A 144,179-nucleotide genomic window follows, 5' to 3' on the forward strand; every position below is an offset into this window, starting at 1 on the left:
TTTTCTCCCACATGTCTTCTGTTCCACCTACTGAGACAGACATTGTAATTCTTTCATATCTTGATTATGCATTTCTGCATGCATTTCCTATTTGATTACTAGGGAAATCAGACTCAAATGGCACTTCCTGTCTATAGCTGTCCTTGACCACATGTTCAGACAGAATTAGCCTCTCTCTCATTTGTATTACCATAGCAGTGTGTGCACACTTCTATTGTAATACAGGTCACATCATATTACATTTATTTTATCATGCCTCTGTCACTCCTCAAGAGGCTGTGGCTTCCTTCTTACTCATCTTTGTATCCTCAGTAGTCAATATAGTTTTATAAAATTTTTAAAATGAGAGAATTAATTTATTAATTAGTTTTAAATAAAAACTAGTGATTTATTGTTTCTGGAACCCATCATTCTTTTCTAATTAGAATTGTGGCACTCTTCCATTTGCGTTCTCTCGAGGCTACTGATATTTTCTATTATTTTCTAAAAGATTATCACTCATGGTTCTGAGGTCACATCTAAAGTGTTTTCACTATAAAGTAATGTGTCTGGAGCTAGAACTCAAATTATTTTACATTAGAGCTCTAAGCATCTCCTTTTCCCCTCTTATCTTCATCTCTGGCTTAGGTTTCTTGTTGATGATGTTGATTTTTCTTTTTTCAATTAGAAAACCATCTTACTTGCTGTATAATGGAAGGGAAGTGGGAGTCCAAATCTGTAATTCAAGAGAATTATAATCTGGCTGAGACAATAGACATAAACACCAAAGTAAAGGTAGTGTGACAATAGCCAAGGCAGAGATATTGCCGTGGTACCCTGGGAGAGCAGAGGAAAGGCAGGTTTCTCATGGGAAGATTGAAAAGCACTCCTAGGAAGAGAGAGAGTGGGCTTCGCTTTGTAGGATGGAGAAGGACCGCAGGAAGAGCACCTCCGGTAAAAGAGCACCGCCTTTCTGAACTTTAATTTAATTTAAAACTATGAAAGAAATTCTCTTAATAAGGATTTTTATTGATTGGATTGATGGTAGTCAAAATTTCAGGAAAAATCAGATGTTCTTCCAATATTTTCTATTTCAATAAATAACACCTCTACCCACCCAGTTGCCCTAAAATTCACCCCTGACACTCCCTTTCTTTTATTCCCAGTCTACAGTCAATCATCAAGGCCTATTCATGATGCCCACTGCCACCACCCGAAGATGCCTTTGTCCTGCAGTGCTGACGCAGATGCCTGACCAACTTCCCCACAGCCATTCTGGGCTGCCTCCAAACCACTTCCCACACTGCAATCAGAACTGTCTTTCATAAAATGCAGATCGTGTCATGCCTTGGCTTACAACCCTTCAATGACTTCCTGCCACCCTTGAGAGAGTCCCTGTTCCATGGGACTTTATAAAGCCCCCCACAGTCCAGGCCCCATCTATCTTCAATAGGCACCCCCTAGTGGGCACTGTTTTTTTCCTCTTTATACACCTCACTTTGTTTTTGGTCTTTTGGTTTTTTTGGTGAGTGAACATAATTTTTAAAAATATTCTAATTGTTTGAGAATCAGTGAGTAATAGTGGAAAGATCCTATGATGTAGAGTCAGAAAACCTATGCTAATGTCCAAGTTCTCTCACTTAAAATATATGTGACCTTGGACAAGTTACTTAGTCTTTATGACATCCTTTTTTTCTCATTTTTAAAATGGGGGTAATAATAATCCCTATATAAAATATTGTAAAGATTCAGTGAAATAATGTTTATGGGAAGAATATTCTATAAGCTATAACACATTATGCAAGTGTTAGTAATAATATCATCACCTACTAAAAAACATCTACAGTCAGGTAAATAAATAACACTGCTTTGGATATTAAAGAGTTAGCATGAGATAATACCTGGGAAGAGCCCAAGCTCACATACAGAAAAAAATTCTTTAATGAATTAGGTTTAATATACAGTTTAAAGGGAGATAAGGCAGTTTAAGGCAATGGCAAAATTGAATCAAACTACTGAAGATTTAAGGAGTGAACAGCATGAAAGTTTTATCATTTACTTTTAAAGAGCCAGACATTGTACTATGTTTTTTTCTTAATATTTTCTAGAATATGACTTATTTGGAATGTAGCATAATGTTCCTGATATTTTGTAAATATTTGTAAATATTTTAATACTATTAGTGTTTTTGGCAGATGATTATTATTTTCCTTTAAACGGGCTATTTCAAAAGATTTGCTGCATTCCTGTGATTTAATAATATTCATGAACAGGTTTTTTTTTTTCCCTGAAGACCTGTATCCCCAATTTAGTAATGAAATTCGGTGAGGAAAAATTGGGTTTATTTAATGGAAATTAATTGTATGGCTTAAAAGGACAACAGAAATGCCTTTACTTCGATAAACAAGAGACAAGTGCACTTGGAAAACCTTTTCTCCATGTGGCATGAATCCCAAGCAGGCTGAATTGATGCAGCAGCATTTAGCTAACTGTGCTACTTTTCCTCTTTTATATTCCCTCTGCCTTTAATTCAGGTAACAGCGGGAAGCTGAACTTGACCATTTCAGACACATTCCTTTGCATGGGCTTCAACTGCTGCAAAGGAGTTCCACTACTGCCATCTAGTGCATCTTATAAAGGGATTCATCAGTTTTAGTTCAATAGAGCTGGTTTATATTTACTTCGAAATGTAGGACGGAGGGAAATGGAGGGCAGGGGTTGCAGAAATTTAATTAAAGCTAACACTTTTTGAGACAGTGTTTTAAATGTCCTACATTAATTAGTAAGAGGTGCTGGGTCACAGACAACATATTACGGGCTTATGAGCAGCTACATGTTTGTGAGTAAAATTGCAGTATTTCCAGCATCTCTGGCCTGGGTTTAGTGCATCTGCATATCAATAGGTGTTTCTAAGGGGTGGTGAGAGGTACATCTCCGTAACAACAAATAATTACATAGGGAAGCACGGGCTTATCTTAACCAGAGAGGTTGGGTGGAGCTCTCTTCTTCAGCAGCTAAATTGAGACGAGGGACGACTATTTGTAAGCAATAAACGGGTTTCTTAAACTTTATTTCTTCCTCTGACTTCGGTTTCAAAGGTATTTTGCCCCAGGATTTTACCCCGCGGAGTTACACTGTTTCAGGGGAAAGTTGCAGGAAATGAGATGTAAGGGACAGTGAAACTAAATGAGATTTTTTAAGTTTGTGAAAGATTGTGGTTAGAATGGTGGAGGGCTCAGCTGAGACAAAGGAGAATAGATTTGAATTGCAGCTGCATAGTTTCTCTGGACACAGGATGCTATATCCCTTTTAGAACCTCTCTACTCTTATGCAAAATTATTACGTTTGTCAACAAGACCGGCCCCTGGGGGCGTCTCTCTTTTCCACTCCTTCATTTTCCCACCCTCTCTAAGGGCTCCTCCTCAGACAAGTCCCAGGCACTCAGTGCTCATTCTTTGCTAGAAATTGGTGTTTCGCTAAAATTACATTTTAGTAATGTACTAAATTTACACTTAGTAAAGATGTTACCAAAGGGTACATATCACCACAATCATCAGGATCTTTTCACTTTTTTAGGGAATGACTGCATGGAATTAAATTTAATTTCAGATTGCAAAGACTGATGAAAGAGTTTGGAGTTGACAGCCTCCCTTTCTTAAATTTTTCCATATAAGGAATTAAAAACATACTGTCATTCACAAAGTTTCTCAGTTAGGAAACCTGTGCGTTGTCTTTGACACTTTCTTTTCCCTCATGCCTCCACCACTAATCTAACTCGATATGCTACCAACACACACACACACACACACACGCATAAATACAGATCCAATTAATCTCTCAATATGTGGATTCTAGCTCCTGAAAGTCTCTCAAATCCATCTACATTTCTTAGTTACCACTTACATTACACTAGTGTAAGTCAAAATCACCATTTACCCAGCTAACATCTCTCTACATGCGATATTCATCTGGCAGCTAGAATAATATTTTTTAAATAAATTCAATCATGTATAGTCTTGTTTAACACTCTTGAGTGATTTTCTTTTGATTTTCAAATAAATTCCAGACATTTCAACATGACCTAAAAGCCCCTATGACCTGGCCTCTGCCCAGCTCCCCAAACTGATCTCTCGCCAGCCTCTTCCTTCTGTGCCTGCACAATTGACACCAGTCTTCTCTCAGTTTCTCTAAAGGGCCAAACTTCATGTCACTTCAAGGCTTTTGAACATGCTATTCTCTATGCCCATTCTTCATTCTACTGGCTCCTTGCAGTTTTTCAATGTTGCATTAATCACAAGTTATTTGTATGATATATTATTTAACCTCTATCTTTAAACCCAAATTTTATGTTCTATGAAGTCAGATGCCAAGTTTATCTTTCTTCTATACCCAGGTCAAAATAAGACAACTATAACTCCAGGGGGAAAATCTCAGGGCAAAATACCTCTAAAACCAAAATCAGTCAAAGGGAGAAATAAAGTGAAGAAACCAGTTTATTTCTTACAAGCAGTCGTCCCATCTCTCTCTTGACCAGGCTGCAGCAGAAGGGCACTCCACCCAACCTCTCTGGTCCAGATAAGCCCTCTTTTGCCCTTGAATTACCTATAGGTACATAGATGGACTAATTCTATCCACCACTTAGAAATACCTATTGATATGCAGATGCACCAAAGCCAGGTGAGAGATTCTAGAAATATTACAATTTTACTCACAGCCCACCCCTCCATAAATCTCACCTCACAATCTTCACATTTCCCATCTTCCACAATGGCCCCTGGGCAAGAAAACAGAAGCATTGTAACCAGGCTAATAACATAAAATAGCAACAGCAATATAATCATGATAATCCTCAAGCCAGAGGCTTCAGCTAGGTTCAAAGTCCTATGCAGATTAAGTAAAAGCTCACCCCTTCCACAGGTAGGCAGTAGCTGAAAGGTAGAGTTCAGAGCCATCATCATATGGCAGCTGCAGCCAGGGGCACATCCAGGCCACAGGGACTGTAGAAGAAAATAACCTTAAGGGTGGTAAAATACATGTTTTAGTGATACAAGCATAGGCAAGTCTTGTCCATCAGGTAGGATGCATGCAAGAGAGTGGTCCTGTGATAGGACAGTGGCAGGAATTGGATCTCATCCTGGTCTAGTACACCAGACTGTTACCTTCCTCCCTGTGGGAGTTACAGATGGGTCAATATATAGGGCTACGGGAGGTACATGCACTGGCCATAAAGATAAAACAAAACTTACCTGCAAGATGCTACTACCCCCGGATATTTTGGGTACACTACTGTGATCTTTGGGGGCCACTCTACTGTTACTCCAGGGACACACCTGAGGCTCAGTCTGAACTCACCTGCAGTGGCCTGTAACCACAGGTCCTGTGGGATATCCACACCCAAAATATATTCAGGGATGGGAGAAATGTACACAGTATACTCCTTTCAGAGTAAAAACTCTGTATCTCCAAGGGATTTGGGCTTTCCTCACTCAAATTGCCTTACCCCCATTAACCATCTATCATAGCAGGGGTCCAAGGAAAACGCTCAGGGTTGCCATAAATCAAAGAACATTCATCTCCTATGTCCACTAGTGCCAGGACACCTTGTACATTCACAAGAGACCAATGAATTGCTAATTCTACATGTGGCCTCTGGTGCCATCATATCCCCCAAGGTGGGGGCCTTGACCCAACCCTCAGTCAAAACATGATGTAGAACCTGAAGAATCAAAAGTTAGCATAAGCACAGCCATCTTAAAGGCTCAAACACCATTTTCTAACCTAGAAGGAGAAAAATTACTAGAACTTTGAAAAACAGGTTAGTCAGCCAGTGTTAATTGTAGTGACCTTTAGTTAGCCAACCTCAATCAGTTAAGCTTATCTTGCTAGAACCACCCTAAACATTCCGAAAGTGATTTTATCTAACCAGACCCCCAGGATGAGGCGTCAGCCGAAAATTTATGTGTCTATGAAAAAAAAACACTGTATTGTGACTGTAGAAAATACTGCCCCTTTGAAAATGCTATAAAAACTTCTGGCTTTGTGAGTTCGGGGTACTCGTTGAGACCCGCTGCGTTGGGCTAACGCATGGACCCCAGCTAGCTGGCCTCTGAATAAATTCCTCTTGCTTGTTGCATCAAGAGACGCCTTCCGTGAGTGATTTGGGGCGGCGTCCTCCTCTGGGAGAATCCAACATTTGGAGGCTCGTCCGGGATCGTGCGCTCACCCCACTTCACTCCCGAAGCTGTTCTTGGAGGAAGAGGTAAGATTAGTGGCGCCTTGAGTTGTCTGTGTTCTGTGTTCTGCTTTTCAGTGAGACCGGTCGGAGTTCTGAAAAGGGTGCCCTCTGTCTGGCAGCCATCCCGGTCCCGTAAGGGGTCGCGACTGCGGTCGGTAGACGTACTTGGAGCACCGCAGGCTGCAACCCTGGGGGACGCCCCGGGGAGTTTGGAGGGCCAGGGACGCCTGGTGGCCTCCCACCTGTTTTTCCGCAAAAGTGAACCGGATGAGATAGGGTTGGTTTTTGGGCGCCGAGAGTATCAGCCCACTGATTCCTTCCGGTTCTTGGTCAGAAATCTGAGGAGGACAAAAAGCAGCCACTGTGTGTCTAATCTCTGTGTGTCTCTGTTTTATGTGTCCTTTACATGTCTAATAATTGTTATACTGGCAATGGGACAGACCGTGACGAACCCCCTTAGCCTGACGTTAGGTCATTGGACAGAAGTGAGAGCAAGGGCACATGACTTGTCGGTAGAAGTTAAAAAAGGGCTGTGGCAGACTTTCTGTACCTCCGAGTGGCCCACTTTTAACGTTGGATGGCCCCCGGAGGGGACTTTTGACCTCTCCACTCTGCTTGCAGTAAAAGCTGTTGTTTTCCAGAATTCAACTCGGGGACATCCGGATCAGCAGCCCTACATTGTGGTCTGGCAAGAATTGGTGGAAAATCCACCGCCCTGGGTAAAGCCCTGGGTGCGAAAGAAAGCGAACTCTCGAGTCTTATTGGCTCAGGCTCAACCTCGGGGAAAAGGGAAAGAGACCACCAAAATACACCCTGACACTCAAGACTTGCTCATGGTTGATGATCCCCCTCCTTACCCTCCTACCTCTGCCCCGGCGCCCGAGGCCCCAGTGCCTCCGGCCCCGGCACCTCCAATGCCTCTAACCTCTGGTACCGAGGCATCGGGGCCAGCTCCGGGACCGGCCCAGGGAACTCGGCGGCGCCGAGGGGCCGCATTGGACCCATCAGGTATTTTTCCCCTCAGGTCTTATGGGGCCCCCATTCTCGGGGAGGAAGGAGACCCGCCTTTCCAACCTCTGCAATACTGGCCATTCTCCTCTGCCGATTTATATAATTGGAAAGCTAACCACCCTCCTTTTTCAGAGAAACCTCAGAGACTAATGGGACTGATAAAGTCCCTGATGTTCTCTCACCAGCCCACTTGGGATGATTGTCAGCAGCTCTTACAGGTACTCTTCACCACGGAAGAAAGAGAAAGGATCTTCCTGGAAGCGCGAAAGAACGTGCCTGGAGCTGACGGATGACCGTCGCAACTCCCTCATGATATAGAAAGGGGGTTCCCACTGACCAGACCCAACTGGGACTTTAATTCTCCAGAAGGTAGGGAGCGACTAACCATCTACCGCCAGGCTCTGGTGGCAGGTCTTCGCGGGGCTGCAAGGCGCCCCACCAATTTGGCCAAGGTAAGAGAGGTTAGTCAGGGAGCCGCTGAGGCACCCGCAGTGTTCTTAGAACGCCTGATGGAAGCCTTCAGGCGGTATACTCCTTTTGACCCCACTTCTGAGGAACACAGTGCTTCAGTGGCTCTTGCCTTTATTGGGCAATCAGCACCTGATATTAGAAAGAAGCTTCAGAGACTAGAAGGCTTACAGGATTTGTCGTTGAGAGATTTGGTGAAAGAAGCTGAGAAAGTTTATCATAAGAGAGAGACTGAGGAAGAGAAGGAATTAAGGAAGGAAAAGGAAAAAGAAAGTAAAGAGGAAAAGAGGGATAGGAAGCATGAGAGAAATTTAACAAAAATCTTGGCCGCAGTAGTAGAAGGTAAGGGACGCCCGCCCTCTAGTGGTAGAACTAGTAAGGCAGGGCACCTGGGCAACCGGCCTCCTTTGGATAAAGATCAATGTGCATACTGCAAAGAGAAAGGACATTGGGTGAAAGAATGCCCTAAAAAGCCACTGCAGAAGCCTCCAAAAAAGGTGTTGTCTCTGCTGGAAGACGAAGATTAGGGAGGACGGGGCTTGGAACTCCTCCCCGAGCCCAGGGTAACTCTGAAAGTGGAGGGGCAACCCGTTGAGTTCCTAGTAGACACCAGTGCTCAACATTCTGTATTAACTAAAGACAAGGGCCCTCTCTCTGGCAAAAAGTCTTGGGTGATTGGAGCTACAGGCCAGAAACAATATGCATGGACCACCCGAAGAGCAGTAGACTTAGGAGTAGGACGAGTGAGTCACTCGTTCCTCATTATACTGGAATGCCCTACGCCCCTGTTAGGAAGGGACATCTTGACCAAAGTAGGAGCCCAAATATCTTTTCAAGCTGAGAAACCTCTGGTGACTAATCAGGAAAATAAGCCTTTGAACTTGAGTATTCTGACCATAAGATTGGAAGACGAATGCTGTCTTTTTATGGAACCAGAGCCCTCCCGAATTAGTCAGGAGTGGCTCAACCAATTCCCAGGAGCCTGGGCAGAGATGGCGGGCATGGGGCTCGCCAAGAACCAGCCCCCTGTAATCATAGAACTAAAAGCTTCAGCCTTGCCAGTGACTGTGAGGCAAAATCCAATAAGTAAAGAAGCCAGGGATAGAATTAGGCCACATATCGAGAAGCTTATGGAACAGGGAATATTAGTAAAATGTCAATCCCCATGGAACACCCCCTTGCTGCCTGTAAAAAAGGCAGGAACGGGAGATTACTGACCAGTACAAGATTAAAGAGAAGTTAACAAAAGGACACAGGACATTCACCCCACCGTGCCAAATCCCTATAACCTACTAAGCTCCCTGGCCCCAAAAAACATCTGGTATTCAGTTTTAGATCTAAAGGATGCTTTCTTTTGTCTGCGCTTGCACCAGAACAGCCAACCGCTGTTTGCCTTTGAGTGGAAAGATCCCACCACAGGAACTACTGGGCAATTGACCCGGACTCGTTTGCCACAAGGATTCAAGAACTCGCCCACCCTCTTCGATGAGGCTTTACATCAGGACTTGGCTTTCTACCGAGCTTCAAACCCACAGGTAACTTTGCTGCAATATGTTGATGACCTATTGATAGCCGCTCCCACCTGGGAGACCTGCCAAGAGGCCACTGAAGCCCTTTTGACTGAACTTGCCAAATTAGGGTATAGAGCATCTGCTAAGAAGGCACAGATCTGCCAACAACAAGTGATTTATTTGGGATATTCCCTGAGAAAAGGGAAAAGGTGGCTTACTGAAGCCCGGAAGCAGACTGTGACGCAGATTCCGGTCCCCACTTCAGCACGCCAGGTTCGCGAGTTTCTGGGGACAGTGGGGTTTTGTAGATTGTGGATACCCAGATATGCTTCCTTGGCCGCCCCTCTGTACCCCCTTACCAAGGGGACAGCCCCGTTTGTTTGGGGATCTGAGCAACAACAGGCCTTTGATGATATCAAGAAAGCCCTCCTCTCAGCACCCGCTCTAGCATTGCCAGACGTAACTAAGCCATTTGTCCTTTTCGTGGACGAACGGAGCGGAGTAGCTCGAGGAGTGTTGACTCAACAATGGGGACCTTGAAAGAGACCTGTCGCCTATCTGTCAAAAAAATTAGACCCCGTGAGTAGTGGGTGGCCTGCCTGCCTGAGAGTAGTAGCAGCTGTGGCTCTCCTAAAGATTCTGACAAACTAACACTGGGACAAAAACTCACTGTGGTTGCTTCACATGCGTTGGAGAGCATAATCCGGCAACCACCCGAAAGATGGATGTCAAATGCCAGAATGACTCACTACCAGACCTTACTCCTGAATCGTGATCGTGTGGAATTTGCCCCACCCGCCATCCTAAACCCAGCTACTCTGCTCCCCGATTTGGAAAAAGAAGTACTTCATACCTGCCAGGAAATCCTGGCTGAGGAGGCGGGGACCCGCCAGGACTTACAAGATCAGCCTTTAGAAGGACCAGGACTCCTGACTTGGTATACAGACGGGAGCAGTTACATTATGGATGGTAAGAGAATGGCGGGAGCTGCAGTAGTGGATGATAACCGAATCGTGTGGGCCAGTGGACTTCCAACGGGCATTTCTGCACAGCGAGCAGAGCTCGTCGCTCTGACTCAGGCTCTAAAGATGGCAGAAGGTAAGAGACTTAACATCTATACCGACAGCCGATACGCTTTTGCCACCGCTCACATACACGGGGCTATTTATAGACAGAGAGGGTTATTGACTTCTGCCGGGAGAGATGTTAAAAACAAACAAGAAATTTTAAATTTGTTAGAAGCCATCCATAGACCTAGAGAAGTGGCAATAATACATTGCCCTGGGCATCAAAAAAGTGACTCTCTAATAGCTCAAGGAAACAGAAGGGCGGACCAAGCTGCAAAACAAGCAGCCCAGGGAATGAATATCTTATCCCTCCAAGTGTACCCAGAGGCCACTTGTATTAAGAGCTTCCAGTATACACCCGAAGACCTCGCTTGTATAAACAAATTAGGGTTTAAAAATTCCTCACCCCATGAGATATACAAGTCTGAAAAAGGGAGAGTTGTCCTGCCTAAGAGAGAGGCAGAAGAATACTTAAGGCAATTGCATCAATTGACACATTTGGGAGCAAAAAACCTAAAGACCTTGGTTCAAGACTCCCCTTATCATGTTATTGGATTAGGAAAACTGGCTGACGAGGTTGTAAGAAATTGCGTTCCCTGCCAATTAGTAAATGTGAGTAAAAATCCAGTAACATCCGGGAAAAGACTTCGAGGGGATCGCCCAGGAGCTTACTGGGAAGTTGACTTCACTGAGATCAAGCCTGTTAAGTATGTATATAAGTACCTTCTAGTTTTCCTAGACACATTTTCAGGATGGACAGAGGCATTCCCCACCAAAACTGAGACAGCTCAGACGGTGTCTAAAAAGATCCTTGAAGAAATATTTCCCAGGTTTGGAATCCCAAAGGTAATCGGCTCCGACAACAGCCCTGCCTTTGTTGCCCAGGTAAGTCAGAGATTGGCCAAGATTTTGGGGACGGATTGGAAATTGCATTGTGCATACAGGCCCCAGAGCTCAGGACAGGTAGAAAGGATGAATAGAACTCTAAAAGAGACCCTGACTAAATTATCCATAGAGACTGGTTTATATGATTGGTTGGTCCTCCTTCCCTTCGCCTTATTCCGAGTTAGAAACACCCCCAGCCGTTTTAGACTAACACCCTTTGAAATAATGTTTGGAGCCCCGGCTCCACTAAATGCAGCTCACCTCCACGTATCCCCTGAATCTGTGACTAATAAGTTTCTGCTTGAAAGGTTACGGGCTCTGGAAGTTGTGCAGAAAGAAGTGTGGGCCTCTATCCGAGAAGCCTATCGGCCAGAGGACATTTCAGTACCTCACCCGTTCCAAGTGGGAGACTCTGTCTACGTAAGGCGACATCGAACGGACAATCTTGAGCCTCGGTGGAAAGGACCCTTCATCGTCCTTTTGACCACACCTACAGCTGTGAAAGTAGATGGCATCTCTTCCTGGATACATGCTTCACATCTGAAGAAAGCGCCTCAACCAGACCCGGACTGGCGAGTAATTCGAACTGATAACCCTCTTAAATTTCGCTTGTGTAAAAATGATTGTGTCACTAACAATTCTAATTCTAATGACCCAGTTACTTCCCACCTTCTAGAACCCTAACCCCCATGAACCCAGGTTACTCACATGTCAAATCATTACCCCGGCTTCCCAACAAGTAGTAGTCCAGTTAACAGGACAACACTCTAGGGGAACTTGGTGGCCTACCCTCACTGTAGATTTGTGCACTCTCTTCAAACAAGACCCATGGTATGAAGATAAAGTTGGGGTACCCGGATGTGGTACTCGAGATTATACAGTGCATTGGGGCTCTGGGACCATGAAAGAGCTCCAGAATACCCGCTTCTATGTATGCCCAGCCCCCTCAGCCGATAGTGCCAAGGCCTCACAGTGTGGTGGGAAGACAGATTTTTTCTGCAAAAATTGGGGTTGTGAACAAACAGGGACATGCCATTGGCTGACAGGAAGCGCAGGGAGATCTCCTCTAGGCCTCATAAAAATCCAGTGGAATACCGCTCATGCCCAATGCACGACTAATCCCACCTGCAACCCTATTGACATCTCTTTCACAGATGCAGGAAAAAGGGCAACAAACTGGGAAAAAGGGCTTATGTGGGGACTAAGACTCTACCAGAGTGGCTATGATAATGGAGTCTTGTTTATGCTCAGGCTTAAGGTAGAGACTCTTCCGGCTGTCCCAGTAGGACCCAACGCTGTCTTGCGGGATCAACCGCGTCTCCCAGCCCCAGCCCCAAAACAGGCCCTAGCCCCACCTATGGACTCTGCCACCACTCCCTCCGCCTCCACTCTTAGCCGAGTCACCTCCTTTCCTGGCACCGGACAACGCCTTCTCAACCTCCTTGAAGGGGCTTTTCAGGTCTTAAATACCACCAACCCTAACACTACTGAATCCTGTTGGTTGTGTTTCTCTTCTGGGCCGCCTTATTATGAAGGATTGGGATTGTTAGGCAGTTTTAACAGGACAACCCGTCATGAGATCTGTAGCTGGGGAAGCCACAAGAAGCTAACTCTGACTGAAGTAACTGGAAGAGGAAAATGTTTAGGTTCAGTCCCCCCCACCCATAAAGCTTTGTGTAATGAAACCATAGCTGTGACCTCCTCAGGTGAAAATGAGTATCTAGTCCCTCCTCCCGAAGGGTGGTGGGCTTGTAACACTGTAGTGACCCCATGTGTCTCTACTTCTGCCTTCAACTCCTCCCGCGATTTCTGTATCATGGTTCAGCTGGTGCCCAGGTTGATGTATCATGATGACCTCTCATTCATAGCTGAATTTGAACCTAGGCATAGATATAGGAGGGAGCCGGTCTCGCTGACCTTAGCTGTGTTGTTAGGGATAGGAGTCGCAGCCGGAGTAGGAACAGGGACAGCCGCTATTATCCAAGGGAACCAACATTATGAGGGACTAAGGACAGCTATTGATGAAGACCTAAAAACCATAGAGCAATCCATTACTAAACTTGAAGAATCTCTGACTTCCCTCTCTGAAGTAGTCTTGCAGAACAGACGAGGGCTGGATCTGCTGTTTCTAAAAGAAGGAGGATTGTGTGCAGCTTTAAAGGAAGAATGCTGCTTTTATGCAGACCATTCCGGAACAGTAAGAGATTCAATGTCAAAGCTTAGGGAGAGGCTAGACCAGAGAAAGAGAGAATGAGAAGCCGGCCAAGGGCTATTTGAATCTTGGTTCACTAGGTCCCCGTGGTTTACGACCTTGATATCCACTCTGGCTGGGCCCTTACTCATCCTTGTGTTGCTCCTCACTTTAGGACCCTGCATATTGAATCGGCTGATAACTTTTGTTAGAGAAAGAGTGAGTGCCGTTCATGTACTAATGTTGAAGCAACAATATTATTCACTCACCCAACAAGAAGATACAAACATTCCATGATTGGAATGCCCTTAAAGAGAAGTGGGGAAATGTAGAACCTGAAGAATCAAAAGTTAGCATAAGCACAGCCATCTTAAAGGCTCAAACACCATTTTCTAACCTAGAAGGAGAAAAATTACTAGAACTTTGAAAAACAAGTTAGTCAGCCAGTGTTAATTGTAGTGACCTTTAGTTAGCCAACCTCAATCAGTTAAGCTTATCTTGCTAGAACCACCCTAAACATTCCGAAAGTGATTTTATCTAACCAGACCCCCAGGATGAGGCGTCAGCCGAAAATTTATGTGTCTATGAAAAAAAAAAACACTGTATTGTGACTGTAGAAAATACTGCCCCTTTGAAAATGCTATAAAAACTTCTGGCTTTGTGAGTTCGGGGTCCTCGTTGAGACCCGCTGCGTCGGGCTAACGCATGGACCCCAGCTAGCTGGCCTCTGAATAAATTCCTCTTGCTTGTTGCATCAAGAGACGCCTTCCGTCCTGAGTGATTTGGGGCGGCGTCCTCCTCTGGGAGAATCCAACAATGACACCCAATCGTTGTCCTGTGGGGGTGAGGGCACAGGCAGGGCCTGAGTACTGTACCCTAGCAAGTCTTGCAGAGACACAGGCTGGATGTGGGGTTTGGCCTCTGGCTTCCATGTCCTGGACCTCAGAGGCTAGAACTGCTACTCTGGCTTTAATTGGTGCCATAGTTCCAATGAGATCCTATTGGGCTGCCCATCGAGTTTTTCTTTAACTACCCCAGTCTTTATCAAATCATCCCACATCTGGGTCCTTGAGACCTTCATGGGGCCCTTTGCACCTCTCCTTTCAGTCATAGCCTGTACTTCCTTCCAGCCTCACTGTTTCAACCTTCCCAGATCTGCTAAAGTATGAGCAGCCTCACTTATGTGTTGCCCTATATAGGGGGCAAGAATAGTCACTAGGGACCCAAGGAGAGATGGGGGAGCTTTATGGAGCACCAGATTTCTCATTCCTACTATGAACAACTCATCAAGGCCTTAGAGTCCATATTACACATGGTATTTTTCATGCCCAATTCTCACAACACCTGTTGGAGCTCTGTATATGTTTTCCAGCTAGTGGGAAAGCATGGTAAATCAACCTGATTAGGCCACACTGCCCTGGTGGCTGCTGTCAGCCTATCCAGAAGCACCTGATTCCCTGAGATGAGCACTTTGCAACCGCAGCCAGAGAGAAGGGTGAGTCATCAGGGAAGCCAGTCTGCTCATTTCAGAACTTGACATAACAATGTTCTCCACCCCCATATTCCAGAGACACAAAACCCATGTAGGCAAATCCGATGGCCTCTGCCTATACCAGATGCTCATGTCCACCAACCCCTCCTCGTACAGGGCTGGGTCACAGAGTGCTTCACAACCTTGGGAGAGTCAGCTCCTCTTCTTCAGGAGCCAGTGGTGGTGGTTGTGTTTTTACTTTCTTAATTACAACGGGGCGGACCGTTAACACAAGAGAGGATGGTGCCTCAGGCAGTGGCCTCTACAAGATGGGCTCTCCGCCCCACCCTCTCTCGTCCTCTCCTGACACCTCCTCCACCATCTGCCATCTCCGGGGCTGAAGGGGCCGCTCTCCCTCCCCCGCACCCACGCCCTTCTACAAAGCGGAACCTCCTGCCGCCTCCCCCCTGCTGCTGCTAAGGAGTTTTCCAGCAGTGTGACCCGTCCTCTCAATAACTGTCTCTCTTCCTTAAGGGCCTCCCGTAGGTCATCACCCATCTCCTCCAAGTGTGTCTCTCTCCTGCCAAAGTCTCTCTCACTCTCCTCGATAACACTTTCCACTATCTCGATGAAAAGAGATCCTCCAATGCCAGCTGCTCCACAGCCACTCAGGGCCTCTAAGCAGTCTTCCATCTGATGGAGGGCTAATTCTACAGCCTCTGGTGTCTCCACTCTTCCTCAATTCTGGGGAAGGCCCCACCCCACTAGGAGGTGCTTTACCCTAGACCAACTCCCCACTACAGGCTCCCCAGTTGGAAGCCCCATATATAGGGGTTCCCAAGTGAAGCTGCACTCTCTACCACTGCAACCACTGGGGCCTCCCCACCATCCCTAGAGACAGCCTGCCCAAGGGTCACACCCATGTAGACAGATTTCAGGTTCGGAGGTCGTGCCAACTACTGCCAGACGTAACTCTGGGGAGAAAATCCCGGGGGCAAAATACCTCTAAAACTGTAATCAGTCAAAGGGAGAAATAAAATTAAGAAACCCATTTATTTCTTACAAGCAGTCATCTTGCATCTCTCTCTACCCAGCTGCAGCAGAAGAGCAAGCTCCACCCAACCTCTCCGGCCCTTGCTCACCCTTGTAATATTTCCTGTAATGGAGCTCTGTACACGTTTTCCAGCTAGTGGATAAGTATGGTACATCAACCTGATTAGGCCACACTGCCCTGATGGCTGCTGTCAGGCACCCGATTCCCTGAGGCGGGCACTTTGGTGTTAACATACTAGTATGGAGATGGACTAATTCTCTCCACCCCTTGGAAACTCCCATTGATATGCAATGTACTAAAGCCAGGCGAGAGATTCTGGAAATATTACAATTTTACCCACAGCAACTAATAAAAATTTGTTCAAAAAGTTAATGATTTATTTATTGCCTCCTATAATTTTGGTTGCTTTAAATATGTTTTTTGCTTCACAGTAAGCTCCTCAGATAGTCATCAAAGTTTTAATGAGCCCTCATATTGGAGATGGTTGCAGAGATGACTCAGGCATGACCTTACAACTTAATAGAGACAGAGCATAGAGAAAAATTTGTATAATTCAACATTCAACATGTCATGATGTGCAAAATGAGCATATTTCTTCGGAAACACAAAGGAGGAAGGTGTTAAGTCAGTTTGGCTGAATCTGGATAGACATGTCAGAGAAGATGAAATTGCAGCTGAAGTTTTGAAACATGAATAAGAGGTTACAAGTGGCAAATAGGGGAAGGGTGATCAAGGAAGCCAGGTCAGAGAAGTGAGAAAGGATGCAACGGTTTCAATGTAGGGAAAGGGTGGGGCTGTTACCTCATTTCTCCATCACAATTATCAAATGCATACAGTGGACATTTAATTAACACTTGTGGTTTGAGTTTTGGAGAATGGTCAGCAGTGTGGAAATAACAATATGTAAGTTATCTTGGTAAAGTCAGAATAAGAGAATAAACAGAATAAGCTTTCTTCCATTTTCAATATTCATCCATATTGGAACAATTTTATTTGACATAACTTTAATGAAACAATAATAAGAATAACATTTCTGGGCCTCCCCATATGTTGGGTCAAAACAGCTTGCATGTGAAACCTCTCTGAAAAAGGGTTCTGAGTTTTAGCTGAAGATTAACTCATGAAATTAAACCAAAATTTTTCCCTATTAAACTATTCTCCAGAAATATCTTCAAGTTGAGGCTAATGTTTTCCCCCAGAATTTCTAGAATTTTCTCTCAGTATTTCTAGCCTGAGAGAATGAGAGGGTGACATTCTCTGAGCTTTGTGCTTACACTTTTAAACAAATCCTCGATTACTCTCCTTTGACAGTCAAGTGTGCCTCCTTTACACCTGTTACTGATACTTGGCATGCTTCTATCCAAAAAAAATAAGCATCAGAGTTTTCTGTTTTTGACTATTTCCTGAGTCAAAACATAAAATGTTAAAATGTAAATAAATACAGTTAATTATCACTTAAAAAATCTTGTCCCACTCCAGTGACTGTGAACTTGGTGACAAGTAGTGATTTTACAGCATCTTACTATGTTGATGGACAGTGACTGTGAACGGGGATGTGGGGGGGACTTAGTGAAGGGGGGAGCCTGGTAAACATAATGTCCTTCATGCAATTACAGATTAATGATACCAAAATAAAAATAATAAAAAAATAAAAAATCTTGTCCCACCCTAAATCTCTTTTGTGGCTTAGAATTGTTATCAGGAAGCCAATCCCTCACTGTTTCCTTAATTTTTAGAGAATTGAAAAAGTTAGCAAAGGAAGTCAAGTTATTTATATTTGAAGAAGAGAAATGTTTAATGTTTAATACTATACATGAATTCTCAATTGTCTAAGTAAAATACAAGGACAATTACTGAATTGCTGCTTATGGAAAAAATGGAAGAAAAGAACATATTTATAAAGGTTCTATAACAGTAGATTAGGCTTCTAGAAGTGGGTAAGGATCAGGAGCAAATTATACAAGCCTTATGCTTTCCTTATGTAATGATTTTAAGTAAACAGAAAGTCAAAAGGTTTAATGATGGGTATTTTAAGTGAATAACTTCAGTTTTCATATATAAGACTCACCATTCCTTTGCATGGCTTGGTCTTGCTTCAGAGTTTCCTGTTAATATATTAGTACTGTTAAGCAGAAAGACAGACGTGAGTGGGATGAGGAGGGTGGAACCCACAAAGAACTCAGGGAGTTAATCAGATTAAGCCAGAGAGCCAGAAAGGTCAGAGCTGATGCCCTTTGCAATGTGACTTCAATCCACATGCTCTGAATCTGGGCTGACCTTGAGACTTGCCTTACCTAATGCAAGTGAGATAGGGCAGAGACATGAGACAGGCATCATAATTTTCTTTAAAAATGCTGAGATAAGCATAATAAGAACAGGAGGGGCTTACCTTATTAATGCAGGGCATGCAGTCTTAACTGATGTGTACCCAATACTTGGGAATAGCCACTATCTTGGACAGGAACAAAAGTCTTGTCCTACAGAATCACCTGGATAATGCGGTGTTGTCTGTCACCTGAGATAGACATCACGAGGCCACCTGACAAGCTTACACCCCCAACCCATTAACTTTATCCCATTCTTCAAAGCCTTCCAGAATCTCTTGCCTGGCCTTAGTGAACCTCCGTATCAAGGGGTAGAGAGCAGCAGTCCATCTCCATATCAATAGGTAATTACAAGGGTGGCATGGTCTTATCTGGAGTAGAGAGGTTGGGGGGAGGGTCCCTTTTCGCAGCCAGGTGGCAAAAGACAGGGCCGAGCAGAAGTGGACGACTGCTTGTAAGCAATAAAGGGGTTTCTCCCACTGTATTTCTCCTTTTGACTGATTTTAGTTCAGAGGTATTTTTTCCTGGCTGGGAAGGTGTATTCCACCCCCCGGAGTCACACCAGCACTCCCCTTTCTTGGAGTGTGCATTTTCAAGAGACTTCTCACTGCTCAGCCTATCACACTCTGTCCCTGTGCTCTCCCAGGGGGTCTTTGTCGCTTGGCTGTGCCACTCCATCTTCCAGACTTCAAGCACAAGTCTGCAGTCCCTCTGTCCTACTCTAGATTAGCAAGGAAACCTGCCTTTGCCTACCTCGACTCTGGCCCACTCTACCCTTGGTGTATGCAAATAAAACTTACATTCTGGTTCACTATTGTCTCTGCCCTTCAATTCTTTGTTGTGGTGGGACAAGGACCAAGGAGAACAAACTCAACCCCCCAACAGTACAATTTATTATAGAAACATAGTATTTACTGCACTGAAAAAGAGACTGTCACATTAATGGCTTATGTCTATAAGAATTACATTTCTGTGCCTAAGAACCCTAGGGTAGGATTCATCACTCCTGCTCTGATACTGAATCACACTCTCTTTCAATAGAGATGTGTCTTTTACAATATGGAGTAGATCTCAAAGGAAAAATTGGGGAAAGCTGGGGACCCCAGAACTGAGGGACAATTTAGCACAAAGATTGGGATGAGTGTCTCAGGCAGGGTTCTAGGCCCAACTCCACCCAACCAGCTGTGGGACCTTGAGCAAGTCCCCTGAGAAATGTTAGACAGACTTGGAAGGAAGCTATTGTTATCAGGCTCCTTCTAGCTTCAAATTACCAGGCAATGCTTCCATTATTAAGCTAGAAAATACTTCTATGCTCAAGATTCAGTTAGAACCAGTGGCTATAGTGAAGCAACACTTTAATGATTTAAGAAGCTATTCAATTGTCATAAAAAAGTAATTTTCTTTCTTCCAAACCTCCAGATGATTATGGAGATTTTTCTGCCTCGTTTCACTTCAAAGAGGCATTATGTGCATCAAGAGTGACACGGCCATAAGGAATTGTAGAAATTTTATTATCTGTTGATATGGATGAGAAACTAAAATTTCCATATTAAAACCATCAGAAGACTTTTAAATGGATAACATTAAATTACTGTCAGAAATGTTCAATATTTTCTCATCTGTACACAGTTTCTTGGTAGAAGAAAGCTGCAATCTAGTTTCTTCAGCTAAATGACTGTTTTCCACTTTGTCCCCAAGCTTGCTACTAAACTTGTCCCAAATGCAAGAGGATGAAATTAAATAATTTCGTGTGTGTGTGTGTGTGTGTGTGTGTGTGTGTGTGTGTATGCTCCAGAGAAAGAGAAACAGAGAAAGAAAGAAGCAGAAAGGTAAGAAGATATCTCTGAAGGGTATATTTTAAAATTATTTCCCCAAAACTATGAGTGTTTGGCTTTTTAATGACACATATAAGCAGGATATTTGTAATGTGAAGCCTAAAACAAATAATCTTTTATTCAATAAACTTTGAAATGACTTTCCAGTTGCTTTTTTGTATTTATAATGTAATAGTTGGAAATCTAAATGTCAGGACTGATTTTATTTTTTTTCAACCAACAGCATGAGAAAAAGTGAGAAATACGTAATCTTGCCTCAGCCCTCTCAGACCCAAATTATAAAAAAGAAAGAACTGTTGAGACATTAAAATGAAATCAGTTAAAACCTTTCTAATTTCTATTGAGAATGTAATGTTCTTTGAAAGGATGCAAGATTCTGAGAGTGGAGCATCATGTCTTAAGGAGCTGTAGGCATAATTTGTAAAGAAAGCCAGTTGTTACTTACACTTAGTCTCTTATATTTTGTTACTCTTCTTTTCTCCAACAGATCTGGGCAGTTCCCAGCACATATTAGATCTAAATATTTCTTGATTGACTGCTTGCTAAAAGTAATAAATACCCAAGATTAATCAGCAACAACTAGTTCATCTAAACAAGTTAAATTATACCCAGCTAGTAAGAAGGTGGAAGAGAGTGTTCTTTCCTGCAAGAGAGACGGAAGCAGGTAGGAAGTGAGGAGGGAGGGACGGGAGACAAGAAGGAGAAATATCTTCATCAAATTTGGAAAAAAGTAAACCAGGGCTGCTTCTATGTCCCTAGTCTCAGAAAGGAAAAGAGAAATAAGAGAAATGAGTGTTTATTGAGTATCTATCATGACCAGATACTCTGATTGTTTGTTGGAATTTAAATATAGCTGTTTCTACCTTCTTCCTGATATAAGGGGACCTTATAAAAATAGACATCAGAGAGAATAAAGAAAATTATTCTTTCAGTTAATAGCAGAGCCTACAGTTGTCCTACCACTTAGCCACACTGTCTCAGAGTAATGGCAGGATAGATGAACTGCAAGGAGAGCAACAAAGGAAAAAAAGGCACAAATGCTGGGTACTTGAAATGTCCATAATGATTCCTTATATCTGAATAGTAGGATATTAGGTAACTTACATTTATTTTATTTTTCTTACCCATGTTTTATAATAGATAACTATTATAACTGCTTGAGTAAATAAGGAAGAAAAACTAAGAATTTAAATAAATGGTACAGAGAGCCAATGAAAAGAGGAAAACGGCATCCAGCCTTATTTTCTCAGTACTCTAAGGTTTTAGTAAAAAGGACTGAGAAAAACTGCAAAAAAATCCCTGACATAAAAAGAGTGAGGAAGGTTGATTGCAGGAGAACTAGAAAAAAATTTCAGATAAATAAACCTAAATGTTTTGATAAACCATCCTGTTACACTAAGAAATAAGCAAGAATAGAAATGGCCCTGTATATCTGTGGACATGGAGATAGATGCAATGGGAATATTTAAGTCATTTTCTTCTCATGAAATCTTTGATTTTAACTGGCCTTGGTACAGCAAACGCATGAGTGTTTTGTTCTGTTTTAGGTTATTTATTTTAACTCCCTAATTTTGATAATTCTTTCCACATTTCCATGTGCAGTAACTTTGTTGATGGCATCATACTAGTCTTCTCTCAGTTTCTGCAAGCATAGCTAGCTCCTCTTCACCATAAGGCTTTTGCACACACCATTCCATCTAGAACAATCTATTCTCCCATATGGTCCAATGTTTCCCCATGGCCACCTCTCAATCCATCTCTAGGTCTCAACTACCATGTCACCTTCTCCGAGCTTTTGCTGATTCCTCTACTTCCCTATCTAAAGGAGCTGCAGTCACACCACTATGTACCCTCCACTCTCCCCAATTTTGGTTCCCTATGTCAACCCCTGCATCATTGCTATAACTCCAGGGGTAAAATCCTGGGGCAAAATACCTTTGAAACCAAAATCAGTCAAAGGGAGAAATAATTTCTTACAAGCAGTCGTCCACTTCTGCTCTCCAGTGTCTAGTGACCCGGCTGCAGAAGAAGGACCCCACCCAACCTCTCCAGTCCAGATATGCCCTCACTCGCCCTTGTAATTACCTATTGATATAGAGATGGCTACTCACCACCCCTTGGAAACACCTATTGAAATAGAGATGAACTAAGGCCAGGTGAGAGATTCTGGAAATACAGCAGTTTTACCCACAATTGCCTTAATAGCCTTTTAGCATAAATTGGCAGTGACTTTCTTTCTTTCTTCAAGTTTTCTTTCTCCCTCATTAGAGTATAAAGTCCACTAGGGTAAGAAAGTATGTCATTGCAATCCAGTTTCCAGTGGGTATATGGTTGGCACTCAAGAAACAGCTGGGAAATAAATGAATGGTCTCATTGTAACCTAGTGTAATAGACAAAGCAGGAATTGTTATCCCCACTTTATAGCTAAGGAAATCTCAGACATGCTCCATGACTTGTTGCTAGATCACACAGTCAAGATAGTAGCTTAGGTCTCTTAAGGCCAAGATTTCAGTCAGACTGCCTTCTAACTAGCTAGGTGACACCAGACACTCTACATAGTATCTGTGTCTCCATTTCTCCACATGTAAAATAGGAAATAAGTTACTAACCTATCCCACTGTTGTTTTGAGCATTAAATAAGTCATTTTTTTACTTAAAAGTATCTAGAACAGCACCAGACACAGCAAGCACAACAAGGGTTATCTACTGTCATTATTGCACTATTCTCTAAAGCTCAAAATTGTCTCAGATGTTCTTTTTTCCATAGTACCTCCTTTACAAAAGCACAAATGTCTTGCACATCCCTTAATGGTATTTAAAACTTTTAAAATAAAGATTGTAGTAAAAAGTACATTAAAGCAAAGATAATTTTAAAATGTACTTTGTCAAGCTGAGACAGAGACTGTGGGTGTAGTCAGAGTAGGGTGAGGGCCTCCGGAAAAAGCAAGGCAGGATATTTACAGTCAGAGCAATGTAACAGTGTAAAGTCCCTATCAAAACTCTGTGGGAAGCATTATGTAAAGTCAAGGTCACACTATTTCTCTAGGGTAAAGATGCCACACTAGGAATATAGACATCTTCAGTGAGATCAGTTAAAGGTCAAAAGGCCAGGAGCAATTTGGTCTGGAATGTTTGAGTGTTCCGCAAGGGTATCTCAGCATAACCCGTGACTTCACTGTAAACAGCCCCAGCAAACAGACAACAACCCGGCCCACCCTGAGGGCAGGGCAGGTGGTACAAGTCCATACCCTAAGCCCTCAGTTCCCCCAAATCCTCAACTGCCTATAAATCCCCTAGACAATGCACCACCCCAGGTCCTCTTGTGCCCTCCTGGCTTGAGCCAGGAGCTCTGTTCTCTCACTTTATTTCTAAATAAAAGCCTCTCCCTGGCTCTCGTACCTTGGGTGTTTGCTAAGGTCATTCTTCGGCTCGGCAAACAAGAACCCTGCCTGGCATCAAAGCTATAAGAAGAGGTGAGTAGCCACCTCTTTTCTTCCTTTTCCTCTCCCTTGGCCAACACCTGGAAACACTACTGCAGGAAAACAGAGCCTTTCCCAGATACAGTGACCTCCCAAACAGCAGTCATGGCCCCTAAATACTGTAATAACTAGGTAAACTATCCAATTTAGGAGAAACAGCAAAAGAAGGAAACTTCTGAAGATGAGTAAAAGGAATTTGAGGACAGGAAGCCTCCAGGCAAAGAAACCATTTTCAAACAGGATTTTGAGACTTCGTAGGACTTGGGAGCAATCAAGTACTCAAAGTCCTGTTACTGCCCCCCCAATGCCCCCAGAACAATCCAGAGATAAGGATTATGAGACATGAGCTGACTTGGGGAAATTGCCCTAACCAATGTTAACTTCTTCCTGATGGATTTAAACGTAACGGCCTTTAACTCCACATTCAGGGAACAAGATTCAGAATGTATTTCTATTAGGGAAGGGAATCTAGGGAATTAATTTCACAGAAAAATGTAACAGTCTGTAACTATATCACAGATCTTGATGAGGCAATAGCATTGTATTTTTAATGTGTATGTGATGGGCTGCACTCCCTGGGAAGAGCCGGGGGATTTGAGGCACGGGTGATAAAGAAATGCTGCAGAAAGGCTCCAAAGGCAAATGGGCTTCTTACGATTTTGCATCCGGTACCTGTGGAGGCTGGCTTGTTTGATAAACTTTGAAAAGGGGTTTATGAACGTCAAGGCTGCTAGCAATGGCCCAAACTAAAAGGTGCCACTTTCTTTAGCCTTGGTTTATGGAATTACAAGAAGCCCTTTTGCTTCATTCGGCAGCACAGGCTCCGACCACTAGAGGGGGCTGATGCATCAGTTGTAAAATAAATTGGCTACAGGCCTTGCGTTCTTGCAACTATGACTATACAGTATTATTTTATACCAATTCACTCAGAAGCATAAGTTGATCATTAATCCAATCACCTCTCCTTCAGGACTTGTAAAATACACTCTCCTGGCATCAGAGTTGTGAGGGTGGAAACACACCCCTTCACTAGAGTAAGTTCTCAGAGACCTGGGTGCCTTTAGATAGCCTATCTTGAGACTGTCACCTTGGCAACCCAGACTGTTCACCCACTCAGGGTTAGGAGTAAACAGAGAGTGTGCAGATATTCCATCAGGGAGCAGGTCAAAACTATAGCCCCCCAAGTACTCGCTGGGTGCTAGGTCACACAAAAGAGGAACACAGGGAGGACAGTAATCATAGTGGGGTCAAATGGCTGCTTGTCCTTTGCCAAATAAGACCCAGGTATCAAGTATGATGAGGAAAATAGGAAGAAATTGATGAACGCAATGTCCAACTGGCTTCTTTGAGAAGTATGCTCTTAAGCACATTTTGATTCCAACAATCCTTCAAAGGTCAATCCGCAAACTTAGAAGAATGAACTACATTTATGGCAGAGAGGGGAAGACCTTAAAACATCTGTAGATCATGGAAGAGAAATAGTTTCTATCTTCTCTGGTGTTTTAAGATTTCTGCATCCTAAATAAATATCAAATAATTTATGAATCACTGCCTTGTTTCAAATTTACGTTTTATTCATTCATTCAACAAAATTAAGTGACTTCTATCTGCCAGGAGCTGTTCTAGGTACTAGAAAGCGTGTAAGGGGCAAAGGTACTGAATATGGAATCGTTGTTGCTTTCTTTCAACTTTTTTTTATTAAATGTTTTATTTTGAGATAATTGTAAATTCATATTCAGTTGTAGCAAATAATACAAAAATTTCATGGGCCCCTTATCTAGGTTTCCCCAGTGGTAACATCTTGCAAAACTATTGTACAATATCACAACCAGGGTGTTGACATTGATACCATCAAGATACAGATATTTTCATCATCACTAGAATCTCTAGTGGTGCCCATAGGCACACCCACTTCCCTGTGCCACCTCCTATTCCCTTCCTGCCACTCTACTTAGCCCCTGGCAACCACTCATTCATTCTCCATTTTTGTTATTTTGTCATTTGTTATTCAAGAGAAAGAAAATGCATTTATCCATATTTGTACTCTTCCTATTGTTTTCTTACCTCCTGATAGTCCAAGAATCCTTTTTTACCATTTCCTTTTTGTTTAGAAAACTTCCTTTATCTATTCTTTTAGCATGTTTGTAGTGACAACTCTCCTAGTTGTTCTTCATCTGAAAAACCTGTGATATTACCCCTTTGTTCCTGAAGGATATTTTTGCTGGATATGGAATTCTAGATCGGCAATTCTTTTCTTTCAGGACTTCAAAAATGTTATTGCTTTCTATTGGCCTCCATTTTTTATGAGAAATCTGCTCTCATTCAAACTAGTTTCCCCTATAGGTAAGGGGTGGTTTCTCTCTGATTTCAAAGATTTTTTCTTTAACTTTTGGATGTTTGATTATGATATTCAGGACTTCAAAAATGTTATTGCTTTCTATTGGCCTCCATTTTTTATGAGAAATCTGCTCTCATTCAAACTAGTTTCCCCTATAGTTAAGGGGTGGTTTCTCTCTGATTTCAAAGATTTTTTCTTTAACTTTTGGATGTTTGATTATGATATATCTTTGTATAGATTTCTCTTTATCCCACTTGAAGTTCATTTAGTTTCTTGAAGCTATAGGTTTAGGTCTTTTGCCAGATTTGGGGAGTTTTCAGACATTATTTCTCCTAATACTTTTTTAGCCATGCCCTCTCTCTCCTTTCCTTCCTTGACTCTAATAATACAAATATTAGATCATTTGTTATACTTCCACAGGTCCCTGAGTTCTGTCATGTTTTTGTTCTTTCTTTTCAGTCTATATTCTCTCTGTTGTTTAAGTTGGGTAATTTTTATTTTTTTGTCTTCCAATTCATTGATTCTTTTTCTGTTGCATCTATTCTGCTTTTGAGCTCATCCACTGAGGTATTTTTTAATTTCAGTTATTGCATTTTTCAGTTCTAAAAGCTCCATTTTGTTCTTTATATCTCCTACTTTGCTAAAACATTCTATTTCTTTGCTCATACTTTCTATTTTTTTCATTCATTTCATGTGTGTTCTTAATTACTCATTGAAGCATTTTTAGTATGATTGCTTTAGAATCTTTGTCAGGTTAATTTTAACATCTTTGTCATATTGGTGTTGGCATCTATTGACCGTTTGGGGTTATTTTTGCTTACTCAATTTGAGATCTTCCTGGTTATTAATGTGATGAGTAATTTTTCTATTTAAACTTGGACTTTTCTAGTGTTATAAGACTGTGTATCTTGTTCAAATCTTTTGGTTTCATTTGACATTGTCCTGGCAGAATAAGGGTGGGAGCCACCTTATTACTATGAGGTGGAGGTAGAAATTCAGATTCCCTGCTTGGCCTCAGTTGACATCCAATGTGTAGAGGGCTTCTTGATTGCTGTTGAATGGGCACTGGAGTTCTGGCTTCTCACTGAGCCACCACTGATACCAATCTGGCCAGGAATGCCTTATTACCACTCTCCAAATGAACTTCACTGACACCTTAGAAAGATGGCTTTGTTGCTGCTGGGGAGTGGTGAAAGTCCTAGCTTTCCACTAGGCCCCCTCTGACACCAGCTCATCAGAGAGAGGGAGAGTCTCCATTATAGCTTGGTGGGAGTTGAAGTTCAGGATCACTCTGTAATTCCTACTGACTCTGGAGTTGGGGAAAGTTTCAAGGATGAAAATCTAAGCTCCATACCAGGCCTTTTCTGGTGTGGTTGTGGGTAGGGCCACAGAAATGTCAGTGGTATTCAGTGGAGTAGAGCAGTATTGTTTCAAATATTTTTGTCTTGCTAAGCTGCTGTTTTCTTGGTTTCTTGGTCATTTGGTTAGAGAAAGCAGTCTTTTATTGTAGCTTTCTCTTTCTTTCTTTTCTCTTTTTTCTGTACTTGTTGGCATTTCCAGATTGCCAGCTTCTTCAGCTCCAAGTCTGGGATATACGAAGCAAAAAGAAAACCCAAGGAAATCACTGCAGTATCATTCCCTGGGTCTCAAGGTCTGTAGCCAAGCCCTTTTTTTCTTCACCTTTCAGAGCATCCTTATATCTGTTATATATATATAATGACCAGGGGTTTTTAGTTGTTCTTAGTGGGAGGAATAGAGAAAAGTATGTCTATTCCATCTTCCTAGAAGAACCCAATGTTGTTTGAAAATATTTTGAAATATTAACTGGTGTCATTTTTATTCTTGTTAAATCTTGCTACTCATTTTTCCCCTGCTCATGAAAAGTCTTGTAATCTCTGGCTTAAAATCAGGAAAGCAGTCAAATTTCAGTTTCTACCTTCTTAAATAAGCTGATCATGCACATTCTTAAGACAAGATCTTTTGTTCTAATTTGTAAGAGCTAATCTTTGTTAAATAGGAGGAAATCTTTTTGCAGAATTCGAAGCATTAAAACTTAGAGGACTTGAGTATAGAATGCTCAGTGTGAAACAGAGAAAGATAGGATATGATGTCCCACCAAATAAGAGAAAGCATTCCACCCAGCTGAGAAGTACAAAAGAGCAACATAGATGGGTATCCTCCTCTCAGGATAGAAAGTAGCTTAATGCAAAATATAAACCCCTAAGTGGGTTTGAGGATCTGAGGAAAAAGAGTCTACTTTATACAAACGCACAAAAAATGATCTTACTGTGTGTCCTAAGCCATCATAGTTTAGATTCAGGGGAGTGGACATGGAGGCATATTTAGGTAAAAAGCCTTAAAATTTCTGACTCCTCATGTTCAGTTCCTTTCTAATGGTTCCTCTAAGCTACAGAGGGGCTAGAAATCTGAGGAGGATGGGAGACAGGATAAGCAGGGGATGAGCTATGTGGACTGGAAGATTAGATGGCATAGCTACAATTGAGGGAACCAGTAGGAGATGATGATACATGTCAGAAGATTGAGCAGGACCAGCAATGCAGAGAAGTAGCAGGGACTGGTGGGATGAGACACTCAGGCATAGCCCGATCCAGGCCAGAAATCCTACCCCTCCCACCATGCTACTACATAGGCTTCCTCTCATTCTTGTAAGCTATGGTGAGGAGGAGAAACTATACAAAAAGTTGTAGGAAGAGGAGAACATCAAGGAGGTCAATGGCAAGGACTGAGAGGACAGGGTGGAACCCTTGAAAAGAAAAGACAGAGAGTTTGGATTGTAAATCAACTAAATTTAAATTTGGAGTAATTACAACAAATAACTAAATTCTAAACCAAAAGAAAATAAGGTACCTTAAAGTGACAAAATTAAAGTTCTTTGTTGCTTGTTTGCTTGATATATTTGGTTTTATTCTCCCACCCTCCCATTCTTTCTCTCTCTCTCTCTCTCTCTCCTCTCTCTCTCTCTCTCTCTCTCTCTCTCTCTCTCTCTCTCTCTCTCTCTCTCTCATCATTGAAATAGGGGCTGTGAGCAATTCAGTTTGGCTATAGAGAAATAGAGAATTACATGTTTATACATATGAGGTTCAGAAGGGATATTACTGCACTGCTTAAACTTCACATCCTAGAATAGACTTTAAAAGGTATTTAGTACAGTTCACATTGTATTGAGAGGAAATGGACTAAGAATATAGTAATTATCTCAGGATCACAGAGCTAATTAGTAATATTGATAGGACAAGGTTCCACATCTCCAAGGCAGCCTGACATGTGAGCATTCAAAATCAAGAGCCACTTTCACCCATAGTAATTGATAGTAGAAATCAATGGTTCACTAGATATTGCTGTCTCAGATTTACAAGCATACACACAACTCCTCTACCACTGGGCAAACCAATCAGCCATCGATTCAATGACTGCCTAAGGACTTTCCCTTAGCTCTTTGCTGCCACTGATAACTCCCTTTGTTGCTTTCAGTTTTCTGCAGTGCCAACAGGTCTTGAATGGTTGTAGCATCTCTAACAAAATATGTTGGATTTTATTTTAAGTCCTTTGGTTACATTTCAGGGCTAAATATAAATTTATATTGTATCATATTTTCAGATGATTGGCTACACTTTTTGAACACAACAGAGGTGAGTGAATTTAAAAAATATGTTCTTTGAACAGCCCAATTCAGAGAACAATAGAATTTATGTCATAAACACACCTAACTTCATACACTTCAACTGCATAGACTTGATCTATCACCCTTTATCCCAGAATGAGAGTGAGAGACAGAGACAGTCAGACAGACACAGAGAAAGAGAGTTTTATCCTCTCCTTCTGCCTCATGGTTGGGAATATATTCCAGCTGAGCAACTGATTGCCTTTTAGCTTCAAGATACTCTCATCAGAGGTTATTTTCCCTAATTTCATAGGTTACTGAAAAATATAGAACCACGTGTGTGACCCACCTCAGCCAAGTACATGTGCCAGTCAGCCTGAGCAAGTGCCTGCGTGTGTCCCAAGAACAGGGTGCATTTTAAGTGTGACCTCACACTTGGTTTTCTTTTGCTTTTCTCTATTGATATTCCTTCACCCTGACTTCTATACATATTTTTCCATTTTATTTTACATAATTATTTTTGTAATCCAATTTACAAAGAAGACCAGGATATTAATTAATTTACTCACTCTCAGCATCTTCAACCGAACTTTTATTTAAAATTTACGCAAATTACATCTACAACGCAAAGGAAGTGGAGGGAAAACAAATAAGGGAAAAAATCCTACTAATTAGCATAAAAGCACCTTTCATGTAATAACTAGTAACTTTTGTGGACTGACTGTGAACATGGATAACAACATCAAATATATGTTTCAGTGGGGCATTTTTACTCCATCCATATGGATATAACTTCTGTTTAAACTTGTAAAAAAAAAAAACCTTGAGTGACACAAGAGTAAAGATTTAACCTCTTTAATATTAGGGAGCCTATCTTCTAATAATGAGCTTCAACTTTGTTTTCATGTAGACTCACTCAGGTAAAACAAGCACAATAACTATTTGTAAAGTGAAATACGTTAATGTGCTACATACTCCACCAAAAAAAAAAAGTAAGAACCTTAAGAACTAAATAAAAATACTCACTTGCAATATTAATTGTTACTTTAAAACTTAGAGCATTCCAAAGCCAAATTTAAGATCAGAGCTGGGAAAACCCTTCTGCTCTTAGTAACCTGTAAACACAAACCTTCCTTCGTTTCATATACACAATTTCAGGACTCACTTGGACAGCATTTGTACTAAGTAAGATCAGCTAGAATATAAGTCAGAGTGCTCAACAATTTCTCTCTTTTGTGATTCTTCACTTTAAAATTACAAGTTCCAATTCATTGTAGATTTCAGCTGATTTGTTATCTCTCTCTTTCTAAATGCTTATATTCTTTAGCTCTTTCTAATCAAGGAGCTGAATAGGTATCTTAGAAAGACGGGTCCTGAGGAAGATTGCAAGCATTATACTATGCTTTGTTGAGTGGGTGCAGAATAGCTGTAATACATTATCATAAAAACAGATTTTCATCAATAGCATAATTGCTGCGTGAATAATCTTAGAACAAGTGAGACCATTCAAGGATTTTTTATTGCATGCAATCATTATGCTTGCCACATAAAACAATGCTTTCTGGGAATTTTTTTTATAAGAGACAGCTCTCTCTAGTTTATATTTCTTAGTCCAATATGAGATATCTAAAAGATGAAAGAAGCTGGCTGTTCTGGTTAGAGGGATAATACTGTATGTAGCCATTGATGATTTATGCAGTTAATTAATGAAAAAAGTTGCACATATGATGAAATATTGGTGAGCTAGTCCTCATTACCACTATATTTGTCACTGAAATTTAATAACTTCTGCATGCAGATGCCAAAGAATATTTTAACATTGATTAAACCACTACAATGGTATTGGATGAAAGGGATACAGTTAACCCATATTTACATATGAGAAAGAGTTGTAGAGATTAAGACAGTGACCTGGAGAGGAGAGAGATTTTTTTTTAAGTATTCATAATACTACAATATGACACTGGCAAAAATGGAAATAGGCATAGACTCCCTCAACCTCTGCGGTACTCCATGCTGCCTCATAATGGAACAGAAGCCTGGTAATTAGGGCTTCTGATTTCTACGGACGTTCTCACTCACTCTTCCACCCTGCGTTCCCTAATGAATTGAGGATTAATTTGCAATAGATGATTGAAAAAATAAAAACATTTTTCCAATTCCTTTAAGGCAAAAACCAGTTCTTTCATTTTCTCTGAAGTTTTCCTTATTTCTCTGGCTCAGCTTCATGAAATGTACAAGTAATAGAAGTGTTCCCAAGTTGGGCAAAGTTCACTGGTGTAGGAGGCAGAATAATGGCCCCCCATGTCCTAATCCTTGGAAGCTCACACGACATGACAAAGAGAATTCAGGTAGCAGATGAAATTAAAGTTGCTAATCAGCTAACCTCAAAATAGCAAGGCTATTCTGGACTGTCCTGGTAGGACCACTGTAATTACAAAGGTCCTTAAAAATAGAATTGAGAGGCAGAAGAGAGCTGGTTAAAGAGAGATGCAGTGAGATACACTACCCGCATTGCTGGCTTTGTAAACAGAAGGAGACAAAGGAACTCAGGCAGCCTGTAGAAGCTGGAAAAGAGATGGAAACTGATTCTACCCCCAGGGCTGCCAGAGGGGCTGCAGCCCTACAACTTGATTTTAGCCCCGTTATCTAAGACCCGTTTCAGACTTTTCACACCAGACCTACTGTGTCAGATCTATATTTTGAGATGATCCTCTAGGTGACTTTTATGCAAATATATATACGTATATATATTCTAACAAGTGGGCAGGGGATGCCAGTGCTGGTGATCTGTGTATTACACTTCAGGAGCAAAGAAAAAAAGATGATCCACGTCAGATCCTGCCTGGTTCCCTGCTTTGGCAACCTTTCTGTTCTCACAGGTGAAATCAGCAGCAAATCCTCCTTCCCAAAGCTTTTAGGACCATTACCAATCTTAAACAGAAGATAATTCAAGCCATTTTAGTTAATACTTAGAAGACTCAGCTTCTAATTAATATGGTACATTTTAATTTTTAAAATGAATATATTCTCATGAAAGACAATTTATAAAATAGAGGAAGAAAGAATGTTAATTATCCACAGTCCTAGCACCCAAAGACAAGCCCTATTAACATTTTAATGTCTTTCCTTCAACACTTCTCTGCAAAGATTGTTTTACGTATTTGAAATGTCTTAATGTATTATCTAACGTTATATACATACATACATATATTTACTCAGGGGAGCAGATTGAATTATTCATCCCAATTCTTCACTGCCATCTAATAGAATTAAACATCTGCACTCTTGGCACTCTAGTGAACAATTCCTTCTAGTAGAAATATGCATTCATTCTTGCCCAGCTGGTAGACAGAGAGTACTTCCCACATCTTGAATTTGGGCTTCACCAAATGACTTAACTTGGTCAAAGGAATATTAGTGGACAAGTGTTTTTAAATGCAGGTTTTGTTATTTAGGATGACAAGGCCGATAGATTAGGAAATAGCATGCATTGAGAAGAAAGTCTGTCATATTCACAGATCCCAAGAGAAAGGGGCATGCCATATCACAGGCTACACCGAGAAGCAGCAGAGTCCGTCAGGAGGCAGACGGAACAAGGGGAACTGTGGGAGAGACTTTTTGATTGTGGATTCCATGGGAAGGAACAGGTAAGGCAGGATGAACAAGCTTGGCTGGTTTTAATAATTTCAGTGGGCCCTATGGTCCAAGGGCTATCCCTAACAGTCTGCCACCCCTCCATGGGGTGATTGGGACAGGAGAATATTGGTGCAAAATCCAAGAGTTGATAAAGGTGATGGTTTGGTGTTATGGCCTCTGAATTGGTTTACATATGAAAGGTACACTGGAAGGCTAGTTATTTGCTATCTTCAGGAGCTGGTTAATCCTGGGAGAGCAATCCCTTCCAAGATGTCAAAGCATCAAAAATACAACATAATAAGACATGATTAACACATTATGCAAGCAGAGGCTCAAAATGTGCTGATGTGGCTGTCCATGAGGAGGCAAGCTCACAGCCATGGCTGCAGAACAGCCACAAGTAGAGCAGACCTGAACCTGACTCAAGACCAGGAGCTCAGCCAATTAGTGCTCAGCTGGAAACCGAGTTAAACCCCAGCCAACCCAGATAAGTAGGAAACTAATGCTTATTGCTGCATGCCTCCGAGATTTTGTGCGTGGTTGTTACATAGCATTATTGTGGCATTAGTAAAATAGAAGTTATTACTAGAAATTGGGTGTTTTCATAATAAACCCCAAATTATGTGCCACTGGCTTTAGTACTTGGGTGCAGGTAACAAGGGAACTGTTCTAGGTGGCTGGAAAAATGTTGATCGGTGTTACACAGTAGTGAAGCATTTGTTATAACTGTTACTTGCAGCAAACCAGAAGACAGAAAATGGACCTGATAAAGCTGGGATGATGAGCAGATGCTGGAAGGCTGAGCGCTTTGCTGCTGACTGCCCTGAATAGGAACTGTAAGAGATGGCTCAGGGGAAAAATGGCTGGGTTGCAGACTGAACTGAGTGGACAGAGCCCAGAAATCCTAGGATTTGCAGGGATGAAAAATTAAACTACTTGAGAAAATTTGTCACCTTGAACTAAAAGTGACTGTGATTTTTTGAGATACAAAAATACCTCAGGACTCCTCTCCCCCCGACTTTCTTCAAGCAGGAAGCAGGCTGAGAAGGCTGCTCAGCCACCAGACCAGGCATATTCTCCAAAGCCATCTTCAGACATGTTCTAGGGGGAATTTTGGCAAATAAGGCCCTCCTACAGAGTGGAGACAAGAGCCTGGGGAAATCTTGACTAGGGTCCTCCCACAGAGCAGTAATGGGATTCAATTCAAAGAACATTCCCTTTCCCCCAAGGTAGGGAAACCTGGCAGCAGTAGCCTCCCAGGATTTCACAGCTGCTTATAAACCCATGTCTGCTGTGTGCTTCTCACTCCTCCCCTTTTTGAATGGGGCATTTATTGTGGTCATGTTGTTCCTGTTACACTTTTGTATGTTGGGTGTGGGAGAAGGAGATTAAGACTTGCCTTTGTAGTTCAAAGGTCTCCTAGACCAAGAGGAATCACATCTGGAGGTGACATAGATCAAGTGATGCTAATTGCTAGCCCAATGCCATAATGGGATGAGATTTTGGAGAATGTTAGAATGGAAAGGGGGTGAGTATATGTGGAAAGGATGTGAATAACAGTGATGGAGAGCAGACTGCAGTAGACTGCATTATTGGTTCCAAATCTTTATTCTCTTGTAATAGAATTATACATACACATTCTTGCACATTCTCGTGGCAGGCAGAGGATAGCTCCCAACTCCTCAACTTTAGACTTCACCGTATGGCTTCCTTTGACCAATAAGTTAGTAGACATGAAGCAAGTAGATACTTAGATGTGCTGTGCAGTCACTCATGCCTTCTTGCTCTCTTGCTGTCTTTCACTCCAGGAATCTGCCATGAGAAGAGCTTCCCCCTGATAGCAGATGCCCCTTCAACCTGGGCTCCAAAATGAATACAGTGCATCATAAATGAAGCTAAAACCAAAGTCAGCTTACCTGGAGCCAAGAGCCGAGCCATACCCCAACTGACCTGCAAATATGTGCATGAGAAATAAATGCTTACTGTTGTATGCCACCCAGATTTAGTACCTGTTTGTTATGCAGCTTTGTTGAATGACAGCAGACTAACACATGCATTTTTTCCATGGCATTGTATATTCTTAAAGAACACTTTAGTAAATACATCAATTCCATTGAGTAGTTTCACTTAAGAAACCATTCCTTGATTTGAGACATTTAGGTTTTTTCCTAGTTTTTTGTTTGTATTTTTTCTTCTTTTAACAATACTATAATAACATAGACACATAATTTTTCCCAAATTTTGGGTTATTTTTATAGGATTAAAATTGGATAATAACTAGTTCATAGAGTTGTAAAGACTAAAAGACTTAAAACATATGAAGTGCTAAGTATGCTGTTATATAATAAAACTCAATAATTGTTTTTATTGTTTTCCATTATAGAGTCTTAGAAGTTGGAAAAAACAATTCAAAGCTCTTAACATGAAATGTAAAACTGCTTTCCAAATGAGTTATACCAATTTACACTTACAGCAATATATGAATTTTAGCACATCTCCAACCAGCTGCTACTTTTTAAAAGTGGCCCTTTTGACAGGTGAGAAATAGCATCTTACTCATATTTTAATTTTTTATAACTTTGATTACAAATGAGGTAGCAGTTTTCTAATGGATTTCTAACATATATAATTCTCTTTTGTGAATCACCAGCTAACATACCGGTCTCCATCAGTCCTCATGAGTCGAGCCTTCCTCTGGCCTGGAAGACACCCAAGTGGTGACAGACCCACTGATCTCAGTGCTGTCTGTAGTCACGTGTGGCTGCTGGGCGTTATGGGTACATTTTTGACAGGATAATATTTTGGATATACTGGGTTCAATATAATTTCAGAATTTTAAAATATAAAATAAAACTTATTTTACCTGTTTCTTTTTATTTTTTTAGAATGTAGATAACTAGAAAATTTTTAATGAGATGTTTCTGTGGGGCAGCGCCAGCATCTCACAGCAACTGAGGAGATGGTTCTCCTGATGGTAAGGAAAACACTCAACACAGCCGTCAAGGTCAGCAAACCGCTTTTGCCCCTGGTTGGCAGAGCCCCCCAGCTCCCTCCTCCCTTCCTCCAGGCTCCTGCTTTGCCCTGCGCATGCCAAAATGCCACATATAAAAATAATATAAATTACTCCCTTTGCTTGTGCTCAGGAATCAGGCCTTGGGAGGTTACTCCTCTCTGAGCCCACCGGTGTGAAATAAAACCTCAACACTCCAAGACCTTCGAGTGCCGCTTGGTTCTTCCATCAGCGATCCAGTCCAGGTTTTCCAGTATTTTCCATAACAATGAGACTGCCTATTGCAGTCCATCACCTGCAGTCTGTTGTACCTTCTAGATCTCTCTGGGCTGAGTCCAAATTCCTCGCCTCCATTTGATTCTCCAGGTCCCACCTCCTTCTAATCCAGCTCCCTCCTCCTGTGGTTTATCCTCCCATGCACATCTCAGTTGGGTTTGCTTGGATATTCCCAGGTGAAACAGCAGCAAACCTGATAAGGAGTTTTAACCCTACAATGTGTTACAAACAGATTGTATTCTTTATCACCTATATGCTGATATTCTATTTATTGTATCACTGAAACATGATTTTGCAAAGTTCTTATATTTCACCATTGAAAGGTCACAAACATACAAAGCTAGTAAACTTCATGTGTTTTCCAAATTCCCCTGCCGCTGCCCACACTTTCCAACACAACCCTGAACCCTCTCAAACCACATTAGTGAAAATAAGCAAAGGTTATGCCTGTAGCCACTAATGCTCAAAAGTTCCCCCAACACCAGCTCCAATTAACCAAAATGTCACAGACATTTACTCATAATACCTGGGGTTTTCTAGTCTAGAGGGCAGGGTAGGTATGTGTTAATTTACCTGGCTGCAGTAGGAGCATCTTAAAGAGCTGTATATGAAGCATTCAAGAAAAAGAAATCCTTGCAAAGGCAAGGTAGAATTCTTAACGTACTGAAAAAGATTATCACATGTCACTTGGAAATTCAACCTCATTTTTACATTTACAGCTCTTTCCTGGATGTCTGAATTTTCATGGTTGTGGGACTTTTTCACCTTAGGGAAATATCTGTACCACATTTTTAATGTTAGACCAGGTTCCTCCAGTGCTTCTGACCCTACACAGCATGCTTCTTTACTACCTCACATGACATCCCCATGGGTGCCCAGGGAATTCAAACCGATTTGAATATGTAATCGTGTGGGATGATAAGCTCCAGTGTACTCTCTCTGGGGTGCTGTCTGGATGCTACTCAGTTTCAGCAACTAGTTCCCTAAGTACCTTTGAGAGATGCTGAGAGATGCTGGCTGTTAAACTTTTAACAGTTTAGCCATTCTCTGCTCCCACTAGCTAGAAGCCCAGCTCCAAAGAAGGTACAGGAAGTTTCCTTCCTTCTAAGACCCACAAGTGCACATTCTTCAGAACCCAAGGGAAAGAATTGGACAGGCTTTGTATCAACGTATTTTTAAAGCATTCATTATTCTGACAATGGAGTACCATGAAACTAGCTTTTATTGCTTTTATACAAGTCATGTAGAGATTTACCAAAACATATTAGAGTACCAGGAAGTAAATAACTATTGCCTTGTTGTATGAATATGAGAAATTTCTGTGAAGATGCCTTAATATTTTGATTAATTTTAAAGTAGATGAGCTGATGTGTAGGTATTTGCAACATCAAAATACTTCTCTGATTGAATTATTTTCAAAAATCCAACATAAAAGATAGGACAGTCATCTTAAATAGCATTTTAAATTGGGTGCTTTGGTATTCTGAGGTTTCAGAATCTGATTTAAATACCAGAGTGATCAGTTTGTCAGGAAAGACCTCTCTCTGGAATTAGTAGCCAGACCAAAATGTGAAGACACCTGCTATATCTTGAATATACAGTAATGATGAATAATCCCAGCAAGTATCAGAATGGCAATCAGTGTTCTTTCAGCAATACAGGCTCGCTTAATCTTCAACGCATGTATCTTGGAGATAGATATTATTTGACTTAATTGCTGACAGTTGTTGAGCTAGAGACTTCCTTCTCAGTTGCTTATAAAAGTCTAAGAATAACTCATCTTTCTTGATTCAGGCATATCCACTCAGTTTCGAATTCTGACTTGAAACTCAGTCAGAATTTCTGCAGATTGAGCTTGTGCTATTTTTAGGTGGAGTTCCAAAAAACAGCTGCAATTCAAGTGTCACAAATGCATACCTTTTTGACTCAGCAGCTGAGAGTTCTGCTTCATGCCCTTCTCAAACTCCTGCAGCAATAATATAGAGGCCATTTGGGACATGCTGTGCTGGATTATGCATCCTCCATCTCTAGCCCCTTGAGGTTTACGATATATGAAACCTTATCATGGGGCTCTGAACACCTCACGCTGATAAATGCTCACTGAAAATGAGGCCGCCTGAAATTCCACAGGCTACCATGATACATGATGGTCGTGACCCCGAGGAAGGAGAGAGAGAGGCACCGAGGATGGAGACATCCTGAGAAGGCACAGTCAGAAGAGAAATCGAATGGAAACTGAATGGCAGAGAAGAGAAAACCTCCAGGTAATGGCTTGAGGTTTTGAGAGAGGAGGCAGAGTCCACAGTTAGGCAGCAGATGAAAGTTTTCAGTTTTAATCACTGTTATTTCTTAAGAATCTTGCCAAGCACTCTCAAACCAAGCGGGGCCATAGCCCTTTCTCTTGATGTCTGACCCACTGCTGCTGTCTGCCTCAAAAGCCTCCCAGGGCTTTCCCCTTCCTTCCTGGCAGCACAAACCAATGGCCTAGAGTAACATTACTACAACTATAGTATCTTAAATTTGGAACCCTTTCATGTAAATATCTAAGAACCTACCTAATTTTCTAATTCTGTTGCTACAAAAATAAAGAACTCTGTGTTTATGGGCTGGTATGATTATTTTGGCACATTTTTCTGCTGGTATTTCCCCTTTCCCAAGTATATGGGCACAACTGAGCTCATTGCCTCAGGAAAGGGATGCCCTGGTCAGAACGTAGAAACAGCCAATGAGCACTGTGTCTGTGGGCCTACAGGGCTTGGGGAATGATGTATAGACAAAATGCGTGGAAGAGACAGGGGTCAGGGAGCCATCATTTCTTCCACTCTGCCTAAAATAGGATTTTCCTGGGCTGAGGGAAGTAGAGTGAAAAGTAGGCAAAGGGAACAGACAGGAAGATAGCTCCAGAGGCCAAGTTCCCTTTTTTCTAGGCTGTTCGGCTGGGAGGTACCAATACCCCAAAGCGGAAACAACTTAGCAAAGAGTTTACCTGCAACGATCTGTCACCTCTTACCGCTGCAGTCCTTAAGTGACGTGGCAGAACATCCGTGAGAGCCTCCAGTCCTGACGGGCCCTGCTGCAGGCCAACTCTCTCGGGGTAACCCTGTGGGAACAGACGACGCAGGCTCAGCAGGCTCCCTGCCCCCCAGGTCACTGGCCAAGGCCCTGCGTAGATCTCTCTAGGTCCTTTGTCTCAACCCCACAGGAGGTCCAAGCTAAAAATTACTTGAATTTACTATTAACCCGGCAGTAGGAGGGTTAAACATAATTAAGTTACAAGAAATGTTTATTTTTATAGATTAACTGAGTTTGTAGAGTGAGATTCATAGATCTACTATCAGTACAATAGATATCTGTAACTACCTAACATAATAAATGCTCAAAATGCTATCTCTACTATTACTATTAACATTATTAGTGAATTCAAAGTCAGCTACAGAATCCAACAGGTGCTTTTCACTTGTATGACTATCAACTGACCACATGGTTCTTATGTTCAAATTGAAAAATGTTGATTCAGTTCACTTTGCTTTTAAAATCCATTCTTAAATAAAGAAAAAGGTTAATTTACTGCCATTTTAGGAGGCAGTGCACAGGAGAGAGGACAGGAGATACACCTCCTCGCCCAGGAAAGCGTCCTGCCTGCCCAGCACTCTGCCCGCTCCCCGGAGGCATCGCCCTGCTTCCAGGCTGTCTGCTCCGCCTGCGCTGCTCCGGTGTCTCAGTTATGGTGGAGTGTTTTGGCTGCCTACTCAATATCCTGTTAGCTTCAGTTTTTAAAAATCACCATATGAATCTATTTCTCCACCAGTTTCTTTCCCCTCCTCCTCGTTCTCCTATTTCACCATCTTTGCAGATTGTTCGTTCCTGGCCGTTCTGCCCAGCCCCCTTTTCCTCTCCCACACCCTGTGACCACGTTCATGCCGATGGGCATCAGGTGGAGACCATGTGTCCCAGATCCCACTGCGCTCTCCTGAGAAGACAGGCATCTCTCCCCCCGGGCGGCCAGTATGACTGTCTCTGGCTCTCTGCGCACTTCCCTGCCTGTGCTTCTCAAGGCCTCTTGGAAGTTCTTTTTCTTCTTAAACTTTACTGCTACCTACGTTCTCACCTTAGCTCTCTTCTTACTCTACACCCTCTTTTGAAAAATCCCAGTGACTGTAAAAATCTCAGCAACCATACGAGCTAATGATTCCCAGATCCGAGTCTCCGGTCCAGGGCCTCCTGAGCTCCATGTCTGTATGTTAATAGACATCTCCACCCACAGCATTTTAAACATTTTAAACACAAGTCTAAAAACGAAATTTTTTACAATGACCCCATTCAGCAATTCCTGTGTTTCCAATTTTGGCACAGAAACCATTCCTTTTGGTATACCTGGTCAGATCTCTGTCTCATTCCTTCCTAGAATGTTTGATTCAATCTCCTATTCATTAATAAATAAACATATTGCCTTTTTCTCCAAGAAAAACATTCAGGCAATATGCCTACACCTAGGTAGTATTCAATAAATATTTGCTAAACGAGTGAATCTTTTCCATGACCTTATTAGCCTAATAATTTTATCAGAAAGGAAAATGAATGTACTGACAAAACTTACATTTATGAACCAGTGTCAACTCTGGTCATTCTTTTCCTTTCCTAAATGCTCACAAACAATCCATTTACTATTTTGCTCAGGATAAACAGAGAGCTTATTGGTTTATAATTCATGAAATTACAAGTAGACTCTTCTGTTTTCTTTTGGGAATCAGGATAAAATCTGTTTCTGTGTCATTGTTTGGACATGTGCTCATGCTCTGCGATGCCTCCTAGATCACCATTTGTAGCCATAATCTTACCTGCTCTTCTTTCCGGTTGCCTATGACATGAGCAATATGAACTCATTTGGGTAGCTCTCTTTCTGTCTAAGAACTTAGACTCCTCTTACCAATGCTTATTCTTCCCTTTGTGACTGAAAATACTTCTCTTTGACCAAGAAGAAAAAAAATTAAAACACAAGGTTGATAGTTCTGGGGTTTTTTTCTGTTGTCTGTTAACACTACACAAATTTCCTCAAGCAATAGACAGCCCTTCCTTATTTTTCTGACTCTACAAATGACTGAGGCTCTACTCTGTCCTTTGTATTTATTGCAAATATCTAGCTCTTTGTTGCCAGGAAAGGACTGTGTTAATCCCAGGTCACCAAATCTCTCAGGTTTTTGGAAGCTAGAAGTCTCAATTCTAACCTTCCTAATCCAGCTTTTCCAGGTTCCTAATGCTTTCCATTTCTGCTAAATTTCTTTCCTTTCCTTCTAGCTTACGGTTTTATCAGTTTAAAATCTGTATTAAAGTATCAACAACATTGGTAGATAACAGTTACTGAGACTTACTGTGTACTAGGCACCTTACAGTCAAGCTTTTAATTCCACAGTAATCCAGTGGAGTAGGTATCATTAAAATCCCTACATTATGGATGAGGAAATGAGATTCAGAAGCTTTCCATGATCAGAGCTGGTAAACAGCAATTGGGTTCAAACTTGGGCCTGAATGACTCAAAGTCAAAGTTCTACTGCCCAAGTTTGTTGGCAATTTCTCCTTGTGTGTTGAAATTGCCACGGAACCAAGCTCATGGACTCAAAGGCTCCCACAGTCACGCAGAAAATGCCTATGAACGAAAAGAGCCAAGTGTTTGCATGATAAACATGTTGAAATATTCTTAGCTTCCACAAAGACATGTTTCTTTTCTTAAAAAATTTCCCCAGGTTTAGAGAGATGTATGGCGGAAAATATTTCTCTTAACATACCAAAGTTAATAATGTGAGCTTAATGATAAATGGCAAGTAGGTATTCCCCAGGCTAGGGGAACTGACAAGAAGTGGAAGGACCAGGTTTTCCTGGAAAGCACATTTCCTACCTCAGGGGTTCTCAAAGTAAGTCCCCTGACCTGCAGCATCGACACCACCGGGGAGCATGACAGAAGTGCAGGCTTTCAGACCGCAGCACGCTGGACCACAGGCTCCTCTGCAGCACTCAAGGAGTGTGCCAAGAGATGCTAATGCACTCCGGGTTGAGACCACTGCACACTAAAAGAAGAGCCTGCCATTCCACTCTAGCTCTTTGTTGCCAGGAAAGGACTGTGTTAATCCCAGGTCACCAAATCTCTCAGGTTTTTGGAAGCTAGAAGTCTCAATTTTCATTCTCCCAATTTTTAAATACTGCCTCAAATGTTTTCTAATACTGTATAGGCTAAGCGGAACATGTTTACAGTCTGGTTATGGCCCAAAGGACATCAATTAAGGACCCTAAATAGAATTAGCTTTATATTAAACATTAGTTACATTATTAATAACTATTTAACAAAATGTCAATGATTCAGCCAAATGAATTAAGATCTCCTTTTCATTACAACCACTTGTTATGGAGTTAAGAAATCCTCCTACCTTACAATAGCATTGAATGTAATTTAAATGTTTTGATCAAAATTTCTTTACTCTGCTGCGAATTATCAAGATATGATTCATGTTTGAACTCTTATGAAATAAAACGTTAGCTCTAAGGATTAAATAGCCATCCCAAACATTTACAGAATAACATAATACTGTGTGAATTTTGTTTTATTTATGGTATGTTTATTTGTGTGCAGGAAATAATGAAGACTTTCAGATCAAATAAATCCAGTTTAACATTTTAATCAGTGTGTGACAGGCCTCTATCTTGTTGTATGATTATGGACTTTAATTATTGACTAAATAGTTCTGAGAACCTACCTATGCCCCCAGATCAGGCAGAGAGTTTGGGGGAAGTGTTTCAGGGACATCATTCATGAAGGTCCCAACATGAAAGGCTGGCATATTCCAGAACAAAAGTTCCAAGACATGGAAGTAAGATCAGTGTAATGGATTGTCCAACATGAGGTTGGGAAGTTGGAGAAAGCCCATTGTGGAGGGTATTGTTGGCCTCCATAAGTATTTGGGGCTTTATTGTAAGGACAGTGGGAAATCATTGACAGATTCAAATATAGCCATGATTCTCTAAAAATTGAGTCTTTAAAAGATCAGTTTGGTTATATTATGAAGATTTGGTGGGAAAGAGTAGATATAGAGCAGATTGGTTAGAAAGGTGTTCCAGGAGTCCTGGTGAGATATGGTGTTATGGTGGTTGTAATAAAAATAAAGAGACTTGCACAGATTTAAAAAGTTTTCAGGAAGTTGAATTGATATGGCTTTGTGGTTGCTGCTCAGATGTCAATCAATCAGAAGGCCCTGGTGCCAAGGGCCATCTCTAGAACAAGCCATCGGGATTCATGTCCCAGCCAGCTCTGAGTGCCCACCCCAGTGCTCTGTCTAAGCCCAACCTCCTTCCAGCACCACCACAACTGCTGCCTTCCTTATCCCATGCCTACACCATACTCTAGATTCCTAGGCCTTATACTCCACATTTGTAAATGTATACAGTGCCCCAAGAAAGCAACCACTGCTTATAATTTCAATGCTATGTGAAATTGTGCTGAGTTTCAAAATAATCAACTTCTGCAAAATGGCCTGTTTAAAAGTTTGATAGTTCCAGATTTAGAGTCCCTAAACTACATTCTCACTTAGTTATTAATTCTAGATCCCTAAAACTAATTTGTTTTGTGTCTCATTTCCCTTATTTGATCAAGATACACTGGCACAATTTGGTCACACTGACCTGACAAAGGTCTTCCTGCTCATCAGTCAGAATCTAAGACGTACTGTTGATGTTATACTCACATTGAAACACTGAACCTCTAAGTTCAATGTATATTTATAATTAAAGGCATTGTGGATTTCCAGAGCAAAATTAACTAAATCAGCGCCAAATATCTTTGCACTTCATTACCATCCTAATGAAAACAGGGTAGAGAAAAAAAATCTGCTCATTTCTCATAAGAATGAGAATTCAGGATTATAAATATTTATTAAAGAAAGATATGGTCCATACAAATAAAAGGAAATATTAAATCATAAATATACGCAGCATATATTAACACAATGCCTAGAAAAGCAACTTTCGAAATACAACAATCATTTGGAAATTCTTAATCAGCTAAGAACTTTTTTCAGTCTATGGGACTATAAAGCTGCTGGGTCAATAACAGTACATACTCACCCCTTTAAGGTAGCGGATGAGAGTGTGAAGCCAAATCAAGAACGATGTATCTGCACAGTCCTGTATGATCACACACACTTCCCACCGAGTCTCAGACCCACTACTCTTATACTCACTTCCTTGGATAGGTAAGACTCAGATACACTCTGAGGGTGAAAGGGAACGGGAAATAGACACAGAAGAGTTAAGACAGGAAAACTGGCCTGTCAACACTTGGGAAGAGCTCCCTTTCCTATCCCAAGACACTTGGGCCCTAAGGACACAGGAAGCATAGATACCCAAGAAATATGAACTGAACAGAAGTAGATAGACCTGTCCCTTCACTCTAGCTGTTGCTCAGTGAGTCTGCAGATGCAGTACTTAGTGAGATGACGTCCTGACCGAGGCATCCTCTTGATGGCTGGCTGTTTAGTGATATATGTGAGGAGATGATCCAGAAAAAGAGAAGGACTTCACTTTCATAGGAGAACTAAGGATTTCACACCTTCTTTGTCTGTGGGCTGCTTTTTACTATAAATGATATCCTGACCGAGGCATCCTCTTGATGGCTGGCTGTTTAATGAGATATGTGAGGAGATGATCCTGAAAAAGAGAAGGACTTCACTTTCATAGGAGAACTAAGGATTTCACACCTTCTTTGTCTGTGGGCTGCCTTTTACTATAAATCTAAGTAGACCTTTGCCTGGCTTAATGGAGTGAAGAGTGAAGTAAATGACAGCTGCAGCCTGCAATTATTCCAAGGCAAAAAAAAAAAATCAAGGAAGAGTTCAATTAGTACTGTATCTTCCGGGATTATTAAAACAAACAACTTGGGGTTAAGAATTAATGTTGGGAAAGTATTCTTTATATTAGATATAGAAACTATATAGTAATGAAAGAATCTGTAGGCAAAATTTATCAACTCTCCTTCCTTAAACAGAGCTTTTTGGTTAATACTTAGTACATTTAATCAGTAACCACAGCAGTATATGGATTGGAATATTGCTGTTAAATTCCATATAATTGGCAAAATGCAAAGTTGAATTAATCTTACTTCATGTTATTTCTTTTTCATATGTTGGTATGAACTAGACCACCCTATAAAACAGGACCAGAAATGTTTCTCTTGAGAGATCATGGAGAAGGAAACTGAGCAAAGAAATTGAATTTAAATCTGAAAGAGATGGATCTGATATTTATCAAACATCTTTACCTAGGCTAAAATATTTGATCCTCTCAAAACTATCTGAGGCATAGATGTTATTATCACCACTTTATAGATGAAGAAACTGAGGCTTAGGAATTTAAGTAGCTAACTGACGGTCACACAGCCACTGAGTGGCAGAAGCAGGATGCAAACATAGGTATATTTTCCATGAATATTTCTGATTCCAAATTCTGTGCTCCTTCCTAGGCCATCTTACTTACCATCTGAGCCATTTTATAGATAAGAGAACTAGTAATTAGTTTCTTTTCTTCTTTGGCAAATAAGAAAACTACAGTTCAGAGTAGTTAAGTGTCCTCCTAAAGTCATATAATAATTTCATGCCACAGAATTCAAACACACTTTTTCACAACAGATTTGCTGCCATAACACAGATGTCATGAAAACACCACTAGATCTAAGCCAATATGGGAAAGGTAATGACTCATATCTTTATCATTGTCACTGGACACATATATTAGGCCATCTGATCCATAGATGTTGTGGGATCAACAAAAGAACCTTAGAAAAATTGAGACAGAGACTGCTAAGATGTAAAGAGTCTTCAAGCATGTCTGAGTCTTAGATAAACTGAAAGTTGAACGTGGGTGTGTGGTATCACCATTGATATCCTCTGTATAAAACTCGGGACCAGCAAGTAGTATATGACCTGATGCCTTAAGACACAAAGACTTTATCAAAAACATGATTATAGGCATATATCAGGCTGAGTTGTCCTGACTGTTGCGCTGAAGTTGGTGAATTTGAAGGGGTATCTCCAAAAATGGGCAGATCTCTTCTGGCTTATTCACCGGGTGTGAAACAATTCATTGGGGTGTTAATAAAATGGATTCTACCGAGCCACCCTACAGCTAGAAAAACTAAGAGATCTTTAAGGAAGTCAGCATCTACACTAAGAAAATTTGCTACAATTATAACCCAGTAGCATTTGTGTCAATTTCTGGTTGGAACGGTGACAACATGCTGGAGTTGAATGCAAACATGTTTTTGTTCAAGGAGTGGAAAGTCACCTGTAAAGATGCCAGTGAAACCATGCTGCTTGAAGCTCTGGATGGCATCCTGCCACCACTCAACAAGCTGACAGCCCTGTGTCTGCCCCTCCAGATATCTACAAAGCTGGTGGTATTGATACTGTCCCTGTGGGGACTGGTATTCTCAAACCTGGACTGACAGTCACCTTTGCTCTCTCTATTCAAAATTACAACTGAAGCAGTCTGTTGAAATTCACTACAAAAATGTGAGTGAAGCTCTTCCTAGGGACAATATGGGCTTCAATGTCAAGAATGTATCTGTCAAAAATGTTATGACACCATGGCTTGTGACAGCAAAAATGACCCACCAATGGAAGCAGCTGGCTTCACAGCTCAGGTGATTATCCTGAGCCATCCAGGCCAAGTCAGTGACAGCTATGCACCTGTGCTGGACTGTCACACAGCTCATGTTGCTTGCAAGTTTGCTGAGCTGAAGCAGAAGACTGATTGATCATCATTCTGGGAAGTAGCTGGAAGATGGCCCCAAATTCTTAAAATCTGGTGATGCTGAGATTTTTGATATAGTTTCTGGCAAGCCCATGTCTGTTGAGCACTTCTTTGACTATCCTTTTCTGGGTCATTCTGCTGTTTGTGACATGAGACAGATGTTTGCTGTGGGCGTCATCAAAGCAGTGGACAAGAAGCCTGCTAGAGCTCAAAGGTCACCAAGTCCACCCAGAAAGCTCAGAAGCCAAAGTGACCATTATCTCTTCACCAGCCACTCCAGTCTTCATCAGTGGTAGGAGAACAGTCTCAGAAATATTGTTTCTGTTAACCATTTAATAGTGAAACAGTGTTCAATGATAATGCATCATAAAACCTGCAGAAGGGAAGGGCAATATTTTATGGACCATTATGTGAGGAGGAGCAGTTTTAAGTCATCAATTTTTAATGGAAACAATTTGAATGGGTCACAGAATTTTGAGACCCATTTAAACAAAGTTTAGTGAAAAATCTGTATCTTCTTTCAGTCAACATTGTAAATTCCTATAGTGCTATGTAAGTAAATGATTTAATCTACTTTTGGTGTTCCATCTGCTGAAACTTCAAAATCTGATATTTCTAGGTGAACGTTTTTTGGATTTTTTCACCTTTTCTAAGAGGAAGAATCACCTATGTTTTTTAAGGACATAGTGTAAACTATGGGAAGGTATCTGTTGACTGAAAGAGTTCATAGGTTAGGACAGACAAGCAAAGAGCATCTTCATTTACGACCCAGCTATGTATAAAAAGGCCAAACTCTGTAATATTAAAATTTATGTGTTTCATATAAAATTGTGTAGTTATATCAGTATTGAGTAAATTTGTCAGTACAATCTCAAATTTTCCTTTCCTAGTTATTGGATTGCGCATCCTCACATTTACAAATATTGAAGTAATATAGAAAACCTACTGTATGAGGCTTAAATAGTATTGAGGACTGCCCGACTAAAGTGCACCATATCTAGATTCTAGGAAAAATAAAGATTCTGGAAGTTGAAGGAAAAAGAAAAAAGAATTCAAACCCAGAGCTTCTAATTCCCTCTTCAGGACTCTTTCCATTGCCCACATGACTGTAATACTCTACTAAGTCCAGTGTTTATCATTTTTTAATGTCCTTTGTAACTTCTGTTGAGCATTTACTACTTAATCTACACGATATTCAAGGCCATCCTGCCTCTTAAAATCTAGACAAGACTACTGGTCTCCAACACACCTCCTGCTGAAAGTCCGACCTCCTCTCTTCTTGTCCTCACGACCACCTCTTGCTCCAGCTGGCTTCTGGCTCTCCACTCAGCATCATGCAACTTTGTCTTTACTGCTCTGTGGGTTCTTGAACTGCTTACCTTAGTTCTGCACACAAACAACAGCAAATCATTCACACAAAGGCTTTGTGTAGAATAAAGTGTAGAGAAGTGAAGAAGTGGGGTTGCACTGCTGACATGTAAGCAGTTGGAGTTGATGTTAATGATAGCCACCCTGTTGCATGAAGTCTTTTGGCTGATTTCCCACGTTGCACAGACATCCTCTCCTTTCTGTCCCTTCTCACCAACACCAGCTTTTTAAAAAAATGCAAAGTAATTCTACCCTCCATTTGTCCTGCCCCAGACTTATGACTCTGACGACCTATTTTTGCATACTGAAATCTCTGAGGTATTTTCTTTTTTTAAGACCACTTATTCCAAAGAGAAATATACTATTGACTATCAAGAAAACAATGGGATTTTTTTTACCATGCACCAACTATACCTCATGCTCTGAGAATTACACAGGAAGAAGATCTGCTCTGAAGTAGTTAATCTAATAGGGAAAAAATGCACAAAACTCAAATTTGAAACTTCTCATGGGCCTCACTACACTATGAAAACAATGAGATTACACAGTTTTAATGGTTCATTTTCTACAACAGGTTCACCTCCCCCAGGACTCCCTGGTCTCATGTCCTCATAGATATAAAGAAGACCAATACAATGGAAATTCAGCCAATATAATTATGAAGACTATATAACATAATTATAGGGGGAAAGATACCTGGGGGCTGAAGGGAAAGTTACTAGGATAACCATGGGCAAATATAGCCCACCAGAGGTTTAAGTCAGTTATTTAGGTTTCTGAACTTGAGTCACCAGGGTTCAGTGGTAACAGTTTCTAAATGTCTGTTTGTTTAATCTATTTTAGTTTTACACACTCCCCCCAAAAAAAGAAATCTAAGGCTCTCTGGGATTTCCATTTCTGACCAAATGGAAAGTACTAACATTAAGAAGCCAACAAATGTCCATCAGTAGATGAATGGATAAAGAAGAGGTGGTACATATACACAATGGAATATTACTCAGTCATAAGAAAAAAACAGATCCTACCATTTGCAACAATATGGATGCAGCTAGAAGGTATTATGCTCAGTGAAATAAGCCAGGCGGAGAAAGACAAGTACCAAATGATTTCACTCATATGTGGAGTATAAGAACAAAGGAAAACTGAAGGAACAAAACAGCAGCAGAATCACAGAACCCAAGAATGGACTATAGTTACCAAAGGGAAAGGGACTGGGGAGGATCGGTGGGAAGGGAGGGACAAGGGCAGGGAAAAAGAAAGGGGGCATGATTAGCTCCAGCTGGCTTCTGGCTCTCCATGTATAGTGTATAGGGGATTAGCATGTATAGTGTGGGGAGGGCTGTGCAACACAGAGAAGACAAGTAGTGATTTTACAGCATCTTACTATGCTGATGGACAGTGACTGTGAAGGGGTATATGGGGGAGATTGGGGAAGGGGGGAGCCAAGTAAACATAATGTTCTTCATGTAACTGTAGATTAATGACACCAAAATAAAAAAGAAAAGAAAGCAACTGGCAACAGAAATCCATTTAACTTCATGTTACTATGTTTTTTTTATAAGCAGTGAGAACTAGTTAAATCAGTGAAAAGACAGTTTTGCAAAACAAGTTTTAAATAACGCTGCTACCACAGGTCCTCCATCCATTATCCACAATTCAGAATCCAAAGAGCTCTGAAATCAACAAGTTTTTTATTTATAACGTTTCTAGCAGTGTCATTTGGTGGCAAAACTCAACCTTCGCAGAGGTGATGTTACTTGTCATCTTGATTCCGCCCCCCTCGTGGGAGTAGCCATGCGTTTCTTGCAGAAACATGGAAATGCTGGACTGCAGGGCTCCTCCAGCCACACTGAGGGAGGGTATAAAGTGGAATGCAGAACCCATCTTTCCAGAGCCTAAGACTTTCTGAATTTCAAAGCACATGTGGCCCAAGGGTTTCAGATAAAGGATTGTATATCTATATTGGCATCTGCGAGTGGAAACTGAGACCAAAGTGAGGGGAAGGAATGGCAAGTAGGGGAAATGGGTATGGGCCCAGCGGCCCTATTTTCAGAAGGCCTGATTAGAATATGTGGTCTGTCGAAGGAAAAGAACACTAGTCCTGTAGGACTGTTTTGTAGACACGTAGAGTCATGTAGAAGTTGTGGCGACTGAGAATATTTGGGAAACCCTGCTCAGTCCTCCAGCCAAAACCACCCTTACCTACTGGGGCCTGCGGCCCAGCCACCCATCACCACCTCTGAGGCAAGCTGATGAGGGCAAGACGATTGATCATAAACATTCTAGTGGAAGTTTGTCAAGCTCCTCCTTTTTGAGAAATCTGATGATTTGAGCTTTTTTTTTATGTTCATTTGATTTTCAGAAAAGGGATTACTTTAAAGAGGAAAAAGACAGGAGATAAGTAAAGTCTTAAAAAAGTAGTTCAAAAGGCAGCATATTGAAATCACTTGGGAAGCTTTTAATACTACTGAGCCCCAAACCCATCCCAGACCCACTGAATAGTCCCTGATATGGTTTCAAGGCACATGGAGTTTTTTGAAGTGCTTAGGGTAATTCAGGTGTATAGACAAGGTTGACAGCTACTACCTTAGAAAAAAATTTTGTTTCTAACTTTTAAAGAGAAAGAAAGAAAAAACCTTTTCCCTAGTTTTAATAAAGAATGAAAGTGCCTAAAATCCAGAAAAGCCCAAGCAGGGTGGTGAGTATGCTTTGCAGTTCTTGTTTTAATCACATGTGCTAACCACACAAAGGAAATTTCATTTCTGCAAAAACTATCAGTTTCTCTTTCATAATTATTGTTTGCAATCCTAGACACATAAAACCGTTTTCAGCCAATGATCTCATCTCTCCCATTCCTGAGGGCATGGATGTATCCTACATTTATGGACCATCAAGGATTAAGGGATGTCTGCTGTATGTCAGAAGGAAAACCAACTTCCCAGAAATTCTCTGGTGTGTTGGATGGAATGTAGCAGAACTGGTGTTTGACCAGAAACCAACATCTTTCCTCTTTCTTCTGCTGGAATATCTACATAATGTATTTTACATTTCTTATATGTAAGCTCAAGCAATCTGGTTCTCTCTTATTTTTTCTGAACCATGCCAAAATGAAGAAAATGTTTCAAGTTAGACTCTCTCTTAATCTTCTTTTAAATATGGCTCCATACACACTTTCTCCTTGTATCACTTTATTGCCTGAGATGCTTGGTTTCTTTGTGGTAACTGACAATTCTTCCTCTTTATCTGTTGCTTGAAGGAAAAGATTCAAACAGGATTCATATTCTTCATGTGTTGCCCAACAAACGTATCTTCCAAGCTACCATTTCTCTCTCTATTTGGACATTTTTTCCCCTTCTCCTTCTTCAGGTTCTCTCAGAGTGGCTGCCTCCATCCCCTACTTAAATTGGGCTCCCTGTTACTGTTTCTCAGAACACCATGTGCTTTTCTTTCATAGCATTCATCACAATTTAATTGGATTTTTATCTCTGTGCTTATTTACTTGATGTCAGTTTTCCTAGTACACAATAGGATGTTTGAGGTCAGGAACCAAGTCTGTTTTCGTTATCTGGCTTGGTTTGGTTTTTATTTTTATTTTTGTTTGTTTTTATGTTTGGAGTTTTTTGTTTCAGGTTTTTGTTTGTTTGGTTTGGTTTTGTAGTGTTGGTGGGATCCTTTCCTTTTTTCATTACCATGTGCCAAATCAGTGCCTAATGCTAACACTTGGTGGGTGATCATAAACATTCAGTGAATCAATGAATTAAATACCCCAAAGACTTAAGCAAGGTGGGGCCATCGGGCATGTTGAGAGGAAAGTCACTGGGGACTTTATAGTAAGGTGTCAGTAAAATACAGACAACTAGAAACCAGAAAAGAGTAGACTGAAGTCCAGGGAAAGGAGGCCTAGTATAACTCACATTCACATAGCAGGACTTGCAATTATGCTGAAAACAAAAGTATCCAAAACTCAAGACTCCAATCAGCGAGTCATACCTCATATGACCATCTATTTCACAGTTGCACATACAGTATTTATATAATTGTGATTCAGAATGAACACCTTGATAACACTTTATTTGCTATGGCAAATGTTTAATTGCACTTTGTTTTTGTTGGTATTTATTTAAATGTCAGCAAAACTCACAGATATTAAATTTTATAAAAATCATTCATGAAGCCTTCTTTAATCAACTTTTCTGTAAGTATTTCAGATTCTTGTCGGGCCCACTCATTTCCCCAGTGATGATATAAGAATTAGTTGAGGTGGTAAAGTGACTATGCTCTCTGAGAGTACATTTTTCCTAAGAGTTTAAAAACAGTCATATACATTATCTGAGTTTTGCAGTGGGGCCCAAGTGCAATAAACACAGTATAACGAGTAGCACCTGTCAACACTGATGGCAAGGGTTGTGAAGTATTCTCAAGTTCTTTGCATTTTTGTGACAAGTAAGATAAATTGATATATGTTCAGTGAGTCAGTCAACCTACACATGTGCTAGTGCCAACCATGAGTCACATCTGGAAATAAAATTATGTATAGCACTCTACCTGCCCTTGTGATCTAAGTGCAGAGACAAACATGAAAGCAAATAAGGGCAGTAAAGACTTACAGCAGCTATGATGGAGGGAAGGATAATTCATAGAGGAAAATATTGGAGTTTGGTAGGGGGATCAGAATGGCTCCTGGCTTGAGCTGTATCTTGAAAACTGAGTAAATAAGGAGATTGGAGCAGGATGAATAATAGGGAGACAGGGTGGTCCAGACAGATGAAGAAATGCATTGATGACCCAGAGGCATGAAACAGCATGGCACCTTGGACACGTTAGTCATTAAACCTCTTGCAGCTTATTAGGCATGTAGGGGGACTTGTTGAGAAATGAGATTAGAGAGGCAAGCAGGGACCAGATTGTAGAGGGTCTTGTGTTCTGAGCAGCCTGGATGATATTCTCTTGACAATGCAGCACTTCTGGAGTGTTTTAAGTAAGGAGTGGCTTGTAAGATAAATTCTTGAGAGAGATCTCGCGGGCAGTTGTTCAGAGATTGAATTTATAAGTTTGGGGCCTGGAGATGCTTCATTCATTCATTCGAACATGTTTTACATAACTTTTAAGTGCCAGGTATTGTCTATAGCTCTAGGAACACAGCAATGAACCAAAGAAACAAGATCTATGCTTTCATGGAGCATTCTAGCAGAGGAATTTAGACAATGATCAGACAAATGATTGGATAAACAAGAAAAATAGAAGACAGTGTTAAGCACTGTGCAAATATAAAAATAGGATGACATAAGAGAACATGTCCAGTGGCTACTTAAATTGCATGACTAGGGAGGTGGAGCCAAGATGGCAGTGTGAGTAGAGCAGTGGAAATCTCCTCCCAAAACCACATATATCTACGAAAATATAACAAAGACAACTCTTCCTAGAATAAAGACCAGAGGACACAGGACAATATCCAGACGACATCCACACCTGTGAGAACCCAGTGCCTCGTAAAGGGGGTAAGATACAAGCCCCGGCCCAGCGGGACCTGAGCACCCCTCCCCCCAGCTCCCGGTAGGAGAAAATAGGCAGAGCGGGAGGGAGACAGAGCCCAGGACTGTTGAACACCCAGCCCCAGCCATCCGGACCAGAACGCAGACACAGTGCATGTGCGGAGCCATGGATTCTAGGGAAACAGGGCAGCAAGACCAGTGAGCGGGTACCGGAGGCCTGGCGTGGAGGACATAAGAAAAGTGAGCGGCCATTTTTTTTTTTTTCTGTTTTGTTTTGGCGAGCGCTTTTTGGAAGTCTTAAAGGGATAGGGACCACAATACTAGGGAAACAGGGTAGCAAGACTGGTGAACAGATGCCTGAGGCTGGAGCCGGAGAATAAAGAAAAACGAGTGGCCATTTTTTATTAATTAAATTTTTTTTTAACTTTTAAAATTTTCCCTTTTTTTTTTTTTGAGCTCGTTGTTTTGTTTTGGCGGTGCTTTTTGGAAGTCTTAAAGGGGCAGGGCGAGACACTTAATCCAGAGGTAGGGAATCCGGGGATCTCTGGGCAACCTAATCCCCTGGGCTGCAGTGAGCATGGAGGCCCCTTACAGATAAATACCCTCCCGGCCACTGCCCCTCCAACGCGACTACACAACTTTGGAGCAGCAGCCAGAGCCAGGCCACGCCCACAGCAACAGCGGAGATAAACTCCATAGCAGCCGGGCAGGAAGCAGAAGCCCTGTCTCCGCGCAGCTACCCAACACAAGCCACTAGAGGTCGCTGTTCTCCCAGGAGAGGAGGGCCACAAACCAACAAGAAGGGAAGTTCTTCCAGCCGTCACTCATCCCAGCTCTGCAAACTATTCCTATCACCATGAAAATGCAAAATTACAGGCAAAGATCACAGAGACAACAACAGAGCTAACCAGTCTTCCTGACAAAGAATACAAAATAAAAATCATAAACATGCTGACAGACATGCAGAGAAATATGCAAGAGATATGGGATGAAGTCCGGAGGGAGATCACAGATGCCACAAAGGAGATTACAGAAATGAAACAAACTCTAGAAGGGTTTATAAGCAGAATGGATAGGATGCAACAGGCCACTGAGGGAACTGAAACCAGAGAACGGGAATGCATAGAAGCTGACATACAGAGAGATAAAAGGATCTACAGGACTGAAACAATATTAAGAGAACTGTGTGACCAATCCAAAAGGAACAATATCCATATTATAGGGGTACCAGAAGAAGAAGAGAGAGGAAAAGGGATGGAAAGTATCTTGGAAGAAATAATTGCTGAAAACTTCCCCAAACTGGGGGAGGAAATAATCAAACAGACCACGGAAATACACAGAAGCCCCAACAGAAAGGATCAAAGGAAGAAAACACCAAGACACATAATAATTAAAATGGCAAAGATCAAGGACAAAGAAAGAGTTTTAAAGGCAGCTAGAGAGAAAAAGGTCACCTATAAAGGAAAACCCATCAGGCTAACATCAGACTTCTCAACAGAAACCCCACAGGCCAGAAGAGAATGGCATGATATATTTAATGCAATGAAACAGAAGGGCCTTGAACCAAGGATACTATATCCACCATGACTATCATTTAAATATGATGATGGGATTAAACAATTCCCAGACAAACAAAACCTGAGGGAATTTGCTTCCCACAAACCACCTTTAGAGGACATGTTACAGGGACTGCTCTAGACGGGAGCACTCCTAGAAAGAGCACAGAACAAAACACCCAACATATGAAGAATGGAGGAGGAGGAATAAGAAGGGAGAGAATAAAAGAATCTCCAGACAGTGTACATAACAGCACAATAAGCGAGCTAAGTTAGGTAGTAAGATACTAAAGAGGCTTGAACCTTTGGTAACCACGAATTTAAAGTCTGCAATGGCAATAAGTACATATCTTTCAATAGTCACCCTAAATATAAATGGACTGAATGCACCAATCAAAAGACACCGAGTAATAGAATGGATAAAAAAGAAAGACCTATCTATATGCCGCTTACAAGAAACTCCCCTCAAACCCAAAGACATGTACAGACTAAAAGTCAAGGGATGGAAAAACATATTTCAGGCAAACAACAGCGAGAAGAAAGCAGGGGTTGCAGTACTAATATCAGACAAAATAGAATGCAAAACAAAGAAAGTAACAAGAGATAAAGGACAATACATAATGATAAAGGGCTCAATCGAACAAGAGGATATAACCATTCTCAATATATATGCACCCAACACAGGAGCACCAGCATATGTGAAACAAATACTAACAGAACTAAAGGGGGAAATAGACTGCAATGCATTCATTCTACGAGACTTCAACACACCATTCACCCCAAAGGATAGATCCAACGGGCAGAAAATAAGAAAGGGTACGGAAGCACTGAACAACACAGTAGAGCAGATGGACCTAATAGACATCTACAGAACTCTACACCAAAAGCAATAGGATACACATACCTCTCAAGTGCACATGGAACATTCTCCAGAATAGACCACATACAAGGCCACAAAAAGAGCCTCAGAAAATTCCAAAACATTGAAATCCTACCAACCAACTTTTCAGACCACAAAGGCATAAAACTAGAAATAAACTGTACAAAGAAAGCAAAAAGGCTCACAAACACATGGAGGCTTAACAACACGCTCCTAAATAATCAATGGATCAATGACCAAATCAAAATGGAGATCCAGCAATATATGGAAACAAATGACAACAACTTCTGTGGGACACAGCAAAAGCAGTCTTAAGAGGAAACTATATAGCAATCCAAGCATATTTAAAAAAGGAAGAACAATGCCAAATGAATGGTCTAATGTCACAATTATCGAAATTGGAAAAAGAAGAACAAATGAGGCCTAAGGACAGCTGAAGGAGGGACATAATAAAGATCAGAGAAGAAATAAATAAAATTGAGAAGAATAAAACAATAGCAAAAATCAATGAAACCAAGAGCTGGTTCTTCGAGAAAATAAAAAAAATAGATAAGCCTCTAGCCAGACTTATTAAGAGGAAAAGAGAGTCAACACAAATCAACAGTATCAGAAACAAGAAAGAAAAAATCACGACGGACCCCAGAGAAATACAAAGAATTATTAGAGAATACTATGAAAACCTATATGCTAACAAGATGGGAAACCTAGGAGAAATGGACAACTTCCTTGAAAAATACAACCTTCCTAGACTGACCCAAAAAGAAACAGAAAATCTAAACAGACCAATTACCAGCAACGAAATTGAAGAGGTAATCAAAAAACTACCAAAGAACAAAACCCCCGGGCCAGATGGATTTACCTCGGAATTTTATCAGACATACAGGGAAGACATAATACCCATTCTCCTTAAAGTTTTCCAAAAAATAGAGGAGGAGGGGATACTCCCAAACTCATTCTATGAAGCTAACATCACCCTAATACCAAAACCAGGCAAAGACACCACCAAAAAAGAAAACTACAGACCAATATCCCTGATGAACGTACATGCAAAAATACTCAACAAAATATTAGCAAACCGAATTCAAAATACATCAAAAGGATCATACACCATGACCAAGTGGGATTCATCCCAGGGATGCAAGGATGGTACAACATTCGAAAGTCCATCAACATCATCCACCACATCAACAAAAAGAAAGACAAAAACCACATGATCATCTCCATAGATGCTGAAAAAGCATTTGACAAAGTTCAACATCCATTCATGATAAAAACTCTCAGCAAAATGGGAATAGAGGGCAAGTACCTTAACATAATAAAGGCCATCTATGATAAACCCACAGCCAACATTATATTGAACAGCGAGAAGATGAAAGCATTTCCTCTGAGATCGGGAACTAGACAGGGATGCCCACTCTCTCCACTGTTATTTAACACAGTACTGGAGGTCCTAGCCACGGCAATCAGACAAAACGAAGAAATACAGGGAATACAGATTGGTAAAGAAGAAGTTAAACTGTCACTATTTGCAGATGACATGATACTGTACATAAAAAACCCTAAAGACTCCACCCCAAAACTACTAGAACTGATATCGGAATACAGCAAAGTTGCAGGATACAAAATCAACACACAGAAATCTGTGGCTTTCCTATACACTAACAATGAACCAACAGAAAGAGAAATCAGGAAAACAACTCCATTCACAACTGCATCAAAAAAAATAAAATACCTAGGAATAAACCTAACCAAAGAAGTGAAAGACTTATACTCTGAATACTACAAGTCACTCTTAAGAGAAATTAAAGGGGACACTAACAGGTGGAAACTCATCCCATGCTCGTGGCTAGGAAGAATTAATATCGTCACAGTGGCCATGCTGCCCAAAGCAATATACAGATTTGATGCAATCCCTATGAAACTACCAGCAACATTCTTCAATGAACTGGAACAAATAATTCAAAAATTCATATGGAAACACCAAAGACCCCGAATAGCCAAAGCAATCCTGAGAAAGAAGAATAAAGTAGGGGGGATCTCACTCCCCAACTTCAAGCTCTACTATAAAGCCATAGTAATCAAGACAATTTGGTACTGGCACAAGAACAGAGCCACAGACCAATGGAACAGACTAGACAATCCAGACATTAACCCAGACATATATGGTCAATTAATATTTGATAAAGGAGCCATGGACATACAATGGCAAAATGACAGTCTCTTCAACAGATGGTGCTGACAAAACTGGACAGCTACATGTAGGAGAATGAAACTGGACCATTGTCTAACCCCATATACAAAAGTAAACTCAAAATGGATCAAAGACCTGAATGTAAGTCATGAAACCATTAAACTCTTGGAAGAAAACATAGGCAAAAACCTCTTAGACATAAACATGAGTGACCTCTTCTTGAACATATCTCCCCGGGCAAGGAAAACAACAGCAAAAATGAACAAGTGGGACTATATTAAGCTGAAAAGCTTCTGTACAGCAAGACACCATCAATAGAACAAAAAGGAACCCTACACTGTGAGAGAATATATTTGAAAATGACACATCCGATAAAGGCTTGATGTCCAGAATATATAAAGAGCTCACACGCCTCAACAAACAAAAGACAAATAACCCAATTAAAAAATGGGCAGAGGAACTGAACAGACAGTTCTCCAAAAAAGAAATACAGATGGCCAACAGACACATGATAAGATGCTCCACATCACTAATTATCAGAGAAATGCAAATTAAAACTACAATGAGGTATCACCTCACACCAGTAAGGATGGCTGCCATCCAAAAGACAAACAACAACAAATGTTGGCGAGGCTGTGGAGAAAGGGGAACCCTCCTACACTGCTGGTGGGAATGTAAGTTAGTTCAACCATTGTGGAAAGCAGTATGGAGGTACATCAAAATGCTCAAAACAGACCTACCATTTGACCCAGGAATTGCACTCCTAGGAATTTACCCTAAGAATGCAGCAATCAAGTATGAGAAAGATCAGTGCACCCCTATGTTTATCGCAGCACTATTTACAATAGCCAAGAATTGGAAGCAACCTAAATGTCCATCAATAGATGAATGGATAAAGAAGATGCGGTACATATACACAATGGAATACTACTCAGCCATAAGAAAAGGGCAAATCCTACCATTTGCAGCAACATGGGTGGAGCTGGAGGGTATTATGCTCAGTGAAACAAGCCAAGCGGAGAAAGAGAAATAGCAAATGATTTCACTCACCTGTGGAATATAACTACAAAGGAAAAACTGAAGGAACGAAACAGCAGCAGAATCACAGAACTCAAGAATGGACTAGCAGGTGCCAAAGGGAAAGGGACGGGGGAGGATGGGTGGGTAGGGAGGGATAAGGTGGGGGAGATGTAGGGGGGTATTAAGATTAGAATGCATGGGGGAGTTGGAGAAAAGGGAGGGCTGTACAACACAGAGAAGGCATGTAGTGATTCTACAACATTTTGCTATGCTGATGGACAGTGACTGTAAAGGGGTTTATAGGGGGGACCTGGTATAGGGGAGAGCCTAGTGAACATAATATTCATCATGTAAGTGTAGATTAATGATACAACAACAACAAAAAAAAAAGACAGTTCCTGTGTGGTGACCTCCAATGAGTTCTACACAAGGGTATAAAGGGCTTAGAAAAGTGTAGGCAAAGGGTCTGTTTGTGTTTATACAGAGGATCAAAGCCTAATTGGGCTACCCCGAAAATGAACTAAGATACAATATGAAAAAGAACTTCCAACATCAGCACTCTCTGGAAGACTCATGCCAGAAGATGATCATCAAAAAACCCCAACAAAGATCCACGCTTTGCTACAGGTGTAGATGCACTCATCCCACCAGTTCCTGGACTTGCCATGGGAATGAAGAAGGAGATATCTAAGCTGGCCTGTGCATACAGTAAAACAACAAATTTGACTGGATCTATACTGTTGGAACTCAACCAAGAATTAGGAGAAGTGCAAATTGTAGCGCTCCAAAATCTTACAACTACAGACTATTTACCGTTAAAAGAACATATAGGATGTGAACAGTCCCCAGGAATGGGTTGTTTTAATTTGTCTGATTTCTCTCAGACTGTTCAAGTTCAGTTGGACAATATCCACCATATCATAGATAAGTTTTCACAAATGCCTAAGGTGCCTAACTGGTTTTCTTGGTTTCACTGAAGATGGCTGGTAATTACAGATATGCTTTGGTTATGTAACTATACTCCTATTATGTTAATGTGTGTGCGCAATTTAATTAGTAGTTTAAAACCTATACATGCTGAAGTTACTCTACAAGAAGATATGTCAAAGAAATAATCAATCTTCCCATGTTTTCTTCCGCCTGCTACTTCTATAGCTTTTCTTCTTTCTTCCTAATTACAACCCTTAAATAGAATTCGTGCCTCATATCAAATTTGCCGAGTATCATAATTCTTCCAAGTGGTAAAGATACCTCAAGACAAATGCTGGGCATAGAAGCCACAGGGCATAAATATGCAAAGAAGTAAAAAGCTAACTTTTTCAAACAATAAGGCTTCTCTCTCACTTACCAACTTCACATTTCCCTGTATGGCCCCGGAAGATGACTGGTTAGCCAGAGACGGGTAAGATTCCTCAAGGGAGGAACAACCTAAGACAGGCACAGTCGCAGGGGGGCCATCAGGTGAGAAATTGGGGATCAACAGAGGTGAGGCTTAGAACCTCACCCCCCCGTTCTGAGAGAAATCTTCTGCATACGTGGATGTTTTATTGCCCTGGTCTAGCTTGGATTAACACATAGTCTACAGGCACACACCTGATCATCTACATGTGCTCTCTTACAACACTAAACTATGTTTTCTACCTTTATCTTGTATCTACCTACCACTTCAGCATTTTATTAAAAATAATAATAAAGAGAGAAATGTGGTATCCACATATAAATCAAGTATAGAAATTAAATGAGTATTCATATTTGAACTGACTGTTTATAGTTCATAATGCATGAGCAAAACCGAAGGTTTCTGTGATGGCTGACCTTGTACTGTTCACAATGTAAGAACTTATTCACTATGTAAGAATTTGTTCTCCATGTAAGAACTTGTTTGTTATGCCTCAGAAGATTGGAGACTGACGAAAATTAGGCTTGGGGTGGATTAATGATTGTGCATTGAGCATTGACTCCCCTGTACAGAATTTTATTGTTGTTAACAACCATTTGATCAATAAATATGAGAGATGCCCTCACAAAAAAGAAAAAAAAAAAGTACACACTTCCAATGGTAAAATAATAAGTAACCGGGATGTAATGAATATAGTCAAGATATTGTAACAGCTTGGTATGGTGATAGCTGGTACCTACAATTGTCATGTATATAAATGTTGAATCACTAAGTTGTACACCTGAAACTAATGTAATGTAATACTGTGTGTCCACTACCCTTCAATAAAAAATAATTATCTACAAAAAAAAAAAAAGAGCTGTGTGTAGCTACAACATTCTTATCAAGGATATGTTAACAAGTTTTTTTTGTTTTATTCATAAATATTCCTGTATTTCTAAAAGCAAGGAACTTCTTTTTCTCAACATAGTAATACCATTGTCACATCTAAAAACCTAGTAATTCCTTAATACTATCAAATGTCCACCCAGCATTTAAACTTCTCAATATATTTTCCAGTAATTTGAATGAGGACCCAAACAAACTCCACGTATGGCAATTGGTTGTTATGTCCTCTAGGTGTCTCTCAATCTATAGGGCCCCATTCAACCTTCCTTTTTCTTCCCCCAGTCTCTTCCCTTTATACTGAAATTGAACAATGGGCCAAGAACTATGCTAGATACTTCCTAGATATAATCCTATTTATTCATCACCAGAACACCTTACAAGTAGATATTATAATTCCTTAGATAAAAGATCAGGAAATGAAGGCTTAAAAAAATGAACACACCAGCAGTGACTGAGTTTATTTAAGTCCGCCGATCTACTTGACTCCAAAGCCCATGTTCTTTCTGTTAGTCACAGTCTCCCAGGTCACTGTGTACTTGGGCCTCCAAAGCACAAGAGAACCTCTGTATAATTTTGAAATTCTATCCAAGAAAATTTGAGCCCAATCATCCCAGAAATCTAGGTTTCTATAATGAATACAAAAAACAGCATCAAACCTGCTAACCACTAGGTATTTCCAAATTTGTAGGGCATTTATAATTCTCACAAAAGCAACAACAATTACTGCAACAGCAGCTGAGACACCCCAAGAACCTCAGGCTCCCACTTCCAGAACCAGATTTTAGCCTTTAGGAGGTAAGGTGGAAGTGAAAAGGTTGTTGTGAGTGACCACGGAGTAACACAAAGAGACAGAAATCCAAAATGGGTCTCCTATTTGCCTCTTTGCCCTCAAGTTTTGCAGAGCTAGCCACTACTGAATAGCTCTAAACATGGTGGAAATGAGGCAGACTGCTTTTCTCCAAAAAATGAATGCCTTAAAACCTTATAATAAAATAAAACATGTTTAAAGCAGTTGCAGTCCCTCAGACAATATTTTGTTCAGGAATGCATTCTTCATCAAAAAACCATCTCAAAAAAAAAGTGAAGATATATCCAACATAAGTCAAAAAATATAACTAATAAACTTGCCATTACTTAAAATAAAATAATATTCAAGTGCTATAAATGTGCATAAATTTACATTGTATATTGATGTTTAAAGCAGTCCCAATTTACTAAAATTACATGGCGAGTTTACAAACAATATAATCCTACTGACTCTTAGCAAACTATTGTTACAGTTGTATCCAGTCTCCCAGACTTGTGTCTATAATTTTTATGTTACTTTTTCAGATACATGGTGAATGCCAACTTTATCCTTAAGTAAAAGTTTATTTTATTCCTGTATTCATTCAAAACACATTTATTGAGCCAGGCTTAGGTGTCAGTTCCAGTGTTAGTTAGAGCTAGATACTGGAGACCCAGTGACTGCTAGGACAAGGTCATCGCCATCAAGTGGCTCAGCCCTGAGAGGGCCAACATGAAAAGGGGCAAGAGCAACTTAATGCAATGAGTGCTGGCTATATAAATGCTGCAGGGATGCATGAAAAGGAATATCTAATGCTGTCCAGAGTCTACGAAGGCTTCACCGAGGAGACTATAATATGAACTGACGGTTTAAAGATGACGATGGTGGTGGTGGTGGTGGTGGTGATGGTGGTCATAGCAGCAATTGTTACTGAACATTAGCTAAGGGCCTGTAGCTGTTCCATGTTACATGTATTATCTCACTGAATTTTCACAACAGCCCGTCAGGATGAGCTTCACCCACATTTTACAAAGAAAATAATAGAGAGCCAGGATGTTAAGGATTTTACCTAATCCCCGTACAAGACAAAGGTAGAATCAAAACCACCTAAAAAAACTTCTGATAAAGCCAAAACTGGTTCCAACTATAGCTTCTTTTTTTTTCTCTGAATTAACAACCAATCCGTTTTTCTTTTTATTAAGGTATCATTGATATACACTCTTATGAAGGTTTCACAAGAAAAACAATGTGGTTATTACATTCACCCTTATTATTGAGTCCCCCCATATCCCATTGCAGTCACTGTCCATCAGTGTAGTAAGATGCTGTAGAGTCACTATTTGTCTTCTCTGAGCTACACTGTCTTCCCTGAGACCCCACACACACTATGTGCACCAATCATGATACCCAACAATCCACTTCTCCCTCCCTCCCCACCTGCCGTCCCCCAACCCTCCTCTTTGGTAATTGCTAGTCTCTTCTTGGAGTCTGTGAGTCTGCTGCTATTTGGTTCCTTCAGTTTTGCTTCGTTGTTATACTCCACAAATGAGGGAAATCATTTGGTGTTTGTCTTTCTCTGCCCGACTTATTTCACTGAGCATAATATCCTCCAGCTCCACCCATGTTGTTGCAAATGGTAGGATTTGTTTCTTATAGCTGAATAGTATTCCACTGTGTATATGTACCAGTTCTTTAACCATTCATCTACTGATGGACACCTAGATTGCTTCCATATCTTGGCTATTGTAAATAGTGCTGTGATAAACATAGGGGTGCATATGTCTTTTTGAATCTGAGAAGTTGTTTTCCTTGGGCAAATTCCTAGGAGTGGAATTCCCGGGTCAAATGGTATTTCTATTTTTAGTTTTTTGAGGAACCTCCACATTGCTTTCCACAGTGGTTGAATTAGTTTACATTCTCACCAGCAGTGTAGGAGGGTTCATTCCCTTCTCTGCATCCTCACCAGCATTTGTTGTTCCTAGTCTTTTCTATGCTGGCCATCCTAACTGGTGTGAGGTGATATCTCATTGTGGTTTTATTTCATTTCCCTGATAGTGATGTGGAGCATCTTTTCATGTATCTGTTGGTAATCTGAATTTCTTCTTTGGAGAATTGTCTGCTCATATCCTCCACCCATTTTTTAATAGGGTTATTTGCTTTTACGTGTGTGAGTTCTTTATATATTATGGATGGCAACCCCTTGTGGAATATGTCATTTACAAATATATTTTCCCATACTGTAGGACGCCCTTTTGTTCTCCTGATGATGTTCTTTGCTGTACAGAAGATTTTTAGCTTGATGTAGTCCCATTTGTTCATTTTTTATTTTGTTTCCCTTGTGTGAGGAGATGCGTTCAGGAAAAAGTTGCTTATGTTTCTATTCAAGAGATTTCTGCCTATGTTTTCTACTAGGAGTTTTGTGGTTTCACAACTTACATTCAGGTCTTTGATCCATTTAAAGTTTACTTTTGTGTATGGGGTTAGACAATAATCCAGTTTCATTCTCTTGCGTATCGCTGTCCAGTTTTGCCAACACCAGCTGTTGAAGATGCTGTAATTTCCCCACTGTTTATCCATGGCTCCTTTATCATATACTAATTAACCATATATGATTGGGTTTATATCAGGGCTCTCTGGTCTGTTTCATTGGTCTATGGGTCTGTTCTTCTGCCAGTACCAAATTGTCTTGATTACTGTGGCTTTGTAGTAGAGCTTGCAGTCAGGGAGCGTAATCCCCCCCACATTATTCTTCCTCCCGTGGATTGTTTTGGCTATTCGGGGTCTTTTGTGGTTCCATATGAATTTTAGAACTATATGCTCTAGTTCATTGAAGAATGGTGTTAGTATTTTCATAGGGACTGCATTGAACCTGTAGATTGCTTTAGGCAGGATGGCCATTTTGACAATATTAATTCTTCCTATGCATTAGCATGGGATGTGTTTCCATTTACTGGTATCTTCTTTAATTTCTTTCATGAGTGTCTTGTAGTTTTCAGAGTATAGGTCTTTCACTTCCTTGGTTAGGTTTATTCCTAGGTATTTTATTCTTTTTGATGCAATTGTGAATGGAATTGTTTTCCTGATTTCTCTTTCTGCTAGTTTATCATTAGTGTATAGGAATGCAACAGATTTCTGTGTATTAATCTCGTATCCTGCACCTCCGCTGAATTCAGATATTTGATCTAGCAGTTTGGGAGTGGATTCTTTAGGTTTTTCTATGTACAATATCATGTCATCTGCAAACAGGGACAGTTTAACTTCTTCATTGCCAATCTGGATGCCTTTTATTTCTTTGTGTTGTCTCACTGCCGTGGCTAGGACCTCCAGAACTATGTTGAATAAAAGTGGGAACAGTGGGCATCCTTGTCTTATTCCCAATCTTAAAGGAAAAGCTTTCAGCTTCTCACTGTTAAGTATGATGTTGGCTGTGTGTTTGTCATATAAGGCCTTTATCATGTTGAAATTCTTGCCCTCTATACCCATTTTCTTGAAAGTTTTTATCATGAATGAATGTTGAATTTTGTCAAATGCTTTTTCAGCATTTATGGAGATGATCATGTGGTTTTTATCCTTCTTTTTGTTGATGTGGTGGATGATGTTGATGGATTTTTGAATGTTGTACCATCCTTGCATCCCTGGAATAAATCCTACTTGATCATGATGGATGATCATTTTGAGTATTTTTTAATTCAGTTTGCCAAAATTTGCTGAATATTTTTGCATTTCTATTCATCACAGATATTGGTCTGTAATTTTCTTTTTTTGTGGTGTCTTTGGCTGGTTTTGATATTAGAGAGATGCTGGCCTTGTAGAATGAACTTGAGAGTATTCCATCCTCTTTTACTTTTTGAAAAACTTTAAGGAGGATGTCTGTTAGGTATTCATTAAATGTTTTACAAAACTCTGCAGTGAAACCATCTGGTAGAGGGGTTTTGTTCTCGGGTAGTTTTTTGATTACCAATACAATTTCCTTGGTGGTAACTGGTCTGTTCAGATTTTCTGTTTCTTCCTGAGTCAGCCTTAGAAGGTTGTATTTTTCTAGAAAGTTGTCCGTTTCTTCTAGGTTATCCAGTTTGTTAACATATAATTTTTCATAATATACTATAATAATTATTTGTATTTCTGTGATGTCCATAGTGATTTTTCCTTTCTTATTTCTGATTCTGTTTATATGTGTAGACTCTCTTTTTTTCTTGATAAGTCTGGCTAAGGGTTTATCTATTTTGTTTATTTTCTCAAAGAACCAGCTCCTGCTTTCATTGATTCTTTCTATTGTTTTATTCTTCTTGATTTTATTTATTTCTACTCTAATTTTTATTATGTCCCTTCTTCTACTGACTTTGGGCCTCATTTGTTCTTTTTCTAGTTTTGTTAATTGTGAGTTTAGACCACAAACATGGGATTGTTATTTCCTGAGGTAGTCCTGTATTGTAATATACCTCCCGCTTAGTAGGGCCTTCACTGCATCCCAAACATTTTGCAGTGTTGAATTATTGTTGTCATTTGTCTCCATATATTGTCTGATCTCTGTTTTTATTTGGTCATTGATCTATTGATTATTTAGGACCATGTTATTAAGCCTCCACGTGTTTGTGGGCTTTTTCATTTTCTTTGTGTCACTTATTTCTAGTTTCATACCTTTGTGATCTGAGAAGCTGGTTTGCTGAATTTCAATCTTTTTTAAATTACTGAGGCTTTTTAGTGGCGTAGTATATGATCTATTCTTGAAAATGTTTCATGCGCACTTGAGAAGAATGTGTATCCTGTTGCTTTTGGATGGAGTGTTCTGTAGATGTGCATTAGGTCCATCTGTTCTAATACATTGTTCAGTGCCTCTTTCTTCTTACTTATTTTCTTTCTGGTTGATCTTTGCTTTTGAGTGAGTGGTGTGTTGAAGTATTCTAAAATGAATGCATTGCATTCTATTTCCTCCTTTAATTCTGTTAGTATTTGTTTCACATATGTAGGTGATCCTGTGTTGGGTGCATAGATAATTATAATAGTTGTAACCTCTTGTTGGACTGACCCCTTTATCAGTATGTAATGTCCTTCTTTGCCTCTTGTTACTTTCTTTGTTTTGAAGTCTATTTTGTCTGATACAAGTACTGCAACTCCTGCTTTTTCTCCCTATTAGTTGCATGAAATATCTTTTTCCATCCCTTTACTTTTAGTCTGTGTATGTCTTCGGGTTTAAAGTGAGTTTCTTGTATTCAGCATACAGATGGGTCTTGTTTTTTTATCCACTCAGTGACTATGCCTTTTGATTGTTGCATTCAGACCATTTACATTTAGGGTGATTATCAGTAGGTATATATTTATTGCCATTGCCGGCTTTAGATTAGTGGTTACCAAAGGTTCAAGGTTAATTCCCTTACTATCTAACAGCCTAATTTAACTCACTTAGTATGCCATTACAAACACAGCCTAAAGGTTATTTTTCCTCCTTTTTCTCTTCTCTGCTATTCTTTATGTATTAGATATCATATTCTGTACTCTTTATCTATCCCTTGATTGTCTTTGGAGGTAGTTGGTTTGATTTTGCATCTGCTTTGTAATTAATTGTTCTACTTTCTTTACTGTGATTTCATTTCCCCTGGTGACAGCTATTTAGCCTTAGAAACATTTCCATCTATAGCAGTCCCTCCAAAATACATTGTAGAGGTGGTTTGTGGGAGGTAAATTCTCTCAGCTTTTGCTTATCTGGAAATTGTCTAATCCCTCCTTCAAATTTAAATGATAATCTTACTGGCTAGAGTATTCTTGGTTTGAGACCCTTCTGCTCCATTGCATTAAATATGTCATGCCACTCCCTTCTGGCCTGTAAGGTTTCTGTTGAGAAGTCTGATGATAGCTTGATGGGTTTTCCTTCGCATGTGATCTTTTTTCCTCTCTCAGCTGCTTTTAAATGTCTGTCCTTATCCATGATCTTTGCCATTTCAGTTATTTTATGTCTTGGTGTTGTCTTCCTTGGGTCCCCTGTGCTGGGAGAACTGTGCACCTCTATGGCCTGAGAGACTATCTCTTTCCCCAGTCTGGGGCAGGTTTTAGCAATTACCTCCTCAAAGACACTTTCTACCCCTTTTTCTCTCTTCTTCTTCTGGTATCCCTAACGTGAATTTTGTTCCGTTTGGATTGGTCACACAGTTCTCTCAATATTCTTCCATTCCTAGAAATCCTTTTTTCTCTCTGTGCCTCAGCTTCTTTCTATTCCTCTTCTCTAATTTCTAGTCCACTTACCATCTCTTTGACCACATCTAATCTGCTTTTAAATCCCTCCATTGTATGTTTCATTTCAGATATGGACTTTCTTAATGATTGAATCTACATCCTAAATTCATTCCTGAGTTCTTGAATATTTTTCTGTACCTCCTTGAGCATGTTCATGATTTTCATTTTGAACTCTCTTTCAGGAAGTTTGGTGAGTTCAGTTTCATTTGTGCCTTTTTCTGGTGTTTGTGATATTTTGGGTTGAACCAGGTTCCTTTGACATTTCATATTTGTACATGGCACCCTCTAGTGCCCAGAAGCTCTACTTTCTGGAGTTGCTCAGCTGCTGGAGTGATGTTGGGGTTGCAGGGGAGCATTGCTGGTGCCTGGGGGGAGGAAAAAGCTGTTTCCTGCTTCCCGGCTGCAGTGCCTGTCTCCACTGTCAGAACCAGTGGGCCAAGCACACAGGTGTAAACCTCTGTTTTTTGCATCTGTAGTTGCCATAGGCAAGGTCTCCCTCTGGCTGGCCTGACTCCAGGGCAGGGACTGCCAGTTTGAGAGCTATTGCCTACAAGCCAGGTGGAATGCACATCAGGCTGCATATCACAGTGGCGTGCCTCGGAGCTGAGTAGCCAGCCAGGGGGATGGAGTGCCTGAAGTTCCTGCAAGTTCCCAACCTGCTGGGCAGAGTGTGCTCAGAAAATGCTGTCCACCTATCCCTTCTCCCAAGCAGCAAGCTCTGTGCCAAACCCACCCCTTCAGCAGCCCTCTCTCTGCTAGGAAGCCTCTCAGACTACCTGCCTTTCCTTTGTCCCAGAGCAGCCAGATATAGATCCCTGTCCTCCACAAATGGCTGGAATCTCAATCTCTCCAAGTATTCCACCTGTCTTAGCTTTCCAACTCCACTAATCTCCAGAGCACCATGCAATGTGGGTTTGTGCTCCCAAAGCAGATCTCCAGGGCAAGGTGTTCAACAGTTCTAGGCTACCACCCCCTCCCCACTCCATTTCTCTTCCTCCCACCAGTGATCTGGGGTGGAGGAAGGGCTTGGGTCCTGTCAGATCAAGGCTTTGGTATGTTACCCTATTTCATGAGGTCTGCTCTGTTCTCCAGGTGTATGCAGTCTCACGCAGCCTTCTTTCCTATTGCTCTTCTAGGATTAGTTGTATTAACTATATTTTCACATTATATGTGGTTTGGGAGGAGTTCTCTTTCTCACCTCTCACACCACCATCTTTAATCTCCAACTATAGCTTCTTACACTAATATTCCTAACATCCCTCTTCAGGAGTTTTTCAGGTGAGCAGGTGGAGGAAGGACATCTCAGGCAGAGGGGCAAGTGTTTACAAAGACTTTGAAGGGAGCAGGAACTGACGTTCATGTAAAATAGGGCCTGGTGGAAGGTAGAAAAAGATTACAGTCTCTGTTAAAAGCTTTTGGTGTTATCTATAGACAGATTAAACCAACTAAGTCTTACACCTTTACAACCTGACTGAAATTGAGTCATAGGAAAAAAGAGGCCCTAAATCACTAAACAGACAAATAAGATAATTCTGGTAAAAGTGTTGCGAGTAGAACTGGAGTAGATGATCATAGAGTTTATTTACAGTGAAGCTAGAAACTAAATATATTAAATTTCTGTCTTCTAAACTGCAAGCTACTTTCAGGCAGAAACTGATAACCAAGCTATACATAGTTTAACTACATTAAGGTATTCATTCATTTGACAAATATTTCTTGGGTGCCTCTGTGTGACAGATACTGTGCTGGGCACTGCAGAGGAGGTGAAGAAGGCATGCTGCCTCCCTCCTCAAGGGCATCATATGGAGGAGGAGGTTGGTATCTCAGCATGGAGCACCAATATGGTGTACACAGAAGCAGACAGCAGAAAGGCACAAGGTACATAGCATGACAGTGTCCTTGCTTTGCTCAGATGATCCACGATTGAGCACAGGGGTGTGGCCACCAACAGTCAGTCGGCACAGTGCACAAAATGCACTATGATTTGAATTCAGAAGCTACTAAATTAAAAATTAGATTCATAAGGAGACTGAGTAATCAGAATAACAGTAGACAAGAGCCAGTGGTAGGCAATTTTTTAGAATCTAATATCCTTTCTCTTTCACTAAGCCTCAGACAACTGTACTGTGGGGTCTCTTATGTCACAGTTGAAATATGCCAACTTTCTGTCCACTGGGAATCTACATTTGTGTGATATTATAGATAATACTGGAAAAAAATATGCTGGTTTGGAAAAAAGTGGAAAAAGAGAGTTAAGCCTTGTAATTATTCATGTTTAAAGGTTTCTGCTTTGTTTCTTAAGCTAAAAGCTACCTGGCAGGGTCTTAATTTCTAAGTGAAATAACAATTATTAACAATATAATATTTAATTAAAGTAAATTAATAGATAATCTGACATAAAAGAATAAACACCAAGGTACTAAAAAGTAAATGTCCATGATGAAGAATAGGGAGATGTTTTAAGTGGGAGACGAAAACTGGTCTCTCCTAATGAAATGCCAAGCCTGTTATCAGGGGCAAGACAAATGTGTATGAAGGTGGGTTATGATGCCAACATGCCATGAGAAAAGGAACCAAATATTCTCTAGGTCTTAAAATTCCATGATTACCACCTCTTTTCTCCCTCCTCCTGCCTAGAGCCCTGGGAAATTGCATTCTCAGAACTCATTTGTGAAGCCCCAGAATAACAAAGTGGGTCTACATCAATGTAATTGTAAGAAAAAGAGTGGAGTTTCCTCTCCAAAGTGGTTCATTACTCTTACAAAGATTTGGCAGTGATGGCCAACTAGGTATGAGAATAGCAAAAAAAATAAATAAATGAAAGAGTGGTGAATTAGAATAAATCTCTGTGGATTACTGCTTACGGTTTGCTTCAAATTTGTAATGAAACAGCCTTTCACCTATTCAAATGCTTGACCCCAGGGATGTTCCCTTCTCTGTCCTATGTCATCAATTTCTCCTTATCTATGGTTGGGTCATTTCCGCCACATATAAATAGTATTATCTTCATCACCTTATTAAAATGTCCTCTCTATACTTCACTTACCCCTTCAGCTAACTGCCCATTTCTTTATTGTCCTTTCCAGCAAAACTTTTTGAAATACTTGACTATCCACTATTTAGTCTTTCTTCCTCCAATTTTGTTACCATACTCTAATTAGGCTTCTACCACCACCACTCCCCAAATTTGCTTTCCCAAGGTAATTAATGATCTTCACATTTCTGAATCCAATGCTCAGTTCTCATTACTCTTGACATATCAGGAACATTTAATACAGTTGATCACATTCAACTTCTTGGAAATACAGTTTTTGCGTGGAATTCATGGCTACACTTGTCTCCTTTCCTGGCTCAACCTCTTCAAGCCCAGCACTTGGTTCTTCAACCTCTCCTACTTCTCCACACTCTCTCTTGGGATCTCATCTATATATTTAAATACCATTATCTATTGATGACTGCCAGGTTTATACTTCCACACTGGACCTCTCCCCTGAAATCTTGGCTCATTCATCCAGCTATCTTCTTGGAAACTCTACTTGTATACCTAAAAAGTACCTCAAAATTAGTGTGCCCAAAATTGACCTCCTGATTTTCTTGCCACCATCGCATTTGGATGACCCATGACCTTTCCCACCTCAGTCCACAGCACCCATCTTTCCACCTGTTCAAGCCCAAAGCCTCAAAATTAGTGTCTGATTTCTTCAAAGTCACTTTTTTTTTATTTTCCCAAGTGTAGACAGACCCTAGTAAAATGTCATAGATCCCTTCGAGGAAGGAGTCAGTGACATGGTCATTTACCAGGGTGACCCTGCACTATGGAAATGAAATACCCAAACTTATCTGGGATTACTGAAAGGCTGGCTCTGAGTAACACTCATCCACAAGAATCCAAACTGCCACTGCATTCTACCAGACCAAATGGAGACCTATGGTGGTCAGGAAATAAATATAATTTAGGCCTAAGACCCTCATAAGCCCAGTTGGTACAGAGACACATCCTGTGATTATTTCTCTAGTGCCTTAAAGGCTATTGAAATAGTCTCAGCAACTGGCAGAATCCGTACAGGAAGGGCAGTATAATGATGGTTAATATCATAGATTCTAGAAGTTAGCTTGCCTAGGTTCAAATCCCATAATGACACTAGCTGTATGACTTTGGGCAAATTTCTTAACTTCTCTGTGCTGCGGTTTCCAATCTTAAAAATGAGATAATAATATCCCTTAAGGGTGGGTAGTATTTGTTAGTATTTTTTAGTCTCTGTCAAATGAGTATTTGTCAAATGCTTAGAATAATACCTCATATAGTAAGTGATATATAAGTGTTACTTAAATAAATACAATTCTTAATCCATTTCTTTATCTCACACCATCTCTCAAGTCAGTCAGAAAATCCCTTTGGCTTTACCTTCAAACCTATCTAAAATTTAACACCTTTATATTACACCCTTCCTCCTCACCTCCCTATCACTACCACTACAGAGCCAGTCACCACTATTTCTTGCCTGGATTATTGAAGTAACCTCTTAACTGATCAGACCTCCATTATCTCTCTAACCAGATCTAATAACACTGTCCTCCATATCCACTTCAGTCCACTCCAGCCACACTGGAGGCATGCTGCTCATCAAATATTTCAGACTTGCTCTCACTCCAGTGCCTTTGCACTGGCTGTTCCCTCTTCCTAGGATGCTCTAGACCAGATATCCTCACGTCTCAGCACTCTGTTTTGCTCAAATGTCCCCTTCCAAACAAAGCCCACTCTGACCATTCCTATTTAAACCACAATTGTGCCCCCATACATACTCCCAATGCATACATATAATACTCTTTATCCTGCTCTATTTTAATAGTACTCATCACCTTCTAAAATGTGTACAATTTGCTATATTTAGAAGATTCTACAGAAGATTATGAAAAGGTCTGAAAGGATTAAAGAACCCATAGGTGGCAGGAATCTGGATCCCTGAGACCCTGCTTGAAGCAGTCATCCAGGAGAACCTCTTGACCAGCAACATAGACAACATGAGCAATGACTGACTGCTTGCTAGGAGGTATATAACCAGCTTAGAGGAGCACAGATTACTGCTTCCACCTGGCTTTACCATCACTCAATAGTCCCCTCAACTGCTCAGTTAATACCCCAAAGTGAATAGAGCCATACATAGGAAAAAGAAAATAATAGCACCTTCAGGACCCAGCAACCAGAGAGGAAAAAAAAAAAGCAGATGCTCAAAATTGGCATCAACTTGTAAACCAGAACTGCTTAGGAAAAAAAGACTGGGATTAAATGAGATTAGATTAAAAAATAATAAAAACAATAGTACTCAAAGAGATTAAGACCTATATATATATAAAACCTCTGGAATTTAAAGAGTTTCTTATTTTTTTTAACTTTAAAAATTCCACCAATGAATTGAAGGAGCTGTTATCTCTGTGGGGGATTGAATTTGGGTCAGTATGATTAAGAAAAAAAAGAGAGAGACCTCAACACAGAAAGTAAAAACACTTAGAAATCATGAGACAAGTTTTTAAAAAGGGCTTGGAGGACAGATGAAAAGATCTAACATGAATAATAAGTGTTCTAAGCAGATGTAGGAATGCATTAGTTAAGGAAATAATAGAGGAAATTTCCCTGGTTTGAAGAAAGACTTGAGAACTGATGGGAGAAATCTTAAAACCAAAAAAATCAAAACCAAACAAACAAAAAAACACTTAAGCATATCTTGGCAGAATTCCTGAATTTAAGCTTAAAAAGATTCTGTCATAAAAAAAGGCTGTCAGACATAAAAAACTAAGTTACATGTAAAGGAAAGGACCAACAAATTGGACTGATGCACCAGACAAAAGAATTACACCCATAGAACACTGAGGGAAGAGGATTCCAGCCCCAATCCCACCCCTCCTGAGAGAGCCACCAGTCGGAGTGAGGGAAGGATGTGGGAAAATATGGAAGGATCCAGGGCTTACATCACCCACGTATTCCATCTAAGGAAATGCTTCAGGGACTCTAAAACAACAAAGTATGAATCAAAATAGGATCCCCAGTAGGGCACAAAGACGTAAGGGAACAGCAAGAATATGAGTCTCTGTCTCTCTGCATAGGGTATGGCATATAATTTTCAACTTAGATATATATACATTGAAATCTAAATTGAAAATGAGAGAATGCCTTGGGATTTGTAATGTAAGTGCTAAATAATGATCATATAAGTAGAAGAAAAACCCTACAGGGAAAAACCAAAAAATGTCTGAAAGTACTAACCTATCCACAAATCCTTGGGAAAGGGGGAAAGAGCAATTAAAGGGAAATACAAGTTTTCTTAAAGTTTCCTCTAAGATAAGAGTAGAGAAATGAAAGCATTATAAAGGTAAAAGAGGGTAGCAAGAAAATAAAACACTTTGATGGAGAGATATAGTTGTATCTTGTTTTCATATTAATAGCAGAGAAAGAAATGGTTCAATAGGAATGAATGGAATGGAAGGGTAATACCTCAGGAAATTGTGACTGTGGATAAAGTGAAAGTTTCTATGGCCAGGATTCTTACCTGGCCCTGGCCGCTTGCTCACTACATATGTGTGGGCAATACATTGTTACTGACTCTGTATAAAGAGCTCTGCCCAGTGCTCTGGGCTGAATGGCTGCAGGGCTGCAGGAGAGCAGAGGCTGGAGTGGTGGCAATCCTGAGGACAGAGACTGGGGGACGGCTGTGCGGGCAGACAGGCACAGAGGCAGAGACCGGCTTGCTGCATGCAGACTCAGTCTGAATGGACAGGATGCTAGTGACTGACCTGCCACCATGGGAATAAAGTTGAGTACAAACCATTTACCCAAGAACGTTCCATTGTCATTTTTGGTCTTATTGAATCCATAGTCAACTTTTCTATGGCTGAAACCCATTGGCAAGACAGTGATAGAACCTCTAAACTCAATAAGGAAAATGGAGAGAATTAATAGTACCTTAATCAACCCACCAAAAATAAGGGGGCAAAGGAAAAACAAAGTAGCATAAATGGTATGCACAAAGATAAAAGAAATACAATCAAAGATATATGATGTTCAGTTAAATGTGGATTGGATTCATCTTTCAAAGACAAAGATTATTAGATTGGACTTTAAAAAACAAATGTATCCTATTTTCAAAACACACTTTAAACAGTGGATTTTTTATGTTGAAAATAGGCAAACAGACATATGGAAAATACACTTTTTAAGAAACAGAAAAGGAAGAAAAGCAGCAATACAAATATAATTAGAAAAGCAGCATTTAAGATTAAAGTCTTAATCAGGACAAGAGGAAATTTATAAAACACAAAAAGAATATAACATAGATATCATAACATCATAAATCTGTATGTATAAAATATCTGAAAAGCTAAATATATGAAGCAAATACCATTAGGCATTGGTCCACAGTGAACCCAGCAAGAGGATCACAAGGCCCACCCATGCAGAGAGGGGCACGGAGGCACCTGGTGCCTCTCTCAGAGACGGCACAGACACTGCTGGGACAGCATGGCCTCAGCCCAGTTACTCTCACGTGGACTTCCAACAAACACTGTCTGGCTCCTGAGAAGACGGCTTTTAACCCTCATTCTGATGCTTTACACCAGGGGAGAGAGAGGAGTGGGCATCGCAAAGGCAGACCTAGAGTAACTCTCTGTCCCCTCAGCAGGCCACTCCCTAGACTCAATCCTAGCCCTTGGCAAATTTTCATCTCTCTTCAGTTTCAACAATAAACATTTTTTGAGTACATGGTATATGTAAGGCCCTGTTCTGGGCTTCTTTTTTAAGGTAATTTTCCCAAATTAACCTCAAGTCTGGTAAGTGAGCCAAAGATCTAGGACTCATGTCTGGCTTCTAAATGGCTCACATTCAGGGGTTGTCTGTCAATACTTCATAGGCAGTGCTGCTTCATGACTTAGCGCCTGTAGGGAAAAATGGAAGTTTCTATGGCCAGGATCCTCACCTGACCCTAATCTACTTGATTATGTAATTGGCCCACTACTAGGCTACTGCTTCCACACCTGTTGGCAGTGATCCATTATTGTTGGTGTTCCTATATAAAGAGCTCCACCCAGTGCTGTGCCCAGAGGCAGAGACTGAAACAGGCTTGCTACATGCACACTGCCCTAGAGGCAGGCGTGACTCCAGCACTTGACCTGCCACAATGAGAATACAGTTTAGTATAAATCCTTTTACCCCTAATGTTCTGTTTTTGTTATTCAGTCTCACCAAATCCAGAGTGAACCTGCCCAGGGGCAAACCCCCTCAGGAGAGACAGTGCCCATCAATCAGAGCCAAAATTAGAGATAAATGTAATAGAGTGAGCTTTCAGTAAAGCTAAGCCTATTCCATTTAGAAGGTTTTTCTTTATCCTGATAGTATGTCCTTCTTCTTAGTTTTAAACTGACCTTTCTCTTATGAAATAATAGGAGATGGCAGGGTTTTTGTTTTATGTTCTTACTTGAAAAATACAAAGTTGGCAATCCTATGACCTCCAAATAAATTAGTGTATGCATGCATATAAGATGTATTACTCTATGAATTCTAATGTGTGGGGACCCTTGTTGTCTATGGTGTCCTTTCTGTAGCTCAAAGGACTATCCATGCTAAAAGGCTGTAACATTTTTGCAGTCACTTCCCACTCTTTGCAAATGCATCTTGACCAGCAAGAGAAATAGTCCAGTCCTTCAAAGAGCCAGATTTACTCTGGAGGGATCAGGATATGGAGTCCTGACCTGGGAAGACAGAAGAACACACTGCAGTGCAAAGTGTTGTCAAGCCTGATGATTGAACTCACCCTTTTAAAATCCCTGATGAACTGTGTCCCCACATGGACAACTGATGTCATAAGCGTAAATATGTGGTCCCTCTGGGGAAAATGGAAGTTCCTATAGCCAGGTTCCTCCCCTGACCCTAAACTACTTGATGATGTAATTGGCCTGCAAATAGGCTAATGCTTCCACAGCCATAGGCAACGAACTGTTATTGACTGAGTCAGTATTTTAAGAGCTCTGCCCAGTGCTCTGGGCAGAGGCAGAGAAAGAGGAGGATTATGGACCTGCAGACTGCTGGATGCAGATGTGGTTATACCATTCAACCTACCACTGGGAGAATAAAGCCGAGTATAAATCCTTTTACCCCAACAATGTTCCATTGCCATTTCTCAATCTCACCGAATCCATAATGAACTTGCTGTGGGGAAGTTGGGGTTCCTATAGCCAGGATCCTCACTGAACTTAAGCCACCTGATAATGTAACTGGCCTGTTGCTAGGCTACTGCTTCCATACCTTTAGGCAATAAGCTATTACTGCTCTATACAGAAAGCTCATCCCAGTGCTCTGGGCAGGGGCAGAGATGCTAGTGCTCGACCTACTGCTGGGAGAACAAGTCGGGTAATAAACTGTTTCACGCCATTTTCTTTGGTCACACTGAATCCATAGCAAACTTGCCTGTGGCAGAAACCCACTGGGAAGACAACTGGCATAGTTGGCAGTGTTCACTGTTCACCAAGGAAAAAGACAGGCTGCCCTTACAGGAGGGGTGCTTCAGCAGGCTGCCCCTGTGAACGGGGAGACAGTGGATTGTCCCCCAGTGGGTATGGGGTCTGAGGTGGCTTGCCTCCTAGAGGACTGGGCCCCACCCCAGGACTGGAGGCAAGAGGAGGTGACACCGGAGGCTGTAGGGGTGGCCCTTTGTATAATAAATAGGTCTTTTGAGAAACAGAGTGCTCATGAGGCAGCAGGGACTGTGGGTTGGCTGCTTTCTCACAGTCTTAAAAAGGTCTACAGAAGAGACCCAAGACATGGCGGCACGAGAACATGAGCTGCAAACTTATGTGGATTCCCTGAAGAAGGAAATGGCATTGATGCAAGAGGAGGCAGCACGAGAACACAGCTGCAAGGTGCCATTGAAGAGGTAAAAAATTCTTTACAGAACTAAATGGCAGCGCTACCAGGTGCTCTGAAGGAGGAAGAGGCCATGAAGAAAAAAGAGGAACTCCTGAGGGAAGCACTGGTGGAGGTGGCACGAGAACACCAGCTGTGAAGCATTGAGGTGAAGGTAAGAGAGCTGCTGAAGACAGAGCTAGCATTGCTGTGAGGCACAGTAGAAAAGGTAAAGGTTGTAGCAGAGGAGGGACTCAGGGGAGGGGAGAGAAAGGTGCCATCAGCCCCAAAAATGGAGGAGCTGGGGAAGGATGAAGGGGTGGTGCTGGGGCTCTGGCCCCTCCTGTACTGAAAGCATGCACAGTGGTTGTAAAGAAAATAAAGACCCAGCAGCTGAAAGTTCCCCAAGGAGAGGAGCAGCCCCCTCCCCAGGTCGTGGACCACTCTATGGTCAGCACCTATACTCAGGCTGAGCTGGTGGATTTGGGCTCCCAGTTTAGGCAGGAGCCCTCGGAGTCAATATCAGCTTGGCTCCTGCATCTGTGGGACTTAGGGGTGGATGGAATTGTCCTGTCAGGATCAGAGACAGGAAAGCTGGCTTCCCTGACAGTGCAGCCGGCCTTGAGACAGTGATTACAAAATACCCATCAGACCCCAGGGAGTCACTCCCTCCTTGACTGGCTTATGGCTGCACTTCATGCTGTGTGGCCCAATCCAGGTGATCGACCATCCTCTCCTGTTAGACGGCAGACGTATGCTGAATTCCAACAGTGTTATAAGAGCTAGGCATAAGAAATGCCATTATAGTCCAGAGAATTATGGCCCAGATGAAGAGATTTTCACTACTGGGATGAGAAATATTGTGCTTCAAATGGCTCCCACATCCCTCTTTGGGTCTCTAGTGGCCATTCTTTCCCCTCACTTAGGGCAGCCCATAAACAAGGTGACACGTACAGTAGCCAACTTAGGAGAGGCTGAAGCAATGAGAACACAGAAAGAAAGGTCTGCTACTCCAAAGAAGAATTTAAAGGGCTCCATGAAGGTTATGAGGACCCAGATGTGGGTTGATTTAATACTGGCAGGAGCAGATGGAAGGAAAGCAGATGGGAAGTCAAATCAGATCTTACTAGAGCTATGGTAACAACTGAAACCAGAGCAGCAGTTCCAGCCATTAAATTTCTACCTGTTGTACAGATCAACAGATGACCAAAAGAGTCCTGAACCATCTCTTTGCCACCGATGGCCGACCACAGGTAATTGAGAGTGATCAGGGACCCATTTTACTGGACATACACTGCAAGAATGGGTGCAACAACTGGGAATCAAATGGAAGTTTTATGTGCCGTACAATCCTACCACAGCAGGCATGATAGAGAGGCACAATGGCTTGTTAAAATCTGGACTGAAGTCAGATACCAACAGTCTGCGGGGATGGTGAGTCCGCTTATGTACCGTGCTATGGCAGTTGAATGACAGACCCCGAAAGGGAGCCCTGAGCCCCACAGACATGTTAACACATATTGCTGCCTCCCCTATACAACTGCAAGTGCAAACCAAGGAAGAATCACTGAAGCCACTAAAATAATACCTTGCTTCCAGCACCAACTGCACTGAATCCTGGAGACTCCATTGAGTGGACGTGGCCTTGGACCTTTTGACACATGGACCAATGATGGCTGGCTCTCCTGGCATCTTGTGGACAAGGCCTGGAAGCTGGCCTCTTGTGTACTCCTGGAATAACAGCAGAGTGGCCCCCAAAGATGACAGTAGTAGATCCTGAATGGCCAGAAGGTAGGAGCATCTTACCGGGGAGTTTTGTTTTATCATTATGGCCAGTGCATGCACCTCCAGTAGCACTATATATAGATCCTTCAGTAACCCCCACAGGGAAAGGAGTAAAAGTATGGTATACTAGACCTGGAATGGACTCCCTTCCTGCTACAGTCCTGTAGTAAATCCTCAATGGCCAGAAGGTAGGAGCATCTTACTGGGGAGTTTTGTTTTATCATTATAGCCAGTGCATGCACCTCCAGCAGCACTATATATGGACCCTTCAGTAACCCCCACAGGGAAAGGAGTAAAAGTATGGTATACTAGACCTGGAAGGGACCCCCTTCCTGCTATAGTCCTATCACAGGACCACTTCTCTTGCATGCATCCTACCTGATGGATAAGATTTACCTATGTTGGTGTCATTAAAACATGTGTCTTATCGCCCCTAAGGTCTTTGTGGATGGGGAACCTGCTCTGGCTTGAGGATTATTATAATTTTTGTTACCTGTATCAAAATCTTGTTGTATCTTAATTTTTGTTATTATCTCTGAGTTGTTGTTATCCTCTGTTGCTGTTGTGGAATCTGGTTACAGTGCTCCAGCTTTCTCATACAGGGACCATTCAGAAGATTGAAAGTGTCTAGATTGGAAGGTGAGAATCCTGGAGGGGTGCAGTGTGGGGAAGTTGGGGTTCCTATGACCAGGATCCTCACTGAACTTAAACCACCTGATGATGTAACTGGCCTGTTGCTAGGCTACCGCTTCCACACCTTTAGGTAATAAACTATTATTGCACTACATAGAGAGCTCGGCCCTGTGCCCTGGCTGGAGGCAGAGATGCTAATGCTCAACCTACTGCTGGGAGAACAAGCCGGGTAATAAACTCTTTCACCCCAAAGAACATTTGCTGCCATTTCTTTGGTCTCACTGAATCCATAGCAAACGTGCCCAGGGCTGAAGTCCACTGGCAAGACACTTGCCCAGGGATGAAACCCTCAGGCAAGACAGTCCCCAACATATTCTACTGAGGAAGCTCATCATAATCCAATGGCATTCTAAAAGAAATTCTCTGATATACATATAGCAATCATCACAAATATGACAAAGGTGGCCTGAATGTCTTCAAAATTCAAAAGAAAAGAGAATGAAAATTGAAGGTTATAATTTTACCAATAGATTGCAAGTATCTTCTTCATTTACATCATGTTTTTAACCTCCAAAATTTCAAAATGACTTCACATGTTAACTCCATAACTTAGTGACTAAAATTTAAGGGAGTTTACTTTACATCTGAGTTCCATTTGGGAGCTTGGCTCATTTGTCATGGTGCTTCTCTTCTTCCACTATAGGAGTCAGCATGGTGTGGGGAACTTTGGGCTGTGTGACAGCAGGGACCTGAGTTTGAATCATGACTGACAATAGTTTGTTCAGTGCACTTTCAGAAAGTTTTTCTTACCTCTTTCAGCCTCAGTTTCATCATTTATAAAATGGGTATTGCAGGACCAACAGCACATGGTTGTAATGTACCTGGCATAAAGTACTCAAGAAATGCTGGTCCCGTTTCTTATAAATCTAATTAGATTCCAAATTTTAACCTCAAAAGAACTTACACAGGTACTTTTTTCTGTTTGTATTATTTTAAAAAAAATAATTGGAAGGAAGAGTTTAAACTGGCTTCTTAAGTTTGTGAAAAATTATACAAGTGAACCTGGAGTGAACAAGGTTTTGTGCCAAGTGTTTTGCTGATTCATAACACCACGTATCCACAAAGAAGAACCACAAGTGGTCTCAGCTTTAATTTCACACCAGTGTCTCTTTAACCAGCATCCTTAGCTCTGTGCTTCAGTGCTGAGTCATTACTGACTCAGAGGATTATAAATACTGCTACTTGAATCACTTGGAATTTTCTTGAGTGGTCTCCTACTTCCCTCTCTAAGTTTCAATTAGACCTGACCCTGCAAAGGAGTGATATCTGACAGGCTCACTTCCCACATTAGTGGCGCTGCTAAGTCTCTCTGACGTACATGGTACATTTATAAGAAGGAACATTCTAAAAATAAGCTCAATGCATTCTCATTTAATTCACTAAATAACTGATGTAACTTGAAGACAGTAAGGTACACTCATCAGTTTTCCCTAATAGCTTACTAAATGTCAGAAAGAAACAGAAATTTTCTAAATTGGGACACTGCTCTTAATTCCTTACAAGGTAAATTAGAATGCATATATCTCTATGGGAAAAAAATGCTTTTAAAAGACAATGCACATATATAATACTCAAAATCTAAATTACTGCGTTCGCCCCTTGTGGCAGTGACGACAGCGATACGTACACAGACCTGATTCACTTCAGTTCTTTATTGTTGCTCGGAAGGCCGGGAGAAGGTGAGTGAGAAGAAGCAACAGCCGGGGGGAGCGAATGAGAGGAAGAATGAGGGGAGAGAGGGAGACAGAGATTGAGAGAGTGGGAGAGTGAGAGAGAGAGAGAGAGTGAGAGTGAGTGAGTGCTTCTCTTTCCTGCTTATGCCTTATATAAAGGAAGCTGGCCTATGGTGATCAAGATCATGCAAGCCTATAGGAGCAACTTCCTTATGCTAATGCCACCAAACCAGGCAGGGTGGCGCCCAGGAAGCGTGCGCCATCTTAGGGCATTGGTCAACTAGAGTGGAAGGGCGGTGTTCAGCCATAGTGGGACTCAGCCTCGGCCGTAGGCCGGCCCCTACACTAAATCTCATTTGATGGATATGGTTAAATGAGAATACTCAGAAAGTCAGCTAAGATGCCATTTTGAAAGTAGCTGTAATGTGACTGCTGGTTCATGAAATCATTTCAGTAAGGGATTTACCTAAGGAAAAGGGTACAAGGAATTACAGACATAATGCACAAGTCAACATTGTTAAGAGTCCTTTATCATCTATGCTAACAAAAATTTACAGCAGCAAAGATAATCCAAAATCTTTCATATTTGCTTTTGTATTATATTATTATTTGCAGGAGACTTATCTTCCCAATTATATTTAAGATTTGTTTGCCTTTTTGGGTATTCATTACTTGATAGATGGGGAAAATATCCAATAGCAGCCTCAAGGGCACAGGGAGCCAGAGAGAGAAAATTTTGCTAGAGATAATCTACAAAATAAATTGTGTGAGTATAGGAGATGTGGCCTGGAACTCTGAGAGCATGGAGGGAGGCCAATCACAGTTTCTGAAGACCTGACAGTCCATCAGCCCTCCCACAGGTGGCCTGGGGATTAGCATGGCTGCAAACACACCTGCAATTACAAGCCTTTCCTTCAGGTACACCCCCAACCTCTCCAAAGCTGCTGAGGTTAGAGCATTGTGGATGACAGGCCTCACAAAAGAAGTACTCCTTCTGTGGGGTCCAGTGTAATCTATTTTCATGTAGATTGATAAGAGGATGTATCTTCTTTTAGATTTGGCCTCTGAGTGATTTTAGATTTCTATGTGACATCCCTAATAGCCACAGACTTTCTGATGATTAGCAGCATTTATTCTTTTGGCCTGATTATTGTCTCCCATTCAAGTGAACTTATTGTTGCCACATAAACCATGTACTTACCGATAAAATATTTACTATTCAAAGAAAGGGAGCACCCCCAAATTTGGGGTACAAGTACAAAGGAAGCTAATATGAATCAATTGAAAAACGAATGAGTTAAGCCACATGTTGAAAGTGACCCTTAAAAGAATTTGCAAAGACATCTTTCAGATTCTTTGGAAGGGGATAAACTGCAATGTATACAGAATTCTCTGTAATCTTTTAAATTCTAGGGAAGGTGACAGTAGAACAATTAATTTCAAATCCTCCTCCCAGAAGCAGACAAAAATCATAAAAGGAAAATACCAGAAATAATTCCTGAGCACTGAAAGTAAAGCATGTGGTCAATAAACAGGAAAGATGATCTGATCTGTAAAGTAAATGTTAAATAGGATCAAAAGATCTCACTAAAGCCAGCTGAGTTTTCCCTCCCTGGAAGTGGTGCAGAGAAGTAAGTAAAGAATTAAGTAAGGCAGATCTTGACAACTTACTAGCAACCCTAATAATGAGGGACAAGGGCAAGAGGTGAGGGTGGGCAAAGGGCAGGACAGAGCCATGATTGATAGAGGCAGGACAGGAAAAGTAAACCTGTGGGCACAACAGAAACCTTGCAGCAACTCAGCTTGCTGCCTACCCAGTTCCTCAATAGCAGCACACATTCACTCTGACACGGAGAAGCAGTCCCCTACAATGAAGAAGGCAGGACTCTCAACCCGATTCTGAAAGGGCAAGAAAGACCATGAGAATCACTCCTTGTGAGGGCACCTCTTCTGTTAGAAATACCTGCAGCCTGCATCGGGCCAAGTTATCAGTGACACTCAGCAAGCTACAAGTTTTCGCTCATCCAAAATTTTACCTACTGTGCTACTTCTTCCAGTTATGTTAAGACACATTCCCAAGTTAGAGATAATTTGGAACATGGTAGAGAGACAGCCCTCCTCGATGACATGTTATTTTCCCAAATTGGTGGGTAAAACCTCCAGCGAAGATTCCAGACAAAGCTATACCCATCCTGGGCACTTGGAGTAGAAGAAGAATAAAATAAAAACTGAATGTAAAATATCTGGCCTCTAGTGTGATAATATTAGCAAAAAGTAGAAACACGACTTCTGTAACTAATGTACAGATTCCCCCCTCTCCTAGTCCACACAGGACCCCATTTCCCTCCCTTCCCAACTCAGGCTGCTGAACGATTGAGCGGATAACATTACCCAACAACACTTAGCACTCCAGGTTACCTATGAGAGAATATCTATTAAAAAAACAGACTGGAGTCAGACATCTTCTATATAACATTGAAAGCCAAAAAAAAAAAAAGAGAATCGTGTTATTTCTAAGGGAAGTAGCTATGTCTCATGAATTCTATAACTTAGTAAGGTGTTCTTTTCATGCAAAGATGACACAAATATCAAATATGCAAATCTTCAGAAAGATTGAAGAATTCAGTGTTTCCTTTCCAGCTGATGTTCAATATTTCTTCCATTTATGATGACAGAAATGAACTAGGATCTTAACATATGTCCAAATAGTAGAATGTTTCCTTTTTAACTCTGCTTTTATGGGGAGCAAAAACAAATAAATAGAGCCAATGGATGTCCAAGGCAAATTCTACTAGCTCTCTAAAGAGAATTAGTTTCTTTTGAACAATGCTTAGAGGGAAATAGTCTTCCAGCTCTGTGAGTGAGTTAATCTGCTGGGATTTTTTTTTCTCCAAACAGGAAATTCCTCTGAAATGATATTGTGCAAAAGTACAAAAAGAAAGGGGAAAAAAGTCCTAGGCTAACGAACAGGTAAGACATCAAAATGGTTCATTCAACTACATTATCCTTTATTATGTCTGAGAAGATCTACCATCCTTTAATTTTTTACCAGCTGAGTGGATCTGATAAAAAAAAAAAAAGACCCTCCTACATGAGTAAAAGGACATTAGACACAAAAAAGTGGCATATCTTGTAGAAACATTTATCAACCTTTGTATTCCAGTATCTGCTGAACATCAGTAATGATTCATTGGCTAGTATCTCATTCAACAAAATCCTTCATTATTATTTCTATTTGTGATTCCTGTTACTAGTAAACTATTTGTTATATTACACTACAAATTATAACTAGTATTATTTCTATTACTATTAGAAAAAGAGCCATTTCCACTCTCAGAAGAACTCCATCCAAACCAGAGGCTATCTCCAGTTGCTGCCAAGGCTTTCTTTCCCTAGAGAGAACAGTGGGGAATACACAGCATTGTCACTATGCGGGTGCAAAATCAAGCTAAAATGGCATCTGAGTGCAGTAAAACATGAAAGGCAAGCATCCATCACCAGGTAAATAAACATAAACATTTGTGTAATAACCATACAATGCAATTCTAGTCAGAAATAGAAAGATGACTTTTCAAAACATTACACAGAACAAAATAAGCCATATTCAAATGAGCACATACTGTCTGATTCCATTTATATGGTGTTGGGGCATTATTCTGGCATTTCTGCACATCTGAGCAGAGGGCATTGACATCTTTGTTTAAGGATGTTTACAAAGCTACTTCGTATGAGGGATCAGATTTGCTTTCATTCTGCAGTAATAAAATTAAAGTTTTCTCTTCTCCCAAGAGACATTCCAGGATTATAAAACTAAAGCTTCATCTGAGTCAGTAGGCAGATTTGTTTCCTGACCAGGAGAGTAAGAATAATGTCTGTTTCCATACAGAAGGATTAAAACGAGCCATACGTTTTAAGTTTAGAGTAGGATTAGCTTTGTCAAATTTAGTCACCAACTCAAAAGGCTCCCTCATGTTCCTTCCCAATCCGCCCCTCCAGTCCCTGTGTCTTCAGCTGTGACACAGACCCACTGTGTGCATAAGCATTCATGTGGGCCATCCTATCCATTACCCACATGGGTCTTGGAGGGTAAGGAGAATCAGTGTGAACAGCTAGCTCATGCTACCTTCTGGGCTATGAGTACTGTCTAAATCCATTTGGGCTCATGGTATCTCACTGGCCAAGTCTGTGGAGGAGGAGTCAACCAGATTAAGCACCTGAGGAGGTACTGTTGTTTAGGAACTGCTTGACTGCTTTGACATATGAAACTCTAGGGAAGACAAATCTAATCTATAGTGTTCAAAAGTAGATCAGCGGTGGCTTGGGACTAGAGTGGGCAGACTGACTGGGAAGGAACATGAGGGAGCCTTTTGAGTTGGTGACTAAATTTGACAAAGCTAATCCTACTCTAAACTTAGAACGTATGGCTCGTATTGTATGCAATTTATTTTTAAAATACTTTTGGCCTTATAATATGACTGGTGTATGTCTAAGAAAATGTGTGAGTGGTAAGTAAAAATAATTCACAAGTCAAAGGCAATATGCTGAGATTGAATGTACCTACATCAAGCTCTTTGAAAAAAGTTTCATTTTAAAATGTATAGTAGTTGTACATACTTTTGAATTGTGAGTTTGGTTTCAAATAAAGGTGTTTCTGCTATAAAGTATTTGGAAATACTCACTTATACAATCTTGAAGAAAATTAAACTTGGGGAAAACCACTCCAAATCTATGCAATGTTCTAATCTGTGTACACAATAATGATGATAAGAATCCCAATAGAAAATACTAGTACTTTTTAAAAAGACATTAAATTCACAATAAAGAAATGCTATTATAAATATGGGAATCTTCCCATAAGGTGAACTTTTTATAATGAACAGGGGTGAAGAAAGATTGAGTTTTCTGATTTATAGAAAGGCAATGGTGAAGGCTGAAAGCTCAAAAAAAAACAAAAACACACATAGTAAGTACTTCCAAGATAGAGCATGTATACACACTGGGGGAAGACTGGTAGGATAAACAGGTACCATGCACAGCACTGGATACCCCGACTCCACTGTGTTCAGTTCTATCAGTGGATTTTGCCTTCAACTGCATTATTTTGTTGGATTAATATGCTGGGGAAGATCTACACCATCAAAGAATGTGACTTTCACTTTACATTGACACCATTCTCCAATTCACCAATCATGCATCAGCTAATCTAATTTAGAGAAATATGTGTCAAAGTAGCAGAATAGACTGTACTTTTGTTTAATAGTTGAGCTCAGAAGTCAATTTCTCAGGAAAATTTTCCCTCACCTCTTGCCCCAAATCAGGGCAGACCCTACCAGACACACATTCTCAGAACACTTTGTACTTTCCTTTTATTCTATGCACTACAGTTTGTATTGTGAAATTTTCTTATTGTCTGACTTCCCTATGGATGGTAAGATGCATTTTCATTCTTTGCTGTATCTCCAGCAACTGGCATAGTGCCTAGGCCCAAGAAATATTGGTTGACTGAAATAATTATTCAATTAATGAAATGTGATTATGCCATTAACGTAAAACTCTAGGCTATGGCATTTATAAAATTAAAATTTACAATACCACTCTTTCTCCTTGGCTTTGTTTTCTTTACCTTTAAAATAAGAAACAAAAAGCCTGTATTATGTATAAATCTACTCTGTTGGTGACAGTGACAAAAAAAAACAGTAGGAGAAGAGACATGGGAAGAAAGAAAGATAATAAGCTTGATGAGTAAAAAAATAATTCTCACTGTGGCTACAAAGTTTCTATTATAAAAGATTATCAAGTGAGCCCGCTTAGATCAATATAATTCACCACCCCCAGACTTCACCTAACCTATCTCCAGAACTGAATTAAGAATGTCATCAGAAATAATATCATTATAGTCATTTGTTTCTAAAAATTCATTCCATGAATGTACCATCTACCTTATTTCTCACTGTAAATGGCACTAGAGTAATTTGTCTCACACTGACTAGACAATAGCACACACACAACTTCACAATGAGTAGGGGGAAAAGATCAACATAATAAATACTGCCTTATTTTTTTCCCTATAGAAAGCTCTGCTGCTACCCTTTCCTCAAAATTCTACTATTATTGGGGTTGAAATTATCACAGAAGTCACTGATGAACAAATGAAGGCCCAGAGAAATTCAGTATGTTTTTGCTCAAGCTATACAATGAATTTATGGCAAAGTTGGAGTTAGAATGCAGATTGCCTTACTCCCCATTCAGTAGGATTGAGTAAGATTTAATTGCTTTCTGGAAATCTGCTATAAATCATGACAGCCTGATATGAAAATCTAATGCTTTTAGTCTGCTACATTGCAATTTTCCAGATTATTCCACCTGTGTATGAAAGGCAAAACACAGGAAATTCACACACAAATGCACATGCCAAAAAATAAGAGTTATAACCAGGAAAACAATTGTTTTTAACATACAATTTAAAGTAATAACAAAACTAAGGCAAAATCATGTTTCTAAATTCCAAATCTTGCAACACTCTTAAAGTTGTCAGCCTTGTCAACTAAGGATCATTTTATTGTCTTTAATGGGGCTAAAGGCTAGGTAATTTGTCCTTTTGCCAGGTGACTGGCAAATTTGATCCAATGAGCCACTAGGAGTTCAGGCTGGCTCCAATTTAAGGTTCCAAATTATAAGTCCCAAAATAACAAACCATAAAAGTCCCCAAACCAGAAACACAATTTAAGGGCTTCTCTCCAAAGCAAGATAGATGGATCCAGAGTAAATTAGGACCTTACTTTCAGAGATTTATGTTCCTAAGAGTCCTCAAGATCAGGTGATAGAAGCAAACAATTTTAAAGATGAGCACACATTTAAGGAGCAGGCTCTGTAGCAATTTCAAGCAAAAAGCTGGAGATACAAGCTCCACCTGTGTTCAAGGTCCAGCTCTGCTTTTCATTAACCTCTGTCCTTTGGCAAGTCATTTAACCTCACTATACCTCAATTGCCAGGGCTGTAAAATGGGGTATATGCAGATGCACTAAAGCCAGGTGAGATATATCCTTGAAATATTACAAATTTACCCACACTTATCTTGTAGCAGCATTCAGTTTTAAACTTTATTTCTCCCTTTGACTGATTTCAGTTTTAGAGGTATTTTGCCCCAGGATTTTCTCTCTCTGGAGTTACATCTGGCAGTCGGCAGGATGTCTGAACCCGAAGTCTGTCAAAATGGGTGCGACCTATAGGAGGGCTGCCCCTAGAGATGGTGAGGAAATGCCCAGAACCCCCACTGTGGATGGTGGGGAGGCCCAGTGGATGCAGCAGCAGAGGGTGCAGCTTCACCTGCCATCAGGTGGGAAATTGGTCTAGGGTAAAGTACCTCCTAGAGGGGCAGGGCCTTCCCCAGAAATGGGGAAGGGTGGAAACACTGAAAGCTGCAGAATTAGCCCTCCGTGAGTTGAAAGACTGCTTGGGGACCCTAGGGAGCCATGTAGCAGCTGGCATTGTAGGGTCGCTTTTCATCGAGATAGTGGAAAATGTTAACCAGGAGAAAGAATTATCGAGAAGGTTAGTGAGGAGAGAGAGGGACTTAGGCAGGAGAGAGAGACTTCAGCATCACTTGGAGGAGCTGAACGATAACCTATGGGATGCCGTTAAGGAAGAAAGATAGTTACTGAAAAGGCAGGTCATGCTCCTAGAAGATTCCTTAGCAGTGGCGAGGGGGAGGTGGCAGGAAAAGCCGTGTTGCAGAAGTCCGTGGTGGCAGGTGGGGGGAGAAGAGTGGTGCCTTCAGCCCCAGAGATGGAGGAAGAGCCAGGGGGAGAAGAGGAGCAAGGGGGACCATGGGCGGATCTGCCACCAAGGCTACTGCCCGAGGTACCATCCTCCCGTTTTAAAGGCCCGCCCAGCTGTAATTAAGAAAATAAAAGCAAAAAACTGCAGCTCCTCAGGGGGAGAACCACTCCCTCCCCAGGTTGTGGAGCACTCCATGCTTTATTCCTATCTACACCCAGGAAGCTGGTGGACCTGAGCGTCCGGTTTAGGCACAGGCCATCGGAATCTCTGCCTACATGGCTTTTACATCTCTGGGATATGGGGGTGGAAAAAGGTATTATGTCAGGTACTGACATGAGTAGAATGGCTTCCCTGATGACTCACCCTTCCCTCTGGCAATGTTTGCAAAATGCCGGTCATGCCTCAGGGAATCAGACACTCCTGGAATGGCTGACAGCTGTCATCAGGGTAGTTTGGCCTAATCAGGGTGATTTACCATATTTGCCATGTAGCTGGAAAACGTTATGAGGAGCTCCAACAGGTACTGTGGGAATTGTGCATGAAAAATATCATCTATAATATGGGCCCCAATGAGGAGGTGTTCACTATAGGAATGAGAAATCCGGTACTGCCTACAGATCCCCCGTCTCTCTTTGGGTCTCTAGTAACGGCTCTTGCCCCCCACACATAGGGCAACCCATAAGTGAGGCTACTCGTACTTTAGCAGATCTGGGGGAAGGTGAAACAATAAGGGCATGGAAAGAAGTAAGGGGCCACAACTGAAAGAAGTGCAAAAGGCCCCATGAAGGATGTGGGATGATTTGATAAAAGCCAGGGTAGTGAAAGAAAAATCTGATGGGCAGCCCAATAGAATACTGTTAGAACTGTGGCACCAATTAAGCCAGAACAGCAGTTCCAGCTGCTGAGGTCCAGGAAACGGAAACTGGAGTCAAGGCCTCATGCCTTGCCTGTGTCCCTGCAAAACTTCCTGGGAAACAGTACTCAGGATTCATCTGAGCCTTCACCCCTACAGGAGGACAATTGGGCATCACGGTTTTACTTGGGGGAGGGCCAAGGTCCCCACCTTGGGGGACATGGTGGAAACTGGAGGCCACATATAGAATTAGCAATTCATTGGTCCCCTGTGAAAGTACAACGTGTCCTGGCGCTGGTGGACACAAGAGCTGAATGTTCGCTGACTTATGGCAACCCTAAGTGTTTTCCCAGGACCCCTGCTATGATAGATGGCTATGGGGGTAAGGCAATTAGAGTGAAGAAAGCCTTAATCCCATTGGGAATAGGGCATTTACCCCCAAAGGAGTTTATTATGTACTTTTCTCCAATCTCTGAAGATATTTTGGGGGTAGATATCCTGCAGGGCCTGTGGTTACAGACCACCAGAGGTGAGTTCAGAGTGAGGGTACATGTGGTAAAGGCAGTCTGAGGGGACATGCTAAGCACCCACCTGTAGCTCTGCTTGTACCTCGGTGGGTGACAAATATTAAGCAGTATAAATTGCCTGGGGGGCACAAGAAAATTGGAGAAACACTACAGGAGTTGGAGAAGATGGGCATCATAAAGCTCACACATAGTCCTTTCAATTCCCCAGGGTGCCCAGTGAGAAAGCCAGACGGCTCCTGGTACATGACTATGGACTCAGGGAATTGAATAAATCACACCCCTTTGCATGCTGCTGTCTCCTCTATAGCAGACATTCTGGACACCCTCAGCCATGAGCTGAGAATGTATCATTATGCATTAGACCTTGCTAATACTTTCTTCTCTATTGACATAGCACAGGAAAGTCAGAAATAGTTTGTCTTCATGTGGGAAGACCAGCAGTGGACATTCACTGTCCTTCCAAAGGGATACCTCCACAGTCCCACCATCTGTCATAGACTTGTAGCTCAGGACTTGGCCACATGGAAAAAAGGCCAACGTTGAGGTTGTGTCACTACATTGATGATATTATGCTCATGTCTGATTCTCTTTTAGATTTAGAAGGGCAGTTCCTAGACTGTTGCAACTTCTACAGGAGAAAGGATGGGCACAGCAGCAAGATACAGGGACCTGGTTTGTCTGTGAAATTCTTGGGGGTTGTAAGTTCGGATAAAACAAAAGTTGTTCCTGAAGTAGTTGTAGACAAAGGCCAGGCTTGGCTTTCCCCACCCCTACCACTGTTGTGGTATTATAAGAGTTTTGGGGTCTTTTGGGCTACTGGAGAGTGTTTATCCTGCACTTGGCACAAATTCTGAAGCCCTTATAGCAGTTGGTATGAAAGGGCATCAGGTGGAACTGGGATTAGACATGTGCAGCTGCTTTTAACACTGCCAAGTGGGTAGTCAAGGTTGCACAGGCCTTGAATGTAATGGACTCATCAAGGCCCTGTGAGCTAAATGTCCATATAACCAAAGATGGGTGTGGATGGGGTCTTTGGCAGCGGCTTGAACGGACATGCTAATGTATTGGATTCTGGTCACAACCATGGAAAGGAGCAGAGGTCCGGTACACCTTGATAGAGAAGCAACTGGCTGCTGTGTACCACGCCTTGCTGGCTACGGAGCCCATTGCTGGAACAGCTCCAACCAAGGTAAAAAACCACCTATCCCATCGCGGGATGGGTGCAAGACTGGACCCAAAGGCCACAGAGTGGCATGGCACAGACACCTACACTGGCCCAATAGGGCTCATATTTTCAGCAGTGCAGCACCATCTCTACTAGCCCCGTAAGTGAAGAATTCCAGCACTTATTGGGGCCAGTGACCTATACCAGCGGAAAGCAGGAAGAACTTACTTTTGGGCCTTTGGTAGCCAAGAGTCCTTATCAGGAGGGAAAAGCCCCTATACCTGAAGATGCTTGGTATACAGACAGCTCCAGTCATGGGCAGCCCCCAAAGTGGAGGGCTGTGGCTTTCCATCCTAAGACTGAGACAATATAGATGGAAGATGGAGAGGGGAAAAGCAGTTAATGGGCTGAGTTGCAGGAAGTATGTATGGCTTGTGATCACCCAGGAGCCCTCTCCTATAGTTGTCTGTACTGACAGTTGGGCCATCTATTGGGCTTGACCCTGTGGCTACTGACTTGGTACCATGCCAACTGGATATTGGGTCACCAGCCCGTTTGGGAACAAGAGCTGTGGCAAGACCTATGGGCCTCTGGTCAGGCTAAGACTGTTACTGTATATCATGTGGTTGGCCATTTGCCTTTGGCATCCCCAGGGGTGCCATGATGAAGCAGACAGATTGGCCCAGATGCCTGCCTCTGATGTGGCCCAATGGTTACATTAGCATTTGCTACATGTGGGGCAAAAGACAAGGTGGGCCGTAGCCCATCAGTGGGGATTGCCACTGACCTTTGAAGAAGTCAGCAGAGCCCAGAAGTGCCTTGTGTGTTGTAAAAGAGACTTACGCTGAGTCCCACAGCAACATAGGACAATAATAAGGAGGCCAATACCCCTTGTCAGGTGGAAGATAGACTATATTGGGCGTCTACCCATATCTGAAGGATATCAGTATGTTATGACTTGTGTGAATACAGTTACTGGACTGTTGATTGCTTTTCCTGCACATTGTGCAGATCAGCAAACCACCAAGAGGGGTCTAGAGTGTCTCTTTGCAGCCTATGGCCAGCTGCAGGTGATTGAGAGTGATCAAGGCACCCACTTTACTAGACATGCATTACAAGGATGGGTGCAGCAATTAATAATAAAGTGGAAATTTCATGTACCATATAACCCTACCGAGGCAGGCATGATAGAGAGGCACAACAGTTTGTTGAAATCTGGCCTGAAGTCGGGCACCAATAGTCTATGGGGCTGTTCAGTTCACCTATGGACAGTTCTATGGCATTTGAACAAGTTCTGAGCCCTATGGATATGCTAACACACCTTGCTGCCTCTCCTATATAACTGCATGTGCAAACCAAAGAGGAATTACTGAAGTCAGGATATGGCCAGCAGAGCAGCATCCTGCTGCCAGCTCCAACTGTTAAACCCTGGAGACTCTGTTGAGTGGACGTGGCCCTGGACATTTCAACACATGGACCAGCAATGGCTGGCCCTTCAGGTAACTTGGGTGAACGACCCGGAAGCTGGCCTCATGTGTAGTCCTGGTAACAACAGAGTGGCCCCCAAAGATCATGGTAGTGTACCCAAAATGTCCAGGAGGTAAGAGCATCTTACGGAGATATTCTGCATTTTTTATCTTTATAGCAAGTGCATTTACCTCCCATAGTCCTATGTATTGACCCATCCGTAACTCCCACAGGGAGGAAGGTAACAGTCTGCTATACTAGAGCAGGATGAGATCCCATTCCTGCTACTGTCCTATCACAGGACCACTCTCTTGCATGTATTTAACCTGATGTACAAGATTTGCCTATGCTAGTTTCATTAAAACACATATCTTATCACCCTTAAAGTTATTTTCTTCTACAGTCCTTGTGGCTTAGATGTCCCCTGTGGCTGCAGCTGCCGTGTGATGATTGCTCTGAACCCTCTACCTCTTCAGCTACTCACTGTCTGTGGAATGGGCAAGCTACAGACTTAATCTGCATAAGATTTTGAATATAGCTGAATCCTCCAGCTTGAGGATTATCATGATTTTATTGCTATTGCTATTGAATGTCATTAGTCTGGTCACAATGCTCCAGTTTTCTCACCCAAGGACCACTGCAGAAGAGGGGAAATGAGTAGATTCTAAGGCGAGATTTCTGGAGGGGTGGCCTCTGGGTAAAATTGTAGTATCTCCAGAATATCTTACCTGGCTTTAGTGCATCTGCATATCAACAGGCATTCCTCAGGGGTGGAGAGATGATCATCTCCATATCAATGGTAATTACCTGGGCAACAGAGGGCTTATCTGAACCTGGGAGGTTAGGGGGAGATCTTGCTTGCTTCTGCCCAAGTAGGAAAGAGATGGCCCCAGACTGCAGTTTGTAAGCAATAAACAGGTTTTAAACTTTATTTCTCCCTTTGACTGATTTCAGTTTTAGAGGTATTTTAAACTCCCCAGAGTTACATAGGTCAGTAGGAATTGGTACATAGTTGATATTCAGTGAATAAATAAATAAGTAATAGCAAATATATATACTGTGCAAGCAATTTACATTTCTATAACTACATAGTCTGTACAATATATATTTTTGCCAAACATTTTCTGGAGTGCTTAATAAAATTCTGTAAGGTTATTACTGATTGTATCTCCACTTTAAAGATGAGGAGCGTGAGGCACAGAGAAGTTTAAAATTTTTTCCAAGGTCACACACAAGCAAATGTTGGAGCTGGAATTCTAACCTACACTGTCTGGCTCCAGAGTCCATGCCCTGAGCAATTACACCATGAATGAACTTAGGACAACTCAGAGGGACGGTGTGACAGTGACAGAAGCCCACCACTTGGCTGCAAGGAATTCAATAAGACATGAACTGCAGGCTACAGCTATCCCAGGACCCAGAGATTTTGAAAGGAGATCACGCTCTTCCTGAGCAATCACCCACCAACAGCCACAAGATGAAAGTACTGGGCTTGGCTGCTTCTGCCCAAAGCAGACTTCTCTAATCAGCAATCTTTGGCATTTTAATAGGAGCTCCCTGTTGGGATGGTAGAACCTGTGACACCTATCTGCACAGCGGCCTGGGACTCTCCCTGCTCAATCCTGCCTCCTTTCCCTTTCTGCTTTTGTAGATGTCAGTCTCACTAAATTTCTTAGGCTACTACTAACTCCTTCTCAGCATCTACTTCCAAAGCAAGATATCTTGCTGAGATCTCACTAGTAAGGAAGGGGTATGAAACTTTAGTAACTTTAATCTTTAGTAACAAAAATCTGAATTTGATAGAGATCAGCACAGACCCAACACATCAAAGTTGCCTGGCTAGCTGTGTGTCAAGTACAAGCAGGACGCTGAGAGGCTTTGCTGTCTCACTGGCACTAAAGTGTTGGCCTTGTGTTGCTGGGCCACTTCCTTGACAAAGCTTGCTTCTTTGCTCAAGAACTGATTTTAGTCTTACGCTAGGATCCCTGCTTTCCTTTTGTCATTTCAATACCAGTAAGAGGATGAAATCTGACTTATCTGCAGAATACTGACATTTGGCAGATGCAAATGCTTCCTACTCCCACAGTTTCACCTGGAGAAGAATAAAGCTCCTTGTGCTCCATGTAGCTCTGTGACTGAGCTGACTTCTTTCTATTTAAAAGGCAGACATTTTGTCTTTTCAAAACGCCACTGATCTTTTATGTTTAGTTAGATGCTTTGTTAAATGACTCCTTAGTAAAAAAACTATACGACCATATTTTAGGAAGGAAAGGAAGATGGGAACACATTCAGATTCAAAATTTAGACAGCTAGCACATTGTGGCAAAAATTAAAAGGGAGGATATTACCAATAATTTTTAAAACTCTATGAATAAGTATTAAAGAAAACTTCAGGGAGAGAGGTACAAGTATTTATATAGTAGATAAGCAAACCATCATGTACAATGGTAGTATTAGTTGGGCTTCTTTGATCGTAAGCAACAGATAGCAACTCAAGCTAACTGAAGCCAAAAGGATGTTTTATAAGGATGTGAGGTTTGCAGAAAGAAGGGAAGGCTGGAAAGCAGGAACTACAACAGTGGAACTACATACAAAGAACAGTATGATAAGAGTCCTGCTGGGGTGGGATGGAAGTTCAGCTACTTTGAATGTAATTGTAGTCGTGTTCAAGTTTCAAATTCCAGGGAAGGAAGAGCAGGTTGGCCTAGATGACATCATAACCCAGTCCTTGGGGAGGACTAAACAGGACCCCAAACTGTGATCCCAACAGACAATATCCATTGGGGAAGAAATAATGCCTGAGAAGGAAATCCAGTTGCTTTTAAAAAATGAAAGAAAGAAATCAAGAAAGAAAGAAAATGACTATTGAACAGCCAAATAACTTTAACTGTTTAATAGGTGATATCACATTTCCAATTAATACTGGTGAAATATTCAGTAAGATGGAGATGGCTTCTCTCTGCTCCCTTTGAGTCTGATCAGCCTGCAGTAAAAGGCATACAACATGAATAAGAAGTTCCAGGTCTGTTGGATCGATCTTTGAAGAAGATATAGATAAAATCAGAGAATCTTTTGAGGGAGGACCAGGATGGTGAGAGAGCCATCTGATAAAATCACAGGATAAAAAGCATATTATATGCAGAAGAGTTGAAGGAACTATGAATAGTCAGGAGGAAAAGGTCTCAGGAGGGATGAGTTAGCTGCCATCCCGTATTTGTCAAGTGTTGATGACTTTACAGTCATTATCTTCCCAAGGAGTAGATTTGGAACCAGTAGGGTTCAGAACAAAGGGATGGATTCTAAATAATGAGAGGAGGTTGTGTCTGACTTCACTGGGAGTCAAATGCTGAAGAATTACAATTCTATTGTAAAGAAACAAAACAATATCAAAAAAATTAGAGCTGGGGTTAGGAAATTATATAAAAAGAGAATTTAGACTGATAAAACAACAGTGACATAATAGCTGTATTTTTGAGCACATACTATATCCAAGGCACTGTGTGATAATAGCACTGCATCTCAAACTTCCAAACCCAGTATCTCTTCTTAGGAAAGAGAGTGTTTAACACCAGATTCATGGGGCCAAAACAGAAGAGTCCATGGCAGTTGTAAGATTGTTGGGGGTTCTCAGATTTCACATTAAAAATTTATGGGACTTTTTGTTCTGCTTAGTGTAATATAAATATTTAGTTCAAAAAAAATTTTTTTTATTACCAACAATTTAATTTGAAGTACTTGAATCTACCCTGTATTTACCTTATGGCCTGTTTTGGTCCTCTTGGAGCAACATCGCATAACTCTGTGGATATGTGTATTCCAGTTATTGAAGCACAGTCAAATATTTAGAAAGGTGTTTTTTTTTTTTAAATATTTAGAACTGTCTGAAGATAGAATGGAGTATCTAAGGAAATGTGTACATGGACAGGATCACTCCTAGGCCACCAAGAGTGAGGTTCAAGACCCCACCCATGAGCAGAATTATAGTCCTTCAATTCATCCATCGGAAGCACTCCCAGTCCCTATCCATCAGAATGATTCCAGCACCAAAGCTGCAGGCACAGTGACCGGCAGAAGGGAAATGCAGCAGAAGGTCAAGGACCCATAGAAGCTTTTAAAGGGCTGCCAAATAGAAAACCCAACAGGTAAGAGGAAATCATTATTTTGCTACTGAATGAAATATGGTCTTATGAAACCTTCATAAGATTATGTATCAATGATACCTTAATTAAAAAAAAAATCTACAGCAGCACTCCAGTTTGAAAAAGACAGATGCACCCCTATGTTTATCGCTGCACTGTTTACAATAGTCAAGATATGGAAGCAACCTAAGTGTCCATCAGTAGATGAATGGATAAAGAAGATGTGGCACATATACACAATGGAATATTACTCAGCCATAAGAAAAAAACAGATCCTACCATTCACAACAACATGGATGGAGCTAGAGGGTATTATACTCAGTGACATAAGCCAAGTGGAGAAGGACAAGTACCAAATGATTTCACTCATATGTGGAGTATAAGAACAAAGGAAAACTGAAGGAACAAAACAGCAGCAGAATCACAGAACCCAAGAATGGACTAATAGTTACCAAAGGGAAAGGGACTGGGGATGATGGGTGGGAAGGGAGGGATAAGGGTGGGGAAAAAGAAAGAGGGCATTACGATTAGCATGTATAGTGCGTGGGGGGGGCACGGGGAGGGCTGCGCAACACAGAGAAGACAAGTAGTGATTTTACAGCATCTTACTACACAGATGGACAGTGACTGTGAAGGGGTATGTGGGGGGGACATGGTGAAGAGGGAAACCTAGTAAACATAATGTTCTTTCTGTAATTGTAGATTAATGATACCAAAAAAAAAAAAAAACTCTTCATGAAAAAAAAAAAAATTCTACAGATGAGGAAACTGAAGCACACAGATTAAATAAATTGCTCCAGGCAAGTCAAAGAACCAAATTTAAACCCAGACACTGCGGCATCAATGTCTGCCTAGTCTACACGGAGGCAGACTGTCAGATCTAGAGCCCAGGTCCCTGACTTACAGACTTTCATACTCCCCCCACTCCCATGCAATGTCTGTCCCCATGGGGTACATGGGGGTTTAGGGGGAGGATATGGAAAGTTTATAAATCTTAGAAATCCAGAGAAGCAAAATAATTTTAAACCTGAAGGTCATGCCTTTTGTGTCAAGGGCATTATTTGTGTGTGTGTCTGGAGAGGGGAGGTGTTTGCTTATAGTTTCAAGTTCAGGGTGGCTTTAGTCTGGGGAACTCTCCCTGGGAGGTGCAAGGTGCCTAGACTGGGGCTTCAAGCAGATGAAGTAGACATGGCTGCTTCAGGTTTGGTTTACGGACCTCTGGTGCCTTCCACATTATCCAGCCCAGGTCACAGGACTACAGCAGGATGTCATCTGCCAAAGACTAGAAAGCCTTGGCAAGGGTTCTCCTGGTCTCCGCCCCCAGGGAACCATGGGGGTGGTCCAGGAAGAGGCAGGATCCTAACAAGGGCTAGGAATGATTCCTTGGCATAATGCTCATGTATTTCCCAAGAAAGTCCTCTACCACACCAACCCCTCCCACAAGCCTCCATTTGTCCTGTCAAGTGCCATAGCAAGACCACAGGACCTCCCCTTGGCCCTGTTCTGAAAGAAACAAGGAGTTTGCAGTAGGGTGACCACTCACTCTGGTTGCCTGGGACTGTCCTGGGTTCAGCACTGATGGCATCCTAGGAAAACTGTTCCAGGCAAACCAGGATGGTTGGTTACCCGATGTTAAGTCTCAGATGACTTAAGAATTTCTTAGAGCAACAACTCTCTGTGGCCTCAACTTGATATATAGCCCACCCCCCACCCCCACCCTGCAAAATCACACTGTAACAGGTAGGAGGCAAGAAACTGCCTGTTTTTCTCCAGTTATAGCAACCCTGATAAAAATAGGGTGGAATGACTAGTTTATGGCCAAGGTTATGACCACTGTGGGCCCCAGAGGAACTCACAGCCTGAGCCTTCTTCCTGGCCTAGGGGATCTTAGGAAGAAAGGGTGGAAGAGCATAGTCACACCCCAGGAGCTGCAGCCAAGGGCACCACTCCTTCCACAGCCACTCAAAGCCTCTCTTCAGGAGAAGCCCATGCTTCCCAGGCTTCACTCCCTTTCTACCAAGCCAGAGTAACAGATGCACAGGAGGAGGCCAGGGAGCAAGAAGGCACAGACACCTCCCTGCCTTTGGAAGAGCAGCCTCCCCAACCCAGCAGACCTGAGCCATCACTGAACATATCATGTCGGTCAAGCCACAGGCCAGGGCCCCCCCAGGAAACTCACTGGGCCCCAGGACAGACTCAGCTCCCCCAGGATGCAGAAACAGCCACGCATGTGTGCACCATCCTCCCCAGGCTGAGGCCCCTGGGAACACCAGCCAGAAAAGCCCTGGAAGGGGAGAGCCTCCCAACGTGTCCTCCCTCCCGCCTCCTCCCTGGCACTCGAGGGACCAAGGCCTGCTCAGTGCACAATGCAGCGTTTGCTATCCGGCTGCAGCAGGAGGCCCAGGGAGGGTGGGAGGGTTCACCCGGCCCTCAGGACCATAGTCCTCACACTGTCAGGCCTCTGACTGGGAGTAGTGCTCCTCCCTGCCTCTCTGAAGGTTGCTGCGTGCCTCTCAGGCTGTGCCACATTCCTTGAATTCTAGATTGAGATGCATAGTTTGGTTCCTGTGGGGGCAGCCTGGGTGGCGGAGGAGGGCACAGAGCATCAACGCCGCTGTTCTTGTTCCCTTTCTGACTGCTGTGGCTCACACCCCCTGGCCTGCCCCTGGAAAAGTGCTCCGTCCAGCCTCTCTCTGCGAACTCCTCCCTTGGCTATTTGGGTGAAGCTGGAGCTGTGGGCATGGTATCGCACCTCAGCCTCAGACGCCTCCATGAGCTGACTCCTCGCTGGTGATATGCAAACCCCCAGGTCTGGCTCCAGAGTCTTGGCAGGAAGGAATCTGAGCAATTGCCTGACGGAGCCCCGCATCTCACAGGTGAGAAGGATGGGGACAAGTATGGAAAGGCTGCAAGTATGCACAAAAATCTAGTTGCACAAAACAGACCTCATCTGCCTTTTGAATAGTCAGCAGAGCAGGGGAACACAAGCTGAACTTAAGATCTCCCAAAGCCTCCTGTGAGATCTCGCAAATGAGATGGAAAAATCATGGGCTGAATCCAAATAAGTTTAGACTGATTAAAGACCACTAATAAATTACCCAATGTTTCCTTGGATGTTATTTTCCAAGCAGGTTCTTAGTCACAGTTCTCATTCTGTTCCAGGCCAAAATTTAATAAAGTCTTGGATGAAGGTACAGAATCACTCCTTTAATATTGATTGAGCATCTACTCTGTCCTGGGCACTTGTGGTACCGTTGAATGAAAACAGAGCACCTGTCCTCACAGAACCGATTATCCATTGCAGACTCAGAAGTCAATCAAAGTGTCCCACAACCGATCGTGCAGTAAGGGCTATGACAAGGAGGAAGGTATGTAGTAGCAGAAGATTGTATAAAAGGGGAGTTTCATCAGGTGGGGAAATTAAGGAAGACCTCCCAACAGAAGTGACTCAGATAATATCTGAAAGGTAAGTAAGAGTTACATAGACAGGAGGGAAAAAAATTCCAGAGAGAGGCACCAGCATGTCCCTCAGAGGCTCTGTGCCAGAAAGAACAGGAATTTCAAATGAAAGGCCAGTGAGCAGAGGGTGCAGGGAGCTCTGAGGAGCTGCATTCATCTGCTAAAATGTAAACTCCACGAGGGCAGAGAATTTTTATCTCGCTCACAACTGTATCCCCACTGCCTAGAATGGAGCCTACCACATAGTAGGTACTGAGCATACTGAATGAATGAATGCCAATGTATGAAGCCGGTGGACTATACAGGACATATGAACAACAGAATTGTACAGGGTTTTAGGCAGGAGGATGTTGTGAGCAGATTTCTCTATTTTTCAGTATCTAGTTTCTTGAGAGATTTTATTATGATACATATTGAATTTTGTTAAAATGTTTTTTCTGCATCTTTTGAGATTATCATTTTTCCTTTCTCATCTGTTAATATGGCAAATTACATTGATTTTCAGGGGTTGAATGTATTCCCCACTTGTTCATTGGTGTTATCTTTTTTATATATTACTGGATTTGGTTTGCTAATATTTTGCCAAGGACTTTTACATCCATGTCCATGAGAGACATTTGGGCTGTAGGTCTTTTCTTCATGTAATGTCTTTCCCTAGTTTTGGTATCAGGTTAATATGGGCCTCATAACATGAATTGGAAAATATTCCACCCCCTTCCATTTTTTGAAAAAAATTTCTCTAAAATTGGTATTAACTCCTCCTTAAGTGTTTGGTAAAATTCACCACCAAACTCATATGGGCTAAGTGTTTTCTTTGTTGGAAGTTTTTAGCTACAAACTTTATTTTGTCAATAGGTATAGCATTCTTGGGCTGTATTTCTTCTTAAATGCACTTGGGGAGTTTAGATCTCTCAGGAATTTTTCCATTTCATTTAAGTTCTCAATTTTATGGTAAAACGTGGTTCATAATATTCCCTTACTAACCTTTTCTTTTTGTGGGATCTGTAGGAAAGTCTTCTATTTCATTTCTGATACTGGCAATTGTTATCTTTGCTCTCTTTTTTATTTTTCTTGATCAGACTAGCTAAAAATTTGTAAATTACACTTTAATTGATTTGTCTGTATTGTTTCTGTTTTCTACTTCATTAATTTTTGCTCTTATCTTTATTTCTTTCCTTCTGCTTCCTTTGGGTTTAACTTGCTTCCCTTTTCATAATTTCTTAAGTTGGTAATCAAGATCATTGTTATGAGACTTCTTTCTATTTATTCTCTGTAAATAGGTATTTATATGTATTTATGTATACATTTCTTTAGCTATAGCACACATATTTTTATATGCTGTGTTTTTATTCATTTAAGTTGGAATACTTTAGAACTTCCTTTACGATTCCTTCTTTGATCCATAGGCTATTTACAAGTGTAAGATTTTTATTTCTATTTATTTACAGTTTTTATATTATTTAGCATATATTTCTAATTATTTAGTCTTTCTCTTTTTACTTCTAGTTCAATGCTATTACGTTCAGAAAACATGCTTTGTATTATCTCAGTCCTTACAAATTTGTGAAGATTAGTTTTGTGGCCCAGAATATGAATTATTTTGGTGAAGTTTTCATGTATACCTGAAGAGAATGTTTAGTTTGCTATTATTAAGGAAAGTGTTCTATACATGTTAAGTCAACTTGGAATTATCTTGGTGAATGTTTCATGTGTACTTGAAAAGAATGTGCATTTTAGTACCGTTAAGTAAAGTGTTCTACACATGTTGACTAAGTCAAGTTGGTTGATAGTGTTCTCTGTGTCCTTCCAGTCTTAAGGAGTCATATGGTCATAAATATATATGCACCTAATAACAGAATTTGAGAATACATAAAGCACAAATATGTAACTGAAAAAAAGAAAAAGGCAAATCCACAATTATATTTGGAGACATTTACACTAATTGATAGGACAAGTACATGAAGAGAAGTTGCAAGAGAAAACACTTTTAAGTAGAGATCTCACAATTTAGTTGGAGTAATGAGATATGCACGTGGGTTATATATCTTAAGGGAAAACATGGTGGAATTCATTGAGAGGTAAGAATAAAGTAGGATGTATTCAAACATTTGGTCATTCATCAAACATGCATTTATCACCTGCCATATGCCAGGTATTATTCTAGGTGGTAGAGATCCATCAATGAAAAAAACAGGTGAAATGCTTGCCCGAGGGAGCTTATAGTCTAGTGAGAAGATAAAGATAGTGAAAATCACAAATAAATAATAGAGTAAGTTTTAAAATGATAAATACTATTTTTTAAAAAAAAAAAGATATAAAGTGCCAGCATAGATGGGCTGAAAGTTTTATTAAGAAGAGAGAGGAATGGTCACTGAGAAGCTGACAACAGAGCAAAAATTCAAGGACATGGGGGAGAGATCCACAGACACCCAGAAGAGCATGCCAGGGAAAGAGAAGCGCCATCACAAACACCAAGGGGTGTGCCAAGCATGCCAGAGGAAGGCTGGGCTGGAACGTCAGATTGGTTGTACTATCAGTTCCAACATGTGTGTGTATGTGTGTCTGTGTGTGTATGTGTGTCTGTGTGTGTGGTGGACAGGTAGGAAGAGGGCTATTTCCAACCCTCCAACAAGCAATTCAGACACTAGCTACCCAGAGATGGCATCAGATTCTGTAGACTAAGGGAATGCTATGATACTGCTGCCCCTCCCCCCACACTTCAGAAGCCAGTCATAAGCCCAGGTTTCTGATCTCCAATTCCTTCCTGATGTCCTGCCCTATAGGCATACAGTTTAACAGGCTTGGCTTCTATTCTTGGAAATGTATTCTGTTGTATATACCAACCATATGTTGCTTATCCATTCTTCTTGAGTTAGAAACTAAAATGCCACCTTCCCTGCTAGTATAAATAATGCTACGAATATCACCCTTGTAAAGATCCCATTAGGGAATGAGATTGTAGGCTCATAGGTTATATCCTTATTTAATTTCATAAAATGTTGGCTAATTGTTCCCCAACACAACTACATAGGTCAACACTTCATTTTATTTCATGAAGGTTCTTTTTTTTACCCATATCCTTACACTCATTTGTATAGGTTGATCTAATTTTTACCAACTTGGTATGTGTAAAATAGTATCTAATTTTTGGTTTGGGTTTCTCCGATAGCTGACAAGGCTGAGAATATCTTGGGAAATGTGCCTACCGTTTAGTGGCTGCAAGAGGCTGAGCCCATGTGGGGGGAACAGAACACCGTGAGGAGGACCTACTGGAGGTAAAGAAGGCTGAAGCTGGCTGGATCATGGCCTGGCTCTAGAGGAACTGCTAAGTTTGAAGGAAATACAAAATGCCCCTCAGGGAGAGGCCAGTCAGTGGGAAGTTGGGAACAGAATGGAGCTAACTAGAGTTCAAACCCTGTGCAGAGCCCATTGGTTTCCAGGAGATGGGGGCCTAGAACAGAAGCTCCTGAATGAAGCCTTCATGCTTGACAAGCACAGGATTCATGATGAGGGCCCTGGATGTAAAGCCAGGGGCTTCCTCTTTCCCTGAAGTCTTTGGGGAAGCGACAGGGAAGAGAGTTTCAAAAGAGACAATGCATGGTTAAAACATGAGCCTGTTCCCTATAGCAGGGAAAATTCAATAAATGTTGGAGCTGTATGGAATCACAAGGTGTTCGCAAACCCACTATACACATGCATCTCCCATATAACTTACATGTGTACATAAGTTATATGGTACTGCCAAGATACGACAGTTACCATGTTCTATGAAGCAGGCATGGGTCTAAGCCTGTTTCTCTCAGGTAATGCCTTATCCTCACCCTTGGGGAGATTTAGTAATGTGGTTACCCTAGATACATACAGTAATTGTCTTTTGTTTAATCCATATCATTGGTTCTCAAGTTTGGATATGAAGTGCAAGATAAAAATTCAAGTTGATGGTAGAGTTTGTTGGGTAAAAGGGTCCCCACCCGTCAGTGGTCCGCCCTGATGCACGGGTCAGACTGCTACAGAACCCTGTCTCACTTACATCATAATGGCCCTACTGGTGTACTTAAGCCCCGGCCAGGCCAGTGAGTGAGTGAGTGAGTGAGTGAGTGAGTGAGTGAGGAGAGAGACTCTCCAGTCGCTTGCTGCTCTTTGATATACTTGATTCTCAGCTTTGACTTGAACCTGTGGCAGCACAGTTCCAGAGAGGAAGGCACCTGATTTCAGCCACTCTCTGAGGTGCTGAGCCATGAAGCGCAACCAAAAAACGAAACACCTTGAAACCACACTTGCCCCCAAAGCGGCCAGGATGTCAGTTTTGTGTCAGTGATATTCTCTGAGCACTGGGGAGCTAGAAACCGTCTTCTAAAGAAAAAAGGAGCAAGGATTCCTACTAATGGGAGAAAAAGGGCAGGAAGGCGGGAGGGAGGAGAAGGTGTGGGTGCGCCGCTCATTCTCAGGGACCAGATCACCCGAGGGCTGAGAGGAGGTTCCCGAGACCAGGTCCTTGTCTCTGTGGCTCAGGACCTGTGCTCCCCACATGGTGCTGCTCTGGGTTCCTGTACCATAGATGGAGTGACTGATTGGTATAATATTTCCTATAGAATGTATTTCCCTTTATTTCCTTTTTTACAATGTTACAAGTTTTCCAATAATACTTTTTCCAGTTAATGAAGAAAGTGTGGCTCAAAGAGGTAAATGAAAAATTAGGAAAAATATCTGACTACCTAAAACTGGAGGTGCAGGGTTGCGAGTGTAAAGTCATACAGAAAATGAATTGATTTCTTAGATCGTCTCATTGAGGCCTTTCTTTCACTGTCTCAGACTATAGAGATGTAAATGTGAGGCTCCTTTATGAAATGTAAGAAAAAAAACAGCACGATACACACACACACACACACAAATACCATTTAAGCACGACAGTTGAATTGAGAAAGTTTGGCTCTTCTGGAAAAACGGGAAACTGGAATAGTTGTGGTGACTGTGAGGTGACTCTGTGTCTTCCCTTGGCTTATACAGCATACATAAGCCAAGTGAAGACACTGAGTAGTTTCTAATGTAATGGCTTGTTTAATATGTACCAGGTCCAATTATTTGCTTCTCAAAACTCATTATATCACTAACGGAGTAGATTCATTAGTTGGAGTAGAAGAAGCCTTAGTAACTAATACACGAAGGAATGTATCTATTTCTTAAGTAACAATTAGTATATGTGAAGGAATAGGGCAAGTCTCCCTGCTGATAGAAACTTTTTATCATTAACACTCAGCTTTCAAATGGACCCCAAGTTATCAACCTCCCAGTTAGCTAGAAAAGGGAAGAACACAGTGGGGCACAGAGGAGGACTTCATGCCTACGCCTGGTTGGGGCATATGTCTTCGCCACTCATTTCCCACTGCAGAAAATTTAGTCACATGGTCAGAACTACTGTAGCTCCAGGGCGAAGGGTATTCCAGGCCCTGGGCCAAGTCCCCCTCTGGAACTGGTGAAATGAAGATAAGTCCAGGAAAAGGGCAGGTTGGGAGAAAGGCTTTTCTTCCTTACAGTCACTGGTGGCTCATGCATGCACCCAGGGTGTCTGTTTCCAATCCATGGGCAGAAATGTATCGTGTGGGTCTGTCTGCATCCTTGAAAGAGGTTTTTAAAAGATCTGAATAGGGAGGTTAAGAGTCTTGGAGAAATACAGAAATATATTCCCAGAAGAGGAGTCTGGGGCGAGTGGGTAAAGTCTTCCTTTGAACATCTCCAGCACCACGGCTACGGCCCAGGAATTCCCTGCGAAAATGCTGTATCTCTACAGCTCTTTATATTTATATTGACATCCCTATCTTTCTACATATCAATATAGATACTAATCTAGACAGATAGGCAGGCAGGTAGACATGCAGAATTCTTTTAAAACTTGTACCCCCATGTCCTCTAATTATATAATTTCTCATGAGGAAACAGGAGCTTATAAGTAATTTTAGTCAGTAGTTTTGATATTTTGTATACATCTTTAGAAATATCACATACAAGATACCCAATATTACTGACATCTACTACACACAATTTTCATAATTGTTGTTTCCTTATATTTTGGAGCAAGTGAAGTTTCAAATGCTTAATCTCATGGAGGGGTTTCAATGCCTAACAAGATTGTCCACTCAACATGTCTTTTTTGAATGGATACAGATTCCAGAAAATGCCACATCTGTTTTTTTGTATTCATTCCTCAGAATTCGAGAACACCCCAGAGGATTCTCCCGGGCCTGAGGCAAGTGTGGTGGTCCCAGGCTGCAGTGAGATGCCAGGAGAAGAATCCTCGACCTCTGAGTGTTCCTCCTGCGTGTCCTCTGCAGGAGAGCTTCGTGCTGCTGATGAGGACGGTAAGGGAGGTCACAGAGGCTGGGCAGGATGAATAGCTGAGCTGCTCAGCCCAATCCCTGCTTATCTCACTTTCCCTTCAAAAACAGGAAAGGGCTTCAGGGCAGAGGAACTAAGACTGAAGCCTCTGCAGAGGGACAAACTGGGGGTGTGCTTTCAAGGATAGGACAGTTCCCCATATGAACAGCTGGTAACAGTGTGGGAATTCAATTACAACCTCTTCCTTCAGATCAGCACACACACACACACACACACACAGACACACACACACACACACACACACACACACACACACACACACACACACACACACACACACACACACACACACACACACACACACACACACACACACACACACACACACACACACACACACACACCCTATATTCCTTCATACCAGGTACAGCCCCATTATTCCTTCCTTTCACTTTTTCTCTCATATACACATGCCTTCATTCCAGATGCATCCTTCCCATTCTCTACGAGCGGTACACAGATACACACTTCCACCTTCCCTCCTCACACAATCATTCTCAGACTCAGCTGTCTACAGGCTAACCCATAAATAATGTACACCGTTTCACACAGGTAACTTGTTTTACCTCCCTCATTAGAGCCAGCCTAAGCACTCAAAAACTCACATGCCCTGTATTTTCATGTACAGTCTTTCTGTTCCACTTACCACTTCACTCACAAAACCTTCAGTCGAAAGCCTTCAGCCCTTCAGGGAGCTGTGCTTCTGGGAAGCTCAAGCACACTTCCTCCAACACGCTCTGTCTTTAACTGTTTCACAGTAAGAACACGTTCCACCCCTGTTCAGGTGTGTTGGCGCACCACATACACATGTATACCGTCATTCACCACCCCCTTACCAATGTCAGAAACTCTCACCAGGTATGTCCCAGAACATACACAAACCTCCACACCCTCAATCCCACATAATCACAATCAGATAAAATGTATGTCTCACGGCATTCTGTGATTTCACATATGTATGTACTTCCAGGCCATGTGCCCACATAGGAATAGTCTCATGACCATCTCAACTCCTACAGACTTCACACACTTATTCTAGTTTTCTCATGTCTGAAATTTCCTTTCCCAGGAATCCCTCAGTTGCCTCCGGATACTGCTAGTACTGGGCCTCGTGAGATGACTCAACCCTAGGTCTTGGGGGAATGGGAAGCTTCCTCCCTCTCTACCCAAGACTCTTTTCCACCACACCTGGGAATGGCACACATCGGCAAGTGTGTCCAGATGAAAAGAGGTGTGGCTGTCTCATGGGATGGGAAGGAAGTCTGGGAGCCTGCCTCAAAGAAGACCAGAGGGGAAGAATTAGCTTTGCCTGAAGGGGCCCCAAAAACATCCAGCCCTTTGGGTACACAGGAACACCTGCCTGACAGCCTGTCTGGCCTGGAGGGCAAAGCCCTGCAGGATGTGGAGGAAGAAGAAAAGGAGGCGGAAGTGGAGGTGGAGGCGGATGTGGAGGTGGAGGCAGATGTGGAGGAGGAGGAGCAAGAGGAGGAGGAGGAGGAGGAGGAGGAGGAGGAGGAGGAGGAGGAGGAGGCGAGGTGGAGCTGGAGCTGGAGCTGGAGGTGGATCAAGAAGAGACTATTTAGACACTAGACCAGAAACCACTGCAGCAGGAAGACATCCTCCTGCGAGTGTGCAGACTTTCTCAGGCCCTAGAAAAGTGGAAGTGGAGGAGATTAAAGATGGCAGCATGAGGGGTGAGACAGAGGCTTCCTCCTAAAACCGCATATAATATGAAAATATTGATACAACTAATCCTGAGAGAGCTAAAGGAAAGAGGCAGCATCAGACTGCACACACCTGGAGAAAAGAGCAGACCTCACGGAACAGGGTAGCGTATCAGAGCCGTGGCCCGGCGGGACCCAAGCCCCTCCCCCACCCCAGCTCACCAGCGGGAGGAAGAGAAACGGAGCAGGGAGGGAGTGGAAGGCCTGGGACTGCTGAATACCTAGCTCCCTCTGGGAGCGCAAACCTACATTACATGGTGCTTTCATGATACTCTTGTGATTAGGGGATTGGGAAGCTAAGACAGGCAGAATTCCTGGAGGGACTGAGATTCCAGCCGCTTGTGGAAAGCAGGGATCCATATCCGGCTGCTCTGGAACAAAAGCAAGGCGGGCAGGCTGAGAGACGTCCTAACAAGGAAGCCCTAAGCAAGAGGGCTGCTAAAAGGCCAATGACTGCACAGAGCTTACTGCTCAGGAGAAAGGATGGGTAGACAAAATTGTCCAGATGCACTCTGCCCAGCTGGCTGCCTACACAGCTCCAAGGACCCCCTCCGTGATACGCAGCGTACTGCACCTTTCTCCCAGCCATACCCATCTGGCTCGCAAACCGGCAAACCCTACCCTGTCATTAGGCCAGCCAGAGGGAAGATCTGTCTACAGCAACTACAGACGCAAAGCATAGAGGCTTATACCTATGTGCTTGGCCCACTGGTTCAGGCAGTGGAGACAGGCATAGCAGCCGAGAAGCAGGAAACAGCTCTTTCCTCCCCCCAGGCACCAATACCACTCCTCTGCGACCCCCGACATTACTTCAGGGCTGAGCATCTCCAGAAAGTAGAGCTTCTGGACACTAGAGGGCGCCATATGTAAATATGAAACGCCAAAGGAACCTGGTTCGGAGTAAAATTATGAATACAACTCCTGAGAAAGACTTAAAAGACCTTATGAATCTTCCAGAAAGGGAGTTCAAAATAAAAATCATTAACATGCTCATGGAGGTAGTGAAAGATATTCAGGAACTCAGGAATGAATTCCAGTCGGAGATCCAATCGTTGAAGAGCACAATGGAGGGTATTAAAAGCAGATTAGATACGGCCAAGGAGACAATAAATGGAATAGAAATTAAAGAAGAGGAATACAAAGAAGCTGATGCACAGAGAGAAAAAAGGATCCCTAAGAATGATAGAATATTGAGAGAGCTATTTGACCAATCCAAATGGAACAATATTTGCATTGTAGGGGTACCAGAAGAAGGAGAGAGAGAGAAAGGGAGAAAAAGTGTTTTGAGAAGGTAATTGCTGAAAACTTCCCCAATCTGGGGAAGGCAATAGTCTCTCAGGCCATGGAGGAGCACAGATCTCCCAACACAAGGGACCCAAGGAAGACAACACCAAGACATACAGTAATTAAAATGGCAAAGATCAAGGATAAGGACAGACTATTAAAAGCAGCCAGAGAGAGAAACAAGATCACATACAGAGGAAAGCCCATCAGGCTGTCATCAGACTTCTCAGCAGAAGTCTTACAGGCCAGAAGGGAGTGGCATGATGTATTTAATGCCATGAAGCAGAAGGGACTTGAACCAAGATTACTTTATCCAGCAAGATTATCGTTGAAATTTAAAGGTGGGATTAAACAATTTCCAGATACAAAACCTGAGAGAATTTACCTCCCACAAACCATCTCTACAGTGTATTTCGGAGGGACTGTTGTAGATGGAAGTGTTCCTAAGATTTAATACCTGTCACCAGAGGTAATAAAACTACAGTAAAGAAAGTAGAACTGCTAATTACTAAGCAAATGCAAAATTAAATTAACTATCCCCCAAATCAATCAAGGGATAAAGAGTACAGAATATGATACCTAATATACAAAGAATGGAGGAGTGATAAAAAGGAGGAGGAAAAAAAAGAACCTTTAGATTGTGTTTGTAACAGCATATTAAGTGAGTTAAGTTAGACTCTTAGACAGTAAGGAAGTTAACTTTAAACCTTTGGTAACCATGAATCTAAAGCCTGCAATGGCAATAAGTAAATACCTAAAGCTAATCACCCTCAATGTAAATGGACTGAATGCACCAATCAAAAGACATAGAGTCACTGAATTGGATAAAAAAACAAGACCCATCTATATGCTGAATATAAGAGACTCACTTTAAACCCAAAGACATACACAGACCAAAAGTGAAGGGATGGAAAAAGATATTTCATGCAACCAATACAGAGAAAAAAGCAGGAGTTGCAGTACTTGTATCAGACAAAATAGACTTCAAAAGAAAGAAAGTCACAAGAGACAAAGAAAGACATTACATAATGATAAAAGGGTCAATCCAACAAGAAGAAATAACCATTATAAATATCTACGCACCCAACACAGGAGCACCTATATATGTGAAACAAATACTAACAGAATTAAAAGGGGAAATAGAATGCAATGCATTCATTCTAGGAGACTTCAACACTCCACTCACTCTGAAGGACAGATCAACCAGGCAGAAAATAAGTAAGGAGACAGAGGCACTAAACAACACATTAGAACAGATGGACATAACAGACATCTACAGAACTTTAGACCCAAAAGCAGCAGAATACACATTCTTCTCAAGCGCACATGGAACATTTTCAAGAACAGATCAAATACTAGGCCACAAAAAGAGCCTCGGTAAATTAAAAAAGACTGAAATTGTGCCAATGAGTTTTTCAGACCACAAAGGTATGAAACTAGAAATAAATTATGCAAAGAAAATGAAAAATCCCACAAACACATGGATGCTTCACAACATGCTCCTAAAAAAACAAATGGATCAATGACCAAATAAAAACAGAGATCAAACAATATACGGAGACAAATGACAATAATTCAACACTGCAAAATCTGTGGGACACAGCCAAGGCCTTGCTAAGAGGGAAGTATACTGCAATACAGGCCTACCTCAGGAAAGAACAACAATCCCATATGAGCAGTCTAAACTCACAATTAACAAAACTAGAAAAGGAAGAACAAATGAGGCCCAAAGTCAGTAGAAGGAGGGACATAATAAAGATTAGAGCAGAAATAAATGAAATTGAGAAGAATAAAACAATAGAAAGAATCAATGAAAGCAGGTGCTGGTTCTTCGAGAAAATAAACAAAATAGATAAACCCTTAGCCAGACTTATCAAGAAAAAAAGAGAGTCTACTCACATAAACAGAATCAGAAATGAGAAAGGAAAAATCACTAGGGACACCAAAGAAATACAAAGAATTATTAGAGAATATGCTAACAAGCTGCATAACCTAGAAGAAATGGACAACTTTCTAGCAAAGTAAGACAACCTTCCAAGGCTGACGCAGAAAGAAACAGAAAATTTGAACAGACCAAATACCAACAACGAAATGGAACTGGTAATCAAAAACCTAAGAGCAAAATCCCTGCACCAAATGGTTTCACCGCTGAATTTTATCAAACATTCAGTGAAGACCTAATACCCATCCTCCTTAAATTTTTTAAAGAGTAGAAGAAGACAGAAGAGTTCCAACTCATTCTCTGAGGACAGCATAACTCTAATACCAAAACCAGGAAAGACACCACAAAAAAAAAAGAAAATTACAGACCAATATCCCTGATGAACATAGATGCAAAAATACTGCACAAAATATTAGCAAACCAAATTCAAAAATACATCAAAAAGATCATCCATCATGATCAAGTAGGATTTATTCCAGGGATGCAAGGATGGTACAACATTTGAAAATCCACCATTATCATCCACCACATCAACAAAAAGAAGGCAAAAACCACATGATCATCTCCAAAGATGCTGAAAAAGCATTTGACAGAATTCAACATCCATTCATTATAAACACCCTCAACAAAATGGGTATAGAGGGCAAGTACCTCAACATAATAAAGGCCATATATGACAAACCCACAGCCAACATTATACTTAACAGCGAGAAGCTGAAAGCTTTTCCTTTAAGATCGGGAACAAGACAGGGGTGCCCACTCTCCTCACTTCTGTTCAACACAGTACTGGAGGTCCTAGCCATGGCGATCAGACAACACAAAGAAATAAAAGGCATCCAGATTGGCAAGGAAGAAGTTAAACTGTCCCTGTTTGCAGATGACATGATATTGTACATAAAAAAAAAACCCAAAGACTCCACTCCAAAACTACTAGATCTAATATCTGAATTCAGCAAAGTTGCAGGACACAAAATTAATATGCAGAAATCTGTGGAATTCCTATACACTAACAATGAACTAGTAGAGAGAGAAATCAGGAAAACAGTTCCATTCACAGTTGCATCAAAAAGAATAAAATACCTAGGAATAAACCTAACCAAGGAAGTGAAAGACCTATACTCTGAAAACTACAAGACACTCATAAGAGAAATTAAAGAAGATACCAATAAATGGAAACACATCCTGTGCTCACGGACAGGAAGAATTAATATTGTCAAAATGACCATCCTGCCTAAAGCAATCTACAGATTCAATGCAATTCCTATCAAAATATCAACAGCATTCTTCAACAAACTAGAGAAAATCGTTCTAAAATTCATATGGAACCACAAAAGACCCTGAATAGCCAAAGCAATCCGGAGAAGGAAGAATAAAGCTGGAGGGATTATGCTCCCCAACTTCAAGCTCTACTACAAAGTCACAGTAATCAAGACAATTTGGTACTGGCACAAGAACAGACCCATAGACCAATGGAGAAGGCAAATAGTGAATTTGTGGCATCTTACTACACTGATGGACAGTGACTGCATTGGGGTATGGGTGGGGACTTGATAATATGGGTAAAGTAGTAACCATATTGTTTTTCCATGTAAAACCTCTTCATAAGAGTGTATATCAATAAAACTTTTATTAAAAAAAAAAACGTAGTGGTATATGAGCCAAGGAAAAAAATCCATCTGGAAAAAATGAGTAAGTAGAGGTATTTCTCCAAATTTCATTGAAACTGTGAGTTTTCTGTCTTGTGACCATTTCTTTGATATTCCCATGTACATGATAAACACTTCCTTAAGAAATTACAGATGAACTTTCAGTTTTTAAAAATACTCTATTTGCCTCTCTTAGAAAGGAGGACCAATTCTGTAAAAGAACCATGAATGAGAAATGCAATTTGACATGTAACGAAAGCAAACACAGTCTTCCTCGTATTCTTTTTATTATGGTTTCTACATTTAAACTTAATGCAATTTTCAAATAATATTACAAAAAGTGTTGAAGTCACAGCAACCCATCTAAGACTACTCTAACCACTACCACGAATACACTACTAATTTTATCAATTCAAGGAACATACAGGCTATGAATTTTAGCTTTCTATGAGGCAACAAAACAAAACCTTTCCATAAAGGTCTTATAAACCTGTGAACTCTATGACTGAGCCTGATTTCTTACTGCTGATGAAATTTAAGGATAAGAAAAAACAACTTCCACATACAGATCAAATAGGATTTCCTTTTTTAATTAAATTAAAGCAACTACTGAGAGTTACAGAAGGAAAGTATTCTAAAGAGTAATCAATCAATCTTCTGTTCTCAAACTCTTCACACAGTGCACACAGCCTTATTATATATAATGCATCCTTCCATGACAGAATAAAATCAGCAACTGTATACTAGTTCAAAGCCTCTGGAAAATTTAGGACTGTGATTAAAAACTACCCAGAAGAAATTATATGGAAAAATCTAGGTAAAGGAATGTAATTTAGTGAGGGCCTCAGCTAAGAGAAAGTGTAAGAGGCAAAAGGATGAATCGTGATTCCCATCTCAGTGTCGTCTTCACAACAAAGGTCTCTGAAAACTTTATTTCTATAGGAATTTCATAGGGAAAAAGACAGTATACGAAAAAGCCTAAATAATGTGTAACCCAAATTGACACAAATGATAATCGGAAGTCAAATATAGGGTATTGTTACTGAATGACTGGATAAGAAGGGGGTTGGAGCTTTGAGAATGATGCATCAAATGGATTCCATGAACTCAGCAGTATTGTGAAAATAAAACAAATGAAAATACCTCACAAAAAACATACCTCACACCAAAGAAAAACCATGTCCTACAACTTCCACTCAGATTAACTGTGGTAATTTTGTCCTATAAAACAATCATCTCTTCAAAAGGAAAACATGGTGAGAAGTTTGATATTCTAACTCAATTAAAATATTATTGGAGAATTATCTTCTTGCTTTCTTATCTTTCTCAAAACTTAGAATACCAAAATGTAATAGTCAAATATACATGCAAAATGACCCTACAATTAAGATAATTGTTGGTACCAAATGTTGTTTTTAAGTTTTGCAATAAAACAGTCTCCCAGACATTTAATAGTATGTCACTTGGTAAATGAAAGTTTCCACAAAGTAACAGCAGTGGGAAGACCTAAAAATTATGGTAGTGAAGAGTCTGGCTGAAAGAAACAAAAATATGGATCATTTTGATCCAACACTAATTTTATTTCAAGTTCCTACAAAGCTGAATAAAATGCTGACACCACCACACAAAAATTCATTGAGTTGGCAATAGGCAAAGCATGATGTCAGCCTCCAATATCACCATCCACATTACCAAACAGCATGAACGTTCAATGCTTGAACTTCTTAAGACTTTATGGCTAACATTACAGTAAAAACAAAAACCTTAGGCATGAGGCATCATTAGACATAGATGAGTTTAGTTTGGCATGGTTTGGCTCAAATTAATCTAGTACTTTAACAAATTCCAGAAAAACATGAAAAAATGCAAGCTTAAACATTACAATTTCCTAAATGTGCTACATTCTGCACCAAACAGACCCATATAAATAAGTCTTAGTCAACTCCAACTAATATTCAGGTAAATAACACCACTTACCCCTACCCCCTGCACACCCACAAAGTGCAGGCTGACAGGAGACATGGACACACACATATGCACACACCCATGTAGTAAGGCCTTACCTTCATGGCAGGGATTTCTTCAAGCAATCGTCGTGCTCATCTCTGGCTTTTTAACAGTGCATCTTCAGTACCCCTGCAGATAATATAAAATGTAGCCAAGAAAAGCATTTCTCTTAGGCTCATATCAAATGAAAAATGAAGAAATTTTGTCATCCTGTACTGTCCTCAACAAACTCAATTCCATCAACAAACTCAAGTTTTTGGCAAAAAGAAGCATTGTCCCAGCATTATATTAATGACTATTAACATTAACAGTTTGCCTTCTATTCCTTAATAGGATGGCCAAATAATTTTTTTTAATTAACAGATTAAGAACACTTTGTTTTAACATAATACAAATTTCATAAGCTACAATTAAAGGTTGAATTAAATTTTATTAAATGAAAACTTGTTCTCTGGAATTAATGGAATTTCTAAGTTAAAATCTAATTTGGAGAGGAAGGCTATCTTCTGAAATATTTAGTAAGAAGGAACAAGAAGTTAATCAGGAATAAAACACATCTTAAAGCATAAAAACTATAAATAGCATATTTATCCTCTAATACTAGTGAAACTAAAATTACAAAGTACATTTTCAAAAAGATTAGGTTGAACACGTTTTCATAAGCACTTTCACAAGACACTGAGAATTTCAAATTAATCACCAATTCAAGGAATAAAGTGATATAAAATCTTTGTAACTGATCCAAAGTATTAGTACGTTTGTTAAACTATAGCAACATCTTAAAGTAACTTCCAATAACATAAAACACATAAACAACCCCAAAGGGCTTTCATTCCAAAATGGCAGAAAGGAGAGTCTGGGAAAAAATCAGAAGAATTCGTCACATATTTTAAAGTAAATAAGGTCTAAACCATACAATGACATGCTGACACAGCACATTTTATCTCACATCCTTTCCACATATAAAACAAAGTGCTGCATGAGTAAGATATTTAATTATTCCTCTAGGTCCCACCCTTCACTTTTGTACATAATGAATAAAAACTTTTCACATTTTATTGTCCCAGGACCATTAGTTTAAGTGACTTACTTTTTGGACTCCAGTCTGCTCACACTCCTGACAAGTTTTCAGATAAAAACTCGGATTCTCTTCACTTCTTTTCTCATCTTCACAACCCGTGAGGAATAAAGCCAAAATTAGGGAGGCTCTTAATTCAAGAAGAAACATACTTTGTTTTGAGTCTTATTATAGATTACCAATTGAACCAAATTTTTGTTTAACTATACTCAGTTTGATGAAATCAAACCTCTTCCATAAACAGCAAAGGAATGAATCAACATTCTAAAAACATGTCTGAGGATTTAAGAGAAATAAGTTGTGATTTTTAAAAAGGTCACAGCATTCCCTGTGGTTAGTATATTGATATCACCAGTACATCCTGTTCCTGGATCATAATAAACGATGAGTTCCCTGAGGTCGGAGACCATCATGTTCATCTTTGTGTCCTTGTGGTTTAAATCAGAACTTCACCCATAATGGGAGCCATTTAATTTCCTGAAGGAGTATTTGTAACAACAATAGAAAATATGTCAAAGAACTGTATTCTATTTATTTATAGAGCACCTCCACATTTATCTTTGGTACTATATTATTTCAAGCATAAGTTTAAAAGAAATACCAAAAACATAAGGACATACACACACCAGATACATGCTTTCAATCATCCCATTAGAGAACAATGTTGAACTCTAGAACAAAAAAATAGAACTATGGCCAAAGAGATAGAGATGTTATAATGATAAAGAACTCCATATTACGATAGTGCTTACTATGAGAAGGGATGCTATCATTTTGAGTTTATATTCGTCTGTCATTGTTAGGAGTCATACATCTTATAATTCTTCCTGTAATGTCCTTCTCCTTCTCCACTTGAGGAACTATACAAACTTCAGTTCAGATATAATCTCTCCAGTGAAACCTTCAATGATTTCTTTAGCTAAACATAACCTGTTCTTCCTTGAGGTTCCCACTATACTTTGAAGGTAGGATCTCACTGTACTGTCACTAACTGCACATGTGGCTGCCTTCTTCTACAGTCTGACGTCCTCTCAGAGGACAGGGCCTTGCAGTATTTACACAGTGTTTTCTGTGTCTTGCAAGAGTGCCTGGCACACACAAGCCCTCAAATTCTTCTCACCAAAATAGTATTATCAACCTCGTCCTGTTTCTTCAAGGCTCTTGGATTTAGCCTTAACAGCTTCTCTTATCTCTTATTAGTATCACTCATACTTTATCCACTGAAGATATTGGCAACCAATTTACAATTTCTCTCCATCCTAAGTTTTGCCATCATTCTGGGTGAGGCAGATGTCTACTTGAATAACCCATCTGATACTACATCCTCACTTCTTGACTTCCTCTTTTCTAATGACCTAATCGTTTCCATCGCAGCCACCCACAATTCCATGGTCACACTGTAGCCCTTGTCATCACTAATAACTACTCCATTTCTAAAATCATTAATTCAAATACTCCACAATGAGATCACAACTTCCATCAGCTTGCTTATTCAACTTCATCCACCACAACGGTCTGTGACTTCACTGAAACCACCAAGTTCACTGACCCCTTTCACCATCTCTCAAATGGTTAGGCCTTTTAATTTTCCTTTTATCCAGTTTGGGTACATGATCTACACTTGCCAATACCTTAAACTCCCTCTAGTTAATCCTGGATGAAAGCAACATTCTGAGTCTTTTCTCACAGCACTCCAGTAGGCAGGAAATACTTGAGATTCTACGATAAATCCCCCAGGGCTAACCTTGACTGGCCTCTACACTTCCTAGCAACTCTACTGTACTTTCTTAATCAATACACTCTACGAATATTTTAAACCTTCATGTGCTTTCCTGAAACATTTGACCTTCTTCCTCTTTTTTTCAATTTCATGGAGAAAATAAATATCAGATGGGAACCATCATTTTTATTACCACAAATACAAATTTACATGCATCCTCATCCTCTATTAATAAAGTTATAAGAAATACCCCTACACGTATTTCAGGTTAGTCTCCTAATTGTGTTTTGGGAACCCATCCTTTTCTGCCTTCCTAGAACCCTTTCTATAGATTATTCCTTCCCTCTAGCATTGTCAATCTCTTCAAATGGATGTTTCCCAGTGTTTTTTAATCATGCCAGGATCATTTTCACTAAAGACACAACAAAACATCCACACTACAAAGTTGACTGGGAGGACCCTCTCTCTTCAACTGCCTCAGAGCTAAGCTTTTAAAGAGTTCAAACTATTTCATGCATTCCACATAATTCCAGTTTCCCTTCCCAATGGCCCACTTAAAACTATCACAAAATTCAACAGGAATTTTTCAGACTTCATTTACTTGACATCTGAGCAGCATTTGACACTGCTGACTGCCTCCTCCTCCTTGAAACACTCTGTCCTTGGTTTCCAGGACAGATCACTCCCCTGGTTTTCCTCCTTCCTCTCTACTGTAAAGAGTCTCTTCAGTAAATGTTGTTGGGAAAATTGGATAGCTACATGTAAAAGAATGAAACCGGACCACTGTCTTACACCACATCCAAAAATAAACTCAAAATGGATTAAACACCTAAATATAAAACCTGAAACTAGGAGGAGGCGGAGCCAAGATGGCGGCGTGAGTAGAGCAGCGGAAATCTCCTCCCAAAACCACATATATCTATGAAAATATAACAAAGACAACTCTTCCTAGAATAAAGACCAGAGGACACAGGACAACATCCAGACCACATCCACACCTGAGAGAACCCAGCGCCTCGCTAAGGGGGTAAGATACAAGCCCCGCCCCGGCAGGACCCAAGCGATCCTCCCCCCAGCTCCTGGCAGGAGGAGAGGAGTCAGAGCGGGAGGGAGAGGGAGCCCAGGACTGCTGAACACCCCACCAGTCGCAGACACAGTGCATGCGTGGGGTCCTGGATACTAGGGAAACAGGGCAGCAAGAACAGTGAGTGGGTACCGGGGGCCAGTGCCGGAAGGCAAAAGAAAAACAAGCTGCCATTTTTGTTGTTGTTGTTGTTGTTGTTGTTATTTTGTTGTGGTGAGTGCTTTTCGGAAGTCTTAAAGGGACAGGGACCCCAATACTAGGGAAACAGGGCAGCAAGACCGGTGAGCGGGTGCCTGAGGCTGGCACCGGAGAATAAAGGAAAACGAGTGGCCATTTTTTTTTTTCTTGGTGGTGGTTGTTTGTTTTGGCAGGTGCTTTTTGGAAGTCTTCAAGGGGCAGGGCGGGACACTTAGTCCAGAGGTAGGGAATCCGGGGATCTCTGGGCACTATAATCCCCTGGGCTGCAGGGAGCACGGAGGCTCCTTACAGAGATAAACAGCCTCCCGGACGCTCCCCCTCCAACGTGACACCACCATTTTGGAGCAGCAGCCCGAGCCAGGCCATGCCCACAGCAACAGTGGAGATGAAATCCATAGCAGCTGGGCAGGAAGTAGAAGCCCTGTCTGCACGCAGCTATTCAGCACAAGCCACGAGAGGTCGCTGTTCGCCCAGGAGAGGAAGGCCACAAACCAACAAGAAGGGAAGTTCTTCCAGCCGTCACTCGTCCCAGCTCTGCAAACTATTCCTATCACCATGAAAAGACAAAATTACAGGCAAACCAAGATAACAGAGACAACAGAGAAGGAGACAGACATAACCAGTCTTCCTGACAAAGAATTCAAAATAAAAATCATAAACATGGTGACAGAGATGTAGAGAAATATGCAAGAGAAATGGGAAGAAGTCCGGAGGGAGATCACAGACGCTAGGAAGGAGATTACAGAAATGAAACAAACACTGGAAGGATTTATAAGCAGAATGGATAAGATGCAAGAGGCCATTGATGGAATAGAAACCAGAGAACAGGAACATATAAAAGCTGATGCAGAGAGAGATAAAAGGATCTCCAGGAACGAAACAATATTAAGAGAACTGTGAGACCAACCCAAAAGGAACAATATCTGTATTATAGGGGTACCAGCAGAAGAAGAGAGAGGAAAAGGGATGGAACGTATCTTGGAAGAAATAATTGCTGAAAACTGCCCCAAATTGGGGGAGGAAATAATCGAACAGACCATGGAAATACACAGAACCCCCAACAGAAAGGATCCAAGGAGGACATCAAGACACATAATAATTAAAATGGCAAAGATCAAGGACAAAGAAAGAGTTTTAAAGGCAGCCAGAAAGAAAAAGGTCACATATAAAGGAAAACCCATTAGGCTAACATCAGACTTCTCCACAGAAACCCTACAAACCAGAAGAGAATGGCATGATATATTTAATGCAATGAAACAGAAGGGCCTTGAACCAAGGATACTGTATCCAGCACGACTATCCTTTAAATATGATGGCAGGATTAAACAATTCCCAGACAAACAAAAGCTGAGGGAATTTGCTTCCCAAAAACCACCTCTACAGGACATCTTACAGGGACTGCTCTAGATGGGAGCACCCCTAAAAAGAGCACAGAACAAAACACCCAACATATGAAGAGTGGAGGAGGAGGAATAAGAAGGGAGAGAAGAAAAGAATCTCCAGACAGTGTATATAACAGCTCAATAAGCGAGCTAAGTTAGGCAGTAAGATACTAAAGAGACTAACCTTGAACCTTTGGTAACCACGAATTTAAAGCCTGCAATGGCAATAAATAAATATCTTTCAATAGTCACCCTAAATGTAAATGGACTGAATGCACCAATCAAAAGACACAGAGTAATAGAATGGATAAAAGGCGAGACCCATCTATATGCCACTTATGAGAAACTCACCTCAAACCCAAAGACATGTACACACTAAAAATCAAGGGATGGAAAAACATATTTCAGGCAAACAACAGCGAGAAGAAAGCAGGGGTTGCAGTACTAATATCAGACGAAATAGACTTCAAAACAAAGAGAGTAACAAGAGATAAAGAAGGACACTACATAATGATAAAGGGCTCAGTCCAACAAGAGGATATAACCATTCTAAATATATATTCACCCAACACAGGAGCACCAGCACATGTGAAAAAACTACTAACAGAACTAAAGGGGGAAACAGACGGCAAGGCATTCATTTTAGGAGACTTCAACACACCACTCACCCCAAAGGATAGATCCGCCGGGCAGAAAATAAGTAAGGACACGGAAGCACTGAACAACACAGTAGAGCAGATGGACCTAAAAGACATCCATAGAACTCTACATCCAAAAGCAACAGGATATACATTCTTCTCAAGTGCAAATGGAACATTCTCCAGAATAGACCACATACTACCCCACAAAAAAAGCCTCAGCAAAATCCAAAATATTGAAATTCTACCAACCAATTATTCAGACCACAAAGGTATAAAACTAGAAATAAATTCTACAAAGAAAACAAAAAGTCTCACAAACACATGGAGGCTTAACAACATGCTCCTAAATAATCAATGGATCAACGAACAAATTAAAATAGAGGTCAAGGAATATATAGAAACAAATGACAACAACAACACAAAGCCCCAACTTCTGTGGGACGCAGCGATAGCAGTCTTAAGAGGAAAGTATATAGCGATCCAGACACACCTGAAGAGAAAGAACAATCCCAAATGAATAGTCTAACATCACAATTATCGAAACTGGAAAAAGAAGAACAAATGATGCCTAAAGTCAGCAGAAGGAGGGACATAATAAAAAACAGAGAAGAAATAAACAAAACTGAGATTAAAACAATAGCAAAAATCAATGAAACCAAGAGCTGGTTCTTTGAGAAAATAAAAAAAACAGATAAGCCTCTAGCCAAACTTATTAAGAGAAAAAGAGAATCAACACAAATCAACAGAATCAGAAATGAGAATGGAAAAATCACGACAAACTCCACAAAAATACAAAGAATTACTAAAGACTACTATGAAAACCTATATGCCAACAAGCTGGAAAACCTAGAAGAAATGGACAACTTCCTAGAAATATACAACCTTCCAAGACTGACCAAGGAAGAAACACAAAAGTTAAACAAACCAATTACGAGCAAAGAAATTGAAACGGTAATCAAAAAACTACCCAAGAACAAAACCCCCGAGCCGGACGGATTTACCTCGGAATTTTATCAGACACACAGAGAAGACATAATACCCATTCTCCTTAATGTTTTCCAAAAAATAGAAGAGGAGGGAATACTCCCAAACTCATTCTATAAAGCCAACATCACCCTAATACCAAAACCAGGCAAAGACCCAACCAAAAAAGAAAACTTAACACCAATATCCCTGATGAACGTGGATGCAAAAATACTCAACAAAATATTAGCAAAATGAATTCAAAAATACATCAAAAGGATCATACACCATGACCAAGTGGGACTCATCCCAGGGATGCAAGGATGGTACAACATTCGAAAATCCATCAACATCATCCACATCAACAAAAAGAAAGACAAAAACCACATGATCATCTCCATAGATGCTGAAAAAGCATTTGACAAAGTTCAACATCCATTCATGATAAAAACTCTCAGCAAAATGGGAATAGAGGGCAAGTACCTCAACATAATAAAGGCCATATATCATAAACCCACAGCCAACATTATACTGAACAGCAAGAAGCTGAAAGCTTTTCCTCTGAGATCGGGAACTAGACAGGGATGCCCACTCTACCCACTGTTATTTAACATAGTACTGGAGGTCCTAGCCACAGCAATCAGACAAAACAAAGAAACGCAAGGAATCCAGATTCATAAAGAAGAAGTTAAACTGTCACTATTTGCAGATGACATGATACTGTACATAAAAAACCCTAAAGACTCCACCCAAAACTACTACAACTGATATCGAAATACAGCAAAGTTGCAGGATACAAAATTAACACACAGAAATCTGTAGCTTTCCTATACACTAACAATGAACCAACAGAAAGAGAAATCAGGAAAACAACTCCATTCACAATTCCATCAAAAAGAATTAAATTCCCAGGAATAAACCTAACCAAGGAAGTGAAAGACCTATATCCTAAAAACTGTAAGACACTCTTAAGAGAAATTAAAGGGGACACTAACAAATGGAAACTCATCCCATGCTCGTGGCTAGGAAGAATTAATATCGTCAAAATGGCCATGCTGCCCAAAGCAATATACAGATTTGATGCAATCCCTATCAAATTACCAGCAACATTCTTCAATTAACTGGAACAAATAATTCAAAAATTCATATGGAAACACCAAAGACCCCAAAAAGCCAAAGCAATCCTGAGAAAGAATAATAAAGTAGGGGGGATCTCACTCCCCAACTTTAAGCTCTACTAAAAAGCCATAGTAATCAAGACAATTTGGTACTGGCACAAGAACAGAGCCACAGACCAGTGGAACAGACTAGAGACTCCAGACATTAACTGAGACATATATGGTCAATTAATATTTGATAAAGGAGCCATGGACATATAATGGCAAAATGACAGTCTCTTCAACAGATGGTGCTGACAAAACTGGAGAGCTACATGTAGGAGAATGAAACTGGACCATTGTCTAACCCCATATACAAAAGTAAATTCAAAATGGATCAAAGACCTAAATGTAAGTCATGAAACCATTAAACTCTTGGAAGAAAACATAGGCAAAAACCTCTTCTTGAACATATCTCCCCGGGCAAGGAAAACAACAGCAAAAATGAACAAGTGGGACTATATTAAGCTGAAAAGCTTCTGTACAGCAAGACACCATCAATAGAACAAAAAGGAACCCTACAGTATGGGAGAATATATTTGAAAATGACAGATCCGATAAAGGCTTGATGTCCAGAATATATAAAGAGCTCACACACCGCAACAACCAAAAAACAAATAACCCAATTAAAAAATGGGCAGAGGAACTGAACAGTTCTCCAGAAAAGAAATACAGATGGCCAACAGACACATGAAAAGATGCTGCACATCGCTAATTATCAGCGAAATGCAAATTAAAACTACAATGAGGTATCACCTCACACCAGTAAGGATGGCTGCCATCCAAAAGACAAACAACAACAAATGTTGGTGAGGCTGTGGAGAAAGGGGAACCCTCCTACACTGCTGGTGGGAATGTAAATTAGTTCAACCATTGTGGAAAGCAGTATGGAGGTTCATCAAAATACTCAAAACAGACTTACCATTTGACCCAGGAATTGCACTCCTAGGAATTACCCTAAGAACGCAGCAACCAAGTTTGAGAAAGAGAGATGCACCCCTATGTTTATCGCAGCACTATTTACAATAGCCAAGAATTGGTATCAACCTAAATGTCCATCGACAGATGAATGGATAAAGAAGATGTGGTACATATACACAATGGAATACAACTCAGCCATAAGAAGAGGGCAAATCCTACCATTTGCAGCAACATGGATGGAGATGGAGGGTATTATGCTCAGTGAAATAAGCCAAGCGGAGAAACAGAAATACCAAATGATTTCACTCATCTGTGGAATATAAGAACAAAGGAAAAACTGAAGGAACAAAACAGCAGCAGAATGACAGAACTCAAGAATGGACTAACAGGTGCCAAAGGGAAAGGGACTGGGGAGTATGGGTGGGTAGGGAGGGATAAAGGGGGCGGGAGAAGAAGGGGGATATTAAGATTAGCATGCATGGGAGGGGTGGAATAAAGGGGAGGGCTGTACAACACAGAGAAGACAAGTAGTGATTCTACAACATTTTGCTATGCTGATGGACAGTGACTGTAAAGGGGTTTATAGGGGGGACCTGGTATAGGGGAGAGCCTACTAAACATAATATTCTTTATGTAAGTGTAGATAAAAGATAACAAAAAAAAGAATGTAAGAAAAGGGGGATTACTCCCTGATAGAATAAAACTAACTGTAAATCAACGATTAATGCATGCTTTAATATCCTTAATTTTGATCACTTAAAGGGTGTCAGATGATCGGCTATGGAGGTACACTTTTCTGATAATATTCCTTTCTCTTAAATAAAAAAAAAAAAGCAGTTCCTGTGTGGTATCCTCCAATGAGTTCTACACAAGAGTATAAAGGGCATATAAAAGTGTAGGCAAAGGATCTGTTTGTGTTTATACAGAGGATCAAAGCCTAATTGGGCTACCCCGAAAATGAACTAAGATACAATATGAAAAAGAACTTCCAACATCAGCACTCCTTGGAAGACTCATGCCAGAAGATGATCATCAAAAAACCCCAACAAAGATCCACGCTCTGCTACAGGTGTAGATGCACTCATCCCACCAGTTCCTTTACTTGCCATGGGAATGAAGAAGGAGATATCTAATCTGACCTGTGCATACAGTAAAACAATAAATTCGACTGGATCTATACTGTTGGAACTCAACCAAGAATTAGGAGAAGTGCAAATTGTAGCGCTCCAAAATCTTACAACTACAGACTACTTACCATTAAAAGAACATATGGGATGTGAACAGTCCCCAGGAATGGGTTGTTTTAATTTGTCTGATTTCTCTCAGACTGTTCAAGTTCGGTTTGACAATATCCACCATATCACAGATAAGTTTTCACAAATGCCTAAGGTGCCTAACTGGTTTTCTTGGTTTCACTGGAGATGGCTGGTAATTACAGGTATGCTTTGGTTATGTAACTGTACTCCTATTATGTTAATGTGTGTGCACAATTACTTAGTAGTTTAAAACCTATACATGCTGAAGTTACTCTACAAGAAGATATGTCAAAGAAATAATCAATCTTCCCATGTTTTCTTCCACCTGCTACTTCTATAGCTTTTCTTCTTTCTTCCTAATTACAACCCTTAAATAGAATTCGTGCCTTATATCAAATTTATCGAGTATCATAATTCTTCCAAGTGGTAAAGATACCTCAAGACAAATGCTGGGCATAGAAGCCACAAGGCATAAATATGCAAAGAAATAAAAAGCTAACCTTTTCAAACAATAAGGCTTCTCTCTCACTTACCAACTTTACATTTCCCTGTATGGCCCCGGAAGATGACTGGTTAGCCAGAGACGGGTAAGATTCCGCAAGGGAGGAACAACCTAAGACAGGCACAGTCGCAGGGGGGCCATCAGGTGAGAAATTGGGGATCAACAGAGGTGAAGCTTAGAACCTCACCCCCCCTGTTCTGAGAGAAATCTTCTGCACACGTGGATGTTTTATTGCCCTTGTCTAGCTTGGATTAACACATAGTCTACAGGCACACACCTGATCATCTACATTTGCTCTCTTACAACACTAAACTATGTTTTCTACCTTTATCTTGTATCTACCTACCACTTCAGCATTTTATTAAAAATAATAATAATAAAGAGAGAAATGTGGTATCCACATATAAATCAAGTATAAAAATCAAATGAGTATTCATATTTGAACTGAGTGTTTATAGTTCATAATGCATGAGCAGAACCGAAAGTTTCTGTGATGACTGCCCTTGTACTGTTCACCATGTAACTTATTCACTATGTAAGAATTTGTTCTCCATGTAAGAACTTGTTTGTTATGTTTCAGAAGATTGGAGACTGAAGAAAATTAGGCTTGGGGTGGATTAATGATTGTGCATTGAGCATTGACTCCCCTATACAGAATTTTATTGTTGTTAACAACCATTTGATCAATAAATATGAGAGATGCCCTCACAAAAAAAAAAAAAAAGTACACACTTCCAATTGTAAAATAAATAAGTAACCAGGATGTAATGTATAGCATAAGGAATATAGTCAAAATATTGTAACAACTTGGTATGGTGATAGCTGGTACCTAGAATTATCATATATATTAAATGTTGAATCACTGTGTTGTACACCTGAAACTAATGTAATGCTGTGTGTCAACTACCCTTCAATAAAAAGTAGTTATCTACAAAAAAAGAAAACATAGGCAGAGAGCTCTTGAACATTCACATTAGTAATTTTGTGGTCCCCCAGGCAAGGGAACCAAAAGCAAAACTAAACAAGTGGGACTACTTCAAAGTAAAAAGCTTCTGCACAGCAAAGGAAACCACCAATAAAATGCAAAGGCAGCCTACTGTATGGGAGAATATATCTGCAAATTATACATGCAATACAGGGTTAATAAACAAAATATATTTAAAAACTCATACAACTCAACTCCAGAAAAATAACAAGTAATCCAATTAAAAAGTGTGCACCATACCCAAATAGACATTTTTCCTAAGAAGGCATATAGATGGCCAAAAGACATGAAAAGATACTCAACATCACTAATCATCAAGAAAATGCATATCAAAATCACAATGAGATACTTCACACCAGTCAGACTGCCTAGTAATATCAAGAACACAAGAAATAACAAGAATTGGAGAGGATGTGGAGTAAGGGAACTCTCCTAAATTGCTGATGAGAACGTAAGTTAGTGCAGCCACTATGGAAAGCAGTATGGAGGTTTATGGAGGTTTCTCAAAAAATGAAAAATACCATACAATCCAGTAATTTCACTTGTGGGAATTTAACGTAAAGAAAACAAAATCACTAATTCAAAAAGATATATGCACCCCTATGTTCACTGCAGTATCATTTACAATAGCCAAAATATGAAAGCAATATAAGTGTCCATCCCCAGACAAATGGATAAGGAATATGAGGTATATATGTACATAATGGAGTATTAGTCATAAAAATGAATGAAATCTCTCCATTTGCAATATAGATGGACCTTGAGGATATTAAGCTAAGTGAAATAAGACAAATACTGTATGTGGAACCTAAAAACAAAACAAATGAACCAACAAAACAGAAACATCCATGAACACAGAGAAGAGACTGATAGTTGCCATGGGGAAGGAGATAGGGGGACAGGTGAATTAGACAAAAGGGGAAAAATTAGTTAGAATGTCTGATGTCTTGATCTCAGTGACAGTGACATGAATATATACACATGTCAAAATTCCTCAAGCTGTACATTAAGATTTGTGCATTTTATTGTAGGTATCTCAATTAATAAAATGTGTATCAATGAAAAGTCATTTAGACTAGGTTTAAGTAAAAAAGAATTGCTACATTTTATAAGCAACATAATAGGAATTTATGACATTTTGAAAATTACATCATTCATACAATAATTAATAACAAGTGATAAATTATGCATTAAAATTTATTAATAAATGTTTCTAAGTGTTATACCCTGCTGGCGCATGAGGTATACAGTATACAGCATTTGCTAACCACTGTAAAACAAACAACTAATAAATCGCAGTTGGTCCTCAGTTGCACTGCATTCCAATCACGGGAGAACTAGACTCCAATATTAAAAATTCCAATGTAAGAAGTTCAATGGTTGCCAGTACTGCATCAGGGAATTCTTAAAAGCAAAGGGAATGTTTCATGCACTTACTTTCATGCTGATGCCAAAAATGCTTTCCTAGCCTTTTTTTTTCAGTATGTATACTGACTTCATAGTGCTTTTCCTTCAGTATACTGACTTTTACAGTACCAGTGAGTAGGCAGTAAGAAAATTGGAAAAGCTCAGGAAATTAAAAAACATTAGTATATTCACTTTACGTAAAAATGGAGTTAGTTTTATTTTTCTCCCACCTACTCACCTCAAGCACTTAGTTTCTTCCGAGCATTTACATTTTTGTTTCACTGACACCTAGCTAGCTACCAACAGCCTTTCAGTCAGGATTTAAAAGGTTGACAATGAATTTGCACCTACTATGAAGCTGGTTGACAGATAACCCAAAAGTCAACAAACAGGCCTAAAACACCCAATATCATCAGAAGGCCATGCACTGTTTGAAGACCAATGTTTTTTTTTTTGATTCTTCAACCAGAAGTACACAAAACTATCACTGTTAGAAATGTGAAAAAGTATGATTTTGATGGGGGGAAGGAAGGAAAGAAAAATAAAGTGAGCAGGGGAAAACAGTGGCATAATAATGGAAATCCGATGTGCTGACAGAGAAGATATAAAATGAAAGAGAAACGACAGGAAAAAATATGAAGACAGAAACTGAAGGACAAATTCGTAGGTCATCACTAAGACTGACAAGCCCAAGTTGAGCGCCTCCAAACAGCAAAAGAACGCATTTAATATAATCTATGAGAGCAGGAGGAGGAGTGAAGACTTGCACACAGGAGCACACAGCACAGCTGCCGGAAGGGAGGCATCACCGAGAGCCCAGCCATGCGGATGCCCTCAGTTAACCTGGTAGTGTAACCTGCATCACCTCTTCAGTAGACAATGACACAAAGAGCAAAAGCTGGCAGTGTCCAACTTAAGGAGATTCCAAGAAGAGTTCCCTGCTCAAAGACTTAAGAAATCCAATTTGTACTGGAATAACTCAATAATGGGGACAGATGTGTCATAACTAAATACTGAATCATGCAACTAAAACAAAACCCTTTCAGTGGTTCTACATGACAAGCAACTAATGTAGGTCAAAGGAAAGGAAAATAATGTGTTTTACAAGGTGAACGCCTCTATCTACATTAGATGTATTTCTTAATAAACCAGCTTTCTCATGTACACAGACTTCTATAAGCTTATGGTTAATGTGAACGTGCTTTTGAGAGAATGACCTATACTTGTGGGGTGACACTGATAACACGTGTCTGATCTACAAAGCTAAGAGCAAACATAAAGGTAAAATCTACTTTGAATCGACTCTCAGTTGGCTATCTGCTAGCCAGTCAACTAGCCAGCCTCTTTTGGTAATGCACTGACTCTGCCATACATTTTAATTAACCTGCAATAAAACCCCAGGGTTCTTGGAAAACAATTATTCCAAGAGCTAGTACTCTTCTAGGGAAGCTTGCAGTACGAAGAAAAATGAGCTATTAAGGATCATAAAAATAATGCCTCGAGTTTTCATTCAACAGATAAGCACTGAGGATATGATCAGTAAGCAAAAATTTACTGACAGGTGGAGGGCATAAGAAATCACACACACACTGACCAGATGTGTTAAATAAATAGTGCAACAAGAGCTTATAAAAGGAGTAAATGAAAGTCTAGAAAGGTTTCCCTGAAAAAGTGAAAGTAAAGTAGAAGTATGAAATGTAATAATGAGAGGAAACAGAGCTTCGGGTAAAGGGAACACCATGTGCAAAGGATCTACAGGGTGCTGTGCTAGACAGTGGAGGAAGGCCAGCGCAGCTGAAGCACAGAGACTGAGAAGGATGTGGTATATATGACACAAGGGAGAGTGTCTTATTTAGACTGCTCTTCACCAAATCCAACGGAGCCACCACCTAGGTTTCACGAAAGGGGTGGGGAGGTGACATGATCAGATTTATGTTTTGAAGACAGCACTCCAGCTGCACTAGAGAGATCAGATTAGAGGTAGTGAAGGGTCAAGGAAAATAGCTGGGAGTTGGTGGGAGATAAACCTAGACTAGGATGAGGGTGGTGAGTAAACAGTAATGCAGAGATAACTCTTTTTCAGATACATTTTTTTCCCTTGAAGTTAATTCTTTTGCCAATTTTCTATGACACATTCTCTTTAATTTTCATGAGCTATTTTATAGTAATGACATTAGCTGTTTATGTCATATTGCTGTATTTCTTTTTTCTAATTGGTGTCCAATTTTTCTCCTTTGGCATGTTCTTCAGTTTTTCTGTAGATGTATCCATATTTTTTTCCTTTGTAGTTTTTCTTTCATTTATTTTCAATTTCAACACCTTCCCTCCTCTCCACTTTTTTCTGTCTTTTTCCCCCCCACCTTCATACTAGAACATAAAAAATCTGCTTCAGTGTAGGATGTGTATAGCTCAGACATCCAGCAAACATTTACAGAGCACCTACGTTGTAGAAGGTAGACATATACAGAAAACAGAGAAACAAGTACAAGTGTTCCCAAAGCAGAAAGCACTCTGGTTGCACACAGAACAGACACTTCGCCCAGACTGAGGAGAATTAGTCAAGACTCCCTAAAGGTCAAATTTTAACTCTTCTGAAGGGGCCTGGAAACTAAGTGCAAGAAGAGCCTTAAATGAAGAGTGGTAAATGACTATCACTCCTACTCTCGTAGTAATTTCAGAATTGAATGGGAAGCTCACTAGCATTTTCCATGAATTCCCAAGGATATCATTCTAGGTAAGGTCTCAGACTACCTCAGAGGTAATCTAATGGTAAAAGCCCCCCAAATGTTTTCTGAAACTACCACAAGCTTAATGTATGCTTACGAATATATACTAAATGCCCTCATAGGTTCTCTTTTCAATATATTTAAAATGAAATCTAGGCTTAAAACCTAGCAGCAAAGCAATAACATATTTCAGCTTTATTTCCTACTTCACCCCACAAGTTCCCATCAATGGACAGTTATCTATCCCTGTACCTTCCAAGAGGCTTCCTACTGCCACCTCTTCCCTGCTTATTCCAGTCGCTCTGCCTGGAATGCCCTCTTCCCCTTCCCTAATCACCAACTGCAATTCCTGTGTAAGATCCTTAAAAAACAAGAACAAATATCACTCACCTCATTTTGCTCTGGGCATTATTATATACCGTAGGTGGATGTTTCTTACCCTTTCCTGAGTGTGGCTTGCCTGACTACTGAAAGTGTGTCATACACAACTACATAAAGTATGAACAGTGACTTACTCACGGGCAGACACCTTCATACCCACTGAATAAAGATAACAAAAAGCTTCCTTTGCTGTAGCTGTGAGATCCTCATTTGACTCTTGCTTTCCCAGATGACTTTAGGTCTACAGATGACCTATGACTGACTCCCTTGAAGAGAAACGTTAACTGGAAAGACGATAGGCGCAGAAAGGGTAGCCTACTGATATGGACACGTTACGGTGGAGGTGAGGAGAGCAAATGCCTGATTCAGGGCTGGATTTACTAAAGAGAAAGAGAACTGGATACAGCACGCATAAACGGCTTTCTCTTAAAATTTCGGTGTAAATAGAAGACATGCGGCATGAACACACACAGTTATAAACTACACGGTCTCAAGCAAGAGCAGCCGTGTGTCAGGAATACCCCACGGGTCTCCATTCCGCCCTCCCCTTCCGGCGGCCAGGAAAGGCGGGTAACAGGGAGAGGCAGTTTATTAACTGTTGGCACCGCGCGCCTCACGGACTCCAGTCAGCACAGCTCTCACGACCTTGGGAGGAAAGCACAACGAGCTTCGTGCACAGACAAGAGCACCGAATGCAGAGACTGAATCATCTCCCCAAAGCCTCCCACACAGACACCCACGGGGCCGCGGGGCCAGACACACGCCCCTCGCTGCGGCCGCCTGCAGCCCGAGGGGGGCGTTCCCGCCGCCGCCCTGCGCGCCCCGGGACACCCGCCCGCAGCCGCGCTCCCCGCCCTCGCTCCGCTCCAGACCGCGCGAGCGCCGGAGGGACGCAGAGGGGCCGATCCGAGGACCGAAAAGGCCCCCAGACCGCGGCACTTACCTCGTTACTGAGGCTCGGAGTCCCCGGCCGGGCCACTACGGGTCAGGAGGGGCCGTCGCCGTCGGCACGTGAACCGCACCGGCCGGACTGCGGCTGCGTGGCCACGCCCCCGTACGGGAGGCCCTTTCGTCCAAAACTCGTCTGCAGGAGGCTTCGGCCGACGCCTGAGGAAAAGTGAGACTGGCTCTGATGCAAAGAGCGGTACTGGGGGGAACCACTTCCGGAGCACAGGGCCATGCGCCGGAACTGCGCGCTCCTGTGGAACCCGGCCTCTGGCTGGCGTCCCAGAGGCGCGGTGATAGCAGAGCTTGCGGTCTGGAGGTGTTCAGGATGCTCATTTTATTATACTCGTTTGTAGACGTGGCCTGGTTTTGGAAGAACATTGGCTTTGTGTCCCAATGTAGGTGAAGGAGCTTTGATAGAAGGATTGAGTGACCAATCTTTGTGCCGAGTTTTTATCTAGTGTTTGTGATTATTCCTGCACTTTTAACAACCACGCCTTATCGCTAGCCTTACAGTATAGCTCAGCCTTGGACATACTCTGCACACTGTTAAGATTTAACTGTAGATAGTAAATGCTTAAAGCAAGACCCGGATGTACATTTACTGCTGCCTGTGAAAATGTCTGTTTTGAAGGATTAGTCTGCGGGAGAGGAGGCGTAAGGAAGTGAATCTTAATTAGAAAATGTATTAATAGTTAACACCTGGTTTAAGTGAGCGTAGAAATGCGTCAAGCGCAGGGGCAATCACTTTGCATGAATTATCTCCAAAATATTCATAGATATCCGGTGAGATAGGAACTATTATTATGATTTTACAGATGCGGCAATGGACTTCGCAGGAGCCAACTATTTTATTTAGCCAGAGTTGCCCAGCTGGGACCGATCACTGCTACAGGACTCCAGGGCTGGTTACATGGTCAGCAAGGCCCAGTGCAAAATGAAAATACAGGAACCCTCATTCAAAAAGTAGGAAAAATGTCTTCTTTTTTCCGTAGTATCTTGGTGTGTCATGTGTTTTTATTGGCATTTAATCTGGAGCTCCTCAAGCACAGCAATACTAATGGGTCTCGTGTAGACCCTCACCTGTGCCTGGGACCCCTGCCCCAGGCCTTAGAGAGGCAGGTCCTGGAACACGAGGACGGTAGTTCCTGGGCAAAGGCCCGGAGGTGGGAAGCCCAAGAACCCAACTGGGAGAATGTGGGAGGCAGGACGCCACACGACCTGAAACTAAGACCTTGACAGGTTTTCCATTGGCCCCCTACAAAACTCAGAATTCTGATAAAATTAAGAGTTTCAAGACTGTGCTGAAAGCACATTTAAGCCAGCCCCTCTTATGACACTCTAAGAAGACAGCCCTGTGCGGAGCCCATGTTCTTCATTTGTGATTCTGTTTTTAAATTATACGAACTCAGACTTTCATTTGGATTGGTATTCTTTTAGTTTAATGTGTGATTTGGATACAAATAGCTTAATGGCTCCTTCCTGTTTGACTAGTGTCACATAAAGGTAGTTTTTGCCATTAATAAATCATACACTGAATTGTAATTGTCTCCTTATTCATCTACTTCCCATCATTAAAACTGAGCTCTTGGAGTGCAGGGGCTTTTAACCCAGGTGGGTCATAGGCACAACATACAAAAATACATAGGAAAAGACATCTTAAAGACAAATGTAGAGCTTTATGGAAAATGCTTCTGTTTGAGAGAGAGTGTTAAAAAAAATTGATTCCGTGTTGCTTTGTGTACTCTTCATGTTCTGTCCACACATGTCACAGGCTCTGTAGTGTTTTCTCTTGAGCACCCCTTTCCTTCTCCAGCACCTCATTTCCCAGCCACCACAGTGTCCTTGAGCTCAGCACTGTTGTTTTCTACCTTTCCATAGCCCGAGCGCTCTCCGTGGCCTGGGATGCCCCCTTCCACATCTGGGTTCTCAAGGGCTACTTTTCAAGACCAGGTCAAATTCCACCCATCCTTTTTAAGAATCTTATTCATAGCCCCAAAGCAAGTTAATTTTTCTCATGAGCAGTTCATTCTTAGACTGTTTACAATAGTCTAATTTGAAATTTCCTTAGTAGTATTTTTGTACATTATAAGCTCTCAACAACCTTAGATAGTCATTTTTAAAACAATGAATAGTTTTTCACTATCTCTTGTGTGTTATTTCCAGGTCAGTCTATTTCCTCCTTTTGGTGCTACAATCTCAAAAATTATTTTCATTCCTTACAGAGATGATTCCACTAATCTCATTAAGCTATGCACATTTCCTCTAGTAATAATAATGTATCAATCAGGTTAAGTTTCTCTAGAAAAAAACCCATCAAAGCCCACCTATACATTTTATTCTTGAAGGATTGATCTGGATCAGTTAAATGCTGTCAGATATATCAGATAATGAAACTATTACCATAAAAAGCATCTAGTGTTTCTCCTCTTTATTACAGTGTTCCAATAAGTGGAAGTAAGGATCCACCAGCATATTCAGTGGGGGCTCAAGTTTCTTAATTTCAGTTTTCTCAAGAGTTTCTCAAATCACCCTGTATGTGTCTCCTTGGTTGCCATAACAAAATATCACAGACTGGGTAGTTTAAACAACAGAAATTAATTTTCTTTCAGTTCTGGAGGCCAGAAGTCCAAGGTCAAGGTGCTGTCAGGGGTGTTTCTGGTGACAGCTCTCTTCCTGGCTTGCAGATGCCGCCTTCTTGCTTTATCCTCACGTGGCCTTTCCAACGTGAAGATAGAGACTCTAAGATAGAGTCTGAGATGCAGACTCCTCTGGGGACTTCTCCCCCTCTTATAAGGATACCCATCCCATTGGATTAGGGCTTCACGTTTGTGAATTCATCTCACTACCCTACCTCTCTAAAGACTTTTGTCTCCAACAACTATCACATCAAGAGTTACAGCTTCAATGTGAATTTGGAGGGGACACACTTCAGTTCATAGCACCCACTTTCTTTAGGAAAAGAAAATTACCCCAAAAGTAATCTTTTCCTGACAACATTTTTTGCACTATCATATTTCACTTTCAAAAATTGTAACCCTACATTTCTGGATTACAAGTAAACTCATGGGTGTTTAGCAATCAGAATGAAATTGAGAAGAAAACCCACACGTACATTGACAACTAATTTTCAACAAAGTTGCAAAGACATTTCAGTGGGTGAAGGTAGTTTTTTTCAAAAATTGTTCTAGAACTATTGGACATCCACCTGAAAAAAATTTGACATTGACTCATATCTCACACCAATACAGAAACAATTTAAAAAGGATCATACCCCTAAATGTAAAACTTAAAGCTATAAGACTTCTAGAGGACAACATAGGACAAAAACATTGTGACCTAGGGTTAAGTAAAGATTTCCTGGATATCAGAACAAAAACAGAATACATGTAAAGATACATTAATAAATTAGACTGAATCAACATTAAACTTCTACTCTTCAAAATACACTCTTAAGAGAGTAAAAAGAGAGGCCACACATGGAGAGAAAAATTTTGCAAATAATGTTTTATAAGACTCTTATCTACAATATATAAAGAACTCTCCAATCTCAATAAGTAAAAAAACAACTCAATAAAAAAATGGGCAAAATATCTGAACAGATACATCACCAAAAAAGATACGTAGACAGCAAACAAATTCATGGAAACATATTCAGCAGCATCATTAGGAAGTGCAAATTAAAATCACAGTATGATATCATTACACACCTATTAGAATAGTTAAAAAGTCTGATCATATCAAGTGCTGGTGAGGATGTGGAGCAACTGGAACTCTCAAGCATCATTTGTGCACATGGAAAATGGTACAATCACTTTAGAAAGAGTTTAGGAGTTTCTTAAAGTATGCATTCAACACCCATATGATCTAGGCTTTCTCCTCTGAGAGCAATAAAGAAATGAAACCATAAGTCCATATAAAGACTTGTACATAAATGTTCAGAGGAGGTTCTTTTATAATATCTAAAATATAGAAAAAACTCATTTCCATCTAATAGAAAAAGGAATAATCTGTGGTGTACACACAGACATATACACAACAAACCAACAATCAGAAATAAGAAAGCATGATATACACTACAATATAGATATATTTCAAAATAACTATACCAAGAGAATCCAGACAAAAGGAGTACATACTGTATTATTCCATTTATGTAAAATTCTAGAAAATGCAAACTAATGTTTATTGACAACAAACAGATTGATGGTTGCCTGAGGACATGGGGAGGAAGGATAGAATGACTGAAGAGAGAAATTACTCTCATTAGGAAACTTTGGGGGTGATACATTATCTTGATTTCAAGGATGATATAACATTATATACATACATCAAAATATACCAAGCTGTGTACTTTAATTTTTGCACTTTATTCTTTCAGTTATACCTCAGTCAAGCTATTAAATGTATACACTTACCATTGAACTAGCAATTCTACTTCTAGAAAAATATGTAACAGTTATGTTGGTTCAAAGGATATTCACTGCATAAGTATGTGTAATAACAAAGGATTGGAGGCAGCCTGTCCATCAACACATAACTGATTAATGGATACATTAAGAAGAATAATCAGCTATTTATTTACTGGAATGGAAAGCTCTTCATAATAAATTGTTTAATGAATAATTCAAGTGGCATTGCACTATAGTATGCTATTTTTTTTAGTGTGTTTGGAAGTAAAATATACACATACAAATATCATATTTACTTGTTCTTATAGCATCTTGTTCTCTGGAGGACAAGTCAGTGCTGGGAAACATGCGTTAAATCTTTCCACTAATGTGCCCTTTTGTATCTTTGAAATTTTGTACCATGTGTTAGTATAAACTTTTTAAATAATTTTTGTTGCAGCTGTGAATGGAAGGTATAATTTCTCTCATTTCTGCCTATATTCACTGGCAGTGCAGTTACAAGCTATGATGTTTTTTGATGTATTTATTGTTCCATCACTTACACAAATTTTTCTTTTTGGAGAGAGGAGAATTTTCTAGATATACAATAAAATGTCAGAGAATTACATCTATTTTGCCAGTTTTTACACTAATTATCTCATTTTTTGTATTAAATGTCCTAGAACTTTTAAAACAATAAGTAATAACACTAATAGCATTCATAGCTTGTTTATGACTTTTTTCTAGTTTTATTAAGAAATAAATGACATATATCACTATATAAGTTTAAGGTATACAGCATGATGCTTTGCTTTACATATGTTGTGAAATGGTTACTACAGTAGGTTCAGCTAACATCCATCTTCTCTCAGGTAGGTAAAATAAAAAGGAAAGAAAAAAGGAAAAGGAAAAAATTTTCCTTGTGATAAGAGCTCTTAGAATTTACTCTGTTTTAACAACCTTCCATTATATCATACAGCAGTATTAGCTATAGTCATCTTGTACATTACATCCCTAGTACTTATTTATCTTATAAATGGAAGTTTGTTTCTTTTGACTCCCTCCAATTCCTCCTTCCCCTTTCTCTCCACCTCTGGTAACCACAATTCTGATCTTTTTCTTTGAGTTTGGTTGTATGCATGTGGTTTTTGTTTTGTTTTGTTTTCATATTCCACATGTAAGTTAGACCATACAGTATTTATCTTTCTTTGTCTGACTTACTTCACTGAGCATAATGCCTTTAAGGTCCATCCATGTTGTTGCAAATGGTAGGATTTCCTCCTTTTTATGGGTGAAAAATATCCAATTGTTTGTTTACACCACAACTTCTTTATGTATTCATCAACTGACATACACTTAGGTTGTTTCCATTTCTTAACTATTGTGAATAATGCTGCTGTGAACGTGGGGATGCAGATATCTTTTTGAGTTACTGTTTCTGTTTACTTTGGATATATTCCCAGAAGTGGAATTGCTGGATCATATGGTAGTTCTGTTTTTAATTTTCTGAGGCTTCACCATATTGTTTTCCATAGGGCTGTACCAGTTTACAGTCCTTTTCTCCATATACATGCCAACATGTGTTATCTCTTGTCTTTTTCATGAAGACCGTTCTAATAGGCATAAGTGATATCTCACTGTGCTTTTAATTTGCATTTCTCTAATGACTAGTCATGTTGAGCATCTTTTCATATACCTATTAGCCTTTTGTGTATCTTCTTTGGAGAAATACATATTCAGGTCCTTTGCCCATTATTTAATTGTTTTCTTTGTTTTACTGTTGAGCCATATGAGTTCTTTATGTACTTTGGATATTAACTCCTTATCAGATACATGGTTTGGGAATATTTTTTCCCATTCTGTAGGTTCTCTTTTGCTGTGCAGAAGCTTTTTAGTTTGATGTAGTACCGCTTGTTTGTTTTAGATTTTGTTGGTTGTGCTTCAGGTGTCATATCCAAAAAATCATTACTAAGACTAATGTCAGGGAATTTTATTCCTATGTTTTCTTCAGGAGTTTCATGGTTTTAGGTCTTGCATTAAGTCTTTAGTCCATTTTAAGTGACTATCCAGTTATCCTAACATCATTTATTCACGAGACTGTACTTTCTCCATCAAGTATTCTTGGCTCCCCTGTGAAATATTAGTTGACTGAGTATGCTTGGGTTTATTTCTGGGGTCTTGATTCTGTTCAATTGTCTATTTGTCTGTTTTTCTACCAGTACTATACTGTTTAATTTACTATAGTTTATCGTAAAGCTTGAAATCAGGAAGTGTGATGCCTCCTGCTTTGTTCACCTTTCTCAGAATTTCTTTGGCTGTGTGGGATCTTTTCTGGTCCCATATAACTTTTAGAAATGTTCTACCTCTGTAAAAAAAAATGCTATTAGAATATTGCTAGGGATTGCATGCAATCTATGGATAGCTTTTGGTATCATTAACATTTTAATGATATTAATTATGCACTGCATGAACATGGGATGTCTTTCCATTTATTTTTTTTCTTTGATTTATTTCTTTACTGACATACTTTCCAGAGGAGAGATTTTTTTACTTCCTTAGTTAAATTTATTCCTAAGTGGTTTTTTAAATTTTTGATGCTGTTGTAAAAAGGGTGAAATTGTTTTTCCAGAAAACTTGTTGGAAGTATATAGAAATGCTACTGTTTTTTATATGTTAAATTTGTATTCTGTAACTTCACTGAATTCATTGATTAGACCTAACACATTTTTAGTTTACTGTTTATATTTTTTTAATATATAAAATCATCTCATCTGTAAGTAGAGACTATTTTTACTTTGCATTTTCCAATTTGGATACTTTTTATTACTTTTTCTAGCCTGATTGCTCTATCTAGGATCCCTAGTACTATGTTGAGTAGGAGTGATGAGAGTGGACATCTTTATCTTGTTCCTAATCTTAGAGGAAAAGCCTTCAACCTTTCACCATTGAGTGTGTATGATATTAGCTGTGAGTTTGTCTTATGTGTACTTTATTATGTTCAGATATGTTTGCTTTTATGTCTAACTTGTCAACAGTTTTTATCATGAACAGTGATGAATTTTGTCAAATGCTTTTTCTGCCTGTATTGAGAGGGGTTAATATGATTATTTTATTCTATAAATGTGTTATGTCACATTGATTGATTTACATATATTGAACCAGCCTTGAATCCCTGGGATAATCACACTTGACCACTGTGAATGACTTCTTCACTTTGTTGCTGAATTCAGTTTGCAAGTATTTTCTTTTTGGTATCAGTAATCTAAAATTACAAGAAGAACATTATGTTCACTAGGCTCCCCCCTTCACCAAGTCCCCCCCACAAACCCCATTTACAGTCACTGTCTATCAGCATAGTAAGATGCTGCAGAATCTCTACTCATCTTCTCTGTGTTGTACAACCCTCCCCATGTCCCCCCCAACTACACATGCTAATCGTAATGCCCCCTTTCTTTTTCCCCGCCCTTATCCCTCCCTTCCCACCCATCCTCCTCAGTCCCTTTCCTTTTGGTAACTGTTAGTCCATTCTTGGATTCTGTGATTGTGCTGCTGTTTTGTTCCTTCAGTTTTTCTTTGTTCTTATACTCCATATATGAGTGAAATCATTTGGTATTTGTCTCTCTCTACCTGGCTTATTTCACTGAGCATAATACCCTCTAGCTCCATCCATGTTGTTGCAAATGGTAGGATTTGTTTTCTTCTTATGGCTGAATAATATTCCATTGTGTATATGTACCACATCTTCTTTATCCATTCATCTACTGATAGACTCTTAGGTTGCTTCCAATTCTTGGCTATTGTAAATAGTGGTGCAATAAACATAGGGGTGAATCTGTCTTTTTCAAACTGGAGTGCTGCATTCTTAGGGTAAATTCCTAGGAGTGGAATTCCTGGGTCAAATGGTAAGTCTATTTTGAGCATTTTGAGGAATCTCCATACTGCTTTCCACAATGGTTGAACTAATTTACATTCCCACCAGCAGTGTAGGAGGGTTCCCCTTTCTCCACAACCCGGCCAACATTTGTTGTTGTTTGTCTTTTGGATGGTAGCCATCCTTACTGGTGTGAGGTGATATCTCATTGTGGTTTTAATTTGCATTTGTCTGAAGATTAGCGATGTGGAGCATCTTTTCATCTGTCTGTTGGCCATCTGAATTTCTTCTTTGGAGAACTGTCTGTTCAGCTACTCTGCCCATTTTTTAATAGGATTTTTTGCTTTTGGTTTGCTGAGGTATGTGAGCTCTTTATATATTTTGGGTGTCAGCCCTTTATTGGATCTGTCATTTATGAATATATTCTCCCATACTGTAGAATACTTTTTTGTTCTATTGATGGTGTCCTTTGCTATACAGAAGCTTTTCAGCTTGATATAGTCCCACTTGTTCACTTTTGTTTTGTTTCCCTTGCCCAGGGAAATATTTTCATGAAGAAGTCACTCATGTTTATGTCCAAGAGTTTTTTGCTTATGTTTTTTCCTAAGAGTTTTGTGGTTTCATGACTTACATTCAGGTCTTTGATCCATTTCAAAATTTACTTTTGTGTATAGGGTTAGACAGTGATCCAGTTTCATTCTCTTACATGTAGCTCTCCAGTTTTGCCAGCACCATCTGTTGAAGAGACTGTCATTTCTCCATTGTATGTCCTTGGCTCATTTATCATATATAAGTTGACCATATATGTTTGGGTTAATGTCCGGAGTCTCTAATCTGTTCCACTGGTCTGTGGCTCTGTTCTTGTGCCAGTACCAAATTGTCTTGATTAGTGTGGCTTTGTAGTAGAGCTTGAAGTTGGGGAGCGAGATCCCCCCCCCCACTTTATTCTTCCTTCTCAGAATTGCTCTGGCTATTTGTGGTCTTTGGTGTTTCCATATGAATTTTTGAACTATTTGTTCCAGTTCATTGAAGAATGCTGTTGGTAATTTGATAGGGATTGCATCAAATCTGTATACTGCTTTGGGCAGGATGGCCATTTTGACAATATTAATTCTTCCTAGCCAAGAGCATGGGATGAGTTTCCATTTGTT

General features: G+C 40.8%; 2 long non-coding RNA genes and 1 pseudogene across 7 annotated transcripts in view; 2 read left to right on the forward strand and 1 right to left on the reverse strand.

Moving 5' to 3' along the window:
* Positions 1 to 34,698: 34,698 nt before the first annotated feature.
* Positions 34,699 to 120,849, reverse strand: LOC118917646 (uncharacterized). Of its 6 annotated transcripts, XR_008993453.1 has the most exons (8): positions 118,511 to 120,835; positions 117,477 to 117,549; positions 48,436 to 48,572; positions 44,505 to 45,086; positions 41,765 to 42,039; positions 36,431 to 39,495; positions 35,973 to 36,077; positions 34,699 to 35,873 (listed from the first exon to the last, which is right to left on the reverse strand). It is a non-coding gene; the product is annotated as an uncharacterized LOC118917646 (long non-coding RNA). The 6 variants fall into 6 exon arrangements; XR_008993454.1 differs by lacking the exon at positions 41,765 to 42,039 and having other exon boundaries at positions 34,699 to 39,495; positions 44,989 to 45,086; positions 118,511 to 120,849; XR_008993451.1 differs by lacking the exon at positions 41,765 to 42,039 and having other exon boundaries at positions 34,699 to 39,495; positions 118,511 to 120,842.
* LOC118917645 (elongation factor 1-alpha 1-like) lies at positions 46,116 to 47,559 on the forward strand (annotated as a pseudogene).
* A 14,193-nt stretch (positions 120,850 to 135,042) lies between the features above and the next one.
* LOC130680335 (uncharacterized) overlaps positions 135,043 to 144,179 on the forward strand; it is a 15,291-nt gene continuing 6,154 nt past the window's right edge. The window contains exons 1-2 of the long non-coding RNA XR_008993297.1: positions 135,043 to 135,164; positions 135,585 to 135,732. This is a non-coding gene — a long non-coding RNA (uncharacterized LOC130680335). The remainder of the gene's footprint in view (positions 135,165 to 135,584; positions 135,733 to 144,179) is intronic.

Source organism: Manis pentadactyla, chromosome 13, assembly GCF_030020395.1.
Source record: "Manis pentadactyla isolate mManPen7 chromosome 13, mManPen7.hap1, whole genome shotgun sequence".
Taxonomy (NCBI): domain Eukaryota; kingdom Metazoa; phylum Chordata; class Mammalia; order Pholidota; family Manidae; genus Manis; species Manis pentadactyla.